Here is a 142,468-nt window from a genome sequence, read left to right on the forward strand (position 1 = left end):
AGAAGCCTCACTTAGAGCTGACTGAGCAAGACAGAGTGTGAGCTTCATATGGTGACAGGTGATCACAGGTAAGATTTATAGATGCTGGGCACTTTCTACCTTCCTTCCTTTCCCACAGTCACTTTTTCGGGTGACACAGAGGGACAGAGGCTGGCACCTGTCATGATGCACCCAGGCTGGGCTCCCTGAGACCTACAAGAAGTAAAGAGTTTATCACCAGGCTGCTGTAGCACGAATAATAAAAATCCAGAGGAAGATACTGGGGTTCAACCCGAAGATGAGAAAAGCAAAACAGCCTTTTACCTCCACCAAATCTTGAGACCAAAGGGCAAGATCCTGTCTCCACAAATCCTCAGACTGCACACTCCACTGAATTCCTACCTCTCTCCCCCTCAGCCATATCACTCCTGACTCTACCTCTCTAGTGCTGGGTTTAAAGACAGGTGATCCCAAGTGCGGGAATCACCTTCGTGTGAGCTCTGTTTCTCTTTTCAATCTTACATAGCCCAGGGTGGCTCATCCCTGAGTCCTGGCACACATCTTTAATCCCAGGACTCAGGGATGAGGCAGGTGGATCTCTGTGAGTTCAAGGCCACCCTAGGAGTGTGGAGTCTGAGGATGTGCAGGCGTGGTGGTACACACCTGTAATCCCAACACTCTAAAGCATCAGGAGCATGGGTTACAGCCAGCCTCATCTGTTCAGAGACTCTCTCTCTCTCTCTCTCTCTCTCGTAAATATTGAGTAAATACATATATGAAATACTACATAAATATGTATTATATATATTCATTCCACATGGAAGCACTTGTTTAAAAAAATTCCTGAAATGGCTCCTTAGAAGGGAGAGTAATGAAACAAGCTGAGAAATGGCTCTGAGAAGTGAACTGAGCTCCCTACTGTGTGCAGGGAATGGATCCCTACTGTGTGCATAGACTGGACACTCTGGAAGAGGGAAGTGAACTATAGGTCAGAGGGGTGACAACATTCTGTCCCCACTGTAAGGCTTAAGTGGCCCTCAACTCAAAAATGTAAATAAGAGCCAGGCGGTGGTGGCACACGCCTTTAATCCCAACACTCGGGAGGCAGGGGCAGGCAGATCTCTGTGAGTTCGAGGCCAGCCTGGTCTACAAGAGCTAGTGCCAGGACAGGCTCCAAAGCTACAGAGAAACCCTGTCTCAAAAAACTGAAAAAAAAAATGTAAATAAGACAGACACACACACTGGGTTAGCAGGCAGGACGTGGCGGCTGAGGCACCTTCCTTTCCAGATCAAGGTGAAGCGGGACAAGGGGTTAGTGGTCTTCCCTGTTTGGAAGAGAGTGGAGAACGCCCTCACTGCAAAGCAGCTTCACCCGAGGACATAGGACACTGCCTTGTGCCACCTATAGACTTGAAAGCCACAGTCAGGGCTGTGAAAGCCCTACAAAGCCCTGTCTTTGCTTAGGTATTGTGGGCTGCAGTGACCCTGAGTGCCCACTAGAGGTCACACCACCGCCTCTTTGAAAGGAATGGTTGGGGCATCAGATTGACCAAAAACACTGTGCCTTGGAAGATTGGAGCTACCCAGACACCTAAAATAGGAAACAGGCTTCATCAGTGCCGAGTGACAGACCATGACCCCCTCCATGAGCCCCCATCTGCAGCCTCAGCTCCAGAAAGCATCCAGCCTGAAGCTCATGGCTGGGGGCTGTTTCCCATGGGACAAAAAAGCCCACACTCAGAATCAGGAATTCAGGGCAAGTAGGGCCACCAGATATTTTGCTTTAAAGTATTTAAGACCTGGGGCTGTACCTCAAAGGCAGGCAACTTGCCTAGTGTAGCCCACCTCTATGAAAACAAAGCTATTTCTGAGAGCTGTGTGGAGACATCCGCCCATCACCAGACCCACCTTTCCCATGCGGACAGTAGTGTCTTGTTCTACGGCCACTGGGGGCTCCTGCATTTCTGGTACACTTGCAGCAGGGGCCTCGCCCTGGCGTGGAGAGAGGCCCAACAGTGGCCACAAGGCAGCATTAACTGCATGCTTTTTTTATGTGTGTCATCTGTGTACATGGACCTGCTGTGTGTGCATGGCTGCACATGTTTGCAGAGGCCGGAGGTTGACACTGAGTGTCTTACGCTATTGTTTTCCACTTCTTAAAAAAATATATATTTAAAACATTTTCATCAAAAAGCCAACTTAGACTTACATAGCATGTGAATGAATTTTTTTTAACTTTTATTGATCCCTTGCAGATCACACATCATGCATCCCAATCCCACCCATCTCCCCTTCCCCTGCATCCACTTACTACCCTTGCAACCTCCCCCCAAAACAAAACAAAATGTAAAAGAAAAACCAAACCAACCAAACAACAAAAAAGAAGAATCTTGTCGTGGAAGCTGCAGTGTGGCCTCAGTTTATCCCCCATCCTTCCATCTCCCCTTGTAAGTGTTCGCTGCCTTGAGTCACTGGTCCGGTTTGAGGCTTCCGGTTCCTATTACACCACTGATAATGGGCTATTACTGGGGCTTCTCTTGGTGACCCTGCTATCCTATGTCACGGGAATCCCACGGTTTTGGATCTGTAGGTTCGTCCCCTTCACATGCTCCAACAGGTCACAAATTTGGTGGATGTTGAGGTGGGCCAACCCATAACCCTGGTTCTGGGCCTGGGTGGTGGCTGGGCCTGGGTGGTAGCTGGGCTGGGCAGCCCTCCAGCTTCCCCCCATAGTCACCACCCAGATAAGTCCTGCAGCTCCTGTCATGCCCAGGCAAGGTGCAGGGCGCACTGTCTGTCTGTCTGTCTCTCTCTCTCGATTACTGTAGGAGGCAAACGAGGGGGTGGCACGGTCAGCTCAGGGCCGGCTCACCTGCACCCCTGACACAGGGCCAGCTCTAGTGTGCTGCCCTGGCAGGATGCAGGGTCTGCTCTCGTTTGCTGCAGCTGGTGAGGGGCGTGGCTAGCTTTCTCACTTTTGTGAACTCAGAGCCAGCTCTCTCGCCTGCTGTAGGTAGCAGGGAAGCAGGGGACATCTTTCCCTCACCCATGCCACCACAGGGGAGATGGCGGGGGTTGGGTCAACTCTTGCTGTTCTCACACCTCAGAGCCAGCTCACCTGCGTCCCCAACAACAGTCAGCTCTAGTGTGCTGCCCAGGTGAGGTGCACACCCATGGAAAGGGACGAGGCCATCTTTCCTGACTGCAGTGGGAGCAGCTCCCCTGCTGCAATATCCAGCAAGGGGTAGGGCCAGCTATCCCAGGACCAGTGTCGGGGGGGGGGTCAGCTCAGCATGGCCACCAGACACCAACACAGACCCTGGCTGTGGTAGGACCATCTGGTGCCCTCTTCTGGCCTTCCAGGACACGCATGGGCAGAACACTGTATATATAAATCTTTTTTTAAAAGTGTGTGTGCGTATATGTGTGTGTAGAGTGCACAACGCCCACCAGCCACCCCCTTGGGGGCCCCCAACTCCATTTTAACCCCAGAGAAACAAATCACAAGGCCCACAACAAGGCTTCAAAAACAGGTTTACTGAAAGGAGAAACAACCACACATCCTAGGTGACAGGGTCACAGGTGTGCAGACACCAGGAACACAGCAGCTACTTTTTCAGGGTCCTTCTTTGACCCTTAGGCAAAGCTGAGCTGACCTGAGAGGACTTCTAAGAGCCGCCCTCTGTCCAGAGCTTGGATGCACTCGAGACAAACCACGTTTTCCAGACAGGCTGTGAGCACGAGCCACTGGGCTGAGAAAGCACATTCTGGCGGATTTTGCTGGTCTCCATACAAACACAGAGGATCCAGCCACAGACAGCTGTCCTTCAGGTGCCTTCAGTGTCACCACCCACTGCTAAACTCCTCTTTGGAGGCTGGTCATACGGGCCAAGGGGCTGTGACTGCCAGTGCCACATTCACAAGTTCTAAACCATACCCTCCTGCTCACAGCTTCTCCGAGGAGACATCTATCCCACTCTTCCCCAGAACCACAGACTGGGTCCATAACGGCAAATGGACGATGACCTGAGGAGGTTGATACTCTTCCCAGTCAGGACAGAAAGGCAGGGAGCAGAGGGAGCTAGGCATACCCAGATGCTCTGCCTGGCACATTACAGGTCAGGGGCCGGATGTCATCCATGCTTACTGTCTTGAGGAAAAGAGCCCCAAACAAGGTTGGGAACAAGGGTGTCCTGGGGTTCACAAAATCCTGATAGCTGAGGAGGATGGTTCTTTTCCACTAGTGCCCATAAGTACTGAAAAGTGAACACGTGATGGGTGGTGTGTTGTCCAAGCAAGCCTGGCAACCAGAGAGAGTCGCTGGAGGGCTGGGATAGACAGCCAGCGGATAGGGATGAGCTCTGGCTATCCAGCACAACAATGTTCAGCTCCAACGTCTCGGCGAAGGAACAAATCTAACAAGCAAGTACCTCTGAGTTCACTGCACACTGTGAGGAAGGACTGGCTGGCACAGCATCTGGCTGGCACAGCATCTGGCCAGAAGCCACTGTCAAGTGCCCGCTCTATTGGTAGACATGCAGGGACTGGGAGGTCCAAGAGGAGGTACAGGGATGACGCAGAGCTGACAGTCCAGAGCAGAGGGGCCCAGGGTCTCAAGCCATGCCACAGTCGGGCAGCTGATGCCAGAGGGACACAAGGTGAGTCAGAACTCCCAGCACTGGGCTCCCAAGGACAGACTGCATGTAGATGCTGCAAGTCTGAGAAACGGTGGTCAATGTCCTGACACTGTACCAGGGCCTGAACAGACATCAGCAACATCCTCACGCCAAAGGACTATTCCCCCTAGAAAAGCTTCCTGAGGCTTGCACCTGACCCCAACCACACACAGCAGAGCAAGTGTGCAAACCCACAAGAGGCCTTCTCTCCAACTTCCACAGACTATGCAGCGTGAGCCGCAAAGAGGCCCAGGGACATAGGTGTCTACCTGCTGCCTGCAGAGTGCCTGGGCCTAGCTATTCCCCACACCACGCAGCACTGTCTCATCCGCAACCAACAGTGATGTCAGCCCTTATCAACCCTCTCCTGCAGCAAACAGGGCATGTGTTTAGGAAAGCTAATATGTGGTTGGTTAATACATGTGGTTACCCCTTCTTAACTAGAAGTGCCTGAGATTTAAAACTCTGAACCACAGCATCCCACAGCAAGCCTCAGGGCCTGGATAAAATGTATTCTTGGTTTCTCCAAACATGGTGAAACCACAAGAGTGGCCACCTGCATATCCAGCTGTCCGGTCTGGACTGTTCCTGCGGCTTCTTAATCACAGTCCCCACTGTCCAAAGCCTGCCCACCCCGCTTGGCACAATAGAAACATTCATGGCTAACAAAGGAAGGAACAAAAGGCTGGGGCTCAACCCTGCAAAAGATGGTAGAAGTCAGGACCCAACCCTGGTGGCTCACTGCAGGCTGTTGTAGCGCCCGACAGAAAGCCAGCATCCCATAACCAGTTCGCAAGGCTCCTCTGCCACACTGCCTCCTGAGACTGCAGACCCTTCTGGCAGGAAGGGCGGGCCACTGTGAGGGAGGATACAGCCATTCTCTGTGGCTGCCACCTTCCCAAAGTCTCTCATCAATAGGACAAGTTATGAACACCTAGGACGAGAACCTGCAGCAGCCCCCAGGGACAAGGACCCAAGGGGCAAGAGGCAGCCTAGAAGTCTACTAAACCCTGGAAGTGCTGGCAGGAGCTCCCAAAGGTCTAAGCTCTTGGTCTCAGCCCTTTGGGAGACACAAATGTTGACCTCAGAAAGGGTTCCCAAAACAGACATGAGTACGGCCCAGCACTCGATCTTTGAGCAGACGAGTCCTCAATTAGCAACGCTCCTGAAAATACTGCCACACAGAAGTGTGACTGTCTTGAGAGCTGCCCTCTCTCACCTAAGAAGGGCTCCACGGGCATCTCTGCTGACACCGTCAACACTGTGAGAGGCACCTGCACAGCGACAAGACCAAAGTAACAGGGCTGCGGTGTCCAGCCAGGGCAGGCCCTACAGACAAACAGGCTGGGCCAGCTCTCCATCGTTGATGTGGAAGACCAAGGGAGTGTGTGTGGCTTCTGGGGACAAGCTAGTGGCTGGCCTGACAGCTTGGCTCTCACGCTGGAGCAGGTGTGACACAGAGGACACCAGGGGATCAGAATGGAGACTGCGGTGACACTCCCTGGTGGCTCCTATCAGCCAGGACGGGAAACAGGTCATGGTAGGATGCCTGCGTCTAAGCAAGTGAGAAAATGGAAGCCATCTGGGGTCCCTGTGCCTGGTACCCCACCAATTCCACTGTGCCACCGCCCAGCTGTGCCTGTTTAGCTCATCCAGGGGAACAGGTGCAGCAGATCCGTGATCCACGGTGGCTGTATCACCCTCCCTGAAGACAGATTCGCCTTCCACCTGCTTCTCTGCATCACAGCCACCAGCCAGTCAGATTCACCCTGGCTCAACTGTTCTGCTTTCCCACCATGCTTAAAGTTCTCCTTCATAGCTACCGACAAATCAAATATACAAGAGTATGTTACACCCTATACAAGAAGTGTCTCTGGGCAACCAGGACCCTAGTGAGAAGGTGTGCGTTCATTTCCAAAGTGCATGCTTCCCCCACCCCGGGTCCCAGTGCAGCCTCTCCACACACGTGGAGGTCAGGAGGTGAGAGACTGGATGTTCCTGAGCATCTCGTCAAAGGCCTGCGGCGATGGAGCATCGGCATTCTGGAAGGTGGCCTGGACTCGGCTGTACAAGCTGAAGGACTTCAGTTCCAGCCAGAGGAACCCAAAGCGGTCCTCATCAAACAGAACAAAGACGCCGGGAGTGCGCTCGGGACTGGTAAAGCCATGGCCCGCGATGAGGCCTGTGCCGTAGAAACTAGAGACACAAGAGAACAAGCCGTCAGAAGGCGCCCGGAGAGCCGGAGCCCGCACCACACGGGGCACGCACAGTGCACATGGGGCATGCACAGTGTACACTATGCCAGCCACTGCCATAGCTCCAGTCACACCACAGCAACTGCCCGGTAAGCAGCACCCAAGGGGGCCCCCACCTTACAGAGTTAGGGTCAAAGGTCCCTGACTGAACTCTGTTAAGAAGCACACCTAGTCTGTGTGCAAGAGACCAAGATTTGCCTATTTGTAAAACATTGTGGCCACTGGGTTAGGAATGCCAGGCAGGCCCGCCAGGAACTCTCCCGTGCCCCTTCCCACACCCAAGCACGTAGGACTGAGGCTGCTCGGGAGAGCAGAAAACAGCCCTGCGGATCAGAGGCTCCGAAAACAGGGAAAAGCATGTCCTTCTCCAGGCAGGTAAACAATGGCCGCAGGGCCTAGAGAGGACTGCAAAGGCTTCCTCGAGCGCAGGGGCCTGGCCCTACTCATCTTTGCAGAACGGCCTGAATGATGCGGGTGGGCCCATTGTGAGCTGAAGACAGTGGCCAGGGCTAAAGTCTAAGGGGCAAAGGTTGAGAAGGTGTGGGCTGCTACCCGGCTGGTCAGGTTGCGGGTCAATGGCCCAGCATCTCCAGGGGTGGACAGGGAAGACAGGGAGTAGTGGGAAGAGAGCCAAGAAAGAAAGCAAAGAGCCTCATGAATTGCACTCACCACGCAATGATGTGGGAGTGTCATATCTGTTGATTTCATTAGCTAAGCAATAAAGAAACTGCTAGGCCCATTGGATAGGCCCACCCTTAGGTGGGTGGAGTAAACAGAACAGAATGCCGGGAGGAAGAGGAAGTGAGGTCAGACTCCACAGCTCTCCTCTCGGGAGCAGACGTCCGCCATGCTCCCGGCTCCTGGTCAGACTCCGCAGCTCTCCTCTCCGGAGCAGACGCCTCAGGAGAGACGCCATGCTACCTGCTCCAGGGAAGACGCACACCATGCCCCAGCTCCGACCCAGGATGGACTTAGACTAGAATCTTCCCGGTAAGCGCACCTAGGGGCGCTACACAGATGATTAGAAATGGGCCAGAGCAGTGTTTAAATGAATACAGTGTCTGTGTAATTATTTTGGGGCATAAGCTAGCCGAGCCAGGCGGCTGGGGATTTGGGGACGCAACCCTGCCGCCGCTCCATATTACTACAAATGGCGCCCAACGTGGGGCTAACTAAACCCACTTAAAAAACCTGAGAAGGCTTAAAAATAAGGGAGAGAGCATTTAACACAGATTTTTGCTGTTTGTTGGTGGCGTGCTGTAGAGAGATTTCCTGATTCGGCAACAGCAGCAGAAAAAACGCTGTGCCATTTCAAAGCGTGGCTTCCTGGGGCTGTGCCGCCAGTGCAAACTCTGGCTTTATGTTTGTGTTCCCGCTTGGGATCGGAAGGAGAGTGCTCTGAGACCGAGCGATGACTCAGAGCTCCCCGCCTGCTCCTGGGAAGAAGGCAGAATCAGGCTTAGGCAGGCGGAAGAGCATGGCGGATTCCTGCCGCCATACAGGGACGTGTTTTCAGACTGCGCAGTGCTCTGCGTGTCAGGTTTGGATGTAACTTGGATGAAAAGAATTTCTGTGCTGCGTGCTCAGTCTCAGAATTAAAGTGCTGAGTGCCGCTCCTACCTGGTAGCCCCAAGAGGCTTCCTGACTCAGCTTTAGCTGCAAAACCCTGCGGCTCATTAAGAGGTCCTGCCACAAAACACTTAAACAGTGTTGATGAAAAGCTGAACACATGCTTTTCGGTTTTAAGCCGTAGCAGGAAAAAAGCTGTGCCGTTTAAAAATGCCGGCTTTCTGGGCTGTCCTGCCAGGGCAAACTCTGACTGTTTGAGGCAGGAGGGCCGGCTACCGAGAGAGGATTTGAGTGTTGTCTGTTGTAGCTTGCTGGCTGGCAGGGACCTTACAGTCAGTACCTCAGCCTTGAGGCTGGAAAGCTAAGGAATGGACTGGATCTAGCTGGCAAAGCCACGCCTTTAGTCCTACTGATATTGCTTGGTAAATTAAAGGCTCTTGTGGTCAGAAAAAGAGAGATATACAGTAAAGAGAGATTCAAAGACAGAGAAAATTTCTGAATGGTTTACTGTGTGTTAAAAATATATGCAGACTAAAAGTTAAAATTCTTAAAGTAAACCTCAAGTAAACTTCAAGGTGTGGTAGCACACGCCTTTAATCCCAGTGCCTAGAAGGCAGAGACGGGTGGATCTCTGTGAGTTCAAGGTGTAGTAGCAAACACCTTTAATCCCAATGCCTGGGAGGCAGAGACAGGCGGATCTCTGAGAGTTCAAAGACAGCCTGGTCTACAGATATATGCTCAAAAAGCAAAAAGTTAACTTAGGAATGTCTCAGCTTAGATTCTTAAGCGCCTAATGATTTAAAGGCGCAAATCAAAAGTGCTCCTGGATAGTAAAAAATTGCAGATTCACAATAGGACAGATTCAGACCACTAAATGAGTCACACTGTTGGATGAATGTACGTAGGCTTGGAGAGAGAAGAAAAAGAATATAGAGAATAAAGTTAATGGTTTAAAAAGAAAAAAGTAAAAGTAAAGTCTTTAAAGAGACAGAGTACAGATAGTTATAGATATAAATAAAAATAAGCCGCGTAAAGATGGAAAATTCACAGAGAGTCTGGATTATGTACATTGTGTTTTCTTTAAAATTTTTGACTGTGAAGGAGCTAAGTACAGAGAGACATTTCATTATATGGGCTGCCAAGTGGAACCAGAACGGATATCATGAGGGTATGACTTCAGAATTTGGGTCTAAGGATATGATGCTTTGGAGAGAGTCTTCTTTTGTTTTCACAGAGGATGAGACCCTGTTCATTTCTTCTATTCCGATTTGGTATGATGGACCACGTCCTCCTGAAGGGTTGCTGTGAACATCTTCAGAAAATTGCCTTGCTCAACTGCCAACTGAGATAAACCTGGCACACAGGTTACACCCTAAATAATCTGATTAACAACGCCCCCATTCAGCAGGAAGCAGTTTGGAGAGAAAAAACTGCGCCCATGTTCCCAAATATAGTTTATAAATGTTCTTTTACATTTAAAGGGGGATATGATATAGATATGAATAATTTGCATTAGTATAGATTTTGCTTTATTGATAGAGATTTACGGTCAATTTTGTTATATGTATAAATGTTTCTGATGTAACTTTTACTTGATAACTGTTTTGTTATATGTAATTTTGCTATGTTAAGGTTAAAGCCTTCCTTTTTTGTTTAAACAGAAAAAGGGGAAGTGATGTGGGAGTGTCATATCTGTTGATTTCATTAGCTAAGCAATAAAGAAACTGCTAGGCCCATTGGATAGGCCCACCCTTAGGTGGGTGGAGTAAACAGAACAGAATGCCGGGAGGAAGAGGAAGTGAGGTCAGACTCCACAGCTCTCCTCTCGGGAGCAGACGTCCGCCATGCTCCCGGCTCCTGGTCAGACTCCGCAGCTCTCCTCTCCGGAGCAGACGCCTCAGGAGAGACGCCATGCTACCTGCTCCAGGGAAGACGCACACCATGCCCCAGCTCCGACCCAGGATGGACTTAGACTAGAATCTTCCCGGTAAGCGCACCTAGGGGCGCTACACAGATGATTAGAAATGGGCCAGAGCAGTGTTTAAATGAATACAGTGTCTGTGTAATTATTTTGGGGCATAAGCTAGCCGAGCCAGGCGGCTGGGGATTTGGGGACGCAACCCTGCCACCGCCCATATTACTACAACGCAATATGAGCTGTGTATGATGGCACCCCCTACAGGACACCCAGGCCCACTGCAGGACTGGAATCCTCTGCTCCACCCACTTGCCAAATCCGTGGGGCATTTTCCTTGCCTCTTTTTCACCTGGCTAGCCAAGTAAGTCATCTTCTGAGCCACTGGCGAAGCTTTGCAGTCTGTGCCACCTGAAGTGGCCCCGTGCGCGAGGCTCTTAGAAATCCCACCTTAGGTCCTTCTAGAAAGGGTGCTGTGTTTGACCTGCAGTGTAGTCCCGCCCCACGCCAGCCCCAGGCTAGGGTTTGATTGCTGCTGATGCTGTCCTGGAAGACGGTGGCACCCTCCGCAGGCAGGGCCTAGCTGTAGGAGGGAGTTTACTGGGACAGCCAGACCCCTGCTTCTTGGCCTATAATCTGCTTCCTGGCCTATATGTAAGCTGCTTCTGCCACACGCTTACAGCAGGAACACAGCCCAGCCCCCGGCCACAATGGCTGAAACCATGAGCCCATAACAGACCCTGAGCCAGCAAGATGGTTCAGTGGGTAAGGGCGCTGGCTATGAGGCTGACAACCTGAGCCCAATCCCTGGAGCCCACACAGAGGTGGGAGAGAACTGACTGACTCCAACAACTGTCCTGACCCCACATGACCCATGGCCCAGGCACCTCTCTCTACCTTTCACTCCCACCCCCACATGACAAAACATCTAAAAACAGACTTCTAAGCTGTGAGACAGAGGCCCCTCCACCCTCCCATAAGCCACGGAAGCTGTGCTGGCTGAGAGCCGGGGCCCGATCCTCACCAGAGCCGGCAAGTGCGGGGATAGTCCTCATTCCTTGAGCTGACACCCACGGGCAACACAAACGGCTGCCCCTGCCCAGATGAGGCCGACTGCCCGGCTGCCTCAGCTCCACTGCCAGGCTCTCTGCTGCCCTCGGCAGGTGGCCCGTCAGGGCCCTTGGCCGAAGGCTCCCGGGGCGGGGCAGGGTCCTCGCCAGCCTCCTGCTGCTCCTGCCGCACCTGCTCTCGGACCTCCAGGACGATCCTGGAGAGCTCGTTGAAGTTGCGGAGGTTCTCCACGTCCGGCAGCTGGATGCGGCGATGCAGGTCGATCTCCACAGTCTGCTGCCCCGCAGGGATGTTGGGGTCACCCTGCAGAGAGGACAGGTGGCAGTCAGCAAGGCTGGGAAACCCACAGAAACCTCCAGGCCTGCGGAGCACGCTCAGGCTCTGCCACCTAGAAGGCATGAGCGTCTGAAGGTTTCCTTCACAAATCAGCTCCCAGGACAACCACGGCACCAATGAGTGACCCGAGATGCCCACTGCGAGTTCAGCCCCACGCAAGTGCTCGCCGGTATCTAGAGATTCCAGAGGTTCAGCTCAGGCTGCCTGCTGGAGGAAGCCCCCATCACCTCAGCCCAGCCACTTTGTGGTGTGATGCTAAAACCCCAGGGGAGGAGGCTGACATCAGCGAGGACCCTGATTCTGGATCCTATCCTGATCCATGTAGAGCTTCTCCCACAGCAGAGGGACGTGGGCCGGAAAAGCCCCCGATGGAGGCTTTTCTGCTCAGGACGCATTAGTACAACCTAAACCCCAGAACTCAATGACAGGTAAACGTGGTGGCAAAGTAGCCTTGGCCAGGAGCAGCCTCGTGTGCAGTGACCAAGCCAACATGAGCTTAGGCAGAGGGTCCCAACGAGGCTGCACGAGGGTGTTAGCTGGGCAGCCTGGGGTGCCTTTCCCGAGTGCCAGCTCACTCAGAACCTAGACGTCTGGGTCATCCATGCTGGAGAGGACCTAAAACTCAGGACGCCAAGCACTGCAGGATCCTTGTCCGCCAAATCCTGTGTACCTGGAGCATGGTAGACTCAGGCCTGCCTACCAGGTGGCTGTGAGGCAAGGGTATAGCTCACCGTGATCTTGGTGCCCCTGGCACGTGAGCCATGGAAGCTGAGCATCACGATTTCCAGGCCATGGCTGCCATAGGTGCCCTTAAAGAGGCCTGGCTTGATGAGGTCGTCAGGGTGGCTGGGCGGGAGGTAGATCCGGCGGTACGTCAGGCAGTTGCTACAGGGGCATGGACAAAAGAAGCAAGGGGCTCAGCTTGACTGGACAGGTGTCTGCCATGCCTAGCAGCCCCTTGGCCAAGCCACCTGCCCCCAGCCCTGGGGCACAGCACTCCTGACACCGGTGTGCACGCTCAGGGCCCAGGAGGGCAAGCCCACGAGCACAGCACAGCTCACTGTGACCCTCACAAAAGGAGCCTATGCCCATAGGACTATGAGGGGTCATGACCTGACATGGAACCAGAGGCCAGGAGGAGGCTAAGACCAGGCTTCCCAGGGCCACCTGGCTTCAGCACACACTGGACACTTGGTACCTATACTGGGGTGACAAAGGTAATATCACAGTAGGGGTGAAGGTAAGGGACAGAGAAAGGGGACCTGTCCCCACAATACCCATACAGAAAAGGGAGAACTGAATTCACAGTATCCAAAGAGGGGAAACAGCTGTGTACCCTGTACACGAGGGCACCCACAGACTGTGGACCATACAGTCCCCGTAGGCAGGCCACACCCGCGCAGAGAGAGGGCTGTACTCACATCTACCGTGAGGTGAACTACTTTCCCAGTAAGTACCACAGGAGTCCTGACTCACTCGTACTGACTGGTGTAGATGAACTTCATCAGAATCAGCTCTTGCATGTGTTCGTGGAAGATGTCTTCCAGCGTGCGGCCCCACTCCTCCCTTAGCCAGGTCCGAAATTCCTTCAGAGAACAAGGGTAAGGGCATCAGCAAAATGGAAGGAGAGAGGTCACTGTATGTATGATCTGACTGAATGTTTCCAAGCTGAAGGGGCTTCCTGGGGAGCATCTAATATGTGGGTCTGAGGACAGCCCACCTGTAAAAAAGCAACCGAATGGGAGCAACAGACCTCATCAGAATCACACTGAGCTGACTGGAACAAACACCACCCGGTAGCCCCAGCCACGGTCTGAAGCAGGGTGATGGCCAGTCAACCCACCAGGGCAAGCTCCAGCTACACAAGGCCTTGGACAGAGCTCAGGAGTGACTTTCATGTCCATCCAGGGGACACACTGTGCCTGGCACTCAGCAATCACCATCACATGCTCCCAACAGCCCTGGGAGATGGCCAAGGGTGATGACATGGCCAGACGTCCTCCTCTCCCCCACTCTGCTCTTCCCAGGCCATCTCTGAAGGCCCCAGTCAGAAGGAAAGGGGGCTGGCTAGGTAAGAGAGGGAAGGGCGCTGGTTAGCTGCTGTAAGGAAAAGTTCAGGCGGTGTCTGTGGACACCTGGGATAGACATGCCTGTCTGGGATGTGGCCAGAGATATGCATTTGTCACCAGGGCCCAGGACCAAGAAAAGCCAGACCTTGTGAACACAGGACGTCTTTGGCCTCATTCCTACAAGACACCCGGCTCCCGGGAAAGCACGGGGAATGATTTCAGACGGCTCAGGGTCACGCGCGTGCCCACAGGGATGACAGGCAGGCTTGGAGGGACAGTGCTCAGCAAGGACATCGGTTATGAGATGCCAATTCCCAATGACGGGATCTCTATTTCAACCAGCAGGAGCCAGGTCAGTGCCCAGGAGAAAAGACAGCCAGGCATGCAAACATCTCCCCACAGCCTCCCTCCTAGACTCCAGGACTCACCTCCTGCCTCCCACCAGACATCCTGTGGTGGTCTGTCTGGTTGCACTTGGTGGAGAACTCATCTTTCTTCACGATCTTCAGTGTGACCGAAGGAAAAGGACCAGGAGAAATAATGAGTCCCAATGTCCACCACCCTCCTCACAAAAATACATCAAGAATGGTGGTAGGGGCCTACAATTCCATCTACTTGGGAGGCTGAGGGAGGAGATTTCAGGTTCTGCCTGAGCAAGAGGGTGACTGGGGGGGGCATAGGCTTGCAATCCCAGAGCTGGGAGACAAAGCTGGGCCCATCCCTCGGGCTTGTTAGCCAGCCTAGCATAACTGGCTAGTCGTGGGTCATAGCAAGAGACCCTGACTCAAAACACAAGAGGGACAGCTCACAGGTAACAACAAACACCTGAGGCTGGTCCCCTCGCCACATGGATGCACACACACGCTCACATGCATCTACACACAGGTGAACATACACACATGTCCACCTAAATAGATTTTTTTAAGGGACTGGTGAGATGGCTTGGCAGATAAAGGCATTTATCATCAAGCAAGCCTGTAGATCTGAATTTGAGCCCCAAAGCCTGCATGGCAGGCGAGAATTGACTCCCAGAAGTTGTCCTATGACCCTCAAATGTGCGCTGTGAAACACACATACACACAAAATGGCTGATTTGTAATTTTTTCAAAACATTCAAAACAAAAAAGACCCAAATGCATTTATAAGAGGCCACTGGAAAGGAGAGTCAGAACATCGCCTCCTGGCACGTCACTTCCAGAGGCAGGCACAGCAGGTCCTCCCAAGCTCCTGGGAGCCGCAGAGTGAAGCACGGGACTGCACACTGCCGCACCAGTCAACAGAAGCAGAAATATCAGCCTACAGAGAGAGTGGAGAAGCTCCACGATCTTCACACGTACACATACCATGGGGGAAAATTCCCACACTCCACTGAGGTTGGCAAGCCAGAGCCTACAGCTAGGGGTCATAGTTGAACCTCGTCAGGCCACAGCTAAAGGTGCCACGGCACACGTGCCTGGCACCCACCAGGATGGCATGGGGCTGTGACAACCGAAGGAGGATGGCCTTTCAATTGCACATGCCTGTCCCATCCCAAGGACCTAGCCCTCCTCTACCTGGATGTGGCCGTTGTGGGGCCCTTTGTGGCCGTACATACACTCCACCGTGGCTGACTTCCTCTCCATCAGGTGGATTCTAAACAGGGGCTTGAATCGCATGGGGTCGCCAACGTGAGGGTCATGAGGAGGTAGGTACATCCAGCCGATGATGAACAGGCCATCCACCTGCAGCAAGGAGACAGTGGGCACACCAGGGGTCGTTCTCTCCTTCAGCCAACAACGGCCCATCAGAGCCTGTGGCCGCAGACATGAGCCCGCAGCCTCAGCATCTGGTAGCTAAGGACCCTATGGCTGCTTGAGCGTCTTTAAACAGTCCAGGAGCACAGTCAGAGGGTTAATGGATCGCTTACAACAAATCTCTGTTCATTTGGAAAGTAACACCTGGCCCTGAAAGGAAACCCTAGGGGCGGCTTTTCAGTCTCCTCTGCGGAGCCAAAAACCGCACTGCCGCTCTCCAGTGTGGGCACCTCCCCCCCACAACCACCACGAGGCCCCCACTCACCACCACGTTCAGCAGTCCTCCATATGGCCCGATGTCTGGCTGCCACAGCCCCAAAATGTGTCTGTATCGGTGAAGCACTGTGGGGAGAGAAGGGGCACTATTACCCAGCATGCTCCTGGGGCACAGGAGACACCTCCACCATGAGCCACTAGAGGTAACAGTCCAGCCCGTGCCCACCACCGTGGCCACTGCTTCTGCATAACTGCTGCTCAGAGCGACAGATGGATGCAGCAGGGTGCCCCTGAAGGTCCTGACTGTCCAGTGCAGAGGCGTGGGGTCTGTGAGGGCCGTGGAGGCAGGACCACAAAGGAATAGGACCCAGAGGCCTTGGCCTGTGGTGCAGGGAGAGGAACAGCCCAGTCTGACACTGTGAAGAACTGCTACCACCCTCAGGTCCAGTCCAAGACCATCACAGGGGGTTGACAGGCATGGGTCACTGCCCAGGCACAGTGAAGCAGCCGTGACTGATTGCTGACACAGCTCAGAGACACATGCACAACTCGACACAGAGGAGGGCCCAGGGAGGGCCCAGGGGCAGGGCACACTAATGTGGACATCTTTGAATGCATCTAACGCTAGCAACATCCTCAGCAACTCTAACAAGTGTCAGGCTGGCTAGTCCACCTGGGACGCCACCAGACATGTCCAAAGAGCTACAAGGATACACGGGCTGCAGGCACACTAACCCACAGGAACCATAGCTTCCGAAGATCGCCTTGCTACCTGTCTCTAAACTCACATGCACAGCAGGCAACACCAGAGCCAAAGTGCAGGGAGATGGGGACACACTCCAAAGAGTGGCCACTGTGTCGTCCTGCAGGGTAAGGAGGATGCTTCAAAGGGCAGGTGTAAGAAGAAAACAGCAACAGTCTGTCATCATTTATAGCTAAAAAATAGAAAAGCTGGAGAAATTGCCCATTTTAGAAAACAGAGCAACTCACAGAGATCAGTGACTGTGTGCTGCGGGAACAGGGAGGACACGTCACGGATGACTCCATCTGGTGGCGTATTAATTTACACACAAACCCTGAGGAGAAGCCAGCCTCCTCCCTCTGCTCACACCAGCAAGAGAGTCGGACACCCAGAGGAGAAGAAACAGCAGCTTCTCCCAGCAGCCAGTCTATAAGGAGCTCACAGGATCTACTAAAACACTAAACCTGCCTCCCAGGGTGAGTCCTGTGCTATCCCAAGCGATAGCCTAGGCTTGCCCAGAACAAAGACATCTCAGCAACATTCAGAAAAACAGTCCAAGCATGGCCCCCACCTAAGACAGAAATAACTGGATAAGTTTCTGTCTTCAGGTCTGTTTGCAGACAGTGGGTGAGCCTGAGTGGCCCCATACTTGCCTCTTGTCCAAAAGGAAAAATGCAACTAATAGACCTCTTGTCCTAGTCACGGGGTCAAAGGCAGAATGCCATAGTGCACAACACTGAGAAGATGAGCCTGCCCTGAGCGTTCCCCAGCCCTCCTTGTGGGGGTGGGGGGAGGTCTGGAGCTCTGTGGGAGGCCTCTTAGCATGCTCCACTGTGCAGGCTAGGGTTCACAGGGGCCATCCACATCCTGTGACCACAGGCAAGGCCATGTCCTCAGTCCTGCTCGTGCCTCAGAACTCTGGAGCATCACCTGACACCCACAGTTACTCCACGTAACTTGTGTTCAGAGGTCTTTGCAGTCGCCCTCAACCCACGCAAGCAGGGACAGACAACCACACCAACAAGGACACAAGTGTCCCTGAACGTTCTGCAGAGGCCGATCACTGGCACGCCACAGATCTGTGTCTGCCTGGGACAGTCCTCCATCAGGACACTTCCCATCACCCTTCTAGTCCCATCCACCCCAGGAGTCTGGGGTCCAGGACACTTCATGTATAAGTTCCAACTCAGGCCCTATAGGTGACTAAAGCCCAGGCAGGGCAAGGTCCCAAAGCCTTCAGTGCAAGAAGTCACAGCAAGCGAAGAGAAAACAGCATAACCTTAGAGCCCAGCTGACACTAAGTGCCTGGAAGCCAGAAGCATGAGGCTCCAGGTCACATGGTAAAGGCCCATTTTCTTCTCTGGTAGCACTCAGAGGTTAGGGCTTGCAGGGGCTCACCACCAGTTCAGGCTCTCCAGGCCCCCAAGTGCTGGGTGATTCAAATGCACTCAAACCTTGGCAGAACAGCAATCCCCATTCTGTCTCTGCTGCCAGGGACAAGCAGCAGGACCACCAAATAGGAGGCTGAAAACCCTGGCTCTTAGCAGCACCTCCCAGGGGTGAGGGAGAAGGCACTACCTCTCCAGACCTCCTGGGAGGGCTAGACTTCTGTGCTGTTTCCGAAGAATCTATGGCTGCAGCAGGGCAGGGGGTGGGGAAGATCCTTGGCCCTGCACGAGGTCAGCTGTTCCCATGGCTTCCCAGAGCCTTCTCCTCCCTGTGAGGCTGGCAGGACCTGCTGCTCTCTGCTCAGCAGGGAGGGCTGGTTGGCTCAGGACACAGTGTTCTGGAAATACTGTCTCTGCAAAGAGACAGTCCTCCCTAGCTCAGCCTTGCCCAGGTCCCGTGCCCTCCCACGCCTAGGGCCTCCCATGCCCTGTCATGACCTTGGCCGTTAGTCCACCTCGGTGCCAGCCAATGCAGCAAAGGTGTTTGTTAGCGGCTATGCAGTGCCCACATAACACCCAGGAGCATGCTAGACAAAGGCAAGCATCTCACAAGGCTGGGACTGTCCCCAAGGGGAGTCAGAACCTCGTGTCCACAGTAACTATGTGCCCTTGAGAGCGCATTAGGAAACAGTCAGATTGCCTATCTGTTCTACTGCTTTTGTTAGGGAGGAAATGGCCATTTGTAACTTTTGTTTGGGGTTTTATTGGAGCTAGGACTGGCCTCACACTTACTATATAGCAAAGTTAGCCTTAAACTACTAATCCTCCTGCCTCCACCAAGAGCTGGGGTGGCACACAGGGCCACCACTCCCTGCTCTGATCTCTTTCTCATGTATGGAGTGCTCTGTCTGCGTGTGCACCAGAACGCCAGAAGAGGGCTCAGATCTCACTATATATGGTTGTGGGGTGCCGTGTGGGTGCTGGAAATTGAATTCAGAACCTCTGGAAGAGCAGCCAGTTCTCCTAACCGCTGAGCCATCTCTCCAGCCCCTCTGATCTCTTTCTTGACAACTGAGGTTCACTCTTGATGTGTCAAAGGAAACTCCCAGGACTCAGAGTCCCAAGGCAGGTGGCTTTTTTAAGACTTTGTTATAATTTTATTTGTGTGTGTCCACATGCCGCAGTCAGAACACGGAGCTGGGACAAGGATCTGATGGAGTCAGTCCTCCCAGCTTTCCGTGGGTTCCTGAAACTCAACTCTGGTAACCGGGCTTACAAGGCAAGCGTGTTGACCACTGGGCCAAGAATCCAGTTCTAAAGAAGCAGTAGTGGTTCCCTGAGTCTGATAGGGGTGAAGCGAGGGGTGATTTTTCTGTAAGTTCACGTGATTAACTGACAGACTTAGAGAGTGGTTTACATTTCTCTTCTCTTCCTCCTCTTCTTCCTCCTCCTCCTCCTCTTCCTCTTCTTGTTTTTTGAAAAGTATCCTACTCTATAGCTCAAGCTATCCTGGAAGCTATCACAGCAACTCTCCTGCCTCGACCTCATAAGGGCTGGGCTCACAGGCATGTTATTTTCGAATGGAGGAGCCTCTACACTGCCTTCTGCTCTCTGTTCTACCTGAATTTCACCGCCTTAGCAACCAGAGGTAAGAGATGCCTGCCCAAACCACTACAACTGGGGCTAGGCTACTGTGCGATCCCATCCCCTGCTTATAGAGCCCTGGCTACCCCTCAGCCTGACCTACCACAGCAAACCACATACCACCAAGCCCAGGCTACCCCTCAGCCTGACCCACCACAGCAAACCACAAACCACGGCTGCAGCAGAGCAAAGGAGAAAAGACCAGGGGTTAGTATCCCCTCCCCCCGGGGACAGGAGGTGAGCCTGTGGTCACCCATGCAGCGACAGCGTAGCCACAGTGCAGGGCGTGGGTACGTACGGCAGGTGTACACATCTCTGTACTCCATGTGCTCGTAATCGGGGAGAATTTTCATGAAGCGTCCTGACTTCACACGAGGGTTTATACCTGAACAGACACAGCAGGAAAGGCTGAGCCCCCCCCCCCCCACATGCGAGCAGCTGCCAGGGGACTCGGCACCCACTTCCTCCTGCCAGAGGTCAGGCTACTGCAGAGCACACTACGGGGCAGGTTTCCCTGTTTAGGGCAACTCACTGCGGCCACAAACTCAGGTGGCCCCTGTGACCTCTTACTCCCTGGTCACAGCTCTTCGGTGGCTGACAGGTCCCTAGAGGTCAGGCAGGGTTCCTTCCCCCTAAAAGACACTGACCCACAGCCAGCTTCGTCATCTCCTTGGCCTCATGCTGTGTGTTTCAGGGCAGCATCACCCCTGTCATTGCTGAATCCAGACTGACCAGCCTGGCCACCTGCTCAGGGGCTCAGGCTAACTCTCTTCAGCCATCAGTCCCGGAGTTTAGGAGTGTTCACAGACTTTCAGAATCTCAGCTCCCACACTGCAGAATCGCCACTGAAGTATGCTCTGGCCTGCGTAGCCCAAAGCCCCAGGGTGCTAGCAGGCAGACAGGATGGGCTCCATGGCTACAGCAAATTCACAGAGCCCAACAGCAGAAGCCTGCCGTCCGTTTGCCTCCAACCACACCTTGGCAATACTGTCTCCAGGTCTCTACCCACGTGGTTTCTCCCACGGGAGAGGAGCGCAGCTGAGGAACCCCATCCACGTGTGCTCCCTGGGCTGCCACAGAACACGGACACCAGGCAGTGTCCACAGCTGCATCCCTGTGAGGATGAACCGCCCGGAGCTCCTAACTCCCGAGGGGCAGGCTGTGTCTACCGGCTCGTAATGATGAGGGTCAGGCAGCCATGCTCAGAGCAGTCAGAAGGGGACGGCATCACCCAAAATATGAATGGAAGCCACTTGACCACCATGTGGAACATATGAGCACTACCGGCTCGGGAGAGAGGCTAACTGGGGACAAGAGGTGCTGGTTTTAGAAAGTGAAGGAGTGAGTGAGATGAGAAATGAGACCAGGGGTTAACACGCTTACAGGAAAGGGAATGCAGAGCTACCGAAGGACGTGAAGCGTGGTGCGTGCGCAGCCACTCTGAAAACTGAGGGAGCTGATGGGAAACACGGCTCCGCTTCTCAATCCCTGCACGCTGTCTGTATCTCAACAGGCTCAAGTCCAGAAGACCTGAGTGTCCTTATCCAGCCTGCACTGCTCAGCGCTGGCCTCTGGTAACAAGTGTTCATACTGAGCCAGAACCCAGCACTCCCAACACGGGAGTAAATGTTTGAAGTAACAGACACGCCATTAACCCTGACCTGACCAGTATACGTTCTGTATATGTAGAGAGGTCACTGTATCCCACAAATGCATACAATTGTCATGTATGTTAATAACAGAACATATGGGCTGGGTTGTGGGTCACAGACAAAGAGAGCATCTACCTAGCACTGAACCCCCAACACCACCAAAAGTAAAATCTAGATTAGGTAAACAGAAACACGGGCCCTGGATGTCTCGGTTAAGATGTCTTTAGCCATTATGAATTTAAGAGTGATGTGCCCAGGACAGGAGAAAGCAGCACCACTGTTAGTCATGGCTGCCACCACCCACTGCGCTCTGGTACAAAGGACAGGGCGGTGGATAAGACAAAGGGACCAACTCACGCTTCGCATAGACGTCCCGGCAAGACACGCCTGTGATCTCCAGCTTCCGTAGGTTCTCACAAACGCCATACTCTGCAACAAGAAACACAACAGAAGTAAACTCGAGAACTCACAAAGCAGCAGAGACAGTGACTGTGACAGCAGCCGAGGACAGGCAGTTACTCCTTTACTCATAAGAATCTGCCCTTTATGGCAATATTTCAGGCAGGCTAATAAATAAAGCTTCCTGAAGATCAGAGTGCAGAACTAGCCACTAATTAGCCATAGAGGCCAGGCAGTAGTGGCACACACCTTTAATCCCAGAACTTGGGAGGCAGAAGGATCTCTGTGGATTCAAGGGCACCCTGGGCTATAGGAGATTGATCCAGTCTAAAAGAGAAACAGAGCCAAGAGGGTGGTGGCTCACACCTTTAATCCCAGCATGAGGAAGGTGGAGACAGGAAGGGATATGGCTGGGCAAAGAGAATAAAAGGCGGGAGGAGATAGGAGCTCACCGCATTCCGTCTGAGAATTCATGAAAACAGGGTCTTGCCCACTTTGGTCTGAGGATTTGGTAGAGGTCTCTCTAGTGCCTGTTCCTTTACTTCTCTGATCTTTCAGCACCTACCCCAATATCTGACTCCGGGTTTTCATTATTAAGTCCAATTAGAATTTATGCTATAGTCTTTCACTGTGGCAGCCTCTCTGCCTACTCACAAATGAGAGCCCTGCTCCACTGCAGGCAGGACCACCCTCAATGCACACCTGTGCAGTCTGCTCCGCTGTGGTCCAGCAGCCTAACTGTACAATGAGGTAAAGACTCGGTGGTCTGGAACTGGTGCCTGTCACACCTATATGAAGTCTACACTGGTGTTACAGTCCCAGGGGCACATCATGGCTCCCCTCAGCCCTGGCCTATCCTCACAGCAGATGCTGGAGAGTAGTGGGGCAGCAATGTCCCTTTGGTCAAAGTGCCCCAGTCCTACTGAGGGAAATGCAAAAGGGATGTGCAGCCCTTTCTTTCAAGGGTTAAATGGGGCAAAGGACCTTCCATCTTCAAAGACATCTGTAAAGAGGCATCCAATAGGAACCCTCCCCAGTGGGCACTTTGCTTTTTTTTTTTTTTTTTTACTTTTTTTTTTTTTTTTTGGTTTTTTCAAGACAGGCTTTGGAGCCTGTCCTGGAACTAGCTCTGTAGACCAGGCTGGTCTCGAACTCACTGAGATCCGCCTGCCTCTGCCTCCCGAGTGCTGGGATTAAAGGCGTGCGCCACCACCGCCCGGCTGCACTTTGCTAATGACTGTCCATTTAAGTTAGGCAGCCGTGGTGAGGTCAAGCCCTGACCACCTGCCTTAGTAATAAAAACCAAGTGGGTGCCAGGCGGTGGTGGCACACGCCTTTAATCCCAGTACTCGGGAGGCAGAGGCAGGCGGATCTCTGTGAGTACAAAGCCAGCCTGGTCTACAGAGTTCCAGGACAGCTAGGACTGTTACACAGAGAAACCCTGTCTTGAAAAACAAAAACAAAAGCCAAGTGGGACCTCCACTGGGTGTGGCTGCCTGCTAATTTGGCACAGCCACGTGAAAACCCTTCTGCAGAAGTAGATCTTTTTCCTTTTCAAATACTTTGGATGATGCGGTAATTGTCTTGACAGCCCAGACCCATCTCTAACACCACATCAATAGAAAGGTCCTTAGCGCCCTCCCACCTCCTCCAGCTCACCACAGCTCCATCCCACACCCAACTCACCCAACCAAATGCCAGCCCTCTGCCTCAAGTCTCAGGTTGGGGAGTGGGGGTGCTACCAGCACGGTTAACTGCACCAGGCCTGGGCAGCCTCCATCCACAGTGCCATCCCTCACCAGTGTGCCCCTGCAAGGGCTAGCCATGATCCACTATATTTAAACCCATGTCCTCTCCATTAGCACTGAGGCAGGAGACACAGAGGGGATGTGACCTGAACAAGGGACTACAAGCCTACAGTGTGACCCAGGACTAAAGCTAAATCAGCACCCCGAGTAGTGTGCACATGGCATGAAAAGGGGTAAGAGGACCCCAGGACCCAGACAGTTACAACTCACACTTCCAGGATCACACCCTGTGAAGTGTCAGGCTGGGCTTCACAGCACGCCCTCATCGGATGCTCACAGGGACCTCCCATGTCAGGACTCCAGCCTTGCACAGGTGGGACACCAGCAGCCTGAAATGGGTCAGCCTAGTGTGTGGGGGGGTGGGGGGGTCTCTCCAATGCCATGCCCTCAGCACTTCAGTTCCGACGGTCCCCAGAAGCTGGTCTTTTCCCCCTCAGTAACAGATGTCACCAGCCCCATGCTCTGGATGGATGGGGTCCTGCTAGTGCTCACGGCTGTCAGATGCAGGCATCAAGGAGGCTCTCTGGGTGGCTCTGGTGGGACCTGAGGCACTAGCTCCTTTCAGGCTCCCTTCCTGCACCCCAGGTCCCACACAGCACCCTCCTCTCAGCTGTGCCTGGCCGTCCCCTCCAGGGAGACGATCCAGGCAAGGTCCCAGCACTGGCACACTGGTGTGTACAACTGTAAATGGATTTACTGGTGACGAAGCTCAGAGACTGAGTCACACACAGGGGCCATGTCCTGGCTCCCCCACTGATGAGCTCATCTCTCCAGCATATCACAGGGGTCTGGCCAGCTGTCTGTAAAAGGCCCCGCCTACTCACAGCAACTCTATCTGGAGGGAAGGATGCTCACCAACAGATGTGCGGGACAGACGGGGAGTGGAGAGACCACGGTCGGCTGGACCAGGATGTGGGCATCTTAGCCGTGTTATCTCTGGCTCACCTTCGGGAAAGTCGCCACCCCCCCCCACACACAGCCCAGATTCCAACTTCAAATATGGTGACCCAGCATAGTCTATCCTTGCAATTGATTGCTGGAGCTAAGTGGTTCCTATAAAGTCAGCTGAGGAGGAAGGGGCTGAGACAAGGGCAGCAGTGTGGCCCAGACCCAGCACCTTGGGCCTGACCTCCATGGAGGTGTCCTTGCCAGGAAAAACCAGAACCGACTACCAAATATAGCTGCCCTGGGTCTCACTGCACAGTGGGTGCACACGATGCGGGAGGCACCAGGTCTTGATGCAGTCTAACCTGAGTCCCGGAAAGTTGCCTCTACTCAAGCCCTCAGACCCACAGTCTGTGTGAACTGCCTTTCAAAGCTGAGAGCTCCAATGCACAGGTCAGCTCTGTATGGGGTAACCACAGGCTAGAGAGCATTTGAACGCCCACCCGACCATCACGAGAACATGCTAAGTAAGAGGCTTCAGCCCTCTGTAATCAAGCACCAGCAGATTTGATCCAGGAACCAGACTAACCTCAGAGAGGAAACCTGACCACTAACATGATTTAAGTCTGCAAATTAAACCCAGGAAATTCTTGTCATGGGCTGGGGGTGGAGTTTGGTGGAAGAACACGTGCCTCCCATGCACAAGGCCGTGTTTTATCCCCAGCACCAGGGGCTGGGGAGATTCCGCGGGTAGACTACCCAGTGATTTCAGTTGTTATGAGGCTCCCACAAATGGCTGACATAGGGTGGTGACCTAGGTGTGCGGTGGCTTACAGTAGTGCACTCCATGGTACTTGTACAGAGCTGTCTGGTAGTCAGGCAGCAGGACTGTCCCGTGGGATTGTGGAGGTCTCTGTAATATTTTGAATGTCTCGGAGAAAACAATGCTAAAACCACTTCTGCCAATTACCACTGAGCCAGGGCCTCGAGACACCCTAACACGGAGACAACTGGTTTACTTTATCCTTGATTTCTGTGAGAGTCTCATTCTGTAGACCAGGCTGGCCCAGAACTCACTACACAGCCCAGGGAGACCCCGAACACCTGGAAGTGGCTCTCTGTTGCTTTGACTGGAGCTTTCTTTACTCTCAAAAAAGCACAATTTGTGCTGGGGATGTAGCTCATGACTGCCTGGCATGCCCAAGGCCCAGGGTTCAATTCCCAGCACTGCACAAAGCAGGCATGGCGCTATCCCAGCACTGGGAGGAAGAGGCAGAAGGACCAGGAATTCAGGGTCATCCTCAGCTGCACAGTGAATCTGAGGCCAGTCTGGGCTACCGAGTGAATTCAGGGCTAGTCTGGGCCACAGTGTGAGACAAGGTCTTAAAGATAAAAAGGGCTCGGTTAAAACTGGTGAAAACTGTTAGGGTAAATATAACTTCTCACAGTCCTCTAAGCCTGTGGCAGCCAGACCAGGCTGTGGGGCTGTGCAGGATCCCGAGAGTGACTGGGACAGAAGAACCTCACAACCAAGAGAGGGTTCTGAGGTACAGCGGCTCCCCCCCTCCCCAGTGCTCTGCAGGGACTTCCTAGATCAGAGTGGCATTTAAGAGGATGCCGGGTCAGCTGGAGCCGATCTAGACGAGTGGGCGGCAGCCTGATGAACATGCCCAACACTCCAGCTGCCCACCAGTGTTGCCTCGGTGATGTGATCTGGCAAATTCTGGCAAGCTCTGAGCACAAGCAGCTATCTCTCAGCAACACTGACTCTCAGGCTGTGCCGAGCGGAGTCAGGCCCAGGCAAAAGCCACAAACAGGTCTACCCACTGGGGGCCAGAGGACTGCAGCAGCTGGTCCGCCCACCCCACCCACCACCAGGTGACCTTCAGGGACACCAGCTCTGCTCCAGAGACCAGTCAGCCAGTGCTGCTCCCTCCGTCCTGCACTCCCCTGACGAACACTGCTCCACTGTCCCCCTCCATGCGCTCTTCCAGCTCCCTTCCTTCACGTCGCTGTTCTACAGCCTAACCTGACGGAACCACATTAGAACTGAGAGTAGCCGGTCCGTGCGCAGTACAATGAAGGCGGCAAGCCACGATGGGTTTTTCCTTCTCACAAACTCTGGGACAACCACCAGGGAAGAGCAGAGTCATTCTGACCTCACAGCTCCTCATGAGGCTAAGAACAATCTCACATCCTGGCATTGTTCTGCAATCTTCCCACAAGCTTCTAAAGAAGCTGCCCTTAGCTTAGCTCCCACACTGGGCCCTGGCCAACAGCTAGGTGGTAACTTCCCTTGCAGGAAGGCTAGTAAATGCTCCAGGGAAGGCTAGCTAGCAAGTGCTCCCGCCATCATTCAGCACCAGGCTCGGCCAAGAGGTCTGCATGCCAACCTGACTTGGGTTTGTTTTTGTTGGTTTTTGTTTGTTTGTTTTTTGCATGGTGCTAGAGATAAAACCCTGCGCCATCCCCAGGCCAGGGCACAGTGCTCCTGAGCAATGCAATTAGTGCTGCAGGTCGGCACTTCCTCTTACTCTAGAGAAGTGGAGTAAGTGATTCTCCATGAGAAGCATTTACCCCACAAAAGGCAGCACAAAACCTGGGAGGGTGTGTGCGTGCAAAGGGTGCGTACATCTGCACTGTACGGCCCCACAGAAAATTCAACTCAAGACTCGCCATGGGACGGCGAGTCTGCTGCCAGGCTTACGCCCAAGGAATTGAAAGTAGGGTCTCCAGAAATGTCACACTCCTCATTCATACACCCCTCACAGCTGAACAGGGTGGGAGGGTCAGCAAATTCTGACACAAACATGCAATGAGCCACATCTCTGATTCATACTACAACATGGATGATCCCTAAGGACCTGACACTGTGTAAAATGGACCACACAAACCCATGTGGAGTTTGCTTTCTGTGTGGCAAAAGCCTTTGATCCCAGCACTCAGGGGAGGCAGAGGCAGGCAGATCTCTGTGAGTTCGAAGCCAACCTGGTCTACAGAGCTAGTTCCAGGACAGCAAGGGCTGTTACACAGAGAAACCCTGTCTCCAGAAACAAAAAAAAAAAAAAAAGGAAAAAAAATAGGAAGGCAGGCAGGCCAGGTGTGATGGTGAACACCTTTAATCCCAGCACCTAGGGGACAGAGGCAGGAAAACAGATCTCTGTGAGTTTGAAGCCAGCTTGGTCTAAATAGCAAGTTCCAGGATAGCCAGGGCTACTCACAGAGAAACCCTGTCTCAAAAAAACAAAGAGAGAAAGAAAAAAAGAAAGCAGGTACATGCTAACTCAGGGGATAATCCTGGTAGGGTCGGGGGTAAAGCAGGAGGATCAACTATGAATCCGAGGCCAGCACAGAACTACACAGTGAATCCCAGGCAAGCCTGGGCGGGACTACAAGAAAGAAGAGGTGCACCACAGGGAGCTAGGGCTACTAAGGGGAAAATAGTCCAAATGTTCTGACAGGAAAACGTCCAAAAAAATATTTACAAAATACTCTGAGGCCAAGTGTGGTGGCACACACCTTTGACCCCAGCACTTGGGAGGCAGGTGCCAGCCAATCTCTGTTGAGGTGGAGTGCAGCCTGGTCTACTTAGCAAGTTCCAGCCCAGCCAGGACTACAGTCAAATCACTGGGTCCCATCCCTTGGGACTCTAGTGCAGGACTACACCCTCTGGACACGGATTTTGGTCCCACAAGGCCAACTCTGCAACCCAGCTGCTCCCTGCAGATGGTCCATCTTTCAACCACTGGACTTAGTGTCACTGTCCCCAAATGTCTCTTTCGGGAACCCCCGGCATGAGTTCCAGAGGAAGCCCAACAGCGGCAGCACAAAGTTCAGGAAGAAAAGCAGCGTGGGTGGCTCTGGACTGGACAAGGGGCCAGCAAGCGATACTGGACTCCCAGGGCCTCGGAGGCAAGCTCCTAGTGATGTCACGGGACCAGGCCAGGAGCTAGGTGCTGACAGATGAGCTCACCAGTGATCACCCCTCCACCCACGGTTCCAGCTTTGGACACTGAAGTCTGTCTGCCCTGCCACAGACGCTGGACTCAGTCGTGGTTGTGACTACAGAAGACACTGATTTAAAAAAAAAAAAAAAAGATTTACTTATTTTAATGTGTATGGGTGTCTTGTCTGTGCGCATTTCTGTGTACCGTGTGTGTGCCTGGTGCCTGAGGAGGCCAGAAGAACACATCATATCCCCTAGGCCTGGAGCTACAGAAGGTTCTGAGCCACTATGTGAGTGCTAGGAATTGAGCCTGGGTCCTCTGCAAGAGCAGACAATGCTCTTAACTGCTAAGCCAGCTCTCCAGCCCTCATTTCTTTTTTTAAAATATGTATTAATTTGTTTTCATTTCACATGCATAAGTCTCTGGCATGCATGCATGCATATGTAGCATAAGCATACAGTGCACGTAGGGGCCGGAAGAAGACACCAATTCCCTAAAACTAGAGTTACAGGTGGGTGTGCAGCACCAGGTGGGAGCTGGGAACTGAACCCGGATCCTCTGCCAGAGTAACCAGTGCTCTAACCACAGAGCCACCTTGCCATCCTGAACATTCAATCTTAAATAAAGCAAATTCAGAATACTGCTCCTGCAGCTACTGCCCGCACTGTCCATGAGCACCTGGGCACTCGGCTAGCAAACAGACCAGCTGAAATGCACATGGGGTTAGCGTGGCCTCTCAAGCAGCCAGCAGAAGGCGAGCAATCTTCCAGTCCCCAGGAGACAGCTCGGGAAGCCCATTCTGCTCTCGTGACAGCCACCACTGACCACCACATCATCCCCAGACACCTGCAGAGCAGGGAGGGGCCCGCTGTGAGCAAAGGCCCTACTCATCGGTGGTCTGAATTCCCCTACTCATCGGTGGTCTGAATTCGGAGTCGGCTGCCATGGACCCTTCAGAGGCTTGGGACGTGATACTCCTGTACACCACTGCCAGGCTTGTGAGTCCTGGCCTGCCCTCCGTTCACTGGGGACAGCTGGGCATCTGCCAGGGGACGATGACTCACGATGCCCAGGCATCTCTGGAGAGGAAGGTGTGTGCGGGCTTCAGGAGGTGACCATCTCCTCAGCACAGCCCTACTAGCTGTGTTGACACTCTGTCCAGAGGGAAGACACACCCAGTTTCTCAGATGCCCTGTGGCCGTCTCAGAAAGCCAGTCCACCCAGGTCCCTCTACTCTCTGTGGCGAGGCCAGCCTTCCCCTGGGCCTGCAGAAACAGACTCACACCCAGCCTGTTTTCCTATGGCAGGGCAGCCTTAAAGACCTCCTAAGCACGTTTCTCCTGCATCTGCTGCCAAGAGAAAGGTCACACAGGTTGTACACGGAAGTCAACTTCTGAATACCTCAGAACCAGACTGTGATGGTAGAGCCCTGTCATCCCAGGTCCAAAGGCTGAGGCAGGAGGTTCAGTTCAAAGCCAGCCTAGACTACCAAGTGAGATCTGGTCTTACAAAAGTAAAACCGGGTTTTGTTTTGTTTTTATTTATTTATTTATTTTTATTTTATTTTATTTTTTTGGTTTTTCGAGACAGGGTTTCTCTGTGTAGCTTCAGAGGCTCTCCTGAAACTCACTCTGTAGACCAGGCTGGCCTGAAATTCACAGAGATCCTCCTGCCTCTGCCTCTTGAGTGTTAGGATTAAAGGTGTGCGTCACCACCGCCCAGCAGAAAGTAAAACAGGTCTAAACCTGGTGTGGTACACTCCCGTAACCCCAGCACTGCGGAGGATGAGGCCAACAAGGGCCACAACCAAGAATCAGCCTCAAGAAAAAAATATCAGACACAAAGAGCCCAAGTCCAAAGTCAAGTCCAATGGTAGAGAGTCTGCCAGATCAAGGGATCAAGGCCTGGGTTTGAGCCTCATCCCGACCCCCTCCCCAGGCATGGTGACTCACATCTGTCACCTGAGCACTCAGGAGGCTGAGACAGAAGGATCTGTCCAATATGAGGACAGCCTGGGCTACAGAGCACAACCTTGCCTCACAAGGAACAAGCCAGCCAGCCTAAAACAAGAACGTGTAAGCGTTTCCTCAAGCAGGGAGCTGTGGGATTGTGGGGAGGTGACTCTCAACTCTGGGCCTTCTGCCCTGTTTCCTGGACCGTCTGTTTCTCTGATGCGTGAGCTCAACTGTCCACTGGACATTAAATATTCCTAAACCAGCTGGGCAGTGGTGCGCACGCCTTTAATCCCAGCACTCAGAAGGCAGAGGCAGGCCGATCTCTGTGAGTTGGAGGCCAGCCTGGTGTACAGAGTGAGTTCTAGTACAGTCAAGGTTGTTACACAGAGAAACCCTGTCTCCAAAAACTAGGGAAAAAAATTTTTAAACCAATTCCAGACATCCTCTTAAGACAGCAACTCTAAGCTCAGTGACTTAACGACATCACAGCACTCAGACTGACAGTCAAGCTGGGAGAGGAGGGGCACTGGCTTCTCCTCTCTGCCACCATCGGGTCAGACAGTGAGGGGCATGATGAGCAAGCCCGTGGCAGACTCCAATCACAACACTGCACAGGACCACAGCGGCATCACAGTGGGAACCAAGGGTGCCTGCCCTACAGTCCTAGTAAGGTGCCGACAGGGAAAGAGAATTTTAACTGTTTCCTTGTTTTGAATTCCATCTTTTAAATTGTCACATTTTCTTATATTTGTATACATGCAGGAGCCTCTGTGGAATCCGTTTGCTCCTTCCACCAGGTGGGATCAGCGATTGAACAAATCATCATTGGCAGCCGATGATTTTACTGACAAAGCCATCTTGCCAGTCCCTGCATGAACAGTTTGATCTGGAACCAGGGCCTGAAATGTTGAAAGTCAGTAGCCCTGGGCTGGCTTCAGGAGCCACATCCAGCCACAAGATATGAAACTGACCAGCAGCCTGTCTGGAGGAAGCATTAACCACAGACGCCTGCCAGGCAAGGACGGGCTCCAGCCCTAGGTGCTCTGGAGACCAGGACTCATTAGAGCCCTTCCCACATGACATAGCTGCAAGTGGCCCATGGCCAAGGGGGTGACGCATCAAAAAAAGTGTTTATGCCCAGGTGGCTGGGTACTCGGCTCTGTCCCTCTCCTCTGGAGACAGCATCACCGCCCTCGGCACAAGCCCTAGAGGCAGGACAGAGCTGGCTACCAGGAGGCACACGTTGACCTGCCCAGGAACAATTGCAATGGGGCTCGGCTGCCCCAAGTCACTCTACAACCTGACATGTGTGTCACCGCAGCAGAGGGACAAAGGACAGCACCTGCATGTGTCATTAACGGGGGACTCTGAGGAGCTCACTGTGTTAGCAACAGTCTAAACATGGAGGACGATGTCATCCCAGGTTTCTGCTGTCTCCCAGGCCCAGAACACCCTACCCTCGTAGAGAGAGTTTGGCTTTTTTGTTGTCTTTGTTAATTTTCAACAGTTACAGAATGAAACCCAGCGACTCATACATGCTAGGCCAGTATTCATCCCCTGAGCTTCACCCCAGGCTCTCTCTACCTTTTATTCTGAGACAAGAGCTAGCCTGGAACTCAGTCTAATAAAGCCCAAACAGGCCTTGAGTTTTTGATCCGTCTACTGCAGCTTCTTGAGAGCTGGGATTGCAAGCCTGGCCACCAAGCCCCACTGAAAAATGTATTAAAGCACCATGTTTGGTCCACACCTTGACTGTCGGTCATGGCCCAAGTCTCAGAAACAATAAATCCCACTACAACCAGCCTCACCCACTTTCCTGGGCCAACATCTCAACCCTGCCAGGCAACTGCAGTGTTGGGAGGACCCAGGCCTGCTCAAGGGGCGGGGACAGGCGCAGCTCTTCACCAAAACCAACTTAATTTTTGGAAAGAAGATGCTCAGGGGCTCAAAGAAGTAAGGGCAAGAATGTCTCACACACAGCAGTTCCCCAGGAAGTTACACACACAGAGACACAGACACACACACACACACACACACAGACTGCCTCGGAGAGCCACAAATCCAGGCCTGGCAGCCAACCCGCCCCTCACCTGCATGGATTAGCATTCACCTGCTGAACAGCCAGGTGCACCGAGCCCACACAGCACCCAGCGCCTGTACCCAGTGTGTGCATGGATGAAGCAGGAGACTGGAGAGTTCAAAGCCAGTCTGGTCTGCACTGGGAGATCTCATCCCACAAAAGGCTGCCAGGAACCCAGACAGCACAGTCACAGGCCAAACTCGGCACCTTAGAGCGTCAGAGACCACCTGCAACAGAAATCCCTCCTGATAAACTGGTTAAAACTCACAAATAAAAGGGGAAAAAAATGTTGCAATGCAGGGCTGGAGAGACTGCCTGGCGGTTAGGAGCACATACTGGTCTCACAGGGCACCTGAGTTTAGCTCCCAGCATCCACATGGAGAGGTTCACAAGCATTTGTAACTCCAGCCTCAAGGGATCTTATATCCTCTTCTGGAACCAGTAGGTACCTGCAGCCACATGCACATACCCCATACACAAACACACACATATACACAAATAAAAATAGTAAAAAAAAAAATTTAAATGTTAGTGCTAGATGTGGTAGGTAGCTCACACCTGTAACACCAGCACTCTGGAGACTTTCAGTTCTCAGGCCTTTAATTTCTCAAAATTGGAATTTTACTGTAGTTAGATGGTTTATTCTCTGGTCACAGCTCTGGAGTCCCAAAGAGCTGCCAAAGAGCTGCAACAGTGGGGGCAGGGAGCACTGAAGAGACCCTCCCAAACTGCCACTGCTTTCCATACTGGCAATGGGACACAGCACATTTATCCACAGCTCTCAGAGCGTGTCCCAAGCTCCGGGTCAGTTAGCATGACTGGCACATCCCTTTGAAATGTCTAGTTTAACCAAAAGTCTGTGATTCTGATCTTAGCAATGACCTACCCACATCTCCTACAGTTCCCCCAAAGGCCAGCACAGGCTCAGCTGGCGGACAGGGAGCACTCTGGAGGGAACTGAGTGTCACAGTGTACACACTGAACATCGGATGAAAGAGCAGTCAACTCATCGGGCAAAAGCACCTGCTGCCCATCCCCTGAGCCCACAGAGCAGAGGTTCTCAACCTAGGGGTCAAACAACCCTAGCACGGGGCTCATCCAAATCCATCGGAAAACTCAGATGTTTACATTACGATTCATAACCGTAGCAAAATTACAGTTATGAAGCAGCAACGAAAATAACTGCTGGGGGTCACCACAACATGAGGAACTGTATTAAAGGGTCACAGCGTTAAGAAGGCTGAGAACCACCGCCGTAGAGAAAGGAGCTGCCCTCCAATCTCCACAAACACACATGCCCCACTCACAAACCCGCCACACAACACAATATCAATACTAAATCAAAGAAGCCATGTATAAAAAGAAAAGGCAGCACTCAGAAAGTGAAAACAAACTTCACTTGTTCCTATGTGACTAAAGGTTACATAGACTACTGAGGAGTCTCACAAACTTTCTAGGCAAAAACAGGCCTCCAAAGAGAAAATAAGACAAAAGATAAACAGGACATTACACATAGGCCAACAGACATGCCAAACTGCCACGCTCAGGACTGAGGGTTTGGCATGCTTCTTTCCGTCACCCCTCAGGAGAGGCACCTGCCACCAAATGCTCCCACTCAAACTTGGGGTAATCTGCCCAACACCACACAGTGGGTAAGTGGAGCCAAGGCCAGAACTCTGGTGTCAACCAAGAAATTACACAGCAAAGGTAAAAAGAACTCTGCCACTGGGGAGGAAAAAAAGGAAACTGCTTTTCTCGCCCAGCCTGCCATCCCACAATCCCACTTTGAGAGGTGCAAGCCCAAGAAGATCACCTCAGGGGTTCCCGAAATTAAATGCAAATCCCCTGAATGTCTACAAAATGCACAAAGCAGTCTTCAGAGTACTGTGGCCAGAAGACAAAAAACGCTGAAGCCCACGGTCACGGGACTAAGCCCATGTAGCATGCAGGCAGCGGAATCCCTGAAGCTCTCTCCACCAGGAAGGCTCTAGGACATGCAGTAACAAACCACTCAGGCTGAGCGCGTACCGTGCTGCTGTACGCATATGGAAGGAAGGCCTTCCAAAAGAGACCCTGGCAGCTTTTGCGTCCTCGTTCTTGCGGTAATGCACTGGATGGGTGGGCTGACAGATAGGCTGGTTAGGCTTGGGTTTCTTTTATTGTTTGGTTGGTTGGTGGGGTGGGATTTTTAAACACAGGGTCTCACTCTGCAGCCCAGGCCTGTTAATTGGCTAGTTTTCTAAGACAAGAGTCTCACTCTGCAGCCAGGCCTGGTTTGCACTCTGCACCATGCTCCTATCTCGGCCGAATGCCCGGGATATGGGATGTCTTCGAAGCTCACCCTCGCGGCAGCGCCGTCTCCAGATAGTGTCGGTGTGCAGGATGCGGCGGAACCTGCTGCAGACCTGCGCCAGGCTGGGCAGGTCGGTGCCGGGCAGCGAGGCGAAGATCTCCACCAGCAGCTCGGGCGGGAGCTCCAGCAGGGAGCAGCGCGCCGGCCCCGCCTCGATACGTTCCTCCTCGGGGTCCGTGTCCGCCTCACTGTCCGCCGCTGCCGTCTCGGCCGGGCCGCGGCGCTGCTGGCGGCGGCGGCACCCACGCGCGGGGCCCACGCCGCAGAGCCGAGCGCACACCGCCATGCCCGCTACCACCGCGGACGCGCGCACGCGACCGTGCACGCACAGCGCTCTGCGTAGGCGAAACGACCCTAGCCGGGCCTGCCGGAGCCTCAAGCTCCACCCAAAACGTGGCCACGCCCTCCAACAAAGCCCCACCCGCGGAGCTTCCCTCGGCCCCGCGAGGGCGATAGGTTCCGCCCCTAGACGTGGGTTTGCCCTCCCTCTGGCCCTCCCCCCAGACGCTTCGACCGGACCCTCGAGCAGATAGACCCCGCCCCTCCCTGTGTGTGGCCACACCCTCTCTACTGCTCTCGCCTACGGATGCGGCCACGCCCTACTGCCAGGCTCCGCCCCCGAGCGTTTGCCCTCCTCCCCGCCCCGCACCTCCCCACGCCTCTGAAGCGCTGTTGCTCGCTAAAAGAGGTCGCTGGGTTCAAGCCCGGAATGCCCAGCCCCTAAAAATGATCACAATCCTCCCAACACTGACGCCACCTGCTACGAAGGCCCCAAACAAAATGATGCAGGATGCCCCGTGTGAGGATCGAACTCACGACCTTCAGATTATGAGACTGACGCGCTACCTACTGCGCTAACGAGGCTCCCTAGCAACCGACTCTCAGCCAGGACCTTTGCACAGGCGGCGTCGCTGTGAGCAAGATCTGGCAAAGGGGATCAAGGTTACTGTCGCCTAGCAACAACGCCACGTCTAAACGACTTGCCCAGGTTGCACCTCGGTCGCAAAGAGGTCTGGTGCTCAGTGTGGTGGGAATTTCAGGTGTCCCCAAGCTGCGCTCCAGCTCACGTTTTCCTACACAGCACAAGGCATCTAGAAACCTCCATCTCTGGAAAGGTCTATCCTCCGCAGCTCTCTCCACTTCATGACCCTAGAGACTATATTACCTTTTTTTTTTTAATTATTAAGATTAGTCATTTGCATGGTACTCTCTAATCCCAATTTGGGATTGGAGGATCGAGGCAGAAGGATCAGAAATTTAAGGTCATCCTTGACTAACTTAGTGATTTTTGAGGCAAGCCTGGGATACATGAGACCCTGTCTCATAAAAAGCCAATGTAAAAAAAAAAAAAGCCAACGTGAGGCTTTAGTTATTACTGACCTGTGTGCCCCTTTGTAGTCCACTCAATAAACTACCTTCAACAAGCAAACAAATATTATCTAATTCATTGGTTAAATGATTAATAATAACATTAACCAAGGGCTCCACTTGGTGGCATGTAATCCCAGACCTTCAGAAGCTGAGGCAGGAGGATGAGGACTTTTAGGACATCCTGAGCTACACAGCAAGATTTCATGCCAAAAAATAAATAGATAAACTTGAGTTACATAATAATATTAGCATTGTGTAAGAGTGCAGCTGAGCACACACTGCTCTGGTTCTGGTGTGTGAAGGCTTGTGGGAAAGTTAAGCTCCGTGTTCGTGTGTGGCCGAGGCCCAGGCTAAACCTCCTCAGATCCATCATTTCATGGGCTTTATGTCTAGGAGCCTTCAGTGAGACGACGGAGCAACAGTGAGCTGTGTGTCCTAACTCAGCCTCTGGTACCCAGGACTCACAACCTTCACTGAGCGGGGATTCCTCCTGCCAGCATGCTTCCTAGATGCTGTTCCTTTGCTCGGTAACACATAAACACCAGCATGTTGCTGCGTCTCTCACTTAACTGGAAAACATCCACTGACCAAACTGACCTCACCAGGTCACCATCTCCTCACATTCTAGCCCTAGCTAGCTTCTGTCTCACCTCCATCCCTGCCCACCTCTGCATTGGCTGCCCTGGTGAGAGGGAGCAGGGGTGACCTCCCAGAAAACGCAGTTCCCAATCTGCCTGGACCCCACAGGCTTCTCCCCAGCCTCGAAACCACACCTTCTAGGAAGTACCCTATGTTGTCCCTCAGGGGACAGGCTTTATTCCAGAGCAAAGGTCCTGTTTATTATAAACACCGTTTGGATGTGGCAACCAGCACGTGGGGAAATGCATATTTACCCTCTGAGTACGCAAAATGAAAACTAACAAGGTGTCATGCTGAGGAATGAGGAACACAGGCTGAGCCAGAACCCGAGGGACTGGTGGTTGCATCAGCTTTTGTAGCCGCCTCACCAGACTGGGCGCCACTGCTTTGTGCGTCTTTCCATTCCAAAGTACCATACTAGCTCTGGTACAACAAAGCCAGCCCTGGTGGCAGGCTCCTCGAATCCCAGCGCCGTGGAAGTGGGGTGGGTAACATTACATTTAGAGTTTAGAATTAATGCTTGAAAGACCAAAAAGGGAAAGAAAAAAAAAGCTTCTATCATGTAAGCCCCTAGCTGGTACAGGCTGTACCCTAGCAGCCGGTGCTCTTAACCACTGAGCCATCTGGCTACTTCTGCTTTGTAATCAAACTTGCTTACACTGCTCCTTTATGTGTTAAAATTAGACCCTGCCTACAGATAGGCAGAATCCATGTCATCTTAGGGTTTTGCCTTTATAGGCCCTGGGCTGGTATGGCTAGGTGCTGCAGTTTGGGAATGCTCTGAAGTGCAGAACTGACCCCAATCAGTCCAGGTGTCAGAAATAAAAAGCGTCCTCTTATTAAAATTTATTCATGGACAGGGCAGTGGTAGCACACGCCTTTAATTCCAGCACTTAGGAGGCAGAGGCAGGTGGATCTCTGAGTTCCAGGCCAGCCTGGTGTACAGAGTGAATTGATTAAATAAATTAAATCTAATAATTGAATAATAATAATTAAAAAAATTTATTCATGGTCAATGCTAATCTCTAAGTGAGCCCACACCCATAACAGAAGTTGAGGCAGGCAACTCACTGGGCTGCAGGTGATGGCCTATCTCAAGAAAGACAGTAAGCAAATCTATCAACCCACAATGTCAATAACAGGAGCTGGGCAGAAAGGGATTAATATAGCAAACCTTCCCTAGAGGAACTGAGCGCTTATTAAAACATAAAATAATTTGGCCAAGTTTTCCACTTTATAAGAATAAATGTATCTATGTCTACTTCTGAAACTCTACAACTGGAAAACATTAGACAGACACAGATCTACACAGCACATGTAACACGTAACTGTTAGTCGGAGGACAGCGTTGTTTCTGCTCAGAGAAAGGATCTTTGGGGAAGCAGCATTTGTGGTTACAAGAAGTGCGCAGGCCCTCAATTCAATCCCCAACACCAAAATATCACCGAAAACAGGTGAGACTTCAGAAATGGCACACAACTTTAATCCCAGCACTCTGAGGGCAGAGGCAGAACTCTGTGGGTTCGAGGCCAATCTGATCCACAGAGCAATCAGTTTCAGCCAGAGATCCGCAACAAGACCCTGTCAAAAACAAAACAAAACAAAAACTACGGAGGAAAAGTTACAAAGAATATGTACATGTATAAGGAAATGAAGCTAGCTAGGAGAAAAGCACAAGAGGTAGACTGTTCTGGAAAGAAGAGGCAGCTACTTGAGGTACTTGTTAAGTACTAATTTAGCCAGGACGCTGAGAGCGGTGCCAGGCAATGACATACACAAGGATAGGAAAGCAAAGACCTGCCAGGAAGCAGAGACCAAGAGGCACAAAGGCGTGGAAGGAAGGCTCAAGCCAGAACGGAGTCTGAGCCGATGAAACAGGAGATGCAGCCAGAACCAAGGAGGATGATGCAATCCCAAAGGTGGTGTTTTGGGAAGCCAGCTCAGGCTTCCAGTGCAGCGTGGGATGCTGATGAACATGCAAGATTATGTTTCATGGAACACAAACACATTTTGTTTTGCTTGAGCGTTTGATACGCACAGGTGAAAATTAACTAGTACATAGAATGTATGTACTCTCTACTGCACATAATAACCAAGTTCTTTTACAAACCTTCATATAAAAAGCGGCACATTGGAAAGAAAATGGTGGGACCCTGCAGTGCTATGGGAAATGGAAACTGGTACAGATGCTACGGAAATCAGTATCAAGGTTCCAAAAAATCTACAATTGGAACCATCAAGCCATGCCACTCCTGGGCGCAAACCTGAAGGACTCCAAAGTCCACGTGCCAGAGATACTTACAGTGTTCACCGCAGCTGGCTCTGTTTACAAGAGCCATGAGACAGAAACCCGAAGAATGGGTGTGGAAAATGCGTGTATACATAAGGAAATTCTATTTAGCTATAAAGATTAACGAAGTTACAATATCTGCAAGAAAATGGATGGAACTGGATGGAGATGATTCTACTAAGTAACATAAGTCAAATCCAGAAAGACGAATAACACATTTTCTCTCCTAAGCGGATCCTAGGTTTCAACGTGTGTATGTGGTCGAGGACATAAAAGTGGAAAGGGCACCGTGAGGGGAGGAGACTCCTAAAGGAAAGCAGAGGGAAGGGTAAGACCGAAGGGCAGAACGCAGAGGTTGCAAGGTTGTGTAGAGCTGCCCGCCACCAGACACAACTACGCCAAACCAAGTCTGAAAAAAACAAGCAAAAAACGTAGACTTTGCCAGGTGGTGGCACACACCTTTAATCCCGAGGCAGGCAGATCTCTAAATTCGAGACCAGCCTGGACTACAAAGAAACTTAAAAAAATAAATTAAATAAATAAATACTAAAAAAAGTGTTGACTTTGGGTAAACATGGCTCACGCCTGTAATGTCAGAAGGCTGAGGCAGCCGGAGGAGAGTTCCAGGCCAGCCCTGAGAAATGTTAATAAAACGTAAACAGTAGCGGAAAGCATCTGTTCGTCAGTGCCAGGAGTCAGAAGCCAAGTGCAGGGTGGTGGAAAGTGCGCGAAAGGCCCCCACCAGGCGCCAGGACGGGGCCAAGGCACGACTAAGACCTTGCAAGCCTGAACGGCCCACGGCGACAACGGACAGAGCGACTACGCAAACCCGTCCCAGTGGCCCAGAGGTCTCCCCGAGGCCGCTGTCCGCGCCGCACGCGGATCAACAGACCGCCCTGCTCCCCGCGGCGTTCTTGAGCAATTCTTGTTTACTTGTTCTAAAGAGCAGGTGAGGCTGAGAGTGACTGCGCAGCTGGCCAATAGATTTCCAGACAACAAAGTTGATGGGCGGCTTTTTCCAATCAGAGAGCGATAGGGGCGGGACGGCGCGTGCGCAGGACCCTAAGCTCTGTACATGCCTGGGGCCCCTGCGCTCTCCATGTTGAGTGTGGCACCCCGGCTCTGTGCTCAGGGCGGAAGTGTCCTCCCGTCTTCTGGTGTCCTGGCTTTCCTGCGTTCCGGAGTGCTCAGGTTTCAGCCTAGGCTCGTCGTTGGAAACGGGTGTCGGTTTCCAGTGAGGTCCCAAAGTGCCACCGCCTGGGTTCTAGAAGGAGCAGTTTGGTTGATACACCTGTTTTTACTTTGTATTTTTAGAAAAGGGCTCATTGTTGTATACCAGGGTGGCCTGGAACCCACAAAGATCTTCCGGCCTGGGCCTCCAGAGTGCAGGCATTAAATTTAAAAGCACCAGAAAATTCTCTGAGTAAACAATGAGTCTGTAGAAACGTTGTGTTCTTACTTTTCCAGTGTATATGGACTGACTCGGAGGGAAAATCATATTGCTGAAAGTAAATAATACTGAGGGGGAGGGGGGCGGAGCGATGTCGCAGGGGTTTAGAGCATCCAGAGGACCTGGGTTCACAACGGTCTGTAACTCCAGTCCAAAGGATCCAATGCCGGCCTCTCCACTGCCCACACATGGTATACAGAAATACATTTGGATAAAAATGATACAAATAGCTGGGCGGTGGTGGCACACACCTTTAATCCTAGCACTTGGGAGGCAGAGGCAGGCAGATCTCTGTGAGTTCAAGGCTAGCCTGGTTTACAATAGCTAGTTCCAGGACAGGCTCCAAAGCCAAAGAGAAATCCTGTCTCGAAAAAACAAAACAAACAAACAAAAAAAAAAAAGACACACATAAGTGGCTATTCAAAATAAGTCATACCCTATGTATCATATAAGCATCTTTTGTCTGAGTTTGACTGGGACTGGAACCTAGGGTATTTTGGAAGCTGGGCTCACTTGCTGAGTGTGTGCCAGGCCTGACTCAGTTCCTTGCACTACTAAAGAAAACCAAACAGACTCAGGTAAACTGGCATTTCCTAGGTGACTCATGTCTACTCAGGCACACACCTGTTTACAAATTTCCACGAGTCTGATTCTTGTGTTTGTGTGTAAAGGAAAATGAGCCCGCTCTGAATAGAATCCATACTCGGTGAGTATAAACTGCCATTCTCCTGGGGGAGGCGAGATCATGTTGGGATGTATGAGTCTAGGTTCACATGGCATTGAGAACTTGGGGTGGTATTAAAGCAGCTTCCAAAAGTGTAGACTTCAGCACTGCAAAGACAAAAGAACAACCCTGGCCATCCCTTCTGCAACCCTTTGTTGATAAGTAAGAGGCTTGGGTTTCCTCGGGGCAGGCAAACATCTTTCCCTTCCCCCATTGCCATAAGCCAGAAAAGACATTTCCTTTTCTTGTTGTATTTTCTGCAGTTCAGCAACACAAAAAGTCCATTTGGTTTTCTTTTTTTTTTTCTCCTCCTCTGTATGTGTGTGTGTGTTCCCTGACACCAGTTTCTCTGTTTAGCCCTGGTTGGCCTCAAAGTCAAGAGATCCACCCACTTCTGCCTCCCAAGTGATGGGATTAAAGACACAAGCATCACCATTGCAGGGTCCAAAAAAATAAGTAAATAAGTAAAAAGATAAACAACAAAAGAAAAATCATTTCTTACATATACACAGTAGCATTTGAGTCAGGAAAGCTTCAGCAGGGAAGGCTTACTGTCATAAATACCCAGAAAAACAAGCAGCCCCTCCTTTGTCAGAGAGCAAAGCTACAACTTGAAGATTTTTCTTGTATCTTAGGGCTCAAACTCAGGGTCTTGCAGAGACTGGGAACACTGTATCACCTGGCTACATTTCCTGGAATGCAGAAGGTTTTAATTTGCCTGAAGTCAAGGCAACAATTCATTGCACAAGTCAGGACTCCAGACTGTATTTTCCCGAGCCAGGTGCAGGAGGTGGGTTTTACAGCTAGAGAAAGGCTGGAGAACGCATCCATCAATAATAGATATAAGCTGGGTGGTGGTCTAGATCTGCCTGCCTCTGCCTCCTGGGAGCTGGACTATGGGTGTGGGCCACCACACCCAGCTCTTCCTAGTTTTAATCTAAGTTTGGACCTAGATTTTAGCTCGGGCGAGTCCATTCTTTTTCTGTTTACTGGTTTGTTTGTTATCTTTTGAGATAGGGCTACGATGGGTGGGGCTGGGTGATTTACAGTTTTCGTCCAGGAACTCAGGAGGCAGAAGCAGGCTGATTGATCTCTGAGTTCAGAGCTAGTTCCAGGACAGCCAGGGGCAGTCACACAAAGAAACCCTCTCTTCAAAAAACAAAACAATAACAACAAAAATAACTCAAACAAACACAAAGATTTTTTTATTTCATATGGATGAATGTTTGCCTGTGTGTATGTATGTGTACCATGTAGGTCCTGATGCCTGAGGAGGCCTGAATAGGGGGTCAGATCCCCTAGAGTTCAGCCGCCAAATAGGGGGTCAGATCCCCTAGAGTTCAGCCGCCATATGGGTGCTGGGAAGCAAACCCCGGTCCTCATCAAGAGCAGCCTGAGTCCCCCACCAGTCCCATCCTACCTCACCCCTTTTTTGAGACAGGTTCTCACTACGTAAGAACTTGCTACATAGAACAGGCTGCCTCAGACTCACAGAGCTCAGACTGCCTCTCTTCTGGGTGCTGGGATTAAAGGTCTCTGCACCGTGCCCAACTTGGCCTAGAACTTTTGATACTCCTGCTTCAGTTGCCAGGGCGCTAGGATGACATACCTCGTGTCACCAGGCCTGGCTTTCATTTTAATTTTTAGTCTGGCTTCTTGGGTCTCAGGGCAGCAGCTTCATAGGAAACAACCACCCACAAGCAAGCAACAGTGCAAACAAACAAGAAGGACTGGCCCTCCGAGATTTTCCTCAATAATATGCTTTGAATGCTTCCTGTTCCCTTTGAGGTACAAGGCAATCCCTCTGACAAACGGCACGTGAAGAAAGATGTTTCCAAAGTTAAAGGAAGAGGTCTGGGGTGTAGCACAGACTGACCTAGGCAGCCATGGCTGATTAGTGGGCAGGTCCAGGCTCTGCCCCGCAGGAGTCGAGGCGGGGACAGCCCTGTGATAAAAGCCTCTCAGGGGTCAGCTGAGGTGAAAGTGTCTGTCAGTGAAGGGACAGCTGAGGTAAAGGTCTCCAGACAGAACCGTCCTCCTGGACTTCCCGAGGCGGATCAGGGCTGGATCAGGCTTGTGCTGGTATTCCAGGACTCTGACGGCTCACATACCAGAGCTCGAGAGGAGAGGTGGTGGGAAGGAAAGGAGGGTTACACATGGGTACCCTGGGAAGTCTAGGGGAGTCATGTCCCCCAAAACTCCATACTCAGGAACTCAGAGCTACACAAATGGGCTTTTATAGGAAGGGAAAATGGATATACCAAACACTAGGTGGGGGCCATCAACTTTTTGAGGGAACATGTAATTGACCTTAACCTACCCCGACAGACAAGTCTGGAGTTCCTGAGATCTTACTTTTCTTCAAGATTAGTCTAGGAGTATATACTTGTGTTAGTGGCCTCATAGGGCACGCAGGGGAAGGCGCCACAAGATCGGATTCAAGAAGTCTCCAGGCATCTTGGGGTTCGTAAACAAAGGCAAGACCTCAAGTAGGCTTTTTTTTTTTTTTGAGAATTTAGAGATGTCAAATGACATCAGCCAAGGGAGCAGATCTGGGACACCCACCGGATCATGCATGGGCAGAGGGGGACCGGTGTCTGCAGGTCTCGGTAACTGTCCGGGCTGCTCACCAGCACTCCCTCCCCCTCTCCCACCCCGCCGCCGGCGCACGCGCAGAACAGACCGTTCCTTGGCCGTAGGCACGCACGCGCACACCCGCCCTGGATTCCGCCACTCCAGTCATGGCGGTTGTCGGGGCCGCCCTTGGTCCCGCCCTGGCTGACGTGCCGCGGGTCACCTGACTCAGCTGCGGGCTGAGGAGACACAAGGGAAGTGGCCGTCGCGGGAGCTTGAGCCTCTGATCCCGGACCCCCGCGCCATGCCGTCCGAGAAGACCTTCAAGCAGCGCCGCAGCTTCGGTGCGTGCCGCGCGCGGGGCCCTGGGGTAGGAGATCTGGGCAGTGTCGTGAGGGGCGGCGATCGGGGTCCCGGTGGTGTCGTAAGGAGCGGCGATCGGGGTCCCGGTGGTGTCGTGAGGGGCGGCGATCGGGGTCCCGGCGGTGTCGTGAGGGGCGGCGATCGGGATCCCGGTGGTGTCATGAGGGGCCGGGATGCAGCACGGGCCGATAGGGTCTCCCTCTTCATCCCCCAGCTTAGCGAGCCCTGCCTGCTCAGTCTCCTGGGTAGCCCAGGCCCGGCTTGTCCCCTTAGTCGTCGGTGGCCTCGGCGTCCCCGCCGGGACTGGGAACGCGACCCGGGTGGCAGAGGGGACCGTAGCCGTGACGGTCTCTGCTGTGTCCTCAGTGGGGCCCTAGGTCCGGACGCTCCGCAAGCCCCGAGGCAGTACCCAGCCATCTCTGCTCCGCTCCAGCAGTCGCCTGGGGACGTTTGGGTAGGAGAAATAGCCTTTGTCTCATAACGGAAAGTTGACAGCTAGCTTATTTGCTTGTAGTGATCTTTATTCTGGAACAGTCGTCAAGAAAGATGAGGAGTAAGGGGGGGAGGTGGGAAAAGTGAGACGTGCGTATTAGCCAGGACCCGGATCCCCTGTGTGTCTGAGGGGTAAACTCTCCAAAGCTCCGTCTTTACCTTAGAACGCGTTTTAGGTGTTTCCCTAGAGTTCGCCTTCATTTCCCCTACCCCAAGCCGTTCTGAAGAAAGCGAGGGGTCTGATGGCTGCTGCTTCCCTTGCTTTTGACTTTAGTGGTCCTGACTGTGGGCACAGAGTTTAGAGATTTGCCATACAGACGTTGTTTGGAGCGGCCCCTTTGTGGAGGCTAAGATCACTCTTGCATCTCCATTTTAAGGTATTTGGGTTGGTGGAGCTCTGGAGTCTTCTCTGCCTGCATTGAGGGGATGCTAACTGGTTGGATTTAGGACTCACCCCAAACAGACCCTTTGTAGCTAAAGAACTTGGGTGGGGCTTAGGCCAGTGAAGCTCAGGATCCGCCTAGTGGCAGAATCCCATTAGCTTTCTGTCATAAATTTTTGCACTTCCAGTAAGTAGCCATCATCCCCAGTGCTGGAAGGGGCCTAAGACATTCTGGAGGCCAGAAAGACAGGAGGACCAACTTCATTTATACTTTTCTGTTTGTTTGTTTGTTTGTTTGGTTGGTTGGTTGGTTGGTTGGTTGGTTGGTTGGTTGGTTTTTCGAGACAGGATTTCTCTGTAGCTTTGGAGCCTGTCCTGGAACTCACTCTGTAGACCAGGCTGGCCTTGAACTCAAAGAAAGTCACGCAACTCAGAGAAACCCTGTCTGGGAAAAACAAGTGAAAACTGATGGAGTGGTTTCAGGGTGCACTCTTCTCAAAAGTGATTACGGCGACACCCCCCCACACACACACAGGGGGTGATCCATTTATTTAATAACAAACCTATTTCCCACACACCGCTCATTTTCCTCAGGATGGTCCTGAACACCAGAAAAGTGGACATAGGAGTGATAAATACGCCCTTACAGTTAAAGGACCTGTCTCTTCCAGTACACACTGATGGCCTCTGAGCAGCTGTCTGCTTACAGAGGCCCCAGCATGCCCTTAGTTCCCCACACTTCCAGGTTTGCCCCAGTTCATTTGCCCTGCAGCCAGCTAAAGGCTGAGCACATCCTATGGGGCATCAGTCTTGTCCCTTGTTTACTTAAAAAAAAGACAGCTATTAGGTGGGCGTGGTGACACACGCCTTTAGTCCCAGCACTCAGGCAGGCAGATCTCTGTGAGCTCGAAGCCAGCTTGGGTCTACAGAGTGAGTTCTGGGACAGCCAAGGCTACACAGAGAAACCCTGTCTCAAAAAAAAAAAAACAAAAAAAAAAACAAAGAAAACAAAAAAACCCCCCACTATTCCTGTCTTTCCCTTTGGGGCCTTATTTTGGGACATCGTGGTTTCTGATGGTGTAGCCCTTTGACCTTTTCCTTCTCCGCTTACCGATGATAGCTATTTCTCTTTGAAGAAATCTGACTCTGCTTGAATGTTCCCATCTTTTTGAAAAATTTATGTTTCATGAGTGCTCTATTTGCATGTCTGCCTGCACAACAACAGAGGGCACTGGATCCCACTATAGATGGTTGTGAGCCACCATGCAGTTGCTGGGAATTGAACTTGGGATCTCTGGAAGAGCAGCCAAGGCTTTTAAACACTGAGCCGTCTCTCCAGTCCCCAGATGTTCCCTTCTTAACACGTGCTAATTTAGGGTTCTTTGTTAGTAGTGGTTAGCTGGTTATTTTAAATATTGACTGGGCTGACCTTGAACTTACAGAGATCTTCACGCCTCTTCCTCCCAGTGTTGGGATTAAAGGTGTGAACCACCACGCCTGGTTTTTGTAAAAGAAAGAGCTTGCCCAACTGGGGTTTGGACCCTGTGAGTTAAGCTTTTCTTATTTTATGTGTATGATTCTTTTGCCTACATGTATGTCTGTACCATGTGCATTGCTGGTGCCCATGGAGGCCAGAAGAGGGAGTCACCAGGTGGCTGTAAGCCACATGGGGGTGCTGGGAACTGAACCTGGGTCCTCTTTGAGAGGAGCCAGTGTCCCTCGTAAGCCATTTCTACAGCCCCAGCGTGTGGAATGTATGCTGAGTTCATCGCAGTGACTTACCCTACAGTCTGGAGCATTCAGCAGCTATACAATGGAGAGCTCTTCTGGAAAGAGGCAGGAAGCCGGGTATAGATGGTACCATCCCATCTGTGGGGTGACAGGAAAATGTGTGCAGAGACCTAAGGCAGCTCTTCAGAGTAGAGAAGGGCACAGAGGTTAGCGAAGAGGTGCTGGTCACTTGGCTCTGCAGAGCCCGACATGTGCCAGGCATTAATCTGCCATCAAGCACATCCCCAACCTCTTGAGTTTACTATGAGGAGCAGCTGAATTTGCCTGAATGTTCCTGCAAGAGGAACGAACCATCGGTAGAATTAGGATTTTTCCTTGTCTGTGGAGCCGTGTTCCTCATTAGTCTCCGAGTCCCTGCTTAAGGTGATGTTAAGGATTGGCTGGGAACGCAGCCCTGTGGTTGCATTTAACACAGGAGTTATTTCCATGGTCTTTGTTAAAGATGATCAAAAAAATTTGACCCAAGTGCAGTTGGCAGTGCCACAGTTTGTCTTCGTGCGGTGACAGCAGCGTTTGTTCTGGAGCCCTCTCAAGATTTCCACAAAGCTATTTGCACACACCGTGAGTGTTCCCCAAGGCGTCAGAGTTGTTAGGTTTGTTTTGCTTAACGCCACCTCCTCCTTTCATGAATGACGTGTCTCCAGCTGTATGGCCAAGTCCTGGGCACAGAAAGCCTGGAACAAAGTTGAAAATGAAGATAAGACTGGCTCTTTGCCTCCTAGCCTCGTGAGGTAGGGAGGCTGAGGAGGTCAAGGTCATCCTTAGCTATGATGAGTTTGAGGCCAAGCTGTGTAAAGGAGACCCTAGCTCCAGAACCCAATAATGAAACAGATATTCTCAGGAAGGTGTTTCATCAGCAGGCAGCTTGGTGTGGTTTTGATTTTGGGGGTGTGTTTTGAGAGAGGTTTCACATGTAGACCAGGTGCACAGCTGTAATTTCAGCACTGGGAAGACTCTGGCAAGAGGGTCTCCAGTTTGAGGCCAGCCTGGGATATGGAGACCATTTCAGAAAATAATTAAAACACATCCTGAATAGTGCCAAGGGCTCCCCTCCCTTAACCACAAGTCCTGAGTGAAAATTGCATTAGACTGAAAACTTAACAAGCCTTGACAGGAATGATAGACGTTGTCAGAGGAGACGCCCCCTTCTCCCCCAGGATACACAATTAACCTGCTTTGTGTGCTATACATCTGGCTTCGTAGCTCCATGAAATGAGGGTTTTAACCGCTGAGCTGTGTTGAGCTACTGTTGGGCCCACTGACCGCCTCAGTGCTCAGTGGTGAGATGCATTCCATCCCTGAAGTCCAGAGAAAGGTGTCCTTGCTGCTCTGCCTTGCCTCAGTCAGGACTGTCACCAGCAGGAACTGGGGCCCCTGATATCACTGTGCCTCTTCCTTTAAAAAAAAATAATAATAAGATTTATTTATTAAACATACAGTATTCTGCCTGCATGTATTTCTTTTCTTTTGTTTTGTTTTTTTTGAGGCAGGGTTTCTCTGTAGCTTTGGAGCCTGCCCTGGAACTCACTCTGTAGACCAGCCTGGCCTCAAACCCACAGAAATCTGCCTGCCTCTGCTCCCCCCCGCCCCCCCCCCCCCAGTGCTGGGATTAAAGGCATGCACCACTACCACCTGACTTATGTTTGTGCACCAGAAGAGGGCACCAGATCTCATATTATAGATGGTTGTGAGTCACCATGTGGTTGCTGGGAATTGAACTCAGGACCTCTGGAAAAGCAGCCAGTGCTCTTAACCTCTGAGCCATCTCTTTAGCTCTGTCTCTTCCTTTCTTGCAGAACAAAGAGTGGAAGATGTCCGGCTCATCCGGGAGCAGCACCCCACCAAGATCCCGGTAGGTTCTGCTGTGACTGTGATTATACTTCTGGGCAAGAGGGGACCCTGGCCCCACAAGACAGCTCCTCCCACCCCCGCAGGAGCCCTGGGGCTCTCAGGCTCTGTGTGCCCACCTAGCCATGTGCATTTCTTCCTGACCAGAACTTGTTGCTCTTGTGCATGTCAAAGGGGAAAGGGACAGATGGGCTAGAACTTAGCTTTTTTTTTTCCCCTCTGTGATCCCAGGATTGAACCAAGGGCTTTGAGCATTGACTACTGAACTCTACTCCAGCCCCCACTGCTAGGGACACAAGGATGGCATATGTCAGTCAGAATCAGTAGTCCTCAGGGTGGTATGGCTGCTTTGTAGATGAAGGGACATGATTCTTGGCCCCTTAACTGAGTGTCTTGCCGATAGACAGCCATCGGTATCCCCCCACCCCCACTCTGTTCCCTGGTTGCAGACTTTACATAGAGCTGTGAAGTCAGGCATGGACAGACCAGGGTTCAAAGTCGCTCAGTGTTCTATAGCTAGTCCCCACATTGTGGGAGGAATTCTGGTGTCGTGCCTCTGACACAACAGAAGAGGACTTAGCCTCTCGGGTTGTCAGCTGTCCCTGTGTTGGAAGGGAGCCCCAGCGCCAGGTCTTGCAGGTGTGCTCCCTGTGTTAGGAGGGAGCCCCAGGGCCACGTCCTGTGGGTGTGCCCCTGTGTAGCTTTCCCACCAACCCCATCATCCCATTCTGGGAAGGGAGGGGACGGAACTGTTGCTGCAGGTGGGGGGAGGTGGGACATGTTGTTCTGCGCTGGTTGGACATTTCCCAGCCTGTCCTTACATGGGGTGGAGCTTCCTGAGAGTATGCTTCCTGGGCAGAGCCCCGTGAGGAGCGGCTTTTCCTGGACTGAACCCATCCTTCATTTGGAGTGCCTGCCCGACCTGCTTGCAGGAAGCCCAGCTCCCTAAGCCTGCCAGGATTTGCACACGACTTCCTGCAGGGCTGTGGTCTGGGCACAGGATAGCAGCTCCTTCTCACAAGAGCTCCAGAGTCTTTGCAGAGACTCTGCTGCCCATCTATCTGCTCATGACGCCAAGCAAGCAAGAGAGCCAGGCTCGGTGCTGCCTAGCTGAGAAAAGGGTGGCCACAATGGCTGGCTCCCAGGCATTTCAGGCTGGAAACCTTGAAGGCAGAGTCCTATTTCAGACCAGCCAGCCACGTCTTCCGCCATGACCCGTACATCTTCCAAATTTGGAGAGTGAAGGAAAAGCAGAAGTTAGGAACTGGAGAGGGAGCCAGGCTTGTTGAGATGATTGTGTCACTATGGGGATTCCCAACAAGGGGCTGGGACCTGCTCAGAGCCAGTCTCAGGACAGTGAGCAGGGAAAGGGGTCGGGGACAGCCCTCTAGTGTTCCCGTGCTTCTGGCCTTCTAGGAGAGTGCCAAGGTCTTTCTTCTATGTTCCTTCACTACCCCGCTGCCGGAGGGAGGGTCTGCCTCATGAACCCAGGTATGTGGCACCCACAGCTGGCATTTCCTGGGGATGCCATGCTTCTAAGCAAGCCACAGGATGGAGTTGTTAATCTCGCAGGGATGGGGGTGGCAGCTTGAGACAGTCTCTCGAGGAAGCACATGCAGGTCACATCCAGGGAGCATGTGCAGACAAGTGCTTTCCCTCCAGAAGCACGTGGTCATGTTCCTCTGTGCCATGCCATGACCAGGCAGGGATTTCTGTTCTCTGGGTGGATGCCCATGGCACTTGGAAACTGTCGTTTCTTAGGCCCATCAATGCTCAAATCTTATAACAGCTTTTTCTTTAGTTTTGGATTTTAATCTAGATTAGTCTTTAATTCAAGGCAGTTCACTGCCTCAGCCTCCAAATACTGGGATTACACATGTGCCACATATCCAAACATAGCTTTTAGAGTTTTTATTATTTTTTTTAATGAAATTATGTATTTGGGTTTTTTGTTGTTGTTTGAGACGGGGTTTCTCTGTAGCTTTGGAGCCTGTCCTGGAACTCACTCTTGTAAACCAGGCTGGCCTCAGACTGACAGATTCACCTGCCTCTGCTAAAGGCGTGCGCCACCACCGCCCAGCCATATTTGGTTTTCCAAGAAAGAGTTTCTCAGTGTAATAGCCCCGACTATCCTGGAACTCACTCTGTAGACCAGGCTGGCCTCAAACTCAGATCCTCCTGCACCACCATACCCGGCTGCTTTCAACATTTTTTAAAAAAAAATATTTTTGGTGAGGGGACAGGGCGTGGTGGCTCACGCCTTTAATCCCAACACTAGGGAGGCAGAGAAAGGCAGATCTGTGAGTTCGAGGCCAGCCTGGTCTACAGAGCGAGTTCCAGGACAGGCTCCAAAGCTACAGAGAAACCCTGTCTTGAAAAACAAAAACAAACATGTGTATGTTATATGTGTGTGTGTGTTTCTAGTTTAATCTTTTTGGATAGGTGACTCAGTGGCTTCGAGTACTTGTTCTCACAGAGGACCTCATAACCATCTGATCCATAAACTGTATATATTGCTGGGTATGATGAAGCTCATGGCTGTGATCCTAGCACTTAGGAACTTAGGAGGGTGATGCAGGTGGATAGCCATGTGTTAAAGGCTATCCTGGGCTACAGTGTGAAACTTATTTTTTAAAAAACACCCAGGTATGGTGACACACACCTTTAATCCTAGTACAATTTAACAACAAAAAAGGGTGCCTGGTAGCCATTGCATGTCCTGTGTCACAGAGCTGTGAATGAATGCTGGTCACAGGAGTGTCACAGGGAAGACTAGGTTAGGCCTAACTCTACAGGGCACGTGCTGGCCGCAGCATGGGGAGCATTGTGCCTGCGGCTAAATGTCTCTGGCTTTTGCAGGTGATAATAGAGCGATATAAGGGTGAGAAGCAACTGCCCGTCCTGGACAAAACCAAGTTCCTTGTACCCGATCACGTGAACATGAGCGAGCTCATCAAGATAATTAGGTATTTAGCCACTTCCTGTCTGTTTCCTTGAGTGAGACTTCTCCTTTTCCCATCATGGTGTCAGCCTCCTCCTTCTTCCATGTCCTTGTAAGGCAGGCATGTCCCCTCTGCAGCTGTGAGTGGGGTCTAGCTTGTTTATAACGGTGTCACATCTGAGGGCTATAGGTTGGACACGCATACTGGATAGTGGTTCTTTAAAAGATTGCTGCTGGCCCATCTGAGATCCCCCATCCCAGCACAGTCAGGAACACTTGGACAGTGGGCGTTAGGAAGAGAATGTGTGGCAGAGCTGCAGTAACAGAAAGTCTGGCCGGTTGTAGATTTTGAATGCTGATGGCTATTTGGATGACAGGATGTAACTGGCCTCAGATACAGAGCCAGTCCCTGATTCCAACCACCGCCGAGTTCTGGAACACGCTAAGAAGAGGGCTGTGGGCTTGCTTAGTTTTGCCAGATCAGTGGGTTTTTTTAGTGGCCCAAGTTCTACACAGATTGGAGACCTCATTGAGTCTGTCCACTGTCTTATCTCCACAGAAGGCGCTTACAGCTCAACGCCAATCAAGCTTTCTTCCTCCTGGTGAACGGGCACAGCATGGTGAGCGTGTCCACGCCCATCTCTGAAGTGTACGAGAGCGAGAAAGATGAAGACGGCTTTCTGTACATGGTGTATGCCTCCCAGGAGACATTTGGAACAGCACTGGCTGTGTAAGACCAGAACTATGCCTAATGTTTGTTAAGCCCTTACCAAGGAAAAAAGGGACGTTACCAGCGGATGCTGGTCCGCTCACCACTCACAGATCAGAACGTAGGCGCCCACCTAGGGTGTTAGGAACCGTTTGTCAGCCAGAAACCGAGCTCCATGCAACCGCATTCAGCTTGGAAACTCACCTAAACTAGGCTCTCTTGTGTTCAAACTTTAGAAGTTTAAAAATAAAATACTTTGCATCCTAAGTTGCCAATAAAACAGACCAAGTTATTTTGACACTTTTCTCAGTAGAAATTTAAAATGGAACAGCATCAGGGGCGCAGTCTTCCTGGGAGCTGCCTTCTCTCAAAGGGCTTTCACTCAGCAGTCTGCCTAAGCGGTCCCTTGGCCCAGGCTGTCTAGCGGAGGCCCCCAGCTGCACCATCACGCTCACCCTCAGCAGTGCAGGGAAGCTTCCTCGCTGCTGTCTAGACGCTACCACAGACATTCAAGCACTGCTCAGAGGCCAGCTCCAGCCTTGAACAAGGGGCCACTTGGTCTAGCTTCCTAAGAGGCTGCAAAGTGTTTTTCTTCTGGTTTGGTTTTGTCTGGCCCATACCTGCTTCAGGGAAGGGAGCAAGCAGGTGTGCAGTGTTGGCATTAGGATGCAGCTGTCGAATGGTAGCCTGAACGCTGAAGTTCAATGCACTCCATCTGCACTTGGCCTACAGCTATAATTTGTTAGTGTATAACTGTCTTTGTAAGGTAGTTCTATCAGACAGCTGTTGAGATTCTCCCACTCCATGTCAGTTCACTAGATGTCAGCTGTGACAACAGCAGCAGGAGATACATGCTCTTGACAGATACCCATGGCCAGTTCCAACTAAAGCAAACCGTTGCTTCCGGCTCCCTGCATGTGGTCCACTGTGACACTCAGACCAAGACCACCCTTGGTCACTCATGTTGTGATCTGAGAATCTCAGTGCTGTCATGGAGGGAAGCCAACATAGCCACCTCCTACCCTAGCTCCTTACAGTCAGCCCCCCCCCCCCCCGCATGCAGCTGTCCACTTGCTAACTTTCAGTCTTTCAATGTTATTTTATTTACATCATGTATATTCTGACTACCTGTCTTGTGTAGGTTGTGTACATCATGTCCCTGGTTTTTATAACTACGGTGCGATCAATAAGGATTCCTGTAATACTGCTTTAAAAATGCTCAGAGGGGCGGCCTTCATTTATAGGACACCTGTACACTTCAATGCGCTAAGTGAATAAAGGCACAACTGAACCTGTCTGAGAGCTGTCTGTCTCATGGTGTCAGTGTGGGAACTGGGCCCTGCAGTGTGCTGAAGGGGAGGGCATCTTCCTGTCCTTGGTCAACACCTTGCCACTAGCTCTGGTTTTAAACTCTGCATAGCTGACTGATCTGCCAGCTGTCAGGATGATGTCAGTGCTATGCGAACTCACATGATAGCCTTGCCCACTAGGGCACACACACCACAGGGCGACAGCTGCTGGCACTTGGGAGCCAGTGTAAGCAACTTCAGCTTAGAGCAGACAGAGAAGCTGCACTCGGGTTGCAGACACTGTCCAGGTGAAACTGGACAGCTCTGGATCTGAAGTTTTGGTGGCAGATGCCTTCTAGGTGCAGCTCTGCCTCAGCAACCCTCACAACGCAAAACACTGGTCAAGTCAGTCTGGGCAGTGCCGTCGCTGTCCTGGAAAACCACATTCTCAGGGTGTGACTGCCAAAAGATGGTGCAGCTGGAACTTCTTTACCACGTCTATCTGTACTAGGAGGACACTGTTCAAATCTGGGGACCTTGGCAGAAGTATGAAAGGGAAGAAGGTGCCTCACTGTCCTGCCTCTGTGACAAAGATCTGGGAACATCAAACACTTGAGTTTTTTAAAATTTTTATTTTCCGTACATTAAATTTACTCATAAAAACAGTCTAAAAATGTACATTTTTCCTTTTTAACAAAGTATAATAAAACATAAAAACCCCAAAAACAGAATACTTGACATTTACAATTCAAAATCAAATTAGCAGAATATTAAATATTTACAAAACTATATCTTTTAAAAATATTTATAAAGTTACATGCAATTTTGTAGAATTGACAAAAGAATGGCTCAAAAATGGGGAGAATTGTCCTTCATTCCTAAAAAGAAAATATGCCCAATAGAATCTGTGATAGTTTCAGTCTTGGTACCAACACCTCTTCTGTGTGTGCGTGAGAACTGACCTGTGCTGAGGGCTGGGCCACTGCCCCCTTGTGGTAGGACAGCGGCCTGGACGTGGCCTTGCCAGTACAGTATGTGGTTTTTCTGAAATATTGCCAAGTGTTGACTACAGGTGCTGCATTCAGTCAAACTGGGACAGGCCAGCAGCTCGGTTTCTGGACCCCATGGTTTCTTAGGCCACCTGACTCGCTTTATGGAAGTCACCTGCACCTTGGGCACCTTGGAAAGGACGGCTATCCCTGCTCAGGTTCCCCAAGTCTGCCACTGGGGATGAGGTTAAGCAGACAGAGTCCCTGCATCCTTTTAACTTTTAAGACTTTAGCAAGTAATGCCACCCACTAGCTGGCTGTAAAACTAGCGTGTATCAGACCAAATGCCAGGAAGCAGAAAGAGTGACAGGGACAGAGTGAGGAGAGTGAGACCCAGTTCCCATCAGGCTGTCCTTAAGGGACTGTCATGGCACACATGTAGGCAAAGGTACCGCCATTGCGACTGCCTCTGCACGTGCGTGTAGTACAAGCCAGTCTGACTTGTAGAAAGGACTGGAAGCTGCTAACTACTGCATTAACAGGCTGCTATCATCTTTGGGAGATGAGCGTGCCACTCGTTTCCTAATACTCAACCGTATATATGTTCAACAAGTATTTTGTCTTTACTGTAAGAGCTAGCTCCCATTCCTCAGTGCTCTTCAGAAGTTAGGAGTTTTCAGCATTAAAACACTTTCCAATTGTCACTACCAAGCATGAAATAAAAACTAGAAAGTAAGGTAGAAAATTGAGTAGTTTGCTTAAACAACAAAAAAGGTCACATAGCTGTTTTATCCCAACACTGTGCCCTCTTTCCTATGTTTATCCCACTTCCTACCCTGAGATGTTAACACAGGATCAGAACTGATGCTGCAGCCCCAGGGCCATGCCTACCTGGGTACCTCTGCCATCTGACACAGCAGTTTTAGAAAAATGACTGGAAAGGGCTGGTCTGTTCAGGCTGTAACAGTGAAGAAGTTAAGTGCTGGCCATGCTGATGGCCTCTACAGGCTCTGGGAGTGAGCCCTACCTGCAAACATCTGCCCACACCTCCATGTTGTGCATGTTCCTTTGCGTGATGTAATCCTTGCCGGCTTCACAGAAATGCCACACAAGCTCTTCCAAAGACAACCGGCGGCTTCCAGACACAGACTGCTGTTGTCTGCACAGCTGAGATGGTGCTGGGGCTCGCTCACCTCAGCTGAATGGCACAAGTCACGTGGGAGTTGCCACAGCAGACTGCTGTCTTTCAGGCTAACAGCTGAAAGGGTAACAAGACACTTCCAATCCCTATACTGACCACAAAACAAAAAACTTAAATGATTTTTTTCTTTTGCTATGAGACAGTTTCCAACAATTTCTGTGTTGAAATAGGATTTATTTAAAATATTTCTTTGTTTAAAAAAACCAAAAAATTTAAAAGTTTGGCTTTCAGCACATATCCAGGCCACTGTAACGGCCTTCAGAAATATTAAAATCGTAAACATCAATGAACACTCTAAGTCTTCCTTATTAACACAATGCGACCGATCCCAGTCTGGTGCTCTTTAAGGCAAAGTGTGTCAGTTCTTGTATTGACATCTGTAGTGTTACTGAGTGAGAGATCAACAGAGCATCCCCTAACGCCTCATCACCATCCCCTCAGAACAGATGGGATACTGTGTGCCATGGACAGAACAGAGGTCTATCAATCCTGCATTGCATAGAATCGACAACACTCAAGCCTTCCGTGTGGGTCTCCACGGAGAGAAAGCCCATCTTAGAATATGAAGCCTTGCATCACAGCGCCTCCAGTTATAGGGTATTTTGTGATTTACACTAATTTTGCGTGAGGGTGATTGTCCCATCTGAAGAATGGTCTAAGGACTGAGATTTTCTTCTCCATAAATATGAAGCTGGAAAATCCTTGGCAAGATCTTACCATTAATTTTCTTTTTTAACACCAAAGGCTTCAGCATTTTAAATAACATTATTTGAGCATAAAATTCCCTTTAACCTTGAATGTCTAAGCCCCTCATGCCTCCGTTGTGGTGGGTAGACAGGTTCATACCCCATTGAGGAGTGAGCCCCCCCCCCCCCGTCTGGACCATAACTGGTGAGTGGTTTCGAGGAGTCTTGCGTCTCTCTACTGAAGTTTTCCAGGCGATTTTAACGGAATTAACTATCAACACACAGCCTAATACAAAAGAAGCTGACAGTTTCCAGTCTTTTGTTCATAAATCACAGGCCTGTATTACTGTTGAACTGTCTCAAGTGTGAATTTGTCAGCAGTGAGCTCTGGGGCTGGGGTCTTGGGGAAACCATTTGAGACACGACAACTTGCCAGCTTCCTGAAGAATGAGGACCATCGGTCACAGTCAACTCACAAAGTTGAGTCATTCCCGTGTCCTCAGGAGTTGGTTCTTGTTTGGAGAGAGCAGGCTCAAAGCCACCAATGGGAGGGGTGGTCTCAAGCCTCGGTGACTGGATTCCCTGGGACTTGGACCCTTAGAAACGAAGTTGTCAAGAGTGAGCTATGTCTTATCTACTAATATTGTGTAAATTTGTTTACAGAAAAAAAATATTAAAAACCTGGAACTGCTCCAAGTGTCTGCAGAAGGACACCCTGCGACCTTGGGTGTACTAGGCCGAGCAGCCTGCTGGTGCCAACTCCAATGCCCACTGATGGAGTCCCCTACATTGTCGGGTCCCAGAAGAGTCTGCCTCCCAGAATGAAGAGGTCCTTGTCAGGTAGTGCAATCCTTAAGAAGCCAGATGTGAGGCGCCCACTCTAGGAAACAGCAAAATCCAGTTGGCACTTCCTAACCCATAGGGGCCTTGGATCCGACTGGGGGAACTCCACTTGAGAGAACTCCGACCTGCAGTCTTGACTCAGGTCGTGCATAGCTGCCCTGGAATTTGTGTGTGAGCCTAGAAGAACCAGCAATCTTCAGGAGACAAGTCTCCATGCTGCAACAACTGTGTGGTGGCCACATCACTGCTGTGGAGACGTTCACTAGGCAATTCTTACATCAAGCTCCAAACTAGGATTTTGGCAATGAAATCGAGTTTGACGCACTTCTATGCTAGATTCTCTATCCAGTATAGTAAAGTAAAGCACCTTTGGGTTAAAAATAGTAAGCTCCACAGCAACTCGACTTCAGTTCTCCATGGGATTTTCCTTAGGTCTCCATGGCTCCACAGCAACTTGACTTCAGTTCTCTATAGGATTTTTCATGGCTTAATAAAATGTTCTGTTGCCAAAAAAAAAAAAAGGATCAGTCCGTGGAGTCCAGACTTTCTGCTGGAGGGGCATATTTCAACCTAAAAGTTCCTGGAGAGAAAGAAAGACAGAGAGAGAAAGAGAGAGAAGAGGGTGAAGCCTGAGTCAGTTGTAGAAGTGCACACATCACCCACCTGCCCTGGGCTGCCGCTTAGGACTGACAACTGTCATACATAGCTGGCTATCATGGTTTTACAAGACTCTTTGGGGAGAGCATCACAGCTCTCATCACAGCCTTGGATCTCTTTCTCTGGACATGGACCTTGCATCAGAGGCTGGCAGTACACACAGGTGGGCAGGAAAGGCCTGGATTTAGAAGGTGCAGGTCAGCTCTGGGAAGGGAGGCAGCAACCTGTACCACCACTGCATCTCTCAGGTCACAGATTTTGGCTTCTAAAAGCTCTCCAGATGGTGAAGATCAACAGGAAACTGCACAACCTGAGATAGAGGTGCTGGGAACCCAGAGACGGGCAAAGTGGGACCAACTTTCCTAACTTTACTGTAATTTTTCCAAAACATATAGCAATTGTAAGCCTAGTGATTCAGGTGTGTGGTAATAAAATCCCAGCACTCTGGAGTTCACGACAAGAGGAACACAAGTTCAAAGCCAGAAAATAAAACAACAACAAAATAATAAGCCTGCTGTAATACAGTAGACATTGACATTTGAATAACTAAGACACACTATAGGAGATAAAAACAAGGGGAAGGAAGAAGCAGCCAGTCAGCAGGACACAAGGCACACCACACACCGGCCCTGAACCCTGAGCCCAAGAGCAGCAGAGGTGGCTGTGCTGGCTGGGAAACCTTAACTAACTGCCCCACCCTTAATTTCCACATATCTTCCAGGAGGTGGCAGCAATCACTGGCAACTCACAGCCCTGAAAGTTCCATCCAGCTCATTTTATTTAGATAACAAGGATCTGAGGCCATAATTTTTGTTTTTAAGGTGTGTGTGTGTGTGTCTGTTCATATGTTCAGGTGCCTACAGAGGCCAAGAGAGGGCTCTGGATTCCTTAGAATTGAAATTACAGCTGAATTAGTTGAATGGCCTAACATGAACCAAACTCAGGTCCCTTTAAATAAATTAGCTTTAAAAACAAGTTTACAATGCTTTCAAAAAGCCAAGCAGCCATAGGTACCTCTCCCAGGAGCCACGACAGCACAGCAAGGAAGACACAGTACCTCCCAGTGATTACCTTGCCGGTTGAAGTCCATGGACGGTTGCTTGCAATCCTGAGCACGGTGGCCAGTAGCCCCACAGTTGTAACAGGACAGATTACCACTCTTTTTGTGACTGGAGCCATTGGTGCTGCCCACCAAGCCTTGGGTTTGGTACACCCCTGCTGTCCCAGCCATGAAGTTCTGCATGGGTGGCACCGCAAAAGTGGACTGCCCACCTAGGACAGGGTCTGGAGTCACACTGCCGCTGTAGGGTGCATGTACAACAGGGAAGGCAGAGCCACCACCATACTGCTGGGTACTGACATAGCCGTTGCTGCACATGGGACTGAAGGGTAGGAAAGGGAAGGTAAACATGGATGGCCCAGAGAATGGGTGCTGGAAGTAGTTGGCATAGCTGACAGTCAGGCCACTGGAGCCACAGCTGCCACTGCAACCACAGGATGTGCACACAATGCAGCCAGGTGGGGGTGGCGCAGGCTGTGGAGGTGCGGGGGGCTGCTGATGGTGGTGGTGGTGGTGGTGGTTCTGACTTGAGGCAGGAATGTTTCCTGGGGAGCTGCTGCCAGCACCACCACTGTAAAAGCTGCTTTCAGGGACAGAGGAGAGAGCAGGGCTGGAGCTGGGGGCGGGGCAACTGGGCAGAGTGGCCATGCTTGCAAAAGACGTAGAGGGGTGGCTGCTGGGGGAGGCAGTGTTGCTGTTGGCGCAGAAGCTGCCCTGCAGTGGGCCCACAGGCACACTGCTCACTGCAGAGAAGGCAACTTTGGTGTTGGCTGTATACAGAGCAGTCCGGGGATTGATTATTGCAGGGGGCACACTGATCTGTCCGTTGTTGGGGCAAGAAGTCTGCCCAGAGATGGCAGCATCAGCAGGGACAGAGGAGGACAGCAGCAGCTTGATGGGCGGCCGGGCCACATGCAAGACGGTGCTTGGTGTCCCTGTGGTGGCCGAGCTGGTCTCTACAGTCAGGGCTGGCTGCTGTGCCGTCTTCAGCACCCTGTCCAGTGTGGCTGCATGCACAACTTTGGCCCGGGGACCAAAGGAGACTGTGGGTGACACAGAATTGTTCTCTACAAGGCCCGAGAGGACCTGTACTGGCGGATGGGGTGCCGCTGAGGGAAGTGTGTCCAGCACAGCTCCGCCAAAGCTCTTGTCCACTTTTGTGCCACTTCTAGGGCCAGGCCCCTTGTTCCTTTCCTCCAGGGACAGAAGTGAGTGAACAGAAGATGAGAGGAGTTTCACATCTGTGCTGCCTCTGTCCGACTTGTGCACCGAGTTCAGCATGCGGACAGGTGCCAGGTGTGAAGCTGCAGGCATCAGCTGTGGGGGAAGGGGATGGTGACCTGCAGGGCTGGAGCCAGCCTCATTCTGCACAGGCAGAACCTGGGCTGTGGGTCTGGCAGAGCTGGATGGGAAGTGAGTCAGCAGCATCACAGGCTTCTCCTTATCAGTGCCCTCAACATGTATGTCCACACCTGAGGACAGAAAAGACTGTTAGCACAATGTGCACCCAGCAGAAGCTCAGAAGGTGGGGCAGCAAACAGGCCACTGCACAGGTGTCTTACGTCTATCGCTCTCCTCAGCGCTGTCTGAACTCTCCTCTCGCACCTGTACACCCATGGGGCTAGAGGAGGAGCTGGAATACTCGGAGGAGCTGCCTTCCCGGGGCAGCTGGTGAGCCGGTGGCTCCACCTCCACCCGCAGCTCTGTGGAGAAGGCAGGTAGAGGTCAATAGCTCTGTGGCACTCGCCCATAGGCAAGAGAACCCTGGCAGTAACACCAGGAAACATGGTCCCCAATCATGGTCAGATTAAGATTCAAGTATCCTGAACACTACACCAACTACTCAAGGCCATACTGTTAGATCAAAGGAAGGAGCACTTTTGACCCAGGCTAGTGCACTGCAAGGTCAATGTCCAGTCACTGTGGGTCGTCCTGTCCAGTCCTCGAGAGTACAGAAAAGCCATGAAGCCATAAACACTGTCATAAAGGCTCCCTACGGCGACTGAACTGTCCAAGACAGACGTTTGTCTCTTACCAATCTGCCATGGCTTTTGCATCCATCACATCTTGCTGATGAAAAAAGCAATGCTCAGTGCTTCCTGCAGGACAACAGAGCCACTGACTCATATGTCCCCAGCCTCTTCCACAGACAGGGAGTAGGGGAAGAGGAGGACGACAGAGGTTGAAAACCCAAATCCACTTTTGGTTTGTTTTATTTCTGTTTTTCTAGATGGAAACGGTACTTCTGTAGCTTTGGAGCCTGTCCTGGAACTCTCTCTCTCTGTAGACCAGGCTGGCCTCAAACTCACAGAGATTCGCCTGCTTTTTCTCCTACATGCTGGGACTAAAGGTGTATGCCACACTGTCTGTCAAAACCCAAGTCCCTAAGTCTCTCAAGTCTCCAATGGGAAGACAGGAATGACAACAGTGGTCTGGGAAAGGGCGCCAGGCAACAGTTCATGACAGGCACCTGCATGGCAAGGGCCTTTTCACCTCTCTGGCTTGTATCCTGCTTCCCCCTCACAGCATAAGAGTTCAGGGTCTAACACTACTGCCTAAATAACCTGAGGATGGACCCTAGTGTCTAAATAAATAACCTGAGGCTGGGCACTAGTGTCTGGCACCTAAGGCCATCTATATAATCACTTTCCTGAGCCCAGCCCCAGGAGGCAGAAGCAGGGCGGATCTCTGGGAGTTCAAGGCCAGCCTGGTCTACAAGAGCTAGTTCAGGGACAGGCAAAGCTACAGAGAAACCCTGTGTGTGTGTGTGGGGGGGGGGGGAATCACTTTCCTGTAGAGTCAGGATAAAGAAAACTAAGTGTAAAACATTTAAAACCTGTAAATGAGAAACAAGAGTGATCTGAAGTCTAATTCTGATCCAGAAGAATACCATACCACACCTGTACACATGCCACACATCTGAACCACAGGCCCTCACACACCTGCAGCATGGCTGCTACGCCCAGGCTGCACAGGCCCCACGTGGCTGGTGGGGGTAACTCGGGCCACTCCACTGCTGGTGACCAAGGATGGGGCTGAGGAGTTGAGGCACCGTCTCTCTGACTTCTCCCTGTGAATAACAAGCATAGTCAGACAGCTCCTCTCCCGAAACACTCCAGTTTCTAATGCACCTCCCAGGCAGGTCCACAGAAGCCAAAGCTCCACCTATGATGCTGGGCATCCCCAGAGGACGGGGTAAGAAATAAAGTAACCCAGACCCTGACATTTAAAACCTGCAGGTTCTAACACTGCTTAGCACATGAGAAACTAAGATGAACACAACTTATTCTCTGTTGATTTGGTGTTTTGAGACATAGTCTCACTATGTAGTCCAGACTACCTCAAACTCAAATCCCTATCCTCCTGCCTCAGTCTCAGGGTTAGGATTGCAGTGTGGCCACACCCAGAAAACATTAAGTGATTTCTTTTTTTTTTTTTTTTTTTTTTTTGTATTTTCAAGACAAGGTTTCTCTGTGTAGTCCTTGCTATTCTGGAACTAGCTCTGTAGACCAGGCTGGTCACAAACTCACAGAGATTTGCTGTCCTCTGCCTCCAAGTGTTGACATCAAATAATTTCATGCTTACTTTTCCAGCTCCAACTGAGTCTTGAGCTTTTTCTTTGCTCCCATGGTGAGGGACTCAAATTTATTCAGATCTTCTTCAGTAAGGCTCAGAAACTTGCATAGGAGAAACAAAAGACAGTTACTGAGAGGACCATGGGGACTCTGAGTGCAGGACAACAGATCAAGGGCTAGTAAACAGATGACTAGAGACATGGACACAATTTCCCAAGCTCTAAGGAGCCGTGGTCTCTCCTCTGCACCTCATCACAAGTGCAGCTGACAGGCACCCTGCAGCCCTCTGGTCCCTGCATCCTAGTCATTACCAAGGGATGTACACCTTGGATAGTTTTAGCCACTCCTCATTTACAATTGAAGGCTGTCCTTGTCCTCTGGGGAAGGTTTCATTTGTGTACAGCAATCTCTGCACACAGAAGCAGAGCATGGTTGCCGTAAGATCGTTTTTTTTTTTTTTTTGGAAAGTCACCTTCAGAAGCTTGCTGAGGACCCAAGTAATCTAAAAGAAAGCACTATCCGATGAAATGGTAACTAGGAACCCACAAGCCTGACACCCCAGGACAACTGGTATACCACAACACAGACAGCTGTGGGATTCAGTCATCTCATCATAATTCTGATAGAAAATTCAAATTGATCATGATCAATGTTAGAAAATCTATTGTCGTTAAGATTCAAGAGCTGTGAGCAGCATCATGGCAAGCATAAGTGCTGCGTGTGCCGTCTCCAAAGCTCCATCTCTAGGTTAACAGTGGAGTGTGAGATGTGTGGAGCTGTTACAGAGCAGTCTTGCCCAGCAGGGGGAGTTCAGATTTCAAACACCTTCTGCAGGTATCATTTGGCTTAGCCAGAGGCACTGAGACTTAGAAAATGTCAAAAGGCATCCCTAGTCAAAACTGCCCGCGAAAACATTGTTCTCTGAGCAGGTCTCTTCCATGACTCCAGGTCTGTTTTGTTTTCGTTTTTTTTTTTTTTTTTTTTTCGAGACAGGGTTTCTCTGTAGCTTTGGAGCTGGAACTAGCTCTTGTAGACCAGGCTGACCTCAAGCTGACAAGAGATCCACCTGCCTCTGCCTCCCAATTGCTGGGAAAGGCGTATGCCACCACTGCCCAGTATTGTTTTTTGTTCTCTCGGTCTGACTATTAAATGCAGCCTTGGTTGTCTGAGCCCCCACTTGCTCGAGTCTATAAGCTGGCCACACAGCATGAGTTACACCGAAGCTGCTTCAAAGAGCAAATGGTATCTGAATGAGCACTGGCCTACAGCAGCTTGAGGGATGGAGCCAATTCAAGTCACAGAGTCCCTGGTTTGTCAAGACCTGAAACATCCAGGAAAACTATTTGCTTATGACAAATCCTACTTTTTTTGCTTCAGGCAGCCTGGTAGTTAAATCCTGGTGCCCTCTAACACCAAGCAATATGATCATCACCCAAGTTCTTGACACCTCTAGTAATGAGGACAGGGCACAGCCTACCAGAGGCCCTCTGAGTAGTCAACATACCTTTTCCATGGTGAGCTGTTTAAAGACGGGATAATACTTGTGCAAACGTAGCTTCCTAAGCCAGTCTAAAATCCCATTTTGCTCCTGGGGCTGAGGAGCCTGCAGACTAGAGGGCATCAGGATGGTAGGTGAGTTGTCCACTTGGGTCCGGTAAGCCAGCGCTGAGCCTGCACCCCCTGTGTGGGAGCAGTGGGGCAGGGAAGCAGATGCACTGGCCGAGTGCTGCAGGTGGTGCTGGGTGCTGCTCTGCGAGGATGGGATCCCAGCCACTCCACACACCGGCCTGCAACAAAGGGGACAATGGAGTACAAGCGCTGCTCTACAGACTGCCGCCTGGCACCAGAAGATTAGTTAGAGGGATCCCATTCTGGCACCTATTCCCTTCTGGCATCTGGGGTTCAGCTCACGGCATACTTGGGGATAATCAGTGTCCTGTCTATTCCCACCCCCATCACGACTTCCCTCCTCACAGTGCAATGCCCACAGGGATACTCCTGTGTGCGTCCATGCTATGTGTGTCCACATGTACCAGAGATTCAGCTGAGCTACCTGGTGTCTGTCACTTCTAAGGAATGAGATGATACTAATAGATCATGATTAAAACAAGTTACTCAGCACTGTGAAAAAACCATGAAACTGGGAAGCCAAAAACTGGATTCTCTCTACACAATTCCTCTCCTGACATTATCCAAGATGTAGATCAAGCAGACAGCTCTGACAGCAGCTGCTTATACATGCACGGGAGGCAGTGCTGACCAGGGTGGCTAGAGAGGACCACTCACCTTCCAGACACGCCCATCATGGCACCTACTTTAGGAAGGGAGGGGTTGCCAGGACCTACAAAGTAGAAAAAAACGTTATCATAGAAACTTACAAACAATAATGTAACTTAATTTTTTTTTAACCATTTCACAAACTTACTTGGACTTTGGAGCTGTTGGGTGGGAGATGAAGTGCTGAAGAACTTCCTAACATGGTCATGTTTCAGTGTGTGCGAAGGTATGGAAGCCAAATACCTGGGAAGTAACAGGGCAGTTTGTCAGCACTGAAATCTCCCCCCACAACCCATGCATGCATGCAAACTTAACAGTGGGAAAAATCTGAAAATTTCACCCAAGAGAATGAGACATTAGAGAAAAAACAAACAAACTAGTCCCATAGCCTGATACTCTCCTTGCTTTTATTCAATTTGTATAGCTCCCCTCAAGTCCCTTCTCTCATCTTCACAGTGAACAAATCAACCTCTACAAGAGTCTGTGACATGAGCACTGGAACCCTAGGGCTCCTGAGCCTGCTGGAACTAAGTCACAATGTGAAGACACTGGTCCCAAGGGCCCTGAGAGGACACACTAGAGAACCAGCAAGAGGCCATAGCTGTGCCTCGGGTAGTAGAGTGTTTATACATGAATCCCTTGGTTCTATTCCTCACTAGACCTTTTACCCCAGCTCTTAGGAAGCAGGGGGATTACAAATTCAATGTCATTTTCAGTCTCAAAACAAAACAACAGGACAGAACTGGTGAGCCTCAGCACTATATGTCCCGTGTGTGGGGGTATGGCTGATTCAGGACCTATTTTCATTCTGACAAGCTTCAGATGCTTCTTCCCTGAGACAAGGTTTCTCTCTGTAGCCCTGGCTGTCTGGAACTCACTCTATAGACCAGGCTGACCTTGAACTCACAGAGATCCACCTGCCTCTGCCTCCTGAATGCTGGGATTAAAGGCATGCACCACCACAGCCTGGTCATAGCTTCAGCTGTTAACCAGACAATATAGCTGACTGCTCACATCATCTCACAGGGACAGCAAACCCCATACAGCACAAACTTCTGGTTCCTTCACCTCATCGCTAACTCACCCTAAGGGTATCCATATCCTTCAAACCTTTACAACAGGTAGCCCTGGAGATAAAGGAAACACCAACACCAGAGCAGCCACAGCCACCTGGCCAAGAACCTTACTTACCTCAGACCTGCTTCCAAATCCACATGGTTACGCTCCAAATAGAAGGAATCTGGGCCAGCCAAGCAAGGAATGAGCTTATCTAAGTTCTCTTCAGGGTAGAGCTGGGATAACTGAAAGAAAAGACAAGGCAGAAGGTCTGTCTCCACAGCACACCAGCACTCTGCCTTGCTACAAGAAGCTTGGCAAGGGGTCTCTGGAACATCTGTGGTAAGACAGTTTGGACCTTTCTAGCTGCTTGGGTTCTGTACACATGTAAGATACTACAGGCAGGTAAAGCCCCACTCATCATAACTTTTCCTGAGTTTAATATAGTTTGAGCCACAGGGCCAGTTCCTGACTAGAATCCAAATGGACCAGGCCTGCAAAAAAAGCAAAGAGTAGCAGTTCTGACAAAGTCTAGCCTCCAGTACCCCAGCACAACAGCCCCTGTGTTTAGAACAATGGCCAGGACAGGAGAGCAGGGACTCCTCCTCTCACGGGGTAATGGGCACTGGCAGCCCATTCTTGAGAGAGGACACAAACAGGAAGAGTCCTACCAGTGTACTGGGGGTAAGCAAGGCTCTGGCACTCAAGACCCAGGAAGCAGCAGCCCATCGAAGATGTTGTGATCCACCCAGAGCCAGCCACTCTTGTGTACACTGACTCAAGGACCTCACTCCTAGCCTGGCAGGGAAATACCTCTACAGGCAGAATTACTGCTTTCTCAGATTCTACAGCCTTTTAAACATAACATCTAACATTCAATAAAAATTTCAAAGACATGAGAATATAGGGCCAGGGAGACTACTGTCAGTGTTGTCAAGAGGTGGGGTGGCTCATGCATGTGATCTCAGACCCTCTCTGCTGACAGTCTGACTAGGTGAAAGACAACTTTTAAAGAGCCCCTGGTCACCTTACCTTAGAAATAAACTCAGTTACTTCTGAGGAAGACTTGGTTACTGATGTTATTGAAGAATCAGACCACAGGACCTTAAAAACAAATAAATAAGCCTTAAAAAACAGATACCACAACTGGGCAGTAGTGGCACAGCACTTGGGAGGCAGGGCAAACTGATCTCTGTTAGTTCAAGACCAGCCTGGTCTACAGAGCGAGTTTCAGGATAGCCAGGGCTGTTACACAGAGAAACCCCATCTTCAAACAAAACAAAGCAAAAAAACTAAAAAACCAAAACAAAACAAAACAAGCTTCCAACTGTCCAGTGCTCACAGCTAGTAACTACTGCCTGAATGGGACACTCACACTCCTGACTTGTGAAGACAACAGTCACAAAATCCAAGTCCATTCACATACTACCAAATCACTAGAGCATGGGGGAGTGGCATCGCGTGCCACCTAACCACCCCTGTGTACCAGCATGTTCCACCCAGCATGCTGGACATAGCATCAAGGCACCAGCAATCTGCCTCTTCACCTGGAAGCAGGTGTCTGTACCACACAGGTGCTGTGGCTATATCAACACTTGAGCCCAGGCCTGGCTTGGGCCCTCAGGCAGACTACAAATGTGGAACAGGAGCGGTCCTCCACAGGAGGGCTTCATCAGGCCAGAAGAGTCAGAAACTGTACATGCCTTCGGGCTTGGCACTTGTTTTAACTCATAGCACTGGGGCCCCTGTATGATTTTCTGACATCATAAAGCTCCTGGCACTGGCTGAGCTCTCCTGTCATTCCTACAAGCTGTTCCTTACAACACTGCAGTCTGAACGCAGCTACTTCTGCAGGTATATATGTGTGGGATTTGGGGGGGGGGGGTCTGTGCAAAAGATAACATGAGCCCACTTAGAAAGGCAAGGGCAGGTGACATGAGGAGTAGGTCAACTGGGAGATACAAAACACCAATTTTGTCTAAAGTCCAAGTCATTGCTCAAAAGGGACACATCACATTTACCCTGGTATAGAGGCAAGAGCTCAAGATGCCAAGCCCAATCCCTTCTCTGCACAGCTGAGACACCCTTAACCTGGGAGGGTTCAGTCACGTTCCTCTCATCTGTGGGATCCACATGGATCTGTGTGCTTCAGCACTCTGTGATAGCACTAACAAAGTCACAGCAAATGGAGAGAAGGCGCCATGACTTCACAGGTACGGCAACTACAGTCACTGAGCTACCTGCTGCTAGGAGCGTGGCTTCCACCCCAATTTGTCTGCACGTGGTAGAAAAATGCCTCAGTGCTTCTTGGCTTCCAACAATCCTACAAAGTTGGGGTTCCTAAGTTTGTGCCCTATCAACCCTGACATCCCAGACTGAGATGAAAACTTGAGTTCCCCAGAGCTGGCAAACTGTTTCTAACAGGAGTCTTTTCTCCCAATCAGACCCAAGGAAAGCACAAAGTCCACAGCAAAACAAGGGAAGTAGGACAGTCATGCTGAAAGCAGTAGTCTAACCCCTGCCATGGTACGGTTTGCCCTCTGTGTGTTTCTGGGGTCCTCATCACAGGCAAGAACACAGGGCAGAGGATTCACAGCCTGGTCCCAGGGGTCTGCTTCACTTCCAAAGGTGCCTACTTTTGGCCAGGTCCAGGCCTATACTGGCCTCATGCTCACTCTCCACTGCCTCAACACGGCGCTGGAGGAAGACAGGCCACCACAATAGCGTGGCAATGGTACGCACCCCATCAGAGCTGGCATCTGCCATCCACCTCCAGGAGCAAGCACTGAAGGAAAAGTTGAGGTACACAGCACCAATTACTTCCTTCAAGAGCTGCAGAGTCACACTGAGGCTGACTTAAATCTTTCGTCACACAAGAAATGAGCAACACACAGGATAAGGCCAGTTCCACATGCAGCCTTATTTCCTATCCACATGTAGCACATCTGTCTAGAGCCACCAAAATGGTATGTGCTTTATTCTGAACTAGCCAGGTGCTGGGCAGATGGCCCCACCCAGCCTATAAGATACCTTGTAAGAACACCTACACTTCCCAAACTCCCAACTTTCTTTCTTTTTCTTTTTTTTTTTTTAATACCTGGAGGGACAGCTGTGGGTGCTGGGAACCAAACTCTTATATTTTTGGTTGTGAGCCTAGCCTTTAACGGTTGAGCCATCTCTCCAGGCCATTCCCAACCATCTTAGGGAAAAAAAAACCAGCATGGAGGATGGAGGATGAAGGCCTGCAATCCACATTCTCAGGGGACTTGATGCCAAGAACAGAAAGAAGAGCTTGGCTGAGGCAATGGTGGCAAGCAATGGTCTGGCACAGCAGGCAGCACAGGCCCCAGGGAAGGATCTGGAGGAAAGCCCAAAGCCAAACATTCAAACTAGAAAACAGAAAAGCCAAACAGGGGCATGATGCCAGGGCAGATTGAATCCCATAAGAGGAACGAGGCAGGTAACACCAAGGTTGCCAGACAACCAGCCAGAATGAAACTAGGTAAGCATTCTCCTACATTCCTCAGGAAAGCCATGGCCTAGCCAGGTATGATGGGAGAAAATGAATGAAATGTCTGCCCGGGCAATGCTGAAGCATGCATTGGCAGCCGTATATGGCGGTTCTGTTGAACTTGTCCATAATGAGTTTCATGATCTAAGTTGATGAGGACAACTGACCAAGTCTCTTCCTAAAGAGGGCACCAGGTGGTTGCTGGGAATTGAACTCAGGACCTTTTGAAGAACAGGCAGTTCTCTTAACCTCTGAGCCATCTCTCCAGTCCCAGCTAGGTATGATGGCATACTTCATAAATTCCAGTACTAAGTAGGCAGAGGCAGAGAGGGTCTCTGTGAGTTAAAGGTCAGCCTGATCTACACAGAGTTCTAGGACAGTCAGGACTACATAGAGAGACCCTATCTTTACACACACACAAAAGCTGGGCAATGGTGGCACATGCCTTTAATCCCAGCACTGCAGAGGCAGAGGCAGGCGGATTTCTGTGAATTCAAGGCCAGCCTGGTCTACAAGAATGAGTTCCAGGACAGGCTCCAAAGCTATAGAGAAACCCTGTCTTGAAAAAAACAAAAACAAAAACAAACAAACAAAAACCCAAAAAAGCACAAAATGAAAACAAGAAACCCTGACCAACCCAACCACCAGAGGGTAGGGGGGGAGGGGGGAATAGATGAGGCATCTCCAACAGGAAGCATCAAAATGGTATTGCCCAGCTAGTTCTTAATACCCTGCCACTCCTAAAAATAGATGACTCAGTAAGGACAGTGGTTCATGCCCTCACTCCAAAATCTTGACAATTCCTATAACCCCGGGCTGAGACAGAATGAAGAATTCTGGGTCAGCCTAGGCTATACAATGAGATCGTGACTTCAAAACAAATCAAAAGCCACAACTCTGAGAGAATAGACCTGAGTGAGACAGAAAAGCATCAGGCTCAGTATTGGCTGGTTTGTATCAGTAAAGAATGCTCTCAAATGAAAACAAACTTTTAAGGACAAGACACAACAGGCTTTGGAGGGGTGTACTATACTAGTAATGTCTTGTAACTCAAGTCACACTCTCAGTGACTGTGCTTCAGAAATGGCACCCCTCCACTGTTTCTCCTGCACACCGGCAGGTGGAGGGAGCAATTCACACTTCTGAGAGACTCAGTCATCACTTTCTTCAGATCCACTCCTCCATCTGCTTCCTGAGACTCTGGCTGGGCCTCCTCGGAACCAGCAAGTACAGCTGCAGCATAACTAAAACTAACTCTGTGAAAAAGAACACAGAGCTTCACACCTGTCTATAGCAGACGCTTCCTGAGCTACTCCTTACAGGGAAACACTGTGTTCTCCTTAGACCTTTGTCAACTCAATGCGAGCTGGGGTAATTTTGGGAAGGGCAACCCCAACTGAGGAAGTGGCTCCAGCAGACTGGCCTTTGGCAAGTCTGTAGCCACTATCTTGGTTGATGACCTATGTGGGAGGGTCCAGCCCACTGTGGGCAGTGTCACCCTGGGTAGATAGTCCTGGGTTGTCTAAGAAGGTAGGCTGAGCAACCCATGGGAAGCAGCCAGTAAAGCAACATTCTTCCACGGCCTCTGCTTCAGTTCCGGCCTGTAAGAACCTGTCTTGAGTTCCTGTCCTGACTTCTCTCAGAGTATAAGCTGAAATAAACCTTTTCCTCCCAAAATTCCTTTGGTCAGGGTTATCACAGCAACAGAAATCCTAACCACAAAACAGTGGAAGCCATCAGAATTCTAGAGAATCACAAAAGACGACTACTGGGCAAGAAGCTCTGGGCTTCTCCCTAAGCACACAGAGCCCAACAGACACTTCAAATGTGAACACACCCACTCACTACAAGCTGTCCAGTGCTCAAGGCACAGTGAAGCAGCTATTGATCTGACTTACTGTTTTCACTATCTTCTAATCTACTCCACTAGTCTCTGTAGAGTACGTTGATTCTCAAACAACATTTTAAGATTTTGATACCAAGTATGGTAAGCCACACTTGGGCAGCTGAAGCACACTCTAAGTCAGCCTGGGGTACACAGCAAAACTTTAGACCCTATCAAGAAAAAGTAAGAAAAAAAATGTTCACTTTTGATTATAGTTGATGGTGAGCCACACACAAGTCTGTGACTGGATGTTGTGCCACCTGTGAAACCATCACTTAATCAGGACAGTTAAGCCCTCAGCAGACTTTCACCGTTTACATAAAAGCTTTCTGACATGCTCCCTCACCATGGAGTAGTTTGCATTTTATAGAGTTGCATATAACTGGCTTCCACAGTATACACCTGTTTGGAGGAAGAGTCTGAGTCACTGTGCCTCTCTGTGCCCCTCTTGCGCAGTGTCCACTGTGGACACTACAGCCCTGGCGATGCAGATTCCTAGCGCAGACACTCACACCATTCATCTTGGATCCTGAAGCATCACAAACAAAGCTGTGCAGTATCACAAATCAAACCCCACACCAAGAGCTCTTCCATAATGCCTTAACACCTCGCCTCAGCTATGAGGCTGCTGGCACACCTCTCCACACATGCTAACGACCAGACATGCCTCTTTCTTAGGACTCTGTCCAAATCTTAAAACCATTTATTTTTTCTTTCTTCTCTCTCTCCCTCTTTCTCTCTCGTTCTGTAGAACAAACTGGCCTCAACCTCACAGAGACCCGCCTGTCTCTTCCTCCCGACTGCTGGGACTAAAGGCGTGCACCACTCCCACCCAGCTGCTCTGAGAGCTCTCTGTAGACTTCATGCCCCTTTCTGTCTTATGACTAGCTCACCCATTCTCTTCAGAGCCTAGAAAACAGCTTTACAGAGGACAGCAGTCCTATCTACTAGCTGCAGCTTTTAAAGAGCACATTTTAGTACTGGGCTCGGAAGCTTTTCACTTGTTTATTTCCCAGAGCTTTCTCTCTCCCTCTCCCCCTACCCCCTCTTTGTTGGTTTTTTTTTTGTGTGGGGGAGGGTTCAGAAATGATCCCACCTGTGATACAAAGGGTTCTCACCACATAGCACCTCCTAAAGAGCAACCCTGACTCACACACAATACTAAACAAGAGTCTCTTGTGAGTGTGCTTCCCAGCACTGCCAGGGCATATGCTCATGATCTGTCCATGTCTGAAGACAGAGTCTGAGAAACAGCTACCCCAGCATGCCAGGTGGGTAACAAAACCCTGATACAAATCAACAATACATTTCCCAGTTTCCTTTGAAGATAAGTGAGACCAAGAACCTGAAGTCTTATCAACAAAACATAAGCAGAAGCCTCTCCAGCTGCTCCTGAGCATGTTCCTTCTCCCTAGTCTGCATCCTGCCCACCATCAAGTGAGCACTAGAGCCCTAGCTGCCATCTTGGACTACAAAGACTATATCCTGTGGACATGCTCACAGTAAAATCTGGAGTCAACCAGGACTGTGTTCTGATGGAAGCCTGGGACTGGCTCCCTGAACACTGTAACAGGGAATAAAGGGAACTTTGAGGCTTGTCTAAGCCTTTGTTATGGCAAGCCGCTCTCACACAAGACAGCCCTTTCTGGTGCATTAGTTTTGAGCACATGCCCCTGTACAGACCGACTGGTCGTGGCCACATAGTCAGCTTGTATGTGTCTCATCTAGGGGACTTACTATCCTGGAGTGCCCAGTGCCATAGCCTCCAGACCCATGGTGACAAGGACTGAATTGATTTTTTTTTTAAATTTATTTATTTATTAAGGATTTCTGCCTCCTCCCCGCCACCGCCTCCCATCTCCCTCCTCCTCCCCCAATCAAGTCCCCCTCCCTCATCAGCTCGAAGAGCAACCAGGGTTCTTTTTTAAAGATTTATTTATTTATTATGTATACAGTGTTCAGCCTCCATGTATGCCTGCAAGCCAGAAGAGGGCACTAGATCTCATTACAGATGGTTGTGAGCTACCATGTGGTTGCTGGGAATTGAACTCAGGACCTCCGGAAGAGCAATCAGTGCTCTTAACCTCTGAGCCATCTCTCCAGCCCCCTGAATTGATGTTTTTTTAGAGCTTAGCTTCTCCCTGAGAAGGTGGCTGTCCCCCAATACCCTAGCCCACCCCAGACACCGGCCCCAGACAGGCTCCATCTCACTCAGCACCACTGTTCTGCAAGAAGCACAGCTTTTATTCTAGCACATGAAGTGGCTACTCATGACAAGTGTGCCCTCCATACCTCCAAGGTGAGGGAAAACAGCATCTTACCTCAAAGGAACACTCAACACTTCTGTCATTTTTCGTGTGTGATAATCCCTTCAGGTCTATTTTTTCAACACTCACTGCAAAAACAAACACAAAATTAAAGAATGCAGTAAGACTTTGAGATACAAATGATTGTTGGGCATGTGACAAGTAGCTATTCCATACAAGGCTGCCAGAACCAAGACCTGAGTAGCACTTGGACCAGCCTCAGCTGGTATTGGCATCTTGGAAGACTAAAGGATACTCAGATACCAACCAAATTCCAAGAAAGGGAGTGTAGGGAGCCTGAGTTGGACAGCACATTTGTGAGCTCTTATGCTGTCCTTCAAGACAGTCAAAAACTGTGTCTAATTCTCGGAAATTTATAACCATGTCTCCCACAGCGAATGTTCCACATGAGAAGAAGCCTGGCACAGTCTTGAGGGTCTTTCCACGGACCTGTGCACTGTTGCTCAGCTTTGCCACTAGGGCAAAAATGGAAGCTCCAATGGCAAGGTCTAGGAGGAATTACAGTGGTTCCCAGGCACTGTGACATGACCAGGAGGCTGGGAACTGACCATGCTAAAGGAGACCTGCTGTCACCACGGAGCTCTAAAGCCTTGCTCTATTTCATGTTCCAAACCTTTCTCCTCAGAAATGAAATGACACCATTAAACTATTAGCACTGTTTCCAGGCAAGCCCAAACATGTGTTCACATTCTGCAGAGCTTTCTGCACACTCTGAACTCTAGTGATGGATGGTGACACACTCACTAGGCTTTACACTCCCTGCAGGTATACTCTTCTGGTCAGCAAAGACAGAGCCTTCCAGAATGCCAGTACTGTGACATGTTGAGGGACAACCAAGAAGTTTTATAGACAAAAGACCTAGAGGAGGAAAAAAAAATTCTCGGCAATGGTAACTTTACCCTGCTCTATGAGGTGCACTGGGAGGTTCCTATACCTGTGGTGCTCCATGCTGGAGTCACTATGCTATTTGTTTAAATGTATTAAAATGGAATAAAAATGGACTAAATTCTGGTCTAGGTACTGAACAGACATGTGTGTGGGGCTACTACTCTGGATGATGAAGAATGGACATTCCCAGTATTCAAGTGTCTTTTATTAGTGCTGTCTGAACTGAGTAGCATACAGACCAAACTACCTCCTCCCATTTGTGTGAACAGCTTTCTTGGCACATGGCTACACAATTTGCTCTAGTACCACTGACAGCTGCTCTCCACCCACTGTAGTGAAGCTGGGCTTGAGAGCGGAGACAGACACTACAATAGAGCCCCAGTATGGACGCTGCACCCCACCACAGCAGAGCACTCAGCACTAGCACGCGCCAGCTGCAGCAGAAATGGAGGAAGAGATGTGCCATCATCTCTTGCCATCCTTGCCACTCCAGCTACTCCTTCAGCTACAGTCAGCGGGAAGCGACCCCTCTACACAGTCTCAGTGACACCATTTTAGACCATCCTCCTTCTCTAAGCAACAGACTGTAGGACCAGTGCCTGCCCTGCCCAGATAATCAATCTGTACCCAGTGTTCCCAAACTAAAGAGTATCAGGGTGTATGAGAAAGGAAAAAGGAAAAATCCATTTGGACTAAGGGAAGTGACTCAGAGCTGAACAGAAAAACAGGCAAAGTGGATGAATATCATTTGGTTGTTTGCAGATAAAAGCATTTTGGAGCCAGGCCAAGCACTCACAGCCAGCCCACTGCCCATGAAATATGTTTTAAACCAAGTACAGATCTCACTGCATTATTGCTGCCAGCCTCAGCACCCAACTCATTGTAGGTTCTTCTTCCAGGCTCCCAATATCAGGGCAGCAGCTTAGCAGGTAAGGGTACCTACCACCAAGCATGATGGCCTGATTCAATCCCCAGGACCCAAGAGATGAAGAAGAGAACCAACTCACACAAGTCCTCTGACCTCCACAGATGTGCCACGTCACAGCACACACAATAAATAGAATAAGTAAATAAATGTAATAAAACACCATGTTTCAGTTTACTCTCAAACTTGGGAGTCACTAGAGGCCATGATTATAGAAACTGGACTGGCTCTGTGGCAGAGCACATGCCTCGTATGTTTATGGGCCTAGGTTCCCCCCAACATCACAAAAGACAAACAAAACTCACACAACTGAACAAAGTTGAGGGGTATGAGATCGAGAGGTCAGGCATCTCCAAGCAGCACCACGCACAAGAAAAGTCTCAACTCCCAGGCAACTGCTGGGCTTTTAGGAACTGGTAATTATGATTCTCACACCAAAGGCACCTTACACCTGTAGAGCTGGCTGGAGCAACGAGAGGGTGCTGCCACCTCCTCCTCTGGACAAGGTCAGAGACTTCAAACACAATGGGCGCTGCAGTTTTTAGCTGCCTTTAGGGCAGAACCTTTCCAGAACTCTGCCCACTGGTTTGAACGGCTTCCAGGGCTACAGTGTAGGGCAACTGGTATCTTGGAAGCTTCATGGGCACCAGGGAATGCTTTTCTCAACCTTTTTTTTTCCATTTTTAAAAAAGATTTATTTATTTCTATTTATTTATTTTGAGACAGAGTCTCTTTATGTAGGCCTGGCTACACTGGAGAAATATGTTTTCTATATTTTTTATTTTTATTCTATACGTATAACTGCTGAGAGGGGTGAACTGACTTTTCCTGGTTGTTACTGTTACACCACCTTTTTTGTTTTTGGTTTTCAAGACAGGGTTTCTCTGTGTAGCTTTGGCTGTCCTGGAACTCACTCTGTAAATCAAGCTGACTTCAAACTCACAGAGATCGACCTGCCTCTGTCTCTCTGAGTGCTGGGATTAAAAGCGTGTCCACCACCAGCCAGTTTGTTTCACTGTCTTTCCCTTACTGCCTCTCTGACGGCCGTTGCTGCTTCAGGAATGGCAAAGGAGAGGTTTTAACAGGGCACCAGCTAGTCAAAAGTTCCTCAAATAATTCTAATATCATACTGTCATCAAGACAGGTGCCGGGTGTAGGCCCAAAGATCACACCCATGCAGGAACACATGCTGCCCACAATCAAATCTAGGCTCAGCATCTCATGAGGCTTTTGGGACAGTGAGTTGTGTAGTCTGTTTTGAACTTTTTAAAATGTGCACTGGTGTCTTTTTTTTTATTATTATTATTATGTATACAATATTCTGTCTGTGTGTATGTCTGCAGGCCAGAAGAGGGCACCAGACCTCATGACAGATGGTTGTGAGCCACCATGTGGTTGCCGGAAATTGAACTCAGGACCTTTGGAAGAGCAGGCAATGCTCTTAACCACTGAGCCATCTCTCCAGCCCCTTGGTGTCTTTTTTTAATGTGCACTGTTTTGTATGCATGTGTGTTTGTGTGAGGACACTGCATCCCCTGGAACTGGAATTAGACAGGTGTGAGCTGCCATGTGGGTGCTGGGAATCAGACTCACGTCCTCTGGAAGAGCAGCCTGTGCTCGTAACTGCTGAGCCATCTCTCCAGACCAAGAGTAGTCTGTTTTGATACTCAGCTTCAAAATAAGCCTCCTTAAATAATAACAGCCACAGAAAAGCATTTCCAAGGGTTATTTATGCTTTCTGATGCTATTCAGAAATCAAGCTACATAAATACTCAAGAATTACATACAATTCCAATCAAGGAAACCAATTTTGTCTCCTGCACAATGTATAGTATGGCTCTCACCCACAGAATGTTTTAGCACTTTGGAGCAAAACTTAACACAGAGAAAATGCAAGATCTCAAGTTCAAAATCAGTCAGTCAGAGTTAACATGTGGACCCCTTAATCATCAGTCACTGAGTGAGGAGGGCGTGTTCTGGCTGGTGCACTGGCACCTATAGGCTGAAGCAAGGTATATAGATGCACACACCCCTCTGCACTGTGCAGCATTTTGATTCTTGATCAACTTTGACCAAAGGATACCTACCTCCTACAATTACTGGTGGTCTGAGCACTGGCTTGCAATGCTGTTCCTTTCCTCTATCTTCTGGGGAAGATACACACACAGCTCTGCACTAAATTGTATGATCACAGAAATGAGGCTGACAGCAGGTACTCAAAAGAAGCATGTGCAAGGCTGGCACTATGTCCCCTGGATTTTACTCAGGACTATGTAGACAAGCCAGCTGATTCATGCCAGGGTCCAGGGGCAGGACAGGGACAGTTGCTCTCAACCACTATGAGAGTGACGTCAGACGAGACCAGACCAGAGCCAGGACCACAACCATGATGGCATGTGAAGGAATTCTGAGCTCTCCTATAGGCTCTAGTCAGCTCACAGCTCTTTCCAGATGGCCTGCTGGTGGTATGAGGCTTGCTGCTCATAGAAACGGCAGTTACTGGGTCCCTGTAAGCCTTGTGTGGTCACCTTGGCAGAGAAACCCTAGCCCAGCTCCAGAGGACTACAGCAGACAGCAGACCAATGCAGACAGCACTGGGGCTTGAGATGCTGCCGGGCTGTGAGTTACATCAATGGTTCTCACCTAGAGAACAAAACCAGAGGGGCAGGAAAGGAGGAAATGATGAAGAAGCAAAAAAAAAAAAAAAAAACCTGAGTCCCACAGTACTAGACCACCAGATTCATAGGGCTAGGACCATCCTGTGAAAAACAAGCTACCCGAAATTCCCTTTTTCTTAAAATTTTTTTCAAATTTTTTTTATTTTATGTGTATGAATGTTTTGCCTAAATATATGTATGTGTACCACATGTGTGCCTGGTGCCTGTGGAGGTCAGAAGAAGGCACAGAACCTCCCGGGACTGGAGTTATAGATGGTTTTGAGCCAACATTTAGGTGCTGGGAATCAAACTCTGGTCCTAAATGGTGGTTTGAATGCAAATGTCCTCCACCGTCTGGGCGCTTGAACATTTGCTTCCCAGTTGATCGCATTATTTGGGGAGGTTTTGAACTTGTGGTATTGTTGGAAGAAGTATGTCACTGAAACGTGTTAAAAGTTTTTCTTTTGGTTTGGTTTTGATTGTTTTTCGAGACACAGTTTCTTTGTGTAGCCCTGGATGTTCTGGAACTTGCTCTGTAGTCCAGGCTGGTTTCAAACTCACAGAGATCCATCAGCCTGTGCCTCCTAAATGCTGGGATTAAAAGCATGTGCCACCACCATCCAGTGGTCTTTATGAGTTTAAAAGACTTGTGACAGTTCCAGTCTTCTGGCTCTTCTTTGTGCCTGTGGTTCAAAACTGTGAGCTTTCAGCGTGCTGCCCCATCCACCGCGCTGTATACTGCTGCTGACCTAACATTATAAACTCTAACTCTCTGGAACCATGTTAAGCAAAATAAACTCTTCCTTCTATGTGTTGCCTTGGTCATTGTGTTTTACTACAGGAACAGAAAAGTAAGGGGGGCTGGAGAGATGTCCCAGCAATTATGAATATTTGCTTCTCATTCAAAGAACCTGGGTTCAGTTCCCAGCGCCCATAGGCAGCTCACAACAGTTTGTGACTCCAGTTTTAGGGGGAATCTGATGCCCTCTTATAGTCTCTGTGGACACCAAGTGGTGCACATATTCATGCCAGCACATACTCAAAAACAAATAAAAAAAAAAAAGTAAGGACTGGGACCAGCCAGACACATACCTTTAATCCCAGAACTTGACAGGCAGAGGCAAGAAAATCTGAGTTCAGAACCAGCCTGGTCTACAGAGTGAGTTCTGGGACAGCCAGGGCAACAGAGAGAAACCCTCTCTTGAAAAGCAAAACAAACAACAACAAAAGGAAAAAGAAAAGAAAGACTGGGACCATTTCTAGAAATGCAGGTTCACTGTAAGATATTTTTCCTTCCTAGAATTCCCACTCCTTAGAGCAGTCTCTATAAGCAACATGGGGCAGGCTTGGCTAGGTCTGCTCACCTTCCTGGCTCCTGACTTAATGACTTCTTTTTCTTTCAGATGGCTAGGGTCTAACTATGTGCTTAAAGTTCCTAACTAATGCTTTCGGCTCCCATGATCTTTTCCAAAAGTACCCTCTGTGTGGTCGCTTGCTGCCATGTGGCTACCCTCTATACTAGCTTATCACCTCTATTCTCCTCCGGGCAGCTGTGAGATTTATAGCTTGCCTGCCTTGAGTTTTCCTTTCAGATTTTAGTAAATTGTCTTCAAGCTTCCATTTGTGTGTCATCTCCCCACCCTCCACCTTTTTTTTGTGTGTGTGTGTGTGTTTTTTTTTACTTTTTATTTATTTTTTTGAGACAGGTTTCTCTGTGTAGCTTTGGAGCCTGTCCTGGAACTTGCTCTGTAAACCAGACTGACCTCAAACTCACAAAGATCCGTCTGCCTCTGCTACCTGAGAGCTGGGATTAAAGGCGTGTGCCGCCACCACCACCCAGCTTGTGTCCCTTCTTAAATTATTTTATTAATGAGACTAAGAAAGCAGACCCAAGTTCCCTGGTATCATACAGTGGCTCTGCTGCGACTCCCAGGTTCAAGCCCTGTTATCAAGGTATCTTTTTTTTATCTTAGCTTTTCAAACCTTTTTCCTACCTTTTAATTCTGTGCTCAGTGGAGAAAACAAACTATCTCTGCACCCCTAGTTACCATCAGTACCAAAACAATCAATCTGCTGGGTATGGTAGCCAAACCTTAACCCCAGCATTAGGGAGGTAGGGACAGGGACATTGTAAGTCCAGGGCCATCATCAGTTATGCAGTTGAGTTTGAAGCCAGCCTGGGCTATGTGAGATCCCACCTCAATAAAGCAAAGCAAAAATAACCACAAAGAGAAAGGGAGGGAGGGACGGAGGGACGGATGGACAGACAGACAGAAATACATTATTTGATGTAAGAACATCCAGTGGGACAACAGGCTGGGAATAACAAGAGGAACTGAATTTATAGAGCAAAGAAAGTGTCCTGTCTGGAGCTGGAGAGATGGCTCAAGGTTAAGAGCACTGTCTACTCTTCAAAAGGACCTGGGTTCAATTCTCAGCATCCACACAACAGCTTATGCCTGTCTGTAACTCCAGTTTCAGGGCTTCTGACAGGCTCACACAGACATGAAGAAAGAAGGAAGAAGGAAGAAGGAAGGAGGAAGAAGGAGGAGGGGGAGGAAGGAGAAGGAAGAAGGAAGGAGGAAGAAGGAGGAGGGGGAGGAAGGAGAAGGAAGAAGAAGAGGAGGAAGGAGGAAGAAGAGGAGGAAGAGGAAGAAGAGGAAGGAGGAGGAAGAGGAAGAAGAGGAGGAGGAAGAGGAAGAGGAAGAAGAAGAGGAAGAGGAAGAAGAAGACGACGAAGACGAAGACGATGAAGAAAGTGTCCTGTCTAAAGAGGAGGACGGTTTATAGGCTCTGACATGGTGAGGGCACAGCACACACAGCCCCTGGAGTGCCAGCTGAAGAGGAGGAGGAGGAGGAGTGAGTCCGTAACAGCTGGAAATCCTCCAGACTTTGTATAAGAAGTAAAAGAGTTATAAGAAAAACCTCATGTAGGGACCAAAGAAAACTGTAAAAACAACCAGAGAAAAATGGCACTGGCATACAGACAGCCAATCGCACACTGCAGGAAGACTCTCATTAAAGGAGGCCAGCAGACAAAACGCCTCTGGCAAAGCTAAAGAGCAAAACCAGCTCAGTCAAGCATTCCATGGTCAGCAAGAATGAAGTCACAGGAACCACATCTTCAGGCTAATGACAATGGGCAAAGTCCATATCCGCAGAGCTGCACAAAATCAACTGGGAGAAAAAGGGCAGCCAGGGGGTAAACACACAGAGCATTCAAAGACTATCCTTCTTTCCCCTTCTCAAAATATATGCAAAAACCATAAGAACATATCATTGGGCACAAAGTATACAAGAGCTAAGCTACGATACATGTGGCACCTCTACACAGGGCACGTGGGGAACCATGCCAGCACTGTAACCACCCTCATGCACAGCACCTGCCACGTGCAGAGGTGTAAACCCTGTTACTCAGACACATCTGGACGTTCAGTACTGACTCTGAAGAGTCAGTATATACACACATAGTTGCAAGGTTCTTAGAGTTTTGGTTTTTTAAATTTCTTAATTTTATGTGCATGTATGTTTTGCCCACATGTATGTATGTGTACCACATGTATGTCTGATGCCCACAGAGGTCAGGAAAGAGCAATGGATTTCCTGGGATTGGAGTTACTATGGTTTTGAGTCATCATTTGGAATCAAACCTGGGTCCTCTTAAAGAGTAGCCTGTGTTCTAGGCTGCTGAACCACCTCTCTAGCCCAGATTCTTATATTTATCTAAAGTGGTGAGATATTAGCTCAGAGTAGTGTCTGAAAGTGAGAGGTATACACTATACTTCCTCCAACTCACCCACTGACTATAGAAACTGTAAGAGGAATGTCCCTCAATCCCAAATCCCCAGCCTCATTTTCTTTGGGGAAACTGAGGAAGCAGTCATTTGGCTAGTTTTGCATGTGCCTTGGTTCAAAGGAGAACTGCTGAGGAAGGCTGTGAGCAGCCTGCTTAGAAACGGGGAAAGCACTGACCTAGTACACATGTGCAAGGCCCGAGGGTCGATTCCCAGCACTGCAAAATAATAATGACAATAATAAATTAAAAAACAAAAAGTAAAGTAATAAGTACAGTAAAATAACACTGTGTGATCTAGGGGTAGCCACTCACTGCAAAGCTCTGACCTCTGCTAACTCACAGTGAGAATCAAATGCAGAACCAGGATGTTCCGTGCCCAAAGGCTTTTTATCCCTGCTAACTGTGATCCCAGTGCACCTCAGGAGAGGCAACACACAGCTGTGGTTTCAGAAGTTAGCTTTTCATCTCCAGTTCCTGTCTTGTTAAAACTCAAGCTCATATTTTGAGTTTCTTTATTAAAGTCCAAGAATAAGCTGGGTGTGGTACAACTCGCCTTTAATCCCAGTACTTTAATCCCAGGAGGCAGAGGCAGGTGAATCTCTGTGAGTTTGAGGCCAGCCTGCTCTAAAACAAGAGTTCCAGGTCAACGAGGGCCACACAGAGAAACCTTGTCTCAGAAAACAAAATATTGCCAGGTGGTGGTGGCACACACCTTTAATCCCAGCACTGGAAGGCAGAGGTAGATCCATCTCTGAGAGTTCAGGGCCAGGTCAGTCTGGTCTATGTAGATAGTTCCAGGACAGGTTCCAAAGCAACAGAGAAACCCTGTCTCGAAAAACAAACAGAAAAAAAAAAAAAAGAAAAAGAAAAACAGAAGAAAGGAAAAAGAAAAAGAAAGAAAAGCCTAAGACTTTTGAGGTTCAGTCTTTGTTTGTTTGTTTGCTTTTCCTGAGACAGGGTCTCTTTGTGTAGCCCTGGATGCTCTGAAACTCTCGTAGACCAGGCTAGCCTTGAACTCACAGAGATCTGCCTGCCTCTGCCTCCTGAGTGCTGGACTAAAGGCTGCACCATCAGTGCCCTGGCTCAAGGTTCAGTCCTTAAGCTGCTCTTCATCATAATAACAGTACATAACAAAGCCATAGCCTCAGTACAGAAACATAGCCTCAGTACAGTGCTCTGGCTGAAATACTCCACTTTGTCTGATGGTGTAAAGTTCCTACAGACAGTATATACTTAAACATAAACTCCTTCAAGTACAACATTTTTTTTTTTTTTGGTTTTTTTTCGAGACAGGGTTTCTCTGTGGCTTTGGAGCCTGTCCTGGAACTAGCTCTGTAGACCAGGCTGGTCTCGAACTCACAGAGATCCGCCTGCCTCTGCCTCCCGAGTGCTGGGATTAAAGGCGTGCGCCACCACCGCCCGGCCAAGTACAACATTTTTAAGAATAAAAAGAACCTGAGTTCAGAGATTACTTTAGGTCTGCTGTTTAATCAAGGTAACAGAAGCAGCCCCTTCCCTGTCTTGCCAGAGACAGACTCTAGTTCTAGTTGTGAAGGCACAGAACCTCCTACACTGAGCATCTCTGGGGATGTCTCCTCTTACACCTCCTTTGGCACCAGTAACAACTGGCACAGAGATTGGGACCTGAGATGAGTTATCTTTCGTACAATGGTCCCCAACCATGGCAGGGAAGAAGGGAAACAACCAATCACCAGGCCTGTGGACTTCCGTATCAAACCAAGACCTCTGCTCCTACATATAAAGGTAAGAAACAGCACCAAGAGTGAGTGCTCTCTGGCAACAACACCTTCATTCTCCTTCCCACTCTCTTCATCCTCGCAGCACAGGTTTGTGTCTCAGGAGCTCACTTGTGACTTAAATCTCTTCTGGAAAATGGGGTGTATTACTCCTGGGAATATGGGTTTCAATTCCATGCTCTCAGGATCACTGAGAGCACTGTGAGAGAGTGGGAACACCAGATGTTTTAGGAATGTTGCCCAAAGCCTGATTATTCTGCAAGCTCTATCATATTACTATAAGACTTCTCAGCCGGGCGGTGGTGGCATAAGCCTTTAATCCTAGCACTCGGGAGGCAGAGGCAGGCAGATCTCTGTGAGTTCGAGGCCAGCCTGGTCTACAAGAGCTAGTTCCAGGATAGGCTCCAAAACTACAGAGAAATGCTGTCTCAAAAAAAAAAAAAGACTTCTAAGAGAAAACTAGGTAAAACTTCAGACTACAGTAACCGCAGACCAATGCCAAGCACAGGAGAAGGGATCATGAGAAAGGCACCAAAAACTCAGCTAGTTTACCTGCCTATGCTGGACAGAAGAAACTCCTGGTGTTGGGTTATTGATGAGTGGTGGGATGCTGGGCTGGCTAGAAGTGGGCAGCATGGTCTTACAGGACAATCTCTCCACCACAGCCATTGCTACAGCTGCTGAACCTTTATCCCCCTCAGCACTAAAGTATACAATGAGAGAGCAGCAGACAACAGCCATGTTGTTAATTTATACCCAGAGGCCGAAGAGGTTTCTCAGTAGTTAGGGCACTGGCTGATCTTCCAGAAAACCTGGATTCAGTTCCTAGCATCCATGCTCACAACTGTCTGTAACTCCTGTCCCAGGGAACCAATGTCCTCTTCTGACCTCCACAGACACTATACAGAAATGGCACAGACATACATGCAGACAAAATACCCATAAACATAAAATTAAATCTTTAAAAAAGAAAGAATGGAAGGAAGGAAGGAAGGAAGGAAGGAAGGAAGGAAAGAAAGAAAGAAAGAAAGAAAGAAAGAAAGAAAGAAAAGGAAATTATATTCCACAACCCAGGATCTTGGTCATGTCTCAAGAAAAAGCACTGTGGCACAGGGTGGATACCCTACTTGGTCTAGAGAGTGCTACAGAAAACAATCCGCCCTCACAAGAGGCCCGGCACTCAGCTGACTCTCCAGCAGGCAGCCCTGCACTCTAGGTGCCAACTCCATTCTGGGGTCATACTGCTAGAAAAACCTGGTGGGAGAGTCAACAGAGGGACATAGTCTCCTGGGAACAGCCTGCATCATGCGAACTGTGACCTTGCCGCTAATGCAAGGTGGGAGAACAGGCTTTCCAGCATTGCTGTCACCCACTGCTCTCCCCTGTGCCATGGTCTTAAGACACAGATGTGGCACAGTGGCAAAGAAGCAGACACACCCTGAGCTGCAACCTAGCAGAGCAGACAGCACTCTACATAGAGTGAGCTCAGGCCTTTAAAGCAACAGCATGGAATGCACCTGTGAGATAAAAAGCTGATGCTTGAGATACAAGAGACAGAGAAGCACAGAAGGACCAGCTCAACTTACAAAAGGCAAAACAGCTACAAGTAGCAAAGCAGAGCAAATCATGAGTAGGGATGGACAGACTCCCAGGAGCCTCGAGGGACATGACCAGTCAGGACAGATGTCCCTGCCTAACTCTGCTAAGACTTGGTCCCACAAATAACTTCGTCTAATTTAAAATAATCGCTTTGTGCTTGCCCCGGTGCTTTCAGAATCAATCTGGCAGAAAGTGAGGAGGCCCAGGGCCTGTGGTGAAAGGTTTCATCAGCTGCAGATCTACACTCAGCAAATACACTTTTAAAAATCGCACTTGTTCAGTGGCATGAGGAATGTGGAACTTCACTGAGGCTGGTGGCACTGAGTGAGTGAAGATAGGAGTACCTGTCACCACATCAGCATGGGGTGAGTCTCAGGAGACCATTGAGTTGGGAAAGAAGTGTTCTATGGCCCAGCAGCTTTAGATTCTAGGTTTGGTTCTGGTGTGAGGAGCAGAGGGTATTTAAACCTTTCTCTTTTTTTTTTCTTTTTTTTAAATACACCAGTATTTAAAGTTTACATCGTTGAAATGTGGTCTTGAGTTCCTTGGGAGAACTAGAAAGAAAACAACCCCCTCTGAGCATGTCTGATTGAAGGGACTTTGGCCAGCTCAAATGTGGAAAACATGGCTCTGGCAGGCCTTACCTTTCTTCCCGATTCCCTCTGCCTTGCTAAAAACCCTTAGACTGCATCCCTAAAGCTAGCCACCAAGGTCTAACCCCTTATTTGGCCACTTCCTCCTCCTGAGGCTGACTACCAAGGTCCAACTATCAAGATATTGAGGTCCAGCATCAAAAACTCCCTTTGGCTCACTTAATTAACATGGGCAATTAAATACCTCATCCTAACATGGGATTCCCACTTGTACCTTTTACAAAACCACCATTTTCCTATATGCCACGTCTGTCTCCTCTCTAGCGAGGCAGTCCTTTGTCCTTCCAGGACAAATAAATATCCCTGTCCCTCTCCCTTCTCTCTCATCCTCTATCTCCCATCTTTGTCTCTTATTTCCTGTCCTCTCTCCCACTGGGGCAAATAAATCTCCCTTGTGCTAAAAAAGACTTTGTCTTGGGGGTCCTGAGCTGACTCTTTCTCTCACTAATGACACTATGTCCCAGTAGTCCACAGCTCTGTACTGTGGATGCCGTCTCCCTGCACCTGGGACTTCTCACTAATATCTAGCATAACTCACCCACCTTTGCCATGTTTTCCCAAAGGCCTCTTGGGCAAGGATTCCTCCGTGGAATGTGCTGATGTATGCAATGCATTCTCCAGACTGTTGCTGATGCTGCTGACAGGGGTCTCAGTTCTGGGCGCCATCTGAGAAGACAAAATATTATCCTCTTAGTTTTTTCTGCACAACTGTCTCTTGTTGAAAGTTATACACACAAATGTAGCTTTGAGTTTTCCTACCATAACACAATGCTCTTCCAGAGAAAGATGAAGCACCACCAACCACTGCTTCTCCCAAACCCATAAACAGTCCTGACTTTTGTCTAGGTTAAGTCATCAGACAGAACAGCAGTCTTAGCCACGGTAGCATGTGCCAAAAGCCTGTTTTTACATCTTTAAATTAAATGCTTTCCTTATAACAAATTCCACAGAGCTCTGGGAGCCACAGAAAAAGAACACAGCACATCTGGCCAGGTACAATTTGAAAAACATGTAAGAGAATCCTACAGCAATTCCACTTCTAAAGATTGCGGTGTAATACCTTTCTCCAAGATTGAAACATTCCATCCTGCAAGGAAGCTTCTGGAGCAGGAAGGTAAACAACTCAAAATAGCTTCCGGAAGTTCCTGAAACTGACCAGACTCACTAGGCCCTTCCCTGCCAGAATGAACAGGAAAGCTGAGAGTCCATTCAGATGGAAGGTAGTGAGCAGCACAGCTGTGGCTGAGCTGCCAAGATGATGAAAGTGAAGCTGAGCTGTGAAGTTAACTCTCAGAGGAGAACAGTTGCCAAGAAGACTCTAAGACCAAGACAGCTGCCTGAAAAAAAAGCAAAAACCAACCAGAGCTGCTTGCAAGAGCAGGCATCTGGAGTCATCTGGAATGGGCACTCTCTTAACCTGATGAGCTGCCTGCAGGCATGCAGTGCAGTCTGCTCCAGGTTCCCAGATCTGAGTTGTCACCCATACTGGGGTGGGCCTTGGTGATACAATTGTCTTCTGAGTCACTTCTGCTCCTGTAAGTAACCCCTTACCATAGCCATGTAAGTAACCCCAGTAAAACTCACTGGCTCACCAAATTTAACCAAATCCATACTTTGGTCTGCCCTGGGGTCCCCATCTAGGGTGAGAAGACACATGTTGCAGCTCCCCAGGAAAAGGGTTCACCACATTAAGTTTTTACACAGGAAGCAACCAGACACTGAAAACTTTATTATCACCAGGCAGTGGTGGTGCACATCTTTAATCCCAGCATTTGGGGGGCAGAGGCAGACAGATCTCAGTAAGTTCAAGGGCAGCCTGGTCTACAAAAGCAAGTTATAGGCCAGCCAGTACTCTTACACAGAGAAACCCTGTGTCAAAAAAAAAAAGAAAAGAAAAGAAAAGAAAAGGAAAACAAAAACAAAAACAAAAAAACTTTATTTGCTGATATATGGGACACCCAAGCTAGACTGACAGCCTCTGCCATTGCTGGATGTAAGGTGAAGGTTCTTATTGCGTACACATACAGAACTACGCCCACAAGCTCTGGGCAGTTGACTGGCCACTGGGAAGGGGGTGGACTGCAGTATCCTCCATTCCCCTCCCCCTTTATCAGTATTGGTAAAATTTATAGCACAAATAGACTAGATATAAAATAAAAAATAGCAATGTTTTCACTTCAGTCTTACCTTAAGATTTCAAATATTAGAAAAAGATCCAAGATTTTAAAATTTGGGAAAAGACTTGTGGGTTCCATGACTTAATAGCCTACTGTGTGTACCATGGGAGCAGGAAGTTGAAGAACTAGCAGCTACTCTTGGGTCAGCCTGTAACTTAAGCAGTGAGCATTGGGACATGCCTGCTCCTAATATTCTAGCCATGTGCCCATGGCTTGTCATTGTTACCTGCCTGGTGATGGCAGGTGGCACTGGCTGTTCAGAGGCCAGGCCCTGAGGCTCTGAAGTAGACAAAGGCAGTTTAATGAAAGCACAGACTGGTGTGGGAAGTCCTTCTATGTTTTGTTTTTACTGGTTAATGAATAAAGCTGTTTTGACCAGTGGCTTGGCAGAATAGAGCTAGGTAGGAAAATTAAACTGAATGCTGGGAGAAAGAAGGCAGAGTCAAGGAGAAGCCATGTAGCCACAGCTGGGGACAGATGTGCCGGAACCTTGCTGTTTAGCCACAGCCACGTGGCAATACACAGATTAATGGAGATGGGTTAGTCTAGGATATAAGAGCAAGCTAGAAATATGCTTAAGTTATTGGCCAAACAGTATAACAAATAATATGGTTTCTGAGTGATTTTTTCCAAGTGGCCTCCTCCAACAACAGATTACTACCCAGTTTGTCAGAGTCACTCAGTAGAAGCCTGGCCAAACTGGAGTCAAGAAAGCTTATTCTGACCAGGCATGATGATGTATGCCTTTAATATCAGTACTTGGGAAGCAGAGGATTATGGATCTCTTTGAGTTACTGGCCAGCCTGACCTACACTGTGATTTCCAGGCCAACCAGGGCTATAAAGGAGACCCTGACTCAACAACAAAAGGCTTACTCTGCATCCCAGTATCCAGCAGAGCACAACAGATGCCTATAAGCAGTGTGCCACCAGCCAGTCTCTATGAACGTCAACAGAACTCAAGGAAAAGATCCTGGTCATTCGTTTAATTTAAAAAGACATTAGCAAGAAGATATCAAGAAAGTTAAATTTGGGTCTGGAGGTGCTGGCAGAGTACCTGCCTGGCATTCATGAATCCCTAATTGGATCCCCAGGCACGATATTTCACACCTGTAATCCTAGCATCCAGAAGGTAGAGGCAGAAGGATCAAAAGTTTGGGGTTTCCCTTGGCTGTACAGCAAGTTCAATGTTAATCTGGGCTGCATGAAATTCTGTCTCAGGAAGGAAGGTCAATGAAGAGGGCAGGGTAAAATGGCTCAGTGGATGAAAACATTTGACTTTCAAGCCTCAGTTCAATGCCTGAAAACAAAGTAAAAAGGTAGGGAAACTGACTCCACAGGGTTGTCTTCTGACTTCCATGCATACAGTGACATGGAGACATGTACCCTATCATGCATATACACATATTAATAATAAAATATGATCATAAAAGACACAAAAAATGTTAAATTATAAACCTGGAATTTCACATATGTCTATAATTCCTGCACTTGGAAGTCAAACCAAACTGGACTGCACAGCAAGCTGCCTTCATTTTACCAGTTTTCATCCTTTAATAGCTGAACATTAAGAACAAGACACACCCTTATTGGGAGACAAGATTCTCACACAACTTTGTGAGTAGCACATATATAACTTCTCAGTATATGGCCACCAGCCACCAGCAACCCATCCTGGTTGCTTGACTCACACAGCTCCTGACTCTACATCCTGATTCCAAGAAGGGGCCAGAGTTGTTCTGACTAGTCACAGGAAAACAGCATCCCCCATCACCAGAGAGCCCACTAGCAAAACCCAGATTTCCACCCCCAGCGCACATATGAAGGCAGTGAGGGAGTGTGCTGCCTCATTAGGGTACCCCTACACATCCAGGCCAGAGTCCTGCAGGGGTTTATCCTTATGTGAGGCCAGGTGCTGAGACCCAGGAAGTAAGGCTTGCCCACCCGCTGACTTCAACAGTAATGACAACAACAGGAAGCACTTCCTATGTCCATGTAGACTCAGCCCTGAGCTGAGAGCTGCTGTCCCCAGGCCAGTGGCCAGGTCTAGGACAGGGCAAAGCTGTGAGCTAGCTGTGTGATGAAAACACATGCAGGGGAAAAATGCTTTAAGAAGTGATGACCCCAAGGTCAAATGGTCTGCCTGTTTGTCTGTCTGGTCTTCCTCCTCTCACCTCTTGCTCTTCTGTTTACAATGAATGCTGCCTTCAACTGCAATTCCCATAAATGCTGTTTTAAGTTATTTTTGGTTAGGTTAATTTGTCCACGTGACCCACAGTTCAACACAGATACTCTGACTCACTTTCAGCATAGCCCCAGTGGACCTGATGTTCACATGTTGCCCTCCCATCCTGTGCAAAGCCTATAGGCTAAGCCAAGGTACTCTGTTGCCCAGCTCTTCCTATGAGTTCAAATTCTCTCTGAGCAGAGTACCTTACTTTATTTCCAAGGAAAGTTCATAGGTTTTCCCTTCCAACTTTTCTTTCAACATCATGGTCAACATTTCCAAGGCCATCAGGGCCTGTGGCACAGCCCACAGGGACTCAGGTGGGCACCACCATCTTATTTACCTGACCCTACTTCTCACCCTGGCCCAGTGGACACAAAGTCCCTTCTGTAAGACCTTGGGGCTCTGTTCTCCTTGTCCATATGGCTCCCTTAGTATCTCTCACCTCTATACAGCTGCATTGCCAGCATTCAGCAAGGCATGGTTTTGTTTTGCATTTTGTTTGTTTGTTTCTTCTTTTCCTTTTGGGCTGGTCTATTCATGGAAGGATCCTCTGCAACATACAACAATGCCTTCCATTTAGAAGCACTTGATATCTGTAAGACATTCAGTTACAGCACCAAGTTCCAAAGGCCCCAGTGGCACTAATTTCCAGTTGATTCTCTGTATTCCCATCTTGCCTAGCTGTCATCACTAGGGTCTCAGCAGCTCTGCTCTGGCACCAACAAGCAATGGCTGCAGGCAGATCTGATGTTCAGCACCTGCCGGAACCCAAGACATACTCCTCTCTCCTGGTGTCCCAGGAGAGATCACCTGAGCTCTAGTGCTGCTGCCTGCTCAGAAGTACCTTGCTGGAGTGGAGTTTAGGCCACTGGCCCCAAGCAGCATACCCCTGGCTCTTGAGGTGTATCTGCTAGGCACGTAGAGATGAACTGGTACATCCAGACCTAAGTAAAGACCTGTACATCCAGCCTGGTGGCATAGGCATGTAATCTCAGATAACCAGGAGACTATAACAAGAGAATGGAAGGTTCAGGGCTAGTCCAAGCTAGAGACCAAATTCAAGGTCAGCCTGAGTAATTAGTGATGGCCTGTCTCAAAAAGTGAAAAGGGGGAAGAGTGTCCTCAGCTCACTCAAGAATCTCACCTGGAATATGCAAGGCCCTAGACTGGATTCCCCAGGGTCAAGTAAAACAAAATAAAACAAGCACTTCCAAATCATGGTACATGTGTATTCTAACTTGGGCCCATGGTGAACCTCAAGATTCTACATTCCTGACTACCACGACATTTCAAAATAAAGGAGTATTCCTGGGTCAGATCAAAGGCTAGGTAACTCCTACAAGAAGGTCCATCAGCATTAGAATTCCAGTGTCATGTGAATAATCAGACCAGATGGACTTATATCTTACTTCCAGGGAAGTAAGTCATGGGGGTATTGTGGCTTGATGGCTGATGTCAGTCCTATCATGACAGCTAAAAACTGTTCCTCAAACATAGACAATTTTTAAAAAGGTTTTCTTTAGACAGTAATATCCTATGAAAAAGTTCACATTTATAGGCTTCTGTAGATGGAAGTTTCTTTCCTGCCTGGTCCCACAGTCGTTCAGTCAAAAAGAAACACACAGAGGCTTAAATTAATTATAACCTGTTTGGCATATTGCTCAGGCTTGTTACTAACTACCTCTTACAACTTAAATTAACCCATAATTCTTGTCTATGTTTAGGCACATGGCTTCGTACCTTTTCTCAGTAAGGCATTCTCATCTTACTTCTGCTGTATCTGGCTTGCGACTGCGTCTCTATCTTTCCTCTTCCCAGAATTCTCTTAGTCTGATTGTCCCAACTATACTTCCTGCTTGGCTACTGATTAATCAGTGTTTTATTAAACCAATACAAGTGACAAATCTTTACACTGTACAAGAGCATTAGCCACAGCAGGCTTCTTTAAAACTATGAATAAATTCACTTTAATATTCATAGATCAGGGAAACAATCTTTAGAAATTTAATTTTTAAACACCAATTCCATTTTCAAAGAGGACATGCTCACATGCAGTCATATTTCTGGAAGTAGAGCCCCCCCCCCCAAATACAGATTGCATCAGACAAGCCAAGCAGAGGAAGCATGGACCTCTCATAGCCCAGTGTCACTGTTCCAACAGGAAATGGAAGTGAGCTGCCGGAGTGGGTACACACATCAGCCCACACAAGACACCAAGTTATCCCCACATTACAAATAAAATTGGAGCACAACTCCCAACACTTTGTCTAGGGCCACAGGCCCAGTTAGAAAGAAAAGAGTGAAGCACAGCAGCAATGACATCAAGGAGAGCAGTGGACATGGTGGCAAACACCTACAGTCCCAGAACTCATGGAAGCAGAGACAGAAGAATCACAAGTTCCAGGTCATCCTAAGCTACATGATGAGATGGAGGGAAGGAAGAAAAGAAGGGGAACAAGAGTATGAGCAGATAACATGGGCACAGTGTGCAGACCTTTTGCTCACTGATGAGACTGGTCAGGAGATTTCACTTCTAAATTCTGTCTGAGCCTCTTTCACTGCAACCTGGAAATAATAGTAAGTAGCTCACAGGGCTTTTTTTTCTTTTTTGGTTTTTCTTTTTTTTTAATATTTATTTATTTAGTATGTATACAATATTCTGTCTGTGTGTATGTCTGCAGGCCAGAAGAGGGCACCAGACCTCATTCCAGATGGTTGTGAGCCACCATGTGGTTGCAGGGAATTGAACTCAGGACCTTTGGAAGGGCAGGCAATGCTCTTAATCACTGAGTCATCTCTCCAGCCCTCTTTTTTGGTTTTTCGAGACAGGGTTTCTCTGTGGCTTTGGAGCCTGTCCTGGAGCCAGTCCTGTAGACCAGGCTGGTCTCGAACTCACAGAGATCGCCTGCCTCTGCCTCCCTGAGTGCTGGGATTAAAGGCGTGCGCCACCACCACCCGGCCGCCCACAGGGCTTTAATGGTAATTAAAATGCATGTATGAAGCTTACCAAGCTGGAAGACAGATACTAGACACTGTTACTACGATTGCTGTGGTACACATAGTGGGGCTGCTAGGTCACCTCAATGGACTAAAGTACTGCCACAGACAGCACAATTAAAAACACATGACCACATAGGAGGGTCATAAGCCATGGATCCTCAGAGACTCTCTGCCTTCCTGGACTTCACCTGGGTACTGGGCAGGACTCCAAAGAGCCACCCTAACATCCACATCCCTGTGTTAGAATACAGGAGGTCTCTCTTCCTTCAAACAGACCCTTCTTATATGTCCATCAAACAGGTCATCATTCCATGTAAGACTAGCAATAATGACTTGAGAAGATAGCTACCCTAACATCCACCTCCCTGTATTAGAATACAGGGGGGTCTCTCTTCCTTCAAGCAGATCCTTCTTATATGTCCATCACGATAGGCCATCATTCCATTTATAATTAGAAATGACAGCTTGAGAAGTCATTTCATTACCCAAATTTCAGTTAAACAAAGTCATTACAACAAGACAGGTAACAGTCTCAGTCTTAGCTGGCAAGTACTGACTGGTGCCACTGCTGGACAGCCAGTAGGCAGGACACAGCTAACTGATACTTCTGCGCCTTCTGATCTTCTGACGCTACCTAGAAGTCAGCAGATTCCTAAACTATCACCAACCAGCAATATAGCCAAGGACTTGTATGTAGGAAGACACAATTCACCTTCACAGGATGAAAATCAATGACATCAACATACATCAAATTCACAGGTGACACAAAGCCACAGCTGTCTGACTACAGATCAGGAGTCCTTTTTTTGTTTGTTTTTGTTGTTTCGAGACAGGGTTTCTCTGTAGCTTTGGAAACTGTCCTGGAACTAGTTCTTGTAGACCTCAAACTCACAGAGATCCACCTGCCTCCTGAGTGCTGGGATTAAAGGCAGGTGCCACCACCACCCAACAGACCAGAAGTCCTTTAAACAGAATCAGAGGAAACAAAACGTATGGGGAAATGCTCACAGGTATGTGAAAAGAGGAAAATGTGTATACAAGCAGACAGTCACAGGAAAGACAGGAAAAGAAAAACCAAAGAGTTCACAGCACTTATATCCCTTCTCTCCTGCTTCTTAAGAGTCCTCAGATGTGACAGGACCTTGCCCACAGGCAGGAGGCAACCAGGAAGCAGAAAGTGAGCCCCTCAGCTATTCCAGCAGCATCCTGGACCAGTCCTGGGCATAAGCACTGGCAGCCACAGGGTGGAGCCAGTCAGGCCCTTCAGCAGCAGTGGTATCACAACAGATACCACAGAGTGAAGCAGTTAGAGACAAGGTAAGTTTTTGAGACAGTCTTACTTTATAGCCCACAATGGCCTCAAACTCACAGTGATCCTTTAGCCTCAGTCTCTTGAGTAGTGAGGTTATAGGCACACACGTCTGGCTTTATTTTCTAATTTTTTTGTTTTTCAGCTTTTATACAAAGAACAGACACGACTTTTAGAAAAAGAAGCTAAAGATCCAGTCTAAATATAGATGCCTTCCTACGAGGTACAAGCAGCTCAGAAAGGTACACACAGCTGTGCTTGCCTTCTACAGCCTCCATATACCCATTCCACAAACTAGGTCCCAGGGTACTACCCCAGGACTGCGGGATGGGTAGAGACACCTGATCAAGACCCCAGATGAAGAAGATGACAACTTCAGGATAATCAAGTGGAGAGGATGAGACAGTGGTCAGGAAACCACCATGCCGGGACCTAACTGGCAGGAAGAACTACCAAACCTAGGGATGGGCCTTTGGGCGGGCGTAAGGGTATGCGTCGAGCCAAGGCAACAGAAGCTGGCACTACTACCCAAACACAGTCTAGCCAACTACCAGCAATGCCTAAGTAGGAAAGAGTAACATCTGCTACATGCTTTCAAGTCAATGTAAAAAAAAAAGAAAGAAAACTGATTTGTAAGCACTTTAACTAAAATAGTCATTTTGTGTCTCTAAACCAGAACAAGAAAATAGTTTAATAGTGAAAGCTATTTGCTGACTTAGGCAAATGAAAGCCAATGCTAACCAAAACCACTTTCCACACACAAAAAATTTCCTTTTAATGTTTCCTACCAGACAGATAGAGAAAATGGAGAGAAGGGAAGAGACTGCTCGACTGTGGCAGAGGCACAGGGAGGAATCCTCAAGGTGGTGGGAGAATGGGCTTCTTCCACATCCAGTGAGGTCGGCTAGGACACAGCTCTGAGGGCCTAGACATCCCACCACAAGCTATTCCCACATCCTGCACAGGAAGCTACTCAACACAGTCAGCAAAAGAGCCCTGTCTGCTGGAAGAACCCTGCTAGACACCAAAAGGAGGCTGGGAACTGTGTAAACAGGCTCTTCCTGGTGACCAGGTATTAGTTTATGATGCTGAAACATGTCTCCACAGATGTAACTGAGGGCTGAGATGGTACACAGAAGATGTCCCTGAAAGTAATAACCTGCTTCTCATCACCATGCCCTTTCTGATATGGTATGAGGCAGGTCCAAGGGACTATCATTGCTGACTGGGACTGGCTACTGCCTAACCACTTACAGCTTCTGCCTTACTACACACCATTCCATTGGAGGTTTGCACAGTGAGTCCAGGTACTAGAGAGAGAGGAGGAGGAACAGGGTGTTAAACCTTATCATCCTCCTATAATCAAGAGCCATAGCTTGCACTCATGCCCTTGGGGACCCTGAGCCATACACTGATTGTGCATGCAGCTAGAGGAAGCAGGTGGCATCTCCAACAGCTTGTAGCAACCTTAAGACTAAAGCTGCTAGTTGGGCGGTGGTGGCGCACGCCTTTAATCCCAGCACTTGGGAGGCAGAGGCAGGCGGATCTCTGTGAGTTCGAGACCAGCCTGGTCTACAAGAGCTAGTTCCAGGACAGGCTCCAAAACCACAGAGAAACCCTGTCTCAAAAAACCAAAAAAAAAAAAAAAAAAAGAAAGAAAGAAAGAAAGAAAGAAAGACTAAAGCTGCTGGCTATCAGGAGCAGCTTAGAATGGGGCTCGTCATAATCACAGAATCAGCTGCCACCAGCACTGTCAGAAGACATACACAGGCAGAAGGAACGCTGTGCAATCCATGCCAGCCTCGGGCTCAGGCTTTGGCTTCAGTGTCTCTCCTATGATATGTGGTGAGGGGCTGTCTGGCTAGGGTCGGGGAAGTAGGAAATGCCACAGCTGCCAGAAAAAGGTCCACTATCAGCAGTGAGGTGTGATCATAACCATGAAGGTGAGAGAATGCTCAGAAGCCAAGTTTAAATTTTTTAAATTCCGTGTATATGTATGTACACATAAGTGAAGGTGCCCACAGAGGCCTTGGCTGACTTGGAGCTTTCTACATAGACCAGGCTGGCATTGAACTCAGAGACCTACCTGCCTCTGTCTCCTAACTGCTAGAATTAAAAGAGTGTACCACCACACTTAGCGATTATTTGTTTTTATTTTATTCATGTCTTTTGTCTTTGTGTTTATCTGTATACCACATGAGTGCAGGACCCAGGAGGCCAGACAGGGTGTCAGATGCCCTGGAACTGGAATTACAGACATTTTGTGAGTTGTCATTAGGTAATTGAACCCAGTTCCCAGGTCCTCTGGAAGAGCAGCCAGTGCTCTTAACTAATGAGCCATCTCTCCAGCCCCCAGGAGCCAAGTTTAAAGGCATAATGAACCCAGTACAAGAAGCCCACTCCATCTAAAGTAAAGCACACACCATTCCTCAGCTGTCCTCCTGGAACACCCAACAGGAAATCCCAGGATGTCTACACCCAGGCAGCAGCTGCCACCCTCAGCTCTGTGCCTCCAAGTGGAAGTTAGGTCCCCAATCCCACACCTAAGAGGAAGCAATGGGCACAAGTTGTGGGTGCTTATCCCAAGGACTGCTGATATTAAAAACATATTATACACAATATTGTTACAGTGAATATTCTGGCTAGGAATATGTTTCATTAACAAGTGGCCCTGCTCAGGCCAGCCCTAAGCTCCCAAACTCTTAGGCTCAAGCAAGCAATGTTCTCGCCTCAGGCTCCCAGGTGTGTGTGACCACAGGTGTGTATCTCTGAGTCTGGCTCAGAAGCATGTGCCCACTTTGGAGTTTTGTGTGATGAACTGGCCAAACACAGTAAACCCACTAAAAACTCAAGCCACAGCAAGAAGAATGCTAATGTGACTGCAGTGCAGCCTTAGAACATGGGCTCCACACCGCCAAAGCAATAGGCTTATCCAGCCAGGCGGTGGTGGCGCACGCCTTTAATCCCAGCACTCGGGAGGCAGAGGCAGGCGGATCTCTGTGAGTTCGAGACCAGCCTGGTCTACAGAGCTAGTTCCAGGACAGGCTCCAAAACCACAGAGAAACCCTGTCTCGAAAAACCAAAAAAAAAAAAAAAAGGCTTATCCAGTAACCAGTTCAAACTTACAAACACCGACAAGCTGAACAGCACTAAGGGCAACCGACACTGGCAAAACTACCGCCAGACAGACAAGGGGTAGGTATCTCACCCTGTGCGTTGTGCCCAGAGAAGGGAGAAGGAACCCATGAGCTGATCTAGGGTGCAGCCTATTGGTAGAGTTTCAGTACAACTACACAAAGAGAACCCCGCTACTTCCAAGAGAGATGCCCATACCCTACCTATCAACTGTGCCATGTTTCAGCACAGTTCTGAGAAACACAGGTATGGAGCTGGTTCCAAGACACTTTACATGTATAGTGAACGCCTAAAACACAAAAATAAAGGAAGATGAAAGCACTCCCGCTCAACATCCTGCCACGAGAAGCAAGCTCTGGTGACCCCACCAATTGGAAGTTTATTTGGAAGACCAAAAATGCTGTGAAGAGCTCTAAAAACCAAGTTTTTAGATGCTGATCTCCAACACACACTAGCAACAAAGGACCCCTTCAGTGACCACATCTCTCACCAGGATCTCCTGCCTCTGGCTTGGCTCTGATCTCAGTGACTGCTAAGTCTCTGGCACCCTGGCTGACCTGGATAAGCATAACTGAGGCTGTAACTAGCTAACCTCTGTCACTCTCAAACAGCATCTTATGCAGAGTCAGAACCCACTCACTGTAGATATGAACATGGTGACTTGCTGTGCATTGGTCATTCAGACTTGTAACTGGACCAGGCAGTGGTGGCACACACACTTAACCCAGCACTCAGGAGGCAGAAGCAGGCAAATCTCCGTGGGTGGGTGGCCAGTCATACAAAGTGAGTTTCAGGACAGTTAAACAGAGAAAACCTGTCTCAGAAAACAAAATAGATTCGTGACTGGCTTGTGAGTGAGTGGCTCTACCCACTGTCCATGTGTCAACTCTCCCCCTGGATACGGTGGTGTCACTTAAGAGTTTCTCTTTCCCTGTGTGTGAACAATAAACCATGGATTTGAAAGACGGTCTATTGCTTCTCTGTGACTCATACGTTCAAGAAAACACAGCAAATAAAATTGCTGAGGGAAATCAAGCTGACCATGGGCTAAGAAGAGAAATGTGTGGGATGCCTAGCCAACCCAAGCATCCTTACTCTTCAGAAGCAATCCACAGGTCCTACAATATCTTCCTCACAAAATCCAAGAAGCAACCAGAGAAACAAAAATACACCCCTGGTAGAGGAAAAGCCTCTTAGAAACGACTAAGCTGGTCAAGAACCTCGGGTAGGAAGAGCAGGGAAGTATTATTAAGCAATACAAGGAAAGCACAGGCTGAAAAACAAAAGGGCACCAAGAAAAAAACAGAGATGGTTTAGGGGATGATTTTGGTTTGGTTGGTTGGTTGTTTTTTGACACAGATCTAACTAATTCTAGCTGATCTAGAACTCACAGAGATCCACCTGCCTCTGACTCCTGGGTGCTGAGATTAAAAATGTATGCGACCATACCCCTCAAGAAAATGGAATTTTAAAAGTGAAATTTCAAAGTCGGGTGGTGGTGGTGCACACCTTTAATCCCAGCACTCGGGAGGCAGAGGCAGGTGGATCTCTGTGAATTTGAGGCCAGCCTGGTCTACAGAGTGAATTCCAGGACAGGCACCAAAAAAGCTAGACAGAAAAACCCTGTCTCAAACAAAAAAAAAACAAACAAACAAAAAAAAAAACAACGGTAAAACTTCAGAACAAGAAAATGACATTCCTGAACTAGTAGCCCACAAGAAGGCCTAGCAGCAGACTAGAGGCAACAAGATACTGTCATCTCAATGACTCTGAAGATGAATTCATGGAGGTGTCCCAACAGCAAGTAAATGCATGCAACTGCACCCCCACAGGAAATAGACATAACAACTGGGATATGCTGATGAAGCCCCCAAATTTAGCAAAAGGCATAAATTCACAGCTCCAAAATGTTCGGAGTACCCAACAGGCAAGCTTAGGAGAGCACACAGACACAGCAGAGCCATCAATACAAGATCCTGAGCCTAGCCAGAGGATGACACAGAAAACAGGGAGGTACAAAACAGCAGCTGGCTCACCACTTTTCAATTTTCAAAGTACCGCAAGAAAAAAAAAAAGCCATCAACCAAAAGTCCTGAACTCAGTAACAATATCGCTGATGACACAGGGAAAGCAAAGCTGTATGCCAGCACAAGCTGAAAGGATGCAGTACCAAGCTGGGCCTTCTAAGAAAAAAAAAAAAATCACATTTTTGCTATGTGAGCAAATGTGAAAGAATCTACATTCACTCACTCACTCACGACGCGGTTTTGTCCTGTAGTCCAAGCTGGCCTTGAACTTGTGGTCTTCCTACTTCAGCCTTCCAAATGTGGGAATTATAAGTATGTGGCACCACTTCCTGCCTCTCCCTCCCTCTCTCTTTCCCTTCCCCCTCCCGTGTGTGTGTGTGTGTGTGTGTGTGTGTGTGTGTGTGTGTGTGTGTAAGATGCTTCAGTCCAGCATCTATCTTCATCTTAATTTAAAAAAGAAAAAAAATTCCTATTAAAGCAGACTACTACAATGCACTGTGAGGCTCAGAGCCTCTGTGGTTGGCATAGGAATACGCCCCCACCCCCCGCCCGGACAAAGGTAGCCTCCACCACAGGTGTGAAATACTGCACACTCAAAGTAGACTTGAGAGGTAAGACAGCACCAAGTTACCACAAGACCCACCATGAAACCTCACAGTGTAAAAGAAGGAGATAAAACCGAATTCCATGACTCTGTTAAATGAAGCCTTCAGAGAACACAAAACTAACCAATAACAGAAAAGTAGCAGAACAGAACGAAGAACAAGAGCAAAAAAGCCCAAAGAGGGCACAGGATGAAGGAGGAACAGAGTGGAAAATAGCAAGGGAGTGGAAAATGGCCCCTTCTTTACCCTGCCAGAGGCTTGTGTCACATTGGCTCACACAGCTGTCAAAATACATGGCAAAAGGCAGGCTGTAGTGGCACATGCCTTTAATCCCAGCACTTGGGAGACAGAGACAGGTGGATTTCTGTGAGTTCAAGGCCAGCCTGGTCTACAGAGCAAGTTCTAGGACCGACTCTAAAGCTACAGAAAAACCCTGTCTCAAAAGAACCAAACCAAACTGACAACAACGACCAAAAAAAAAAAAAGCATAGCAAAAGGAAAACTGTGCATTTCACCCAGTGTAAGTTTTGCCTGTAATTTAATCACAGAGAAGTGCTGGTGTGTAAATGGCCCTGCCCACCTCTGCAGCATCATAGCACCAAGTTGCCTTCCCATCTCACTCTCCTGAGATTCCTTTCATTTCTAAGAACGAACTAAAACAAATATCATTTTGTCTTCACATAACAAAAATAGCCACCAACTGATGCCACCTCTGCAAACTGCTAGGCTTACCTGTTTGTTTCCTTGGTACCAAAAGAGGAACACGGGTCAACTAACTCTGTGGTGATGATTCAAAACATCCCTGGAATGCAGGGGGGACAGTGCTGAGCACATGGCAGAAGTGAGCTATCATCCATCCTCCCTTCTTGGACCCTTGTTCTCTATCTCACATTCACATGACCCTGAAGGGGAAGACAGGGTAGTCAGAGCCTCCTCATCCACCCCTAGATGGCTCCTACTCTCTTTATAGGGCAGGCACCCACACCCACACCCACTCAGAAGATTGTCCTCCCAATGTGCTTTGCCTGCCGGCCTTTAGCACCCTGCATAGCACAGAAGCCTCTACCCCCATCTCAGAAAGCCTAGAGCTTGGCATACACGGGAGTACCACACCAACCTTCCCACAGCTGCCACTTGGCACCTTCAAATGTCCCTTCAATTTTAACCAAACAGCACCAAGAAACTGCCCAGCATCATTCTCACATGTCCAGAGTGATGGCGGAGGGGGTTGAGCCTCTGCTTCATAAACTTTTCAATCTTAACTGCAAATTGCAGAATGCCCTGTGGCTGCACTGGGCACATCTAGGACTTCCCACCTGCATGTGCTTTAATGAGGCTCACTGTAGGTCAGTACAAGGCCTGAGGGCACACTAATTCCTTTGTAGGAACTCTACTGATACTTCCCTGTGGTTCTCAAACAATCAAGAATGATTCCATGGTTCTCCCTCCTGAGGACAAACCTGGCATCACTGGTTAGACTAAGAGAGAAGCAAGCTAGACACTGGAGTGACACGGCTCCTCCCTTTACTTCTAACCATTAGCAACTACAGCACCCAGCTTTGTTACAAGCCAGGGTTGCATGAACACAGAAGGAACACAGTACACACAAGCCTTTCTCGGGACTAATAGTTACTCTGCAAAAATGAATTAAACTCCCCAGACTGCCACAGGAAAACAGTCCAATGCCTCACAGGGCCCTCACCACTCAATGTACCTAATTCTACATGTTGGCAGTGAAGACAGCATGAAGCCCAGAACCATGGCACAGCATTTACCTGAGAGCTGTGCAGCCAGCACCAGAGAAAGAACAAGTCAAAGACCACCACACAGGACACAAGAGGATGCAATTCCCTGGGAACAGCCACAGTACATGAGAAAAACAGTTCCTGCCATGCCACGGAGCTGCATCAGGAACTGGCCACAGCACCAGCCCCTCCCTTCTCTCACTGGCTAGAACAGATGTTCCCTGGAGCCGTGGGGCAGGGAAGCCGGATGATCACCATTTCTGTGCTTCCGTAAGTGACTATTTCAACAGACACACAAAGACGTGTATGCTCATACTGGGCAGAAAATCTCAAAGGATGTGATGGGAAGACTGGAATATGTGAGCTATTAAGTGGGCAATGGAGCAGCCGCCCTTGTACAGGCTCATGGTGTGGACAAATCAGAGAACAGCAGGAACTGCAAGAGAAGATGGTATGTAGAGACAGGCGTGCCATGCTGAGAACTGCGGGCCTGGCACAGGGGAGTCCACAGCACCTTCACAGGAGTCAACCTGGTGGTGCACAGCTATATTCCTAGCCCTAGCGAGGCTCAGATAGGAGGATCATGAGTTCCAGGCAGGCAAGCCTGGGCTACAGGGTGAGACCCCATTTCAAAATAAGTAAATTAATTAATTAAAAATTTAACAACAACAAAAACAAAAAAGTCCCATACATCCTCAAAACCATGCAGAGGGCTGAGAAGCAAATCCAGATAGTGATGAGGTATGTGGTGACAGCAGTCCCACCTCAGGAGGAAGGACCACCATCCAACAGACAGTGCTGAGAAAGGGACTGGATGTACAGTGTCAAGGAGCTTTGTCCCTCACACCAAATCAATTCCAGATGGGGTGATTCAACGGAAAGATACTCAACAAGTTCTCGCCAGATGACACTGGGAAGTACCCTCTCTTAAGCTGTGTCATGCTTAACACGCATGTGCCACATATGTATCTTTCATAGCAGATGTGTTCTATAGCAAATTTCTACTTAGGTCAATGCCATATGTGATATAACAAACCAAACTGTGTGGAAAAGTCAAAGCTAGAAAAACAAACACAACTCTTCCTAGAGTCAATGTCCTCAGAAGTCCAGTTACTTCTAGAACACGAAGACCCATTTACTCCCTGGTAGGAAAGAATAGGGAACACAGAGAGATACCAACAATTGGTGACCAGAAAAAATGTGCATCACCTGGAGAGGACTCTGAGGATGGCTCTTCTCTCTGAATGGCAATGACCAAGGTCTGTTTTTGCACTGGTAGGTATGGGGAAAGGAGCAAGCAGGTAGGCACACTCTGCTACCATTTTAAAGAACACAGACTACACATACACATACTAATATTTTATTTATTTATTTTTGGATTTTTTTTTCAAGACAGAGTTTCTCTGTGGAGCTTTGGAGCCTGTCCAGGCACTCACTCTGCAGACCAGGCTGGCCTAGAACTCACAGAGATCCATCTGCCTCTGCCTTCTAAGTGCCGGGATTAAAGGCGTTTGCCACCACTGCCCGGCTCTGTGACTGCTTTAAAGAGCACAGACTTAACACACACACGCACGCACACACACACACACTACAGAGCCTGTCAGTACTCAGCAAGATGTATCATTGGAATGGTGCAGGTGACACTAATGGCAGGTAAATGGCCATGTTTACAAGGACAAGGTGAACAATTCAGTCATACTTGTATGGTAGGCGCATGTGATGCTGACAGACTGCATAGAGTTAAAGGGATGGATGTAGGAGGAAGAAACATGTAAGTTTCTCCCAAAAGTTCTAGAAAGAACTGTTTTACAAAAGGGATTGGGTATTTGGGGAAAAGACAAAAACTATGTTTTTGTTTTTTTTTGAGGACTTTGTTTTGAGGCAGAGTCTTTGCCTCTAAAGTGCTGACTGGAAAACACCATGGCCAGCAAGCACTTTAAACTAACTAGCCCAAGCCCCAGGGAAAGAAAGGAGCAATATCTGGCCCTGGTGAGGGAACTCTTCATCCAGAGTCCTTTTATACCATTTTGGCCACTTGTCTTAGATTACATAACCTACTTAAACCTTAAAATCAAGAAACTACTGAAATTTCTACCAATAAAAAAGTATCTTAGCATGCTGATCAGTGGTGGCACATACCTTTAATCTCAGCACTCAGGAAGAATAGGCAGGTGGATTTGTTAGTTTGAGGCCATCCTGGTCTATAGAGTGAGTTCCAGGACAGTCACAACTGTTACACAAGGAGCACTGTCTCAAAAAAAAAATGAACAACAACAACAAAAAATCAAACATCTTAGCTGAAGAAATGAAAGGTTCAAAGGAAGTGACAGAAGGCTGGGTATATCTGAAGATGAGAGTAGACATCACGGGCACATGTTCAGGAGGGACAAAGAAGGATGGCTAGCTTTGTTTAGAAAGCCAATGAACATGCTTAAGAACCAAACACAAAAACAGTAGAGGTCAAAGGTGATGAAGGGGAAGAAGGGAGACAGGAAACAGCAAAGTTCAGACATCTGACCCTGCAATGTCCCTGAGGAAAGACTCAAGTAGAGGTCTGAGGGAGGGACCAGAGATGTCAAGGCCAAAATATCAAGAGAAAGCCTCTTAAAGGCTTGTACTTTAGTATTGGTGGCCACAGAGAGGTAGGCAAGCTGGCTGGTGCAAGACCAGCTTACAGACACAGCACACTTAGGTGGCACCTTTAGCAGATTGCATGCCAATGTTCTGGAAACTATGTATTGTAAGTGTGCTCTCAACCCAAAGGCAAGGTAAATATGGCACACAGGACTGAGGCACAATGGACAGAATGGAACTTCAGCAAATATAGCTTCAGAAAAGCAGCAAGACTTGGCATTTGCTGGCTACCTACGCACACAATGCCACCATGCTATGTATAAGACCCTGTCCTGTTGTGACAGCTTCCAGGTTCTGACGCTCTAGCACACAGCTTAGATGGGGCTCAAGTGGTGACCAAGGTGGCCATGGACTGACTACTGTGAAAGCAACAGCTTTGGAGTTCAACGTGGGGGAAATGCAGTCACTTCAGAGCCATACAGCCACACCATTCCATGGCAGCAAGCGAACCTGCTATGACTCTAAGACCTGACTAGGCTTCTGCTTACTGTTGGAGATAATGCCACTAAGAAGGCTATTAAAACAGAGTTTGAGTGTGTCTAAAAGCCCACAGCATGCACTTCACTGTGAACAGGACAAATGCTTTGGCCATGCACTGAAGTACTCCCACCTAGGTAGAAACAGAAGGAGCAATGTGTACAGACAGTGGACTCAGGAGAGAAAATCCGACTGCCCTGGAGAAAAAAAAATAGCATCTCAGTCCCAGGTCCCTTGAAGACACAACCTACTCTAGCTCTTTAGAATGCTGGGGGCTTTTGGCAGCAGTATATAGGGTTCAGGGTTATAAGAGAAACCAAGCGAAGCCATCTGCTTCTCACATGATATCCACAGGACAAACTGCCCCAATGCCTGACCTTTGAACTGCAACGACTTGCAAGAGCTTACCACAGACAAGTGGCCAAGCAGAAGTGTAGCCTGTCTCAGGCAAGAGTTTATTAGCAATTTTATCTGTAGTCTATGGACACTGTTGTCTGCACAAGGCAAACCCTAGGATACACACGGCCAAAACCAGGTGGACAGCTCTGCAACTGTACAGACATGTGCCAGAAAGCAAGACCAGGACCTCAATACACACCACATGCAGCACACCATTTCGGACCTCCTTATAGTGCTATCTTGTTTATGATCTAACAAATAAAGCTTGCCTGAAGATCAGAGTGCAAAGCTAACCATACTAGTCAGTCATACAGACCAGGCACTGGTGGCACACACCTTTAATCTCAATAGCTACACTAGTTAGCCAAAGAGGCCGGGTGGTGGTGGTGCACACATTTAATACCAGCACTAGAGAAGAATATAAGGCAGGAATGAGACAGGAACTCACTCTCTTTTCAGTCTGAAGACTTCATAGAGGTAAGAGCTCTTTAGTGATTGGCTGCTTTGCTTCTTTTATCTTTTCAGTTTGAACCCCAGTATCTGTCTCTGGGTTTTTATTACTCATGCTACACCTCCTTTAAGAGAAAAACACCCCTATGAAGTAGTTCTGGCTTCCAGAACAGACACCAGGGTCACAATTGTAATAAGACAGACCCACAGCCAACTCCACCTGCCATTGTAACCATAGTGCCCAGAGGGCCTGACAGCTATGCAGCACTGCCCAGCAGTCTCCCAGGTGGCAGTCCACCCCAAGAATGAAGTCCCTTGGAATGGCATGTGATAACACAGTGCCAAGGAGCATGTATTAATGTTGGGCATTCAAGAGTTTACCTTGAAAGACCTCAACTAAGCATCAACCCAAAAAAACCCTCAGCCACATGATAAATGAATATTACTCAGCCAATAAAAAAAGGGCAGCCAGGCAGTGATGATGCACGCTTTTAATCCCAACACTCATGAGGCAGAGGCAGGAGGATCTCTGTGAGTTTGAGGTCAGCCTGGTCTACAAGAGCTAGTTCCAGGATAGGCTCCAAAGCTACAGAGAAACCCTGTCTCGAGAGAAAAAAAAAGGCAAGGTGGTGTGCAAACTCTCACAAGAGAAGCCTAAAAGCATGCCAAGTGAAAGAAATTCATCACAAAAGGGCAAGTATTTGTGATTCCATTTACATGACATGATCACAGAAGACAAATCCATAGAGACAGAAATTTGATCATGAGTTTCTGTCTCTTGAGGGACCGGTAGAGAGAATGGGAGTGATGGCTCAGAGGTGTCTTTCAAGAATGATCAGATGATCTGAAGTTCAACCATGTTAATGACCACAGAGCACTGCAAAACACCCTTAACCAGCACAACTCAGAGTAAATGTTCTCTTGCACCAGCTCCCTATCACCAACTTGAACAAGTGTACAAGTCCACCCAGGGCAGTCGAATGCCAGCTCCTCCTTCCTCAGCCTCCTGAGTGCTGAGATCGAGAACCTCATTTACCCAGTCAAAGGTCTTGATTTAACCTGCTTCCAAAACCAAGGCTTTTTATTTAAATAAAATGCAAACACTGTTCTCACTATAGAACCCTACGACCATGTCTAGGGGATAGAAAACATTGGCAGCATTCAGGAAATTAAGCCCCGCAGCCCCTCATCCTCCCATACTAGTGTGCATGATACAGCAAACGGTTTTCTGAAGTAAGTCATGCCTATTTAATGCCATTCACAGCTGGGCTTGGTGCATACCTATCTTCTCAACTCTCAGTAGGCTGAGGCAGGAGGATAGCAACTCCCAGCCCAGGGTGAGCAATACAGTGAAATGCTGGTCTTTAAAATCAATAGCCAGGTGGTGGTGGCGCATGCCTTTAACCCCAGCACTCGGGAGGCCGAGGCAGGCGGATCTTTGTGAGTTCGAGGCCAGCCTGGTCTACAAGAGCTAGTTCCAGGACAGGCTCCAAAGCTACAAAGAAACCCTATCTCGAAAAAACAAAAAACAACAACAAAAGAAAAAAGAAAAAAAATCAATAAACCACGCCTTTAATCTCCTAGATTACTCAGAACATTGTGTATTTTTAAATAAAATGAAAAGTGAGGGCTTAGAGAAGTGACTACAAATAATGTTTTTTCAGAAAGTTAAGAGAAATAAAAATTTAAATCAAAGACATCCAAAAGCAACCCACATCTTCATTTCTGAGAGCAGAGCCTCGAGAGCAAGTGTGACACTTACGGAGGAGGCAAGGGCTGCCTTCTCCTGATGACACGGAGGCCCAGGTCCAGTCCAGGGCTAACCAGGTACTCAGCTGGACTTCACCCTCCAAGCACACCATCAGCCTTCAATTGCAGAGCTGCAAGTGAGCCCAAAGTCCAGTTAAGGGAGCTAAAGTCCCTTTGGGAGTGACTTCTAAGAGCCATGGAGAAGAAAAAGAAAAATGTCTGTTTGGACCTGGGCAAACATGACCCAGCCTTCATTGCTAAGTCTTGACCCTGCTCCAGGGTCAAGCAGTGTTCCTAAATTTACAAAAAGGACCCCAACTCTGTCAGGCCCACATAACTCCTGAAACAGCTGAGATGCCCAAGGCAAGACAGATATGTTAGCGCCAGATAATGCATACCTCTGTGAAATGCACTGAGAGCCAGCATGGTCGGGAAGGCTATATTGATGGCACAGCTGCCAGCTGCCCTGTCACCTCTGGAGTACTTTAGCCTGGCCTTCTACCGCACAGGAGACAAAGGCTGAGGTTACACAGCTGGTGACCAGTGCCCACACCCTGGCGACTAGATTAACTCCTTCATCTCTCAAAGGACTTATGCCTGAGACAAAGACTATCTTAAACAAGACACTCTGAGGGCAGGCTGGAGTGGGGTGAAGCTCGGGGGCAGAGCGCCTGCCTGGTATGCACAAGGTTCTAGGTCCCATCCCCAACATTGTAGGTGGGAGAGGACCCAAGACATGTGTTCTAGACACTTCTACTCTGAATTGACTGCTCTACTAAACCCAGTGTCACCATCTCCGACATAGAATGGTACCCCTGGATGCACTGTGAGCTTCACTCACAGCCGTCTGGCTGCAGCAAGTACATGACAAGTGCATGATCTTGAGCAAAACTAATTGCAGGGGAGGAGACGACAACAACCTAGCCTCCCCAGCCAGGGGACAGTCTGGTAGGCTGGGGAGCTGAAATTGCCTTGGGCCCTGCCTTTCTTGTGACAGCTGCCCAGCACACAATAGGGAAGTGAGGTGGGAAACTGTATGGGGAGGGGCAAAAACAAAACAGAAAAACCACAGTCTCAGAGATAAATGTCACTGAAAAGGTAAGACACCATAGAAGCCCATCCAGTAACCACAACCACTACTTAGAGGAAGACATTAAAAAGGAGAAGCCACAATCCAAGGTTCAAAGAGAGCTGAAAGAAAACAAAAAAAGCCTGCTTTCCTGACCACCCCATCTTGTTCACCTTGGGCAGGGGAAGCCTATTAAGAGTTTTAACTTAAAAAAAATTTTTTTTAAAGGCTGCAGAGAAGCTGGGCAGAAGGCCCAATTGTGGCCTCCTACTGCCAAGGACACAGTGTGGTAGGTACCTCAATGGTCCCCTGGCACTGAAAAGCCTTTCTCTTACAGCAAATATGGGCTCCCGGATCCAGGGCTGCCTTCAAAGGTTCAAATGCCCATCCACAACTATAGGCTAAGAGAGCGCAGGAGAATGAATTCCTTCTGCTTGTCACCATGGCCTCCAAAAACCTGGTCTTCAGCTTCCATCAGAAGCAGGTGCTGCACCAATCCTCAAACATTTGGGCCAAAGCTGGCATTTCTCAACAGTCAGGCTGCCTGCCCTCGCTGTCCACCAAGCTGACTTATCAATAACTAAGGCCGGATCCCACCTCAGTGGGTTTGGGCTCTCCCTGACAGCGGGTCACTAGTGGCAACTAACATACAGAGGCGCCGTGGCTGCAAAGCCCCTGTCAATGGCTAGGCTCTCCAGACAGACATGCTCACTAGCGTGCGCAACCCACCCAAACGCACACGCGCGCACACACGTTCGCATACATCGTACCCCTGCCATGCACGCGCGTGCCCTCCTGACGGCCCGGGGACACCTGTGCCAGGAGGGCAGGGGCAGGGCCCTCTTGGGCCAAGGTTCCAGAGCCTTCTCCGAAACACCAGATCTGGTCAGAGCAAGTCGGACACATCGCTGAACTCTTATCTGTCACCTAAGAGACCGAGTGACAGGACAAAGGCCTTATCGCGTCTCCAGCGTGGGCTGTGACACAGAGCACACAAAGGGGCTGCGCACTGACGCCGGCCACCGGGTCCCTAGTGGGTCTCTGCTTGCCGGCCAGGGAAGGACCCCAGGCGCTCTGCCCCCATCGCACGCGCGCGCTCACCTTGTGGCAGGTCGAGCAGGTGGGCAGAGCGCCGCCGGGACCGGGCGCGCTCTTGCCGCCGCCGCCACCACCACCACCACCGCCACCGCCGCCGTTGCCGTTCAGGCTGCTCTGGATCTGCGTGAGCTCCTGGCGCAGCACCTGCTTCTGATGGAAGCTGAAGGCCGGGTGGTTGGAGGCCATGGTGAAGAGCAGAAGGAACTCATCGCCCGTGCGTCCCTCGTTGAGCTGCAGCCCGTAGTTGTGGATGATGGAGTCAGTGTGCGTGAGCGTGCGGTACAACACGCCCGCCGCCTCGCGCTGCTCCGAGCCCAGCAGCGCCAGCGACACCAGCAGCTTGCTCCGCACCACCTCGTCCGTCAGGTTGGTGAGGCTGCCAAGGTCCGCCGGGTTGTTGGCCTTAATCTCCGAGTCGCGCAGGGAATGGTAGTCCTTGCGTGCCAGGTCCTCCAGGCACGAGCCGAGGAAGCGCAGCTCGAGAGGGATGCACAGGTCCAGCAGGCCGCACAGGAACTCCACGCGCTGCGGCGACGGCAGCTCGGAGAACCAGCGGTACACGCCGTCCCTCTGCAACGGGCAGCGCTTCTCCACCATGCTGCCGCCCGCGCCGCGCCCGCCGCCGGGCCCGGGAGCCGCGCGCGGGCGGCCGGGGGGCGCGCAGGGCCGCGGCCGGGCGCCGGGACCGGGGCCGGGCGAAGCCGCGCGCGCGCGGGCCGGGCGCGGACGCGGGCGCGGGCCGGGCGCGCGCGGGCCGGGGGAGCCGCCCGCCAGGGGCCCCGCGGCGGCCGGAGCCGGGGCCGCGGCCGGGGCGGCTGGGGGCGGCGAGCGGCCTCGGGGCCGCCGCTCACGGGGAGGCGCCCTGCCCGCGCCCGTCCCCAGCGGCGGCCGGTGCGCGGCAGCGGCGGCGGCCGCTCCTCGTCGTCGTCGTCGTCGCCCGGGAGGCGGCCGCCCCCATCTCCCCGCGCGCCGCAGGGTCTGTCAGTGCGGGCCGCCCCCCGACGGAGCCGCCCCGGCCATGCCGCCTCCTGCGCTTGCGCCCAGGCCGGCCGTTACCCGCTGCGAGGCTGGGCGCGGCGCCCGGACGGGCCTGGCGTGGCGGAGTGATCCAGCCGGACCCGCGGACGGATCGCGGCCCGGGCCGTCGGAGCTGAGCAGAGCGCGCTCGCGAGCACGGGCGGCCGCGGCCAGCGGAGTGGGCGGGGTGGCGGCCTCTCGCGACAGCCCGGGCTGGCCGGACCCGCCCCCCCACGCCGATTGGCCCGGCCGCCTGTCCTGCGCCCGGACTCGGCCCAGCAGCCTCTCAGGATTGGTCGGAGCTGAGGCCCCGCCTTGGAGAGGGACTGTCGATCACCCCGAGACCACCTTCACTCGCCCCCCCCTCCCCCCCCCCCCCCGACCACCGGTGCTAGCCGATTGGTCGGCGGGAGTCGGAGTGATGGAAAACCCGGGATGGAACTTTGGGCGCTTTTGTTCCCTCAGATTAGCCCGGAGCCTTGTTTTTGGGAAAAGACGGGCGTTGGGCCTTCGTGCTTTATTCACGAACGTGAGAGCAAGGAGGTGGCGGTGGGCCTAGAAGAACTACTGGCGCCGGGTTTCCCGCTGTCTGCCCGAGTCAAGCTGTGTGACCTTGGGCGTCGGTATTTCTCCCTAAAGCCCCTAGGTGCCTCCCGGGGAAGACGCGAGTGATAATACCCTCCCTGGGGGCTTTGGAGTAGGTGGTGAGCTCACAGTGGGCGAGCACCTGCGTTTTTGAGGCGGCAGGCCCGCTTAGGGCGAAGGTGATGGGAAGAACAAGCCTCCTCCCCAACATCTGTCAGCAAGGTCTGTCAGCCAACCAGTCAGCCCGCCCTGCCAGCGGGAAACCTCGGGCCCTGGAGCCGAGAAATGCAAACCCGCGGGCAGGGGCAGAGCTCAAGGACCGCCACAACCCAGGCTTTTGATTGGCACCGGGATGCAGTTGGGAGAGGGGGAGGCGGACACCCAACCCCTTGCAGTGATTGGGATGCAGGGCCCACCTTGTGCAGACAGAGAAACTGAGACACCCCACTCCCGTTCCTGGATGGCGTTCTCTGATGTCCTAGGTCCCTTCCTGGCACAGGGTATAGGGACCTGGGTCAAGCTGAGCCCCGCTGCAGAGTCTGCAGCCAAGTCTGTGAAGCCAGTAAATAGATCCTTTTCGTCTGGTCCAAGGTGCTGAAAACTCTAGGCAGAACATTCTTGGCCTTGCATCTCCCACCTTGAGTGGACATTGCCCGCCAAGAGCCGGTAAACTGTTCCCCGGCCCTACCAAGCCCCTTGGGCGTATTTCTCTGACTACCCCGTGTGCTGGGGGGCATAGGGAGAAGTAGGGTTCCTGCAGAGTCCACTGTCCCCTACCTGGTTTCCTAGGGCAGACTACTGAATGAATCATAGTTCTCTGTAGTTGCTGAGAAGACATCCACCCCTAAGTCTGAGAGCCAGGAAGCAAAGAAGCCTAACCTGGAAGACAGCACACCCCCTACTTGCTGCAGGAATGCCCCAGAAACCATTGGCACCTGGTGCCTTGCCCCACCTCTGACTGGCTATGAGACCTGGGCCACCTACTTAACCCTTCTGAGCCTCAATTTTCTCATCTGTAAAGGCAGCCTAGAGCCCAGCCTGGAAGGGGCCACTGGAGGTCATGGGTGTTACCCAAAGCTCTTTCTAGCTGGAAAGCAGGGCCTGGAACCATAGAAGGCCCTGGATGGATGGAGTTCTTCTAGTTCAGTCTTCCTTCTTGCTGTGTGGTGTGTTAATTAAGGCCATCCTGGGTTGAATAACACCCCCCCAAGGGTTAATGTCCACCTAGAGCCTGTAAATGTGGCCTTATTTAGAAATAGGGTCTCTGCAGATACAATAATTGCCAGAATCAAGAGATACTGTGCCATATTAAGGCTAGGTCCCAGATTCAATGAGAATATCCTAATAGAAAAGCTGTGTCTTAGCCCGGCGGTGGTGGCGCACGCCTTTAATCCCAGCACTCAGGAGGCAGAGGCAGGCGGATCTCTGTGAGTTCGAGGCCAGCCTGGTCTACAAGAGCTAGTTCCAGGACAGGAACCAAAAAGCTACGGAGAAACCCTGTCTCGAAAAATCAAAAAAAAAAAAAAAAGAAAAAAAAAAGAAAAGCTGTGTCTTCCTGGGCAAGCCAGATCCTCTCCTGTGCCTTCTGTGGGGACATTGGCCACCACACCTTGACTCTAGATCAAGGCCTCCAAGGGAGGAGGATGGAGCTTATGACTGGAGTCGGGGCAACCAGAGGAAACCAGGAGATTATTTCCCCCTTTGCTTCAGCTATAGGACCAGACCTCATTTTGAGATTGGGGCTTTAGAAATGAGTAAGACCCAAGCCCACACACCCAGGCTTTAGAGGTCTCTGCTCCCTAGTCTCCCTTCTCATGGTTCCCAGCCTCAGCTCAGTCCTGGGCACACCGTCCTGGGAGGAGATAGCCAATGTCCATGCCACTGTTGCTGTCCCTACTCCAAGCCTTATATTGCAAAGCTCTGGGTGTCTGTGGCAGGTCCCAGGTCCCCAGGGCTCAAGGCTCCTTCCTTGGCACAGCCAGGCTGTGGTCTCCTGAACTTTCCACTCTATGTTTACGTAGGTTCAAGGGCTTGCAGACTTCCTTACATCTTTTCCTCACTGCGCCTGTCTGTCTCCTTCCAAAGAACTAGAGAACTGAATATCGGGGGCTCCTAGGGCATGCTGGGAACTAACCCCAGGGCTCAGGATGAGCCAGAAGGGCTGCCGAGCATCTGTGGGAGCAGCACAGGGGAAGGCTTGCAGGGAACAGAGATTGCTGTAAATTGACTGTCATTCAGGTCCCAAACCCCTAAGCCTGGAGAGGCAGGTGTGGGGGTGCTGCTGGTGCATATGGACCCTGAAACCATCCAAATGCGATCTGATCTAGGGTAGCTTGGATTGCCTGCCTGTATGTATGTTTGTTCCAAAATGGCTTCCTTTGGAACTACTGGAGCTGGACTTAGAGATGGTTGTGAGCCACCATGTAGGTGTTGGGAACCGAACCCAGGTCCTCAATAGCACCAAATGCCTTAACTTCTGAGCCATCTCTCCAGCTCCTACTGATAGGATTCTTATGTCAGACCTAGCTTCCTAACACGACCAACTCAGCATTGGGTCCTAATGCTGCCATCCAAATCACAGTTCCCAGATGTGAAACAGTCCAGACACCAGTCTGGCAGGGCAGCTTATTCATGTTGGAAGTGGAATCTGGCATGTCAGTCACCTACTGATGGCACCCTTCCCAGGGAAGAATCGAAGGCACTACTCATTGACTCAGTGTTTTGCCAGCCCAAGGAAGCAAGCCTGTCTTCTGTATGCTAACGTCTACCGCTGAGATCACCTGGAGCCATAAGCAGGTGTCTGCCCCCAGAACTTCTGGACCTGGCAGTTGCACAGGCAGGGTTTACCCAGAGCAGAACTGTTCTCCCAAATGTCTAGTACAGGGTCAGATGTCCTGTTTTCCCAATGGAAACAGGAAAAAAACATCTGGACTCCTATTTAAAGTGGAGAGTTCTTCCAGGTGTGGTGGCACACACCTGTCACCCTACAGCTCAGGCCGCTGAGGCAGAAGGATCAAAACATCAACACCAGCCTGAGATACAGGAGCCTAAAGCCAATGAGACGGCTCAATGGGTAACAGAGTACCATTGTATTCACTCCTACAGGGAGATGGGAGGGAGGTGGAGATCAGAATCTCCCAGAGGCTCAAGGACCAGCTGGCCTGAATATGTAGCACTACAGAAACATCAAGAGACCCTGCCTTAAAAACAATGGAGCTAGCAAGGTAGTTCAGTAGGTAGAGACACCTGCTGCCAAGCCTGACAACCCAAGTTCACTACCCAGAACCCAAATATAGAGAGCCTGCTTCTGCTAGTTGTCCTCCACTTCTACACATGTGCCATGGTGCTTGTAGCCCCCCGCCCAGACACACGCACACATGCATGCATGCATGCGCACACACACAATGGAAGCACTCCTGGGGTGTGGTGTTTCTGCTTCCAGGCCCCTAGGGGTTTTTTTTTTCTCTTCTTTCTTTCTTCTTTTTTCAGTCATCTCTTATAAGAAACTTATTTTAAAATAGAAACATGTTTTTTATATATTCAATATTTTGAAACAAACCAAAATGAAATTATAAAATTATCTTGTACATACATTTTCACATTATCATAAACTTAACTCTGGGTTAACAGGCAGAAGAAAACGCTGGTAAAATGCTGAAACCAAACCAAGACGCTGACATTTCCGTTATGCTTAGCTGTTTGAATATACAAATTTTACTTTGTCCTTAATCTTAAAAGTTTGACTTTGTCTTGGTGGCCTTGTAAATGAGCATGATTAGAGAATTATAAATGAAATAGTTTTTTTTAAACAATTTACCATATAATTTTAAAAAGAGAAATCAAAATTGTTTTTCCCTCCCTAGGGGCTTTTCCACATGAAAAACACTTTGTTGGGTAGAGTGGCTCCCACGTGTTATCTCAACGTTTAGGATTCTCAGGTAAGAGGATTACTAGCCTGGGCTACATAGAGAGTTCACTGTCAGCTCAGAATTCATGGTTTAAAAAGTCAAAAAGCACAACTAAAATTATTGAAATTACAAAATGCATACCACTTGGCAAAGGCACTCTTTTATTCCAGAAGGGAAACTAAGTCCTGGCATGGTAGGTCCCTGAGCTGAGGTCACACAGTCCATAGCTTCAGGGGTCTCTCATGGCCTTCTGCTGCTTAGGTCTCTCTCTCTCCTGTGTGTGTGTGTGTGTGTGTGTGTGTGTGTGTGTGTGTGTGTGTGTGTGTGTGTGCTCCTTCCAGGTTTGTGTGGTATTTCCTATATTCCACAACAGTGTGCTTTAATGCCAATGCCTAACTCACCTCCCTCGCAGGGTGTTGGGTTCTGCTTGTTTTCACCCTTTCAATGAGACATTAGGGAAATGTCAAAACACCCCAAAATAGGGAGAGTGGTGCAGCAACTCCTCACGCCCCTAGTCCTGGTTTCATCTAAGATTTGTTTATACTTTTGTGTAATAAAAACGTTTCAACACTTCTATAACATGTATGGATATATATGTGCTTATAGAGGATACACTTTTAAGGCTATTTTGTTTTAGCTATGTGAGGAGGTATATGCCTGCCAGTGAGGGTGTCCTCAGAAGTCAGAGGTTTCAGATCTCAGGAGCTGGAGCTATAGGAGGTTGTGAGCTGTCCTACTACATGGGTGCTGAGAACCAAACACAGGTTCTCTGGAAGATCAGTAAGGACTCTTAACCACTAGTTCCTATATAGATATACATATATAATTGTATTTATTTGTTTTTTCACTGTAGCCCTGGCTATCCTGGAACTCTCTCTGTAGACCAGGCTGGCGTCAAACTCAGAGAGATCTGCCTGTCTTTGCCTCCTACATACTGGGATCAAAGGTGTGCGCCACCACCATCAATACATATTTTTTTAAATTGGCTCCCTGGCATGTCTCCAAACCAGTGCTGCTATTGTCAATGGTGGTACAAGGGCAGCACAGAGCTTTGATGTACCTTGACCTATTGGACAAGTCTCCCAGTTCAGGGGACTCAAGTCCATGCTAAGGGAGATACTAAGGACTGTTTTACCAGCCCTGGGCTTTGGCTCCTCTGGGTTGGGCTGGGGTTCATAAAAAGATCACATTCCAGAGAAACAGGAAAGATAAAGGAATTGACCGGCTTCCTCATGCCACCCAGTCAAGCCTTTCTGTCTCCACTGCTGTTCTGATAGAAGTCTCAGGAGACACACCCAGACTACACTAGTTGAGTGAGAGAGAGCAGACATCTGAAATACTCAAGGCAAGACAGGTGTAGTCTTACACACTTGTAATCCTAGCACTTGCAAGGCTGAGGCAGGAGGATTGAGTTTGAGGCCAGTCTGGAGTACCTGGCAAATTCAAGGCCAGCTTGAGCAGCATAGGGAGATCCTGCTCAGAAAATAAAGTGCAGGACAGGTGAGACATCTCAGTGGGCAAAGGCCTTGCTCGTGCAAGCCAGCCACCTGAGTTTGACATAAAAGTGAAAGACCCAATCCCACAAAAGTGCTAATCTCCACAGAGCCGCACTATGGAAGGCCCTCGCCGCCCTACGATTATAAATTTTAAAGTAAAATTTTTTTTTAGGCTAACCCCAAATTCACTATATACCTTCAAAATGGCCCTGGACTTCTGGTCTACCTCTATCTTCTAAGGGACAGCATTACTGCTGTGTGCCACTGTGCCCAATTTATGAGATACTGAGGTTGGGTTCAAGCAAAGGGCTTCATGTGTTCTAGACACTCTACCAACTGAGCTATACCTCAGCCCCTAATCAAAAATTCAGTACACCAGTTTTAAATTTATTTTTAAAGCATTTATTTAAAAAAATTTTCTAAACTTTTTTTTTTTTAAATCGCATGTGTGTATGAGCACCAGGTGTGTGCCTGGTACTGGAGGAGGTCAGAAGAAGATGTCAGATCCCCTGGAATTAAGGGTACAGACAGTTGTGAGCCACCATGTGGGTTGTGGGATCTGAACCCAGATCCTTTGCCAGAACAGCCATCACTCTTAATGACTGAGCCATTTCTCCAACCCCTTAACACCAGTAGCTAACCCTGCTTGTTAAGGCAGCTATAAAGGGCCACAAGCTTGGTGGTTAAAATATAAAAGAATAAAAATATATTATCTGCTGGCTCTGCAGGTCAGAGGTCTGCCATTAAAGTAGGCAAGCTACTTCCTCCTGTGGCTCTAGACCCCCAGCTCTTGGTGGCTAGGACCTCTCTATTATCCTGTGGCTTGTGAATACATCATCCCTCCAGACTCTGCTCTCATCTGGATAACTCCCCTGCAGGCCTCTAATTCACAACTAGCAGCTCCCCCTGGTTGCACACCTGTCTGTCTTCCTGTGAAGTGGCCTCAGCAGTGTACTGGGAGGGCTAGAGGTGACAAAGCTTGGTGGTTCTTTGCAGTAGCTTGGTAGACTTGGCTTCCAGGGCTCTCAAAGTCACAAGCATCTCTCTCATAAGACTGTGAGTGCATCTGTGCTTGCCAAATGTGTGTGTGTGTGTGCGCGTGCGCGCGCACGCGCGCGCACAGACACCCAAACATGAATTGGCAACTTCCTGTGGGCTAATTCTAATATACCACAGTTCTACATATCATAATTTTGCAGACAAAAAAAAAAGACTGACCACAGAGAGGCTAAATCACTTGCAGAGGACACACAGCAAATGGCAGAGCTAGGTCCTGAGGCTGTCAAGCCTACCAGAGTAAAGGTTTTGGCATCAAGAACAGGAAGGGAAGCGATGCCAGAAGGCAGAGCACCTTCATGGCTCATTTCACCCTTGCGGTGCACTTTGAAGTCAGTATATCATTGTCCCCACGTGTGGAGGTCAGGCAGTGGGGACAGCATGTGGTCCTGATTACCTACAATGGCAGCCAGCATCTCAGATCCTGTGGGCGAGCGAGGCGAATGCCTCAACCCTGCTCACCATCTTGTTACGGTGGCTCTTCATGGTTTTACCAATGTGATACCTCTTAGTCCTTATAGCCAGAGAAACTGAAGCTCAGAGAGGCTAGTTGCCCGGCAACTGTGATAGCACTGCCCCCTATGAGTCCCAGTGGCTCTGGGAATGTGTGTGGTGTGTGGTGTGTGGTGTGTGGTGTGTATGTGTGTGTGTGTGCGCGTGCGTGCGTGCGTGTGTGTGTGTGTGTGTGTGTGTGTGTGTGTGTGTGTGAATGATCTAGCCCCAACCCATTTGGAAAACTTTGGGGGTCTCTAGTTTGTGTGTATGTGTTCATCTGCACGTGTGTGCACATGGAAACCGGAGTACAGTCTCATCTGCCCTTCCCCAGGCACCATCCACTTTGTTTTTTATAAACAGCGTCTCTCGCTTGCCTTTAACCCACCCATCAAGCTAGGCTGGCTGACTCGCAAGCCTCGGGGCTCTACCTGTCTCCCCAGTGTTTTGACTATAAGCACACATCATCGTGTCCAGCTCTTTTTGCATGGATTCTGGGGACTGAACTCAGACCCTCTTGCTGGCAGGACAAGTATTTTCCTGCCTGAACGGCCTCCCCAGCCCTGGGTCTAGATGCTCTTAACCTGCCCTTCCACTGTCACCCCTGTGGTCCTTTTCAACCCTTTATCCTCCTTGATATCCCAACACATCCTTTTCTCCAGGGGTGACTTCCTGCGCAGGGACACCTGTGCAGACCATCCCGACGGCCATCCATATGATCAAACACCCTATAGCTTGTGCTGTCCTGGCAGAGAGTTAGTGCTGCTGGTACACAACACAGAACATAGAGAGAGCAGCAGCTCCAAGAGCAGAGGCTCTCAACCTTCGGGTCAAGATGCCTTCACACAAGGTCACCCAAGACCCTCTGCAGAGCAGATATTTAAACTACAATTCACAGTAGCAAAATTACATTATGAAGTAGCAACAAAAATAATTTTGTGGCTGGGGTGGGGGGGGTCACCACGACATGAGGAGCTGTGTTAAGGGGTCGCAGCATTAGGAAGGTTGAGAACCACTATCCGAGAGGGCAAGGACTATTCTAATACCCTGCCATTGTGGATTTCCAATGCTAGGTGGATCCTGTGTATACAGCAGGTACTCAATCAGTGCTTATCAATGGTCAGTACAACTTCCTGTATAAGCCTTGGTAATGCTTCTTCTAAACAGAGTCCGCTTCTGTGCAGACTGTGGACTTCGGCCCTTCCTTCGTTAATGCTGTGCCTTATCCATCACATAGGACTAGTCACAAGTGCCTCTGCGTTCCCTTGGAATGCTTGCAGAATGGAAGTTTTCCAGCGCAGTGTTAGTATTTCCTTATCTTTTGGCAATAATCCCCAATGGGATGGGAAAGACCTGTGCTGGAAGCAAATTGCTGGGCCATCAAGGTTAAGTCAGCAAATGAAAAACATGAATTCCCAGAAGCAACTTGGGCTGGGGCTGTAGCTCAGTTGGTAGAGTCCTTGCCCATTGTGAGGAAAACCCCGAGATCCATTGCCAGCACTGCAAAAACCAGGTATGGCAGCACGAATTGTGATCCCATTACTCAGGAGGTAGAGGCAGGAGGGTCAGTTGTTCAGGGTCATCCTTAGCTAGCTTAGTTAAAGGCCAGCTTGGGCTACATGTGACCCCATCTCAAAATAAACAAAAAACAAACCAAACAGGTGACTTTTTAGCCACTAATCACTAACTGTACTGGGGAGCTGGGGAGCTGGTTGGCTTGATCCAGCAACTTCTTTTTTTAAAAAAAATATTATTTAAGTGTACATGTGTGCATGTCTATATATGTACATATACCTCAGGTTAGGGCCATCCTTGCAACTAGAGGTACAAGCAGTTGTAAGCTGCCTGATGTGGGTGCTGGGAATCGAACTCAAGTCCTCTGCAAGAACAATACAGGCTCTTAACCACTGAGCTATCTTTCCAGCCCCATCTAGCAATTTCAGATTTGCATCAGTGATGTGTTTGGCGAGACTCTTCCATGTCCTGGCTGTGGCAATGTTCTGAAAGACACATGCTGCTCGCTGTTCTTGTGTCTCTAGAGAAGACAATGTCCATATAACCTGCTCTCCAGAAGCTCTCAGAGGCAGGCTCCTGGGGTTCTAGCCTGCAGGAGCAGTCAGGGTGTATGCTTTGTTGAATGCCCATGAACCAGAAGGGAGTCGCAATGTCTTGTCTCTGAGCCCAACGATCCCTTCCTGTGGCTTCCAGACTGCTGTGCTGTGAAGTGTCCCCCACAGGCCCATGTGTTTGAACACCTGGCTCCCAAACGGTGCTGTTTAGAGAAGTTGTGGCCCCATGAGGAGGTGGAGCCTCACTGGAAGAAGTGAGCTGCTGGAAGCTGGGCCTTGGGGGGTCTGACTTCACCTCCTCTGGTTCCATTCAGTCCTCCTTCTTCCTGATCAGCTGAGATGGGAACAAAGAGCAAGCAGCTCTCCGCCATGGCCTCCCTGCCATGGCATACTGTCCCCCTAAAAGTGTGAGCCAAATAAATCCATTAAGTCCCTTTAGCCAAGCATTTTATCCCCGTGACAAGTAGCAGCTGCAATGCCAGATTGTCATAGGCTGCAATGAACAGTGACATAAACACGGAGTTTATTTTCTCACAGGACAGGAAGCCCAGGGTTGGTCACTTACGTCCAGGACAGTCTTCACAAGTCTCTGGATCTTTTTTGTACTCCCAAGTCTGTCAGAGCTCCGGCCCTCACACCATGCAGAGAACGCAGGACCAGGAGACAAAGGTTTAACACCTCCTTACAGAGCTAAAAGCTAAACCCATCTTTCTTCTTCTGAGAGACCATCTAGCAAATTCCTGCTTATGTCTCATTTGCCAGCGGTGATGGCTGGTGCCAATGGTCAACTCGGCCAGCTCGAGAGAACCCAGCACCACCTGGAGGTGAGCCTCTGAGCACGCCTGTGGGTGGTTGTCTTGATTATACTCATTAACAAGGTAAGAGCCTTCTTGATGGGGGCAGGGCTATTCCCTGGGCAGGGATCCTGGGCTGTATAAAATGGAGGAAGCCAGCTGAACAGCTTCTCTTTCTGCTTCTTGACTGTGGATGCAATATGCCCGGCTGCCTCACGCCCCTGCTGCCTTGTCTTCCCCACCGTGATAAACTACACCTTTGACCTATGGGCCAGAAAAAGCCCTTTCTCCCTTAGGTGGCTTTATCGGGGTGACAGCAACAGGAACACACACACACACAACATTGTGTGAATGGCCAGGGGACCCAAGAGAAGCATGAGCACACACACACACACACACACACACACACACACACACACACACACACACACACACGACATTGTGTGGATGGCCAGGGGACCCAAGAGAAGCATGAGTACACACACACACACACACACACACACACACACACACACACACGACATTGTGTGGATGGCCAGGGGATCCAAGAGAAGCACGAGCTGAGTACAGCAGAGGTTTTCTCACCAAGTCCTGCCTGGAGAGGACATCAAGAAGTCAAAAGGACAAGCAGAGCCCACAGGACTTCAGCCCGCCTGGAATGGCAGAAGAATCGACTTCTGTGGGGATCTCTTGTGAACGCTCTGTGGTTGGGCTGCCGATGAGGTGAGGCAGACCATCCGCTGAGTCTCTAGGTGAATCGGGAGAACAACAGTGGACCAGCACAAGGGTGCCCCAGCTTTTTTGAGGATGTTTGTTCTCCTTGAGGGAGCATAAATAAATGTATTCGTGAAGCAGGGATCCTCTGGTTTCCAAGCCTTGATGCCCAATCCACAACATGTCCTCACACTACAAAAGACCTGATGTGTGCTAGATAGGGTGGCATATACCTGTGTGTGTGAGAGGGAGAACACGGCACACACACGTGGGCGCACGCACACAATAAAAACAAAACCCCACAAGTTTGTGCGTAGGACCTGTTGAAAGCTTCCAGACTGATGATGGGTGCTCCTAGATGAGGTTTGTCACAAGAGTGTCAGAGCAAGCCATCTTTGAATTCATGCAATCAACGGACAATGTCCCAACACACTGAGTCCGCTAGACAGCTGGGCAAGCACAGCACACGACACAGGTTTCTCCCACTTGGTGTCCCTGTCCACCAGAGAGGGACTTCATAGCATTTGCCCAGGAGAAAGCCAAGAACAGCTTCCACGATGTGGGGTTTGTTCTCATGTCACAGTGAAGTGGAAGTCACATAAGTTGGGGACCATGTGCACACAGCATGCAGTGTGTTGGGATACCCACACAGCGGCTGACAAAAAGCTCTGGAGGGGTATTGTGGGTAGACCGGGACAGGTGTGTTTAGTGTTGGTTTTATTTGGTCTTACGGATGTGTCACAACATGAAGGGACATGAAGAGACCCTATACCTCCCCCTTCTGAGTAGTTTGCTGGAAGGAATCTTCAGCTCCCCATAGCCAGACAGACCTACAGGGCAGTCCTGGCCCCTCCGGCCTCTATCTAAAATTCGGTCCCAAATGCATCATATAGCTCCAGGGAAAGTATCATTCTGGGTCATTTTGAAGAGAGACTGATGGAGAAAGCGTCCTCCCAACATCCACAGACCCTGGATGGACACAGATAAAGGCAAATGAGTAGTTTGGAGTGGCCAATAGTGTTCCTGATCATCAGATGAAAACCACTTTGAATGTATATACATCTGCACCCAGTGAAGGCCTCTCTCTCTCTCTCTCTCTCTCTCTCTCTCTCTCTCTCTCTCTCTCTGTGTGTGTGTGTGTGTGTGTGCGCGCGCGCGTGCCTTTCTGTCTTCTGGAGGCCAGAAGTCAACCTCAGGAATTATTCCTCAGGCACCTTCCAGACTTTTCTGTTGTAGTTGGGTCAAGGTCTCATTGGCATGGAGCTTGGCCAGAGAACCTTAGGGATCTCTTTGTTTCTGCCTTCCCCGGTGCTAGGATTACAAGTGTATGCCATTACACCCAGCTTATGTTATTTATTGATTTATTTTAATGTGGTTCTGGGGATCAAACTCAGGTCACCGTGCTTGCAAGGACAGAGTTTTATGGTCGGTCACCTCCTGAGCCCCAGTCTGTTTCTAAGGCGCAAGACTGTAACTTTTACAAGATGCTGCAGGACCAGGGGAATTTAAAGAATGAGCGCGAGCATCTGTGTTCAGCCTGGTACAGTCATGGTCCCCTGAGTCTGTGTGGTAGGGACAGGCCTGCCAGCACATGGGCTGTTTGTTAAGAAGAGCCTAGACTCCAGGAGCCAGCTGCTAGCCACAGAGCCCACAGCCCACAATCCCAGGATCCCAGGAACCACTGACTCCCCCCCCCCCCCCGTCCACCCCCCCATGGCTCCACCAGCCTCCCTGACCTCCTGGCCACCGTTTCCCAGCAGCCCTTTGTTTATTTGGACAACGTCTGGGGTCTCCTAGAGAAAGAAGCTCAGCTGAGTTCCAGGAAGTGAGCCCGCACTGCCTGCTCTTGGAAGGCTCCCAGCTGTCCCTCGGTGGCTCCTTTGGGCAAAAGCAGCTCAGCCTTGAGCTCACGCAGGGCCCGCCCCAGTCCTAGTGTGCACTGAGTACCCACACCTCATTTGCCTTGCTCTGCCGGCTGCAGTGCCTGACCTCTGTACCCGACACCCGACACTTGATGTTTCTGCTGAGCTGCTCAAGCCACAGGGGCTGTTTGGTGTCACAAAGCCCACCACAGCGTCACGGCTGACGGCAGGCATTTTTCTTGCATGCTGTTCACCCAAGTTGAACTATGGTCTTAAGAAAATAAAAAGTAATAATTTTTTGTTTATTATTACACAGGGGCCATGTGCCACAGCACGTGTGAAGTCAGAGGTCAACTCTGTGGAGTCAGGTTCTCCTTCCACCTTTGTGTGGGTTCCAGGGACCAAGCTAGGGTCACAAGGATTGAATAGTAAACTCCTTTACCCTCTGAGCTTTGTCATCGGCCTTCTCTGTTTTTAAGACACAGCCTCCAGCCAGGCAGTGGTGGTACACATCTTTAATCCCTGTACTCAGAAGGCAGAGGCAGGCAGATCTCTGAGATCAAGGTCATCCTGGTCTACAGAGTTTGTTCTAGGACAGCAAAGCCTACACAAAGAAAATCTAAAAAAAAAAAAAAAAAAAAAAAAAAGGAAAAGAAATAGCCTATTGAGTTTGTGTCAATCATGGATTGGTTACAGCCTCTTCTGGGGCCAGAATGCCCCAAGGTTTGAATCCCAAAGCTGTCATTGACAGTTGTGTGGCTTTGGGGGAAATGGCTCCATATTCTATCCTGCAAAATAGAAGCTACCAGCACCCCCTACCCTGATGGACCGTTAGGAAGTTTCAGCGAGATAGTCCTTGCAGAGGGGGAAGAGCGGGTGTGTGGAAAGGAGGAAGGACAGGTGTGCTTATCTTAGTCTAATTATTAAAGCACTAAGAGAGTCAAAGGTCATCATAAGCTGGAAAAAGCCTTGCACGGCGGCCGCGTCTGTAATCCTGGCTCTCAGAGGCTGAGGCAGGAGTCCCCAGATGTCTAGCTCTGGCCTGCATACACACACATGAACCTATCTACATGGACAGGTACACACACCACACACAGACCAAAGACAGCTTGCTGAGTACTGAGAAAAGCTAGCATGAGTACCCGTATGTAAACTGTCCTTCTGCAAAGGTAAATGGATCTATGGCTGGTGCACGCGTGCACTCCCACAGCTGCGGGAGGAAACCTGGAAGGGCAGCTGGGTGTCTCCAGGCATCGGTCTCTCTCCACTGTGCTTTTTGAGGCAGGATCTTTTGCTAGACCTGACCAATTCAGCTACCTAGTCTTCCCCGGGCAGTGAGTCCTCGGGATCCTCTTTTCCCCTCGCTGCAGCTGGGATTGCAACATGAAACGCCAAGATTGGCTTTCTCCATGGACACTATGGATTTGAACATGGTTCTCATGCTTACATGATGAACACTTTACCAACTGAGCTATCTCTTCAACATGCTACCTTTTAAAACTTAACAGTAGGCTCAAGTCAGCTGGGTGTGGCCGCACATATCTCCAATCCTGAGGCGCACTCCAGATGCAGAGCCATGTGCATATCTGTGAGTTCAAAGCCAGCCTGGGTGTCTTAGGGTGTGAAGAGACACCATGACCATGGCAACTCTTTTTTTTTTTTTTTTTTTTGGTTTTTCGAGACAGGGTTTCTCTGTGGTTTTGGAGCCTGTCCTGGAACTAGCTCTTGTAGACCAGGCTGGTCTCAAACTCACAGAGATCCGCCTGCCTCTGCCTCCCGAGTGCTGGGATTAAAGGCGTGCGCCACCACCGCCTGGCTCCATGGCAACTCTTATAAAGGAAAACATTTAATTGAGGTGGCAGCTTACAGTTTTAGAGGTTTATCTGTTATCAGGGCCCCTGGGAATAAGGTGGTGTGCTGGAAAAGTAGATGAGAATTCTATATGGCGATCTGAAGGCAACAGGAAGTAGTCTGAGACAATAGGTGTGGACTGAGCATATATGAGACCTCAAAGCCCACCCCCACGATGACACACTTCCTCTGGCAAGGATACACCCACTCCAACAAAGCCATACCTCCTAATAGTGCCACTCCCATTGGGAGCTATTTTCTTTCAAACAGATGGAGGCTGTTCGTTTGTCTCCCGATTGCTCAGACCCAAATAATCACACAGAAACTATATTAATTACAACACTGCTTGGCCAATGGCTCAGGTATATTCCTGGCTAACTCTTATATCTTAAATTAACCCATTTCTATTAATCTGTGTGCCACCACAAGGCTGTGGCCTACCTGTAAGTTTCCGACGTCTGTCTCCTTCAGCATCCTGCCTGGCTTTTTCTGCCCTGCCATAGGCTGAAGCAGCTTCTTTATTAACCAATGGTAATAAAGCATATTCACAGCATACAGAGAGAAATCCCACATCATCCCCATACTGGATGACACGATGAGACTCCGTCTGAATAACATAAAATAATAAAATAAAAAATACAATCCTACCCTGTCTCAAATCTCTGTCCCTGTCTCCCTCCCTCCCTTTCTTCCTCCTTTCTCTCCCCCTTCCTTTCCCTCCCCCCCTCTCCCCTCCCAGAATCTACATAGTGATTCATAACCCTTTGTACCTCCTGTCACTCCAGTTCCAGAAAATCTGAACTTTCCTCTGGCCTCCAAGGACACCAGGCACACATGTGGTGCACAGACACACATGCTGGCAAAGCACCCAAACACATAAACCAAACCTTTAAAAAGGGGTATACACCCAAGTTACCACATTTACCAGTGTGTACTTTTCAGCTTGATATTTATGACGCAAAGGTGCGTCTGTTGTTTGTTGGCAGGTTTAGTTTAGAAACAGGGCCTTGCTGTATAGTCAAGGATGAGCTTGATATCCTGACCCTTTGACTGCACCTCCAGAGTGCCGGGATCAACAGGTGAGAGACCTCGCCCTCTAGAGTGCCGGGACCAACAGGTAAGAGACCTCGCCCTGATCCATCATAGTTTGTTTCTGTTTGAGAAACGTCCCGGGAACTCACCATATAACCCAGACTGGCCTCAAACCCATCATCCTCCTGCCTTCATCTCCCGAGTGCTGGGGTATATCAACACACCAGGCTCGCAGATGTTCTGCAGGATGAACATCAGAAGATGCATTCCATCCATTTCTTCCTTTCCTTCTGGAATGGACTTACCAGTGCAGTGTCAAGACTAACGTGTCACGGCATCTAAGGATGAGAGGAGGACGCTTCCAGAGGCCACATAGGACTCCTCAGGGCTTTGTCACTCCCTCCACAGCAACTCCAGTTTCCAGCATTCTTCCAAGGTCATATATGTACCAGAACATATGTGTATGTGTGTATATGTATTCAATTATATATATATTGAACTCACAGTGGTCTGCCCGCTTCTAAGTCCCGTGTGCTGAAACTGAAGGTCTGAATCACCATGCTCAGCTCTTCTGCTAACTTTTTCTTAATCTAAATTATTTTATGTATATGAGTGTTTGCCCTGAGTGTCCGTCTGTGAACTATGTGTGTGCTATGCCTTTGGAGACCAGAAAAGGTATGCATCCCCTAGGACTGGAGTTGCAGACAGTTGTGAGCCACCATATGGGCACTGGAATCGAACCTGCTCCTCTGCAAGAGCAGCCAGTGCCCTTGATCCCTGAGCCATAGTTCCTGCCCCATTTTCTGCTGTTTTCAAGGATACCAACAAGATGTGATCAGAGGGGTCCAGGACCAAGCCGTGGGACGAAGGTGAGGTAGAGGGGTGCAGGACCACAAGCTCTCTGTCTGGTCATGGCCAGTCTCCCTCCGTCCTATCTCATGCCAAGGCTGAACCCAGGGAGATATAGAGGGCCTGGAGAGAGGATGCCTGGAGAGAAACGAGTGTCCCTGGAAAGGCAGAAGCACAACCAGTGCCCAAGCCATAAGCAGAAGCCTACGGATGGCTTTCCATCTGTCTAGAGCAGAAGGCAGAGGCAGGCCCTCAGCTCAGCTTCTGGGTGGACAGCTCATGAATGACTTGCGCCAAGGCACCAGGGGGAGGCTGCCTCATCTTGCGGAGTTCCGCCTCAGGCCTACATTTCAGGCTGGCTGCTATTTTTAGGGGGCTGGCACCATGGATAAGTGCTGGGTAGGGAGCAGAGGGGACCTGACATTCAGGGGGGCTGGGCATGCAGCAGCAGGGTGGGGCAAAGGAAAGGGGGCTGCTGGGCTGCTGAACAATGGGCTTGAGGGCTGGCAGGCGGGAGGGCTGTCACACCCACAGCAACGTTAATCACATCCTGCCTGGCATCTCAGCAGCTCTGACACATGTAGCCCCACCCTGCTCTCTGCAAACTTCACAGGGTGCTGCCTCCCTTGCTGGATCCCTCTAACGTGGCCCGCTTCAGCCTGTACTGGCACCACGAGAGACAGGGCCCCACCCACTAGGGTCTGAAGGCCCAGGGTGCTGCCAGTTCCTTCTAGAACCTTGGAGGTTGTGAGCTGATAAGCAGGAGGAGCCCCTACTGATCTTCCAGCCAGGACTCCGTGGCTGTAATCACAGAAGCAGACCCCAAAGAGCTGGGATGAGGCTAGAACAGTTGCTTCAGGGGTCTCAGGGAGCTTCTCCAGGGAAAGGTGACAACTAGGTCTCAGGAAGGCTGCTCTGGGAATGGGGGGTGGGGCATGCAGGCCATAGGGGGGATTCTGCTTCCTCCTGATTCTTCCATTTTACAAAGAACTCAGTCACCTCTGTGGATGTAGGGCTCTCCCAATGCTAAGGCCACCAGGGTCCTCCCTAGAGAGGATGAAGTTCCCATCCCTAGATACCCGGATCAGGGCTCCCTCCCAGATCCGGCAACCTCAGACACATTGTTTCTTTGGATCATGAGACTGAGGACCAGGCAGAAGGGGGGCCAGGCAGGCATGGGGAGTGTGACTCACTTGTAGCCACCCAGCCAAGAGACTGGCAGGGGGCGGTCTGTAACCACTCAACCCCCTCTCAGCTGGCTAGGCTGGACTCCCCAGAAGCCAAGTCCCTCCCTTCCTCCCGCAGAGCACCCCTTCCTTACTGTACATCACCACCCACCTCTGTGTTTCTCTTCCCTAGCTGCATTCCCATGCCCCTTCAGGCTCCTCGGTCCCGGGATGAAGAAAGTTTGACCTCACGCCTGGCTTCCCAGCTTCCCAGGTGTGGCTCTTGGATATAGTGTACCACTTTTATCTGCCTCCATGTTCTGGTTTGATTTGTGATGAAAGAAACAAAGAAAGAGAGGGAGGGAGGGAGGAAAGGAAGGAAGGAGGGGGAAGAGAGAGAGAGAAGAAAGAGGAAAGAGAGAGAAGAAAGAGAGAGAGAAAGAAAGAAAGAAAGATAGAAAGAAAGCAAGCAAGCAATTTGGGGAGGACAGGGGTTATTTAAGCTTACATATTACAGTTCGTTATAGAAAGAAGTCAAGGCAGAAACTCAACACTGAAGTCTGAAGCAGAAAACACAGAGTGTTGCTTACTGGCGCCTCTGGCCTGCTCAGCTACTTTTGTATACACACCCCAGGCCCTCCTGCCTAGGAACACCACCACCCATAGTGGGCTGAACCCTTCTAAATCAATTAGCAATCAAGAAAATGCATCACAAATATGCCCACAGGTCAGTCTGATAGAGCCAATTCCTCAAGTGATGGTCCCCCTTGCCCAGGCTGATATCAGGTTGACAGCCAAGACAAGCTACCCGCTTATTTTCTCCTGTGTGACCCAGGGATGAGACCTCTTTTGCAGTTGTTAGTCACCAGGTGGATGCCAGGCATGGAATGGGTATCAGTCCTGCAAACTTGCTGTTCCTCCCAGGGACCCAGGCTGGAGGAATGTTCCAGCCTCCTAGGGATCAGGGCTGGAGGAATGTTTCAGCCTAGGGCTACCCATCCCGGAACCAGGCCGCTTCCCAGCACCATCCAGAGGCTGTAGATGGATGCTGTGCTGTCCTCGGGGCAAGAAGGGGATGCTCTGGGTATTAAAAACCCCATGAAAGACTAGCAAGATGGCTCAGCAGGTAAAGGCACTTGCTGCCAAGCTTAGCAATTTGAGTTCAATCCCTGAAACCTACAAGTTGAGAGGAAGGAACCAGTACCCTCAAGTTCTCCACTGGCCTCCTCGTGTGCACCATGGCAGGCGCGTGTCACTCCCCATATCACACACACACACACACACACACACACACACACACACACACACAATAAATGGATAAATTAAATTCTAATAAATGAAACCTGGCTGACCAGAATGAGAGTGCACACCAGGGAAGCATATGCTAGTCAGGGACAGAGGAGAACTGTCCCTTTGAAGCGCCAGCGACACTAGGCATGGTGGCACATACCTATAATCAGGAGGCTGGGTAGACGGGTCAAGTTGGAGGCCAGTCTGGACTGCATACTCAGTTTAAGGCCAACCTGGGCTATACTATCTCAAACACACACACACACATACACACACACACACACACACACACAAGCAAAGGAAAGTTAACAGCACTAGCCAGTGTCCTGGTACAGACTGGGCACCTCCATGCACTCCTGGTCTCCCTCCGGACTCTCTTGAATGCCAACGGCAGAAGACCAGCTACCAGCTGTAACAACTGTGTGTGTGTAATTGTACCATCATAACAAACTTTGACAATGAGTTACACTTAGTGGCCCAAATAATTTTTTTGTGGTCCAAGAATGCTATATTCTGCAAAGTTGTCTTTCTTTTTTTTCTTTTTTCTTTTTTTAAATTGTTTTTATTGAGCTATATATATATTTCCGCTCCCCTCCCTTCTTTTCCCCTCCTCTTCTACCCTCTCCCATGATCCCTATGCTCCCAATGTACTCAGGAGATCTTGTCTTTTCTACTTCCCATGTACATTAGAACCATGTATGTCTCTCATAGGGTCCTCTTTGTTGTCTAGGTTCTCTGGGATTGTGAATTGTAGGCTTTGTTGTTGTTGTTGTTTGTTTTGTTTTGTTTTGCATTTTGTCTAAAAGCCACTTATGAGTGAGTACATATGGTATTTGTCTTTCTGGGTCTGGGTTACCTCACTCAATATGATGTTTTCTAGATCCATCCATTTGCCCACAATTTTCTAGATGTCATTTTTTCTGCTGTGTAGTATTCCTTTGTGTAAATATACCACATTTTCCTTATTTATTCTTTGGTCGAGAGGCATTTTGGTGGTTTCCAGGTTCTGGCTATGACAAATAATGCCCTTTCCTGCCTCTGTGGGCAGGCACACACAGTGTACAGACATATATCTAGGCAAAATACCAATACACACAAAATAAGAATTAAAAAAATAAACCTCTAGACAGAAATCTTTAATAAATAAATTAATTAAAAATAAATAAATAAATAGTAAATAAACAAAAAAATAAATAAACCTCTGTATCAGTATGACTTTAAGCTTCTGACTTTCTCACCTTCACCTCCTGAAAGTTTAGTGGTTACAGAATGTACCACCATACAGATGTGCACTGCAGCACAGATGTGCACCACAGCACAGATGTGCACCACTGCATACCATTTCATGAGCTGTTGGACATTGAACTCAAGGCTTCGTGTACACTGGATGAGCACTCCACTGACTAACTCACAACGAAAGCCCCTTTGCGGGCTTATTAACTGGAAAGGAATTCATGCATGAGTCTGGATTCAGGTCCCACTGGATCTAGGGACTGAGATGGTGTCCATCCTTGTCTTTACTGTGTTTGGATCATTTCATAGATAGGCTTGTCTGTTTGAGAAAGGAAAACGGTGGGCAGTCCCACATGTCATACCAGTTGTATGTTCTGAACTTGGTTTCTATCTTAATGTCTACCTAAACGTCCTTACAGTGTGAACAGGGGTCCTTCAGACCCCTCCTCTTGACCTTGTCTCTGGAAAGGTAGAAGCCGCACAGGACTTCTACGATTGGGTCTTAAAAGGAACCACGGCTTCTGCCTGAGTCTCTTGCTCTGGTGACAGGTAGCCTTTTGAACCAGCAGCCCTATGATACGGGTGAGTGTGGAGGTGGGGTGTGAGTTCACACTAGGTTCGGCAGAGAGATGCAGGTGAGTGTCTGATGAGCCCCCTGGGGCAGTCAGTACAACTGCAGGGTGCACAGGACCCAGACAGTTCCAGCCTTAAGGGCTGCGTCCCCCAGGTCCCACCCCCATGGCGCAGAGCGGAAAAGTCACAACAGTGTTTCATCCCATGGCTCAGGGCCTTGGACGGTTGACCTTGACTGTCAACTAGACTGGACTGAGACGAGCTGAGGAGGGTGGTAACACACCAGTGTGTCTGCAGGAGTGTGGGGAGCCCTAAGATGCTGGTGGTACCACCCCATGGCTGAGAGCCTGGATGGAGTAAAAGGCAAGAAGGAAACCGCTAGGGATTGCAGGTGAGCGCTCTCTCTCTCTCTCTCTCTCTCTCTCTCTCTCTCTCTCTCTCTCTCTCTCTCTCTCTTCTCCCTGTCCCTGCCTCCCTTCCACACTCTCTCTCCTCCATGGTGTGAGTCAATTTACCTCCCTACCATGACAGACTGAAGCTATTTCTCCTTTTAGTGATCAAGGCCTCAAGCCTAGACAATCCCTGTGGACAGAGGAATGGCAAACTCCAGGTAGCTGCCCAGGTTGGGTCACAAATCACCCCCTGTCCTGACGAAGGGTAGGGGGGCAGAAAGAGTCCACCTTGTCAGGCTTATGAGGAACTGGGCAGGGGTCTCCTCGTGGGGCGGTGGGGATGTCTGACGGGGAAGGGAGAAGATGTTCCTCAGGGCCTATTATAGCACGGGATAGCATGTCTGGGGCTGCCTAGCACAGGGCATTTTATTTATTGGGGGTGTAGGGACAGGGGAAGGGCAAGGCCGTAGAGGGAGAATTATGTTTCCTATCCTAGTCAGTCAGGGTGCTGATGTCTGGGTTCTGGGCTCAACCTTGAGTTAGGTACTTGATTCTCATCCCTGGTAAGTTGACCTACTGCCCTCAGAGGACAGGGACAGCCCCCAGGGTGCCCCGGAGATAAAAAGGTGTGGCTTCATCTGCATTGCTGCTAGAACAAAGGCCAAACTGACAGTGCTTTATAGGCAAGAGCGGATTATTTCCTGTGAAACTGTCAAGGATTAAGCAGTTCTAGCCAACAGGCCTCTCTGGGGTTTGCCTGCCAACCCTAACATGTGGTTTGTAGCCTAAGACCTACGCTGCATGCTTCTGCTCCTACAACACATCTACATTCCAGCCGCACAAAGGGAAGGGGAGATGAATGGGAACTCTCTTCCTTACAAAGGGTGATGCCTAGAAGGTTTCCCCTCTTCAGATCCTATCCAGTTAGTTAAAACTTTATCACATGGCCACATGTAACTGCAAGGGAGGCTGGGACATGTAGTTTTTAGTGAGTGATCACTATGCCACAATGAAGATTAAGTGTTAAAATGTTAAAAGAAGGGGCTGGAGAGATGGCTCAGCGGTTAAGAACACTGACTGTTCTTCCAGAGGTCCTGAGTTCAATTCCCAGCAACCACATGGTGGCTCACAACCATCTGTAATGAGATCTGGTGCCCTCTTCTGGGGTGCAGGTATGCACACAGGCAGAATACTGTATACATAATAAATAAATAAACCAAAAAAAAATGTTAAAAGAAGAAGGTGGGAAGAATGGACCCTGAATATTAATAACTGCACAGCCTAAGACATTCTGCGCTGGATAGATGTCAAGTTCCGGAGTGAGGGAGGAGGTACAGACAGTGCCAATGCATTAGGTCTAGAGCTGCCGTATTGGCTCTCCCTGGAAACAGCTACCTGACTTGAGCCTCACATTCCTCATCCATGACGCAGGGGACTGTTAACACCAGATCTCGCCGACTCTAATATTGCACTTTAGCAGCTCCGAGGATTTGAAGGAGAGTTCTAGCCATCCTTAAATAATCTATAACAATGTCACCCTGTGAATGAATCAAACCTGATATTCCGCGACTGTTTGGAGGGTACCTTCCTGAGTGGTGCTCACATCTATGCATCAATAACCTTATCAATGTAGAGGCTTGAGAGACAGCTCGGTGGTTAAGAGAGATCCCTGCTCTTGCTGAGGACCAGAATTCAGTTCTTAGCACCTGCCTCAGGTGGCTGGCTCACCACCAATTGCAACCCCAACTCAGGGGGATGTGACACCCTCTTTTGTCCTCCGAAGGCTCAGCACTTGGGTGTGCATACGCACAAATAAAAATAGGTCTTTATTTTTCCCAAGACTGGGTTTCTCTGTGTCTCAGCCCTGACTGTCCTGGAAATCACTCTGTAGACCAGGTTGGCTTCGAACTCACAGAGATCCGCCTCCCTCCCATGGGCTGGGACTAAAGGTGTGCACCACCACTGCCAGACATAACCCTTTGTTTTTCATCAGATGGCTTGGGTGAGCTTCCCAGGCCTGCCATGGCAGATGCCCAAGGAGGAAGCTAACAAGAATGTGTTTCCCAGAGTGTCTGACTGAGCAGTCTCTAGTCTAAGTGTGGGCAATTGCATGCACCTCACAGCTCCAGGAAGAACTTGCCATGACTTCTCAGCTCCTCGTAACTCCTGAAGTTCTTGGTGTCCCGTAGTTTTTGGTCACACCACTCCAGCCTCCACCTCCATCTTCACATGGCTTTCCCTGTGTGTCCCTCTGACTTCTGCTCTTCTTACAGAGACACACCCCTGTCATGCCCAGGGTCCCCAGATCCAACCTGACTTTACCCCCAATTAACTCCATTAACAGAGAGACCCCATTTCCAAGCAAAACAACATGCTATGGTTAGGGCTGCCTGCAGATTTTTGGAGGACACTGTGCAGCCCTGAGCACCCCCTTTTGTGCAGTAGACCTGGCTCTGTTTGGGTGAGTCTACTTTCCCCACACTACCCCCCCATTCCCTGGCACATCTGAGGGTTCTCTGACACCAGCTGTCATGAGCGGTCTGTTTGCACTGAGGGAAAGGCAGCGCCCAGCCAGCCCTTCTGGGCTTCTGTTAAGAGAACATGTTAGTAGGGGACGAGCCCAGGGAGCAGCAGAGCCTGTCACGCGGCTTGAACCGCATGAGCACGTGGGAATCTGTTACCAGACACTTCCTTGGAGCTCTGGTTCTTATTTTATTTTTCCTTCCAGTAAAACAATAACGACAAAACATTCCAGTTAAGCGTTTAACTTGTCAAGGCACTGAGATTGCCTAAGACAGACTTTCCGTTTGGGATATCAGCCTCTCACCCTTCCCTTTAGAAGGGAAAGGGAAACAAAACAGGGCAAACAAGCAGCCGAAGGTGGCATGTGAAGTTGTCTTACAGGGCAGCCGAGGAGACTTCTCTTGAGTCTTCAGGCGTGGCAGCCTTCACCTGCTATCCCAGCGTTCAGAAGGTGGAGATGGGGATTATGGGTTCCACGCCAGCCTGGGCAATTAGGGAAACTCTTGTTTTTAAAAAAACAGGTGTGGGACCAAACATAGTAGCACCTGTCTTTAATCCCAGCACTCAGGAGGCAGGGGCAGGTGGGTCTCTGTGAGTCTGAGGCCACCCACAGAGACCCTGTCTTAAAACAAAACCAAGCAAAGAGTCCTCAGGGCCAGAAACTTCCGTTGGCTCACTATGCACTTCCTCAGAGTGTGGGTTTCAAGGGCACCCTACACTTTGCTCTATTGAAATCAAGGAAAAATGTTTGTTTGTTTTGTAATCCAGTTTCATTATTATTATTATTATTTTGGATTTTCGAGACAGGGTTTCTCCGTAGCTTTTGGTTCCTGTCCTGGAACTAGCTCTTGTAGACCAGGCTGGCCTGGAACTCACAGAGATCCGCCTACCTCTGCCTCCCGAGTGCTAGGATTAAAGGCGTGTGCCACCACCGCCTGGCCAGTTTCATTATTTTTTTGAAAGCTGAAAGGAATAAAATGATCTGTCTCAACAGCTCCTGGAACCACATTGACACAATGACATTAATTTTTTTAAGTTGCATTTATTTAGAGAGAGGGGGAGAGAGAAAGGGGGGGGACACAGTTTGTAGGAGTCAATTCTTTCCATGCACCACGTGCTTCCTAAAGATCAAACTCAGATTATCAGGCCTGGTAGCAAGCGCCTTTCCCTACTGAGCTATCTCACTGCCCCCAGTGTTTTAAATTTATATGTATGAATATTTTGCCTGCATGTAGGTATGTCGGCACACCACTTGTGTACAGTGCCACAGCGGCCAGGAAAGAGCACCCGATCCCCTGGGACTGGAGTTACAGACAGTTGTGAGTCATCATATATATGAGTGCTGGGAACTGAAGCTAGATTCTCTGCAGAAGCAACCGGTGTTCTTAACCACTGAGCCATCGCTCCATCCCCTTGTCCAATGACTTCTTTTCTGAGCATGGAGTTGTCCACATTTAATCCCAGCACTTAGGGGACAGAGGAAGGTGGATCTTTGTGAGTTTGAGGGCATCCTGATCTATATCCCAGGACAGCCAGGGCTGTGTAGAGAGACCCTGTCTCAGACAAACAAACAGACAAAAGATTTATTTTTATCACTTTTAATTTTGTGTATGCACGCATGTGTATGTACAAATGCCTGCAGATGCCAGATAGGTGGGGTCCCTCTGAACCTGGAGTTACAGGAGCTTGTGAGCCACCCAAGGTGGGTGCGTGGAATCGAATTTGGGTCTTGTGCTCTTAACCAATGGACCATCTATTCAGCCCCTTCTACCCCACCGCGACTTCTAAAAATACTTCAGGATGATGTTGCAATTATTCTGAAATGAAATTAACAGAAAATATATCTCTAGGACTAGAGAGATGGCTCATCAATTAAGAACACTGGCTGCTCTTCCAGAAGATTCAGGTTCCCAGCATCCACATGGCAGCTCACAACCATCTGCAACTCCCGTCCCAGGGGATCGGAGGCCCTGTGCATCGGTGAAAGTCAGAGGTCAATGTCGGGTGTCTTATGTCATTCTCCACCTATTTTTTGACACAGGGTCTGTCACTGAACCTGTAGCTTAGCATTTTGTCTAGCTTCAAGCCCCAGTCATTTTCCTGTCTCCTTCCCCACATCACTGGGATTAAAGGTGTGTACCACCACACTTGACTTTTCCGTAGGTGCTAGATTCCAAACTCAGACCCTCATGCTTACGAAGAAAAGCACCTTACTCACCAAGCTGTCTCTCCAGATCTGTTATTTTGAGACAAAGTCTCCCTATGTAACTCAGGCTGGCCTGCTCCCTATTTAGACCAGCCTAATATTGGGGCAGCCATCTTGCCTCTTGTCTACTGAGCACTGGGATTACAGCAGCTATGCAACTTCATCCTTAGCTGCTCTCTCCTCCCCCCCCCCCCATCTCATAGGTAACCTAGGCTGGCTTTGACAGGCTTGCATCATTATCTGGATTATGCTGTGCTAGGAACTGAACCAAGACTTTGTGCGTGCTAGACAAGCGTTCTACCCACTGAGCCACACCCCAGCTCCTATCTGGTCACTTAAAAAGTATTTTATGTGTTTACGCATGTATGTCTGTGTACCACATGCATGCTTGGTGCCTAAGGAGGCCAGCAGAGGGTATCGGGTCCCTGGGACTGGGGTTACAGATGCTTGTGAGTGCCATGAGGTGCTGGGAATTGAACCCAGGTCCTCTAGAAGAGCAACAAGTGCTCTTAACCACTGAGCCATCTCTCCAGTCCCTGGTCTGGTCATTTTTTTTCTTCTTTTGGTTTTTTGAGATAGGGTTTTTCTGTGTAGCTTTAGCTGTCCTGGTTGTCCTGGAACTCATTCTGTAGCCCAGGCTGGCCTTGAACTCAGAGAGATCCACCTGCCTCTACCTCCCAAGAGCGCCACCACCACCTGGTCATCTGGTCATTTATTTGTTTGTTTTGTTTTTTGAGACAGGGTTTCTCTGTGTAATGGCCCTGGCTGTCTTGGAACTCACCTTTTAGACTAGGCTGGCCTCGAACTCACAGAGATCTGCCTGCCTCTGCTTCTGGAGTGCTGGGATTAAAAGCGTGTGCCACCACATCCAGCCATCCGATCATCCAGCCCACAGTTGCTGGCAGGATGGCCGCACAAGGGATCAGGACACTCCCTTCTTAGCCCTGGCCCCTTCCCCTTGGCACCTGACTTCTGTTTTCTGGCCAAGAGAAACACTGAACTTCCAGGCTAAATAACCTTATGAACCAGCACCCTGGAAGGAGAAAGAGGGACTCCCCCAGGGAATCCACCCCATTTTACAGAGGATTCAGAGTGCACTGTGAATCAGATGGGCCTCTACTCATGCCAGCTCTCTCATTTGAGGGCTCTCTGCCCATAAGTAAGTCACTTAGGCTTTGGACATGTACAGACTTGTGGCTGGTCCCCACTCCGCGTGTCACTGTGCATCATGACCCCTCTGACTTCAGTTTTCTCTCCTGTCACAGATGGCTGTGGGATAGACAGTATTTGGAAGTGCCTGGCACTCGGGGTGGAGAGTACGCAGCCTCTCATCTACCTGCAGCAATCCCTCAGTGCCTCAGTCATTCCTAGCCAGGGTGTCCTACCCCCTCACTTCAGGAGACAGAGTCAGTGGTTTGGCCAGGGCTGCAGCAGCTTGCTGGTAGGGCTCCAGAGAGCCCACTGTATCCATCCAACTCCGTCTGGCGGTCCACACTAGGAGACTGGAATCAACCAATATACGTTTAAAGAACCACAGATCTTCAATCACAGCTCACTCCATTCCCCTCCTCCCCAGAGAATCAGGTGTTACATGCATATCAGCACACCACAACCCATAGTGTTACCAGCACACCACAACCCATAGTGTTTTCTGTCAAGCTGCCCAGTGACCTAGAGGGCCAGGCAGGATGACCCAGGTTAAGCCACATTGGGCTTGCTGCCCCAGGCTCTACCACACTTCTGCTGGCCAGGCTGGCTTCCTCGTCCGATATCTGAGAGCTGTGTGCGTGCTGACCCCTCCCTCTCAACAGAACCTGATAGAGCCTGCGTGGTGTGGGGAGTGCTAGGAGAAACTTCCTTCTTAGTGGAAGGGGTGCAGAGGAGGAGACGCCCCCTCTTCTTGGACATTTTCGTGGGTACCCAGATGTTAGCATCACAGCAGTTACTATGCCACCATGTGGAGAAGAACGTGGGCTTGCAGTGGCATCGATGCCCTAAGACGCCTATGCTGGCCTGGGACAGCCTGCATCTGGGCTGCTTTTGCAATCCAGTAAAGATTCTCTGCTACTATAATAAACCATTTTTGTATGGATACAGTTTTGTTTGTTTGTTTGTTTGAGGTACAGTTTCATGCAAGCCCATAGTAGTTTCAAACCCACTATGCAACTGGGGAGGACCATGAACTTCTGGTCCTGCTGCCACCTCCTAAGTGCCTGGATTACAATCACATGCCACCATATCCTGTATATGAGTGCTTGGGGTGGAACCCAAGGCTTCCTGCATGCTAGGCAAGCCTTGAGCTACATGCTCAGATCATTTTTGTCCAATGTGACTTGTTCTTCTGAGGGCACAGACACAGAAGCCGACGTGAAGAGAGGGATTCCGAGGGAAGAGTGGAAGGCACAGATGTAAGCAGAAAGCAGAAGGTGAGGGCCAGAGTGTACCTCAGTGGACAGCGGGAGAGGAATGGGGTGATGTTCCAAAGCTGCACCTGCCCAAACCCACTCATAAAGAAAGCAAGTCCGAGAGATTCTACAGTCTTCAGCGGAGCAGACTTAGCTTGACGTCTTCCCCCAGGAATCCCGGAGCCATAGAGGCTCACAGTTCCTGGCAACACACAGCTCAGCCACAGATCTTTCCTCCCAGGGTCCAGGAAATAAGGGCCATTCTCAACTTACCCCCTGAGGCCAGTGTCCCCTGATACCAGAACCTGACAAGAATGGTGTGGGAAGGCAGGGCTATCCACCCAAACCACCGGCTGAAAGGGGCACAAAAGAGAACTGGGGAACTGACTTAGTGGGCAAAGTGCTTGCTGGGTAAGCGTGAGAGTCAGATATCAGATCCCCAGAAGCTTCTGCAGTAGTGAAGACAGGAGGGTCTCCAGCTGCCTAGCCTAGGCAAGTCAGTCTCATGGAATAAGAAGGCGCAGTGATTGAAGAAAACACCCTTGGGGGCTGGAGAGATGGCTCAGTGGTTAAGAGCATTGCCTACTCTTCCAAAGGTCCTGAGTTCAATTCCCAGCAACCACATGGTGGCTCACAACCATCTGTAATGAGGTCTGGTGCCCTCTTCTGGCCTGCAGGCATACAGACAGAACATTGTATACATAATAAAGAAATTTTTAAGTAAAAAAAAAAAACCACCCTTGACCTCTGGCTAACACACACACACACACACACACACACACACACACACACACACAAATAAGCCTTAAAAAGAAACTTGATTGTATAGGAGAAACACTACTAGAAATTATAAAAGAATTTCACAAGTTTATGTCCTTGTCCAGTAATTCCTAATCTAAAAGCCAGGAGGCAAAGCTAAGTGGAGTAGAGCTGGATGAACGAATGGCCCAGTGTCTTGCTGTAAGAGCAGAGCCCAAGCCGGGTGTGGTGGTGCAAACCTATCACCCCAGCACTTGAGGGGCTGCTTCAAGGTTGATGTGAGCTCAAGGCCAGCCTGGGCTACCAAGGGTGCCCTTGGGTTTTGTTCGTGTTTTTTATTTGTTGTTTTTGTTTCCATGCCGGCCATTGGTTCTGATGGTAAAGGCGCTTGCTGCCGAGCCTGGCAATCTGAGTTTGGTCCATGGGACCCAAATGGTGGAACTGACCCCCACAAGTTTCCTCTGACATCAACACGTGCGTCGTGGCACACATGCCCATGCCCCCAGATGTCTTACATACGTGTCTTACACACACATGCCCGCCCACCTATACATGTCTTACACACGCGTCTTATGCACACATGTCCGCCCACACACATGTTTTACACACACACTAATACCATTTGATAAAATGAAAACAAAAGTCCCACCGGGCGGTGGTGGCGCACGCCTTTAATCCCAGCACTAGGGAAGCAGAGGCAGGCGGATCTTTGTGAGTTTGAGACCAGCCTGGTCTACAAGAGCTAGTTCCAGGACAGGCGGACAGGCTCCAAAACCACAGAGAAACCCTGTCTCAAAAAACCAAAAAAACAAAACAAAACAAAACAAACCACAAAAGTCCCTCTCAGAGCCACATCCCTAGAGTGACATCTACCAAAGGCCAGCGCTGGTTCAGGAACGGGGGACACTGCGTGCCCTGGGCTCTACCTGAGGAGAGAGCAGGCTGGAGAGGGTGGGGGAGCCCTTCGTGGCTTAACTATTCTCTCAGCACCTCCTGAGGTTGGATTTCTTATCCACAAGGCAGAGACACCCTCGGGTTGCTGGACCCGGCTCTGGCTCCAGCCTGGCAGGCTGATCCCTCTTCTGCCTCTTGTTTTTTTCTCGTTTTGGGAAAGAAAGGCTCTGACGGAGACGTGTCTCCTCCGCTTTCTCCTCTGCCATTTTTGCTAATGATGGCTGCCAAACAAACCACTCCAGACCTGGTAGCTGGGACATCCCCTCTAATGACCCGTCCTGAGACGCCATATAGAGCTCAGTCCCTGTCTAGGTCGCCCAGACCTGGGTTAAAGAGAGCCAGACTGGAGTTCTTAATGGGAGAAGAGGCAAAAATCTCAGTGTGGGTGGAAGGACAACGGGGCCTGCTCTCCTGAACCCCCACCTCACCCTTTGGCCATTCCCCTTTCCACAGAAGTGACCTGTCATAGTGTGTTGTCATCTTGACCTTGGTGGTCTGGCCAGCCCAGCGTCCCAGCCTGGAGCTGTCAGTCTGCAGCAGGGGCAGCAAGGCCAGACTGGTAAGGGCCCTCCCTGGTGTGTTAGTGTCTGCCTTCATTTACATTCCCGAGGAAGAGAAGGAGAGAGCGCCCCCTGGTGCCGTCTGTTACAGGGCGCTAATCTCATCCCGAGGGCCCTACCTCATGGCCTCATCTAACCTTTTTGCATCCTGACTCCAAATTTGTAGCTGCATTTCCATCTATCATTGGCATGTGGGTCTAGCCTGGGTTTCTCCAGCCTGACGGCCTCTCAGCCCTTGTGGCAAGCTTAATACATCCTCCTGAACCCCCAGCGGAACTTGGTATTGGAAAAGGGTTTTCTTGTTCTTATGTTTTTTGTTTGTTTTTTTGTTTTTGTGCTTTTGTTTTGTTCTGTTTTTTTCCCCCCTTGAATCAGGGCCTCATGTAGCCCAGGCTGTCCTCAAACTCTGAAGACTTGAACTCCCGATCCTGGCTCAACTTGACCAAATACCGGGATTACGGCTGTGTGTCGCCACACCTGCTTTTTACTTGTTAACATCATTCTGTGTGTGCATGATAAGTGAGCATGGGTACACGTGTGTCGTGGAGCCCATATGGAGGTTGTTAGGTTTCAAACCAAAATGGACCTGGCTACCAGGTTCTCCCAGATCCCTCAGTCCATACCTGTTACAGGATACGGCTA

General features: G+C 49.6%; 3 protein-coding genes and 1 non-coding gene across 6 annotated transcripts; 1 reads left to right on the top strand and 3 right to left on the bottom strand.

The window, feature by feature from the left end:
- Nucleotides 1-3,501: 3,501 nt before the first annotated feature.
- Fbxo31 (F-box protein 31) lies at nucleotides 3,502-35,089 on the bottom strand. Of its 2 annotated transcripts, XM_075977483.1 has the most exons (10): nucleotides 34,721-35,089; nucleotides 21,663-21,734; nucleotides 19,952-20,038; nucleotides 15,929-16,005; nucleotides 15,424-15,591; nucleotides 14,299-14,373; nucleotides 13,278-13,387; nucleotides 12,533-12,686; nucleotides 11,419-11,768; nucleotides 3,502-6,851 (listed from the first exon to the last, which is right to left on the bottom strand). In XM_075977483.1, exons 1-10 carry the CDS (start codon nucleotides 35,016-35,018, stop codon nucleotides 6,629-6,631), a joined length of 1,614 nt encoding a protein of 537 aa, XP_075833598.1. In that variant the 5' UTR covers nucleotides 35,019-35,089; the 3' UTR covers nucleotides 3,502-6,628. The 2 variants fall into 2 exon arrangements, with proteins under 2 accessions (XP_075833598.1, XP_075833597.1); XM_075977482.1 differs by lacking the exon at nucleotides 19,952-20,038 and having other exon boundaries at nucleotides 34,721-35,083.
- Nucleotides 35,090-35,523: 434 nt separating this feature from the next.
- Trnam-cau (transfer RNA methionine (anticodon CAU)) lies at nucleotides 35,524-35,596 on the bottom strand. Its single transcript has one exon. It is a non-coding gene; the product is annotated as a tRNA-Met (tRNA).
- An 8,379-nt stretch (nucleotides 35,597-43,975) lies between these two features.
- Nucleotides 43,976-53,603, top strand: Map1lc3b (microtubule associated protein 1 light chain 3 beta). Its single transcript, XM_075977484.1, has 4 exons — nucleotides 43,976-44,124; nucleotides 48,605-48,660; nucleotides 51,516-51,622; nucleotides 52,157-53,603. Exons 1-4 carry the CDS (start codon nucleotides 44,085-44,087, stop codon nucleotides 52,329-52,331), a joined length of 378 nt encoding a protein of 125 aa, XP_075833599.1. The 5' UTR covers nucleotides 43,976-44,084; the 3' UTR covers nucleotides 52,332-53,603.
- Nucleotides 53,604-54,207: 604 nt separating this feature from the next.
- Zcchc14 (zinc finger CCHC-type containing 14) lies at nucleotides 54,208-110,652 on the bottom strand. 2 transcript variants are annotated; one of them, XM_075977486.1, is made up of 13 exons: nucleotides 110,044-110,652; nucleotides 86,480-86,603; nucleotides 73,657-73,730; nucleotides 66,972-67,043; nucleotides 66,075-66,184; nucleotides 65,032-65,126; nucleotides 64,893-64,947; nucleotides 64,111-64,393; nucleotides 62,617-62,708; nucleotides 61,974-62,101; nucleotides 60,594-60,734; nucleotides 59,043-60,503; nucleotides 54,208-57,814 (listed from the first exon to the last, which is right to left on the bottom strand). In XM_075977486.1, the coding sequence occupies exons 1-13, from the start codon at nucleotides 110,635-110,637 to the stop codon at nucleotides 57,795-57,797; spliced, it is 3,249 nt and encodes a 1,082-aa protein (XP_075833601.1). In that variant the 5' UTR covers nucleotides 110,638-110,652; the 3' UTR covers nucleotides 54,208-57,794. The 2 variants fall into 2 exon arrangements, with proteins under 2 accessions (XP_075833601.1, XP_075833600.1); XM_075977485.1 differs by having other exon boundaries at nucleotides 54,208-57,894.
- Nucleotides 110,653-142,468: the final 31,816 nt, after the last annotated feature.

Source organism: Microtus pennsylvanicus, chromosome 6 (assembly GCF_037038515.1).
Source record: "Microtus pennsylvanicus isolate mMicPen1 chromosome 6, mMicPen1.hap1, whole genome shotgun sequence".
Taxonomy (NCBI): domain Eukaryota; kingdom Metazoa; phylum Chordata; class Mammalia; order Rodentia; family Cricetidae; genus Microtus; species Microtus pennsylvanicus.

Bases quoted from the DNA above. Each gene is read 5' to 3' on its own strand.
- Map1lc3b (XM_075977484.1), top strand. From the start codon at position 44,085: ATGCCGTCCGAGAAGACCTTCAAGCAGCGCCGCAGCTTCG. The intron at 44,125-48,604 runs GTGCGTGCCGCG...CCTTTCTTGCAG, and splicing joins CAAGCAGCGCCGCAGCTTCG to AACAAAGAGTGGAAGATGTC. The intron at 51,623-52,156 runs GTATTTAGCCAC...TTATCTCCACAG, and splicing joins GAGCTCATCAAGATAATTAG to AAGGCGCTTACAGCTCAACG.
- Fbxo31 (XM_075977483.1), bottom strand. From the start codon at position 35,018: ATGGCGGTGTGCGCTCGGCTCTGCGGCGTGGGCCCCGCGCGTGGGTGC. The intron at 14,374-15,423 runs GTAGAGGAGGGC...GTCACACTGAAG, and splicing joins CCCACAACGGCCACATCCAG to ATCGTGAAGAAAGATGAGTT. The intron at 11,769-12,532 runs GTGAGCTATACC...TCCTCTCTGCAG, and splicing joins CCAGGGGCACCAAGATCACG to GGTGACCCCAACATCCCTGC.
- Zcchc14 (XM_075977485.1), bottom strand. From the start codon at position 110,637: ATGGTGGAGAAGCGCTGCCCGTTGCAGAGGGACGGCGTGTACCGCTGG. The intron at 67,044-73,656 runs GTAAGATGCTGT...TTTGTTTTTAAG, and splicing joins GTGTTGAGTGTTCCTTTGAG to GTCCTGTGGTCTGATTCTTC. The intron at 62,709-64,110 runs GTATGTTGACTA...CTCCTATGCAAG, and splicing joins AACAGCTCACCATGGAAAAG to TTTCTGAGCCTTACTGAAGA.